Genomic DNA, 144,179 nt, shown 5'->3' with positions numbered 1-144,179 from the left:
TCTGCCTCCAGGTGGTCTGAGAAACACTGGCACATCCTTGCTGAGGAATTCTGGGAGTGCAGCCCCGTTCAGGGGGCAGCCTGTTCATCCTGCAGCCCAGGCTGCTTAGCTGTCTCAGCATTTCTCATACCCCCAGACCCTGGGAATAAGAAGCAAGATCTCCCACTGCAACTGTGGAAGGCGCCTCATCCGTCTGGAGAGAAGGAGCCGCCCCTCCACAATCAGCAAAGGCAAGCGGGGACTTGGCAGCAAGCGCCCTCCCAAGAAATCTTTCCCCTACACTTCCCCTTCCCTCCTCTGTAGATACTTTATAGAGCCTTCTAACAGTCTCAAGGAGGGGGTGAGCTCAAGGATCATGGAGCCAGTTTAGAATATTACCTTTTTGAATTCTGCACATGGTGCGCTGGCTCACACTCAGCTCTGCTTGGAGGCAGGTGAGCCTTAGGCAGGAGTTCTACCTAACAGACCTGTTACAGGGAGGGCAGAAACCCAGTGGGCTGGGGTTGACTCAGAGATTCTCACACTCACTCAAAGGCTGCCCCCCTAATTGTCACTCCACTGCGCCCGTCCTTTGTCAGGAAGCTGGAAACACCCCAGGGACTGGATAAACCTGATGTGTAAGCAGTCTTTATTCCAGTCAATTTGGATTGTCTTTAAGTCATTAGTTAATTTTTAGGTGAGGCTACTAACTCGGTCTCTATTCAACAAAGAGTTTGGAAGTGCTCACGATCGCTCCACAAACTCCGGGGGGGGGCAAATGGGAAGATACCTCTCGTTTTTCCAGTTTCATGGCACTAGCATCATCTAACTAGCAGAAAGTCAACTTCTCCTTGAGGTCGCTCCTCTCACCTGTCTTAGAAGACCCAGAAAAGTGGCGTGGGTGAGCGAGAAAACGCTGCGGCCGTTGTGTCCGCCGCTGCCGCCACACGGTGGCGCCCTTGAGCAGTTCCTCGGCTTTCCACAAAGCGGCTTTTGTGCGTGTCCCGGGGCAGCCTCTCAGGTTCTCCGAGGCAGGATGACCCCATTCCCCCGCGGTAACCTCAGCCAGGGGTCACCCCTCTAGAGCTCACGAGGTTGCCGCTCAGCTGAGTTCGGCCTCAACTTCTCTTTCACAGCCGCCGTCCAGGTGCCAGCTGGTCCCAGGAGTCCCAGGGCAGACCTGGCTGCTGCAATCGCAAAGATCCTTTGTTTTCAGCTCAAAACCCAGAGCGTCCTCCTATCACGTCCCCATCCTGGATAACACGGCTACCTGGTAACCATTTAGACCTCCGAGAAATGTACCCTCGGTAACTCCCTAGCGGATTGCAGATGCCCTACCTCCTCCCTTCCTGCTCTTGGCCTCGGGTTAACAGCCCAGGAAGGCCGCGCTGGTTTCCTGTCGGAGTCCACAGGCAAAGGAGCTGGCACTTCTCTCACTAGAGAAAGGGGCTGCAAATGTGACCTTTTAATCTTTCACAGGCACCCTTCTTGTCAGTCGCTCTGTCTCAGAGTAGAAGTGCGTCTAACAAGCTTGAAGATCTAGGACAATCCGTGGCCCTGACCTTCACAGCAGACCTCTGGGAGCGCAGTTGAAAACCACACAGCGGTCGGAGCCCTCTGACTTAAGGAAGTGACTTCAGATTCCCAGGGCTCGTTCATGCATGGCAATTATTTTTTTAAGCATCCAAGAGCAAAGGGTAGACTCCAGGAAGATGCAGAGTGGGGGCTCAGTGCTTTTGCTCTATCAACGGAAGTCACGGAGTGCTGGATGTCACACAGGTGACTAAGCCAGTGACTAAGCCAGTGACGCTCACCTTTACTGGGTAGGGGCCAGGCCCTGAGGGGGAGGGGAGGGCTCCCAGGGTGAGACTGTACACTCCACCGTTCCGAGTAATAACTGGGGCTATCTTTGAACGTGAGCTAGATGCAAAGCATTTGGGGGAGTACCTTGCACGTGTTGTTTCTAATCCTCGTGATCACTCTATTTGTAGATATTTATTATCCCCATTTTACAGATGAGGACGTGTGGCTCAGAGAAGTTAAGTAACTAGTCCAGTGTCACACAGCTAGTTATTAGTGAAGTTGGGATTCAAACCCAGATCTTAAGACTTTGCAACTCGTTCACTTCCCTTAATCCTGTTATCTCTGGAGAACGGTGTCCATCTGGGAAGAAAATGGCAAGCAGGTAATTGGGGATGGATTTAGCCATATTGCAGGTTACAAGTTTAAGCAAATAATAATACCTTTGCTTATGAATCAGCCATGAAAGATGTTCTGACCTATGATCCCCAGTGGAAAGGGAATCAATGGGTAGGAGCAAAGAGCACAGAATAAACTTGACCTCTTCTTTTTCGTGGCAGTGATCAGGCTTCTTGAAATCTGGTGTCTTCCGTTACATCTCTTTGCCTTTGCCTTGCTGCTCTTGCCTGGAGTTACCATCACCACCCCCCACCACCCCACACCTCCATTTGGGGAATGTTTGACCGACACTTCTGCACAGAAGGCTTTCTTTCTCTGATGGCTCCTTCAACACACAAGTGGAGTGAGGCGCTCTCTCATCTGTATTCCCATTGTTCTTGCCCAGGCACCAGAGCGTTATTCAAGGCACAGTCATTGTTTGTTTAGGCCTGGGGCTGCCTGGGTGGGAGGGGAGTTCTCTTTTACCCAAGACAAAAGCAGGTGCCAGGAATGATCAGAGCTCCAATCAGTCAAGAAGGAAGATCTGAAGGGAGGCTGTGGAACCCCCAAACCAAAGGAGCAGGAGGGGTGAGGCTAGGGCCCGGAGCCAGGAACTGGGAGAGGCTAATGGGAGCAAGCAGTAGCAGGTCAGGCCTCAAGGCTCAGATCTAGCATGGCCTCACACAGACAGTGGGTTTTCCATGTGTGGGTGATGAATGGGGGAGGAATGGAGGAATATGATGAAGAGCCTTTGTTACGCCAAACCTGAGGTTGTGTTTGTCACAGGCAGTTACCACAGCCTGGGTTGAAGTCATAATTCCCCCAAAGAACTCATCACACTTCTGCAACTTCCCATATGTTTCCCAACTGGCTTCCCAACCAGTCCCACCCAAGACCTGGACCACTTGAACTGGTAACCGCACCAACCATCTCGGCCGGTCGCACTCTGAGCAGCGCTCCCCTCTCCAGGCGCCTGTGTGCAGAGCTGGAAACAGCTGAGCCCTACGTGGTGGTACTCGGCCCCCTCGTTCCGGCGCCAGCCCCGACTCCAGGCCACGAATCTAACTGTGCCCAACACCCCCCTGTTTTTCTAGCTGGGTGTCGGGAATTTCCTTGGTTGAGCCTCCAGGTCTTCCTTCTTTCCGGATTTAATGAGCTCATTTATTTTTCTTTTCCACTTAACAGGTTTTGGGGTTGGTTAATGAGCGGTGGGGTTCTCTTTAAGAGCCAAGCTGGGCCAAGCTCAGGGCACTTTTCCTGCCTTTTCCAGCTCTCGAGTCCCCAGCGTCCCCTGTGGTCTCTCCCCAACTCTGGCAGCGAGCGCCCTTCCCATCTGTGGGGGTTTCTGGAACACAACAGCACGTGGGCCTCTGGGGTTTGTTTGGCTTCATTTTTTTCTTCATCTGCCCTAGCACAGTTGTTCCAAGATGAGCTTGTGCTTCCTGGAGAATAGAAGTGGAAGAAGCATTGGGAGAGCAGATCATCCATTTTTAAATACAGAATTTGCTCTTTGACTTTCATCCGAAGCTTTTGGTAGATTTGGGGGTGGGGGTACTGGTTGTGAATTCCAGGGAGACTTGCCAGAAGCTGTTTAAATCTCCTTTGTGTAGAGCTGTTAAAAGAGCTGCCAGGAAGGAGCACGAATGGAAGGGAACTTGGAAGCCTGGCTGTGGTGCTTGGCGTTTAGGAAACTCTCCGCCCAGAGAGATGGGGGAGAATGCAGCATCCTCGGGGCACGAGCAGCAATCTGCAGAGACCGACTCAGTTCCTAGAGGCTCCTTGAGATCATGACTTCATCGCTGCTTTGTTGAATCATGTACCACACAAGGTCTATCCCAAAGAGTCTCCACGTGTGTTGGTCCATCTGTCCATCTGTTTGCCCATCCATCCATCCATCCATCATCCATTGAGTAAATAAAGGCTGAGCACTTCCTGTGAGGCAGGCACTGGACTAGGTGCTGCGGCTGCAGGAGGCATGTCTGGCTGCAGCCCTGCCGAAAGCTCACGGGTTATCTCCGCACGTGCCCCAGAGTGAGGAGTCCCGGCTGGTGGAGGCCAACAGACAGCTGGGAGGCACCCCAGGATAAGTCATGGGAACCTCAGCATGCCACGCTTGGGTTGTCTGCAGAGCAGTTGTTAACTCCTGTTTCCTGCTGATCCCCTGAAGCTCGGGCACAGCACCTCCCCTTCTGAGCTGTACTCCCCACTGCGATGCCACAGCTCTCAGGCCGGGGTCCAGGCTGCAGGTGGCGATTGGGAGCCAGAGGTGCTTCCATCCCAGATGAGAGCCACAGTTCTTGGGGCCAGTGGCACTGTGACCCAAAACATCCAAGGTCCGAGAGAGCGGCTCAGGTGCGGAGGCAGGCTGCCCTCAGCTGTGCTGAGTTGCCAGGATATTAGTTTACTTGAGCTGCAGTAATAAAGTACCATAGGCTGGGTGACTTAAGCAACAGAAATGTATTGTCTCACAGTTCTGGAAGCTAGAAATCTGAGATCAAGGTGTCAGTCCAGTTGGTTCCTTCTGAGGGCTGTGAGAGGGGTTCTGTTCTCGGCCTCTCTGGGAGCTTCTGGTGGTTTCCTGGCAATATTTTGTGTTTCCTGGCTTTTAGAAGCACCACCCTAATCTGCCTTCATCTTCACACGGCATACTCCCTGTGTGTGTATCTAAATCTGCATTTTCTCTTTCCATAGGGACACCAGTCACACTGGATGACGGCCACTCTAATGACTTAACTAGTTATATCTGCAACAACTCCATTTCCAAATAAGGTCACTCTCCAGGTATTGTGAGTTGGACTTCAGTGTGTGAATCTTAGGAGAAGACAGAACAGCCCACACATTGTGGTTCTGACTTCATCCTCCTCCTGCCGCTGTCAGCAGTGCCTGTGAAGAGGAGGCCAGAGCGAGTCTACCTCAGGGAGGGTCAGGGTGGTGCCCCCGACAGATATCACAGAGAAACACCTGCTAGAAGGAGGGTTGGTGTCGGAGAGAGGCATGGCCCGTAGCTGTGGGAAGCGGGAGCAGCAGTTCAGTCCTCCCTGCCTTTGTGCTCACAGCTGCAGGAACCTGAAGGGGCAGAAAGCCCTAAGCAGCAGCTCTGGACGGAGATGCCCAAGGAGAGCAGGCGGCAGGCCGTCCCTAGGTTCTGATGAGGTGACACCTGGGACTTGAGAGAATGGGCAGAACAGCGGTCAGGGTCCGGAGTCCTGGGGGACCTAGGGGGAGTCTGCTGGGCAGGGAACGGGTGTGAGATCGCATTTGGGACGCCTGGGGCGACTCCGCCTTCGTCCCTGTGGCCATCCAGGCTCCTTGTGGCTCTCTTCACCGAGTCTTCTTTGAAAGACAGATGGATTTGATTCAAAAGCATAATATAGTTGGGGCATTGTAGTCGAACACTGGTAGACTTTGACAGATAATTTTGAAAAAGAAAATAGGGGCCATTTGCCTTACCAAATATTGAAGTTTGAAATGCATATTCAAAATTATATGTCATGGCACACAAATGTTATACTATGGCACAGCTCAATGGAACAGGCCAGATTTCAGGAAGGGACACAGTATGTTTACCTTCCTAAAAGTTGATAGAAAGTGGCATTTCAGTTCCGTGGGAAAATTATGATTGATTCAAGAAATAGTGTTGACATGATTGGCTCTCCTTTTGGGGTGAGAAAGTGAGGTAGACACCATTTCATAACATATGAAAGAACCATACGAAAATGGTAAATCCCAGATGGGTTTGGGTTTAATATTAAATGGTAAGTAAATAAATAAATACATTCTTAAAGGATTTTTAAAAATATAGTGGGAAATTTGTTTTCCAACATCGGAGCAGAAGAGATATTTTTAATGATGGTGTAAATCCCAAAAACTGTGAAGGGGAAAACAAACAACATATGTTCCTACACACTTTTATTCACATTTTAAGAAAAAACAAACTACAAACTCACGCAAACATTTCTAGCACGTATGAAAGATATTACCCTTAATTTTCCCAAAGCTTACATAAATTGGTTAAAAATGCAAAAGGCAATGAGAATATAGGGAAAAAATAGGAACAGGCAATTCACAGAAGAGGAAATGAAGATTTAATGAAGTTGAGAAGGATTAGTCAGAGAAAGTCAAATTTAATTATTTATTCATTAGATTGGCAACAATTAAAAAGACCAGGAACATCCCGTGCTGAGAGAATGCAGGGGAACAAACACTTTTGTACGTCGCTCGTGGGCGTGTGAACTGCTGAGACCTCCAGGGAAAAACACTCTGACAATGTTCATTAAAGTCCAAGATGTGCCCCGCTGCCTCAGGGAGCCCATTTTGGGCCGTCGTTCCAGTTGACGTAAAAGCACCGGTACCCAGGGACATGCGGACAAGGGCTTTCACAGAAGCTCTGTTTGCTGTGGCAAAGTACCAGGCAGCGTGTGATTGTCCGTCACTAATGAAATGACGCCTCCACGCTGTGGGACGCCACGTAGCCGTCTCGAAGGAGGAGGAGTTGGATCAACACGTTCACGTGGAGAGATGCTAATATATTAAGTGCAAAAGTAAGTTGTGGAAAAAAAAGTGTGTACTATGATCTCATTTTTGTACAAACTTGAGTAAGTAAATAACAGCCAATATATATGCTGGTTCCATGTTTGCCTATATTTATACAGCTTGAAGAAGCTGTGTAAATATACAACAGTTACCTCAGGGCATCGGAATGATAGAGAGTGATTTTAACTTCTCGTGTCTATACCTTTGGGTTTTTTGCTTATTATAAGTATAGTGTTTTTCCTTTTCTAAAATTAACATCAATTGGATAAGAACAATTTTAAAGGGGGAAAAATGACCACGTGCCTGAAACACCTCTCTGGCTAGTTGGGCCCCCAGGGTGAAGTCCGCTCTCTTTAAGGGACTCAGAAAACCCCTGGGACCTGGGGTCTGCATACAGCCGGGACTGTGTTCCCTTTGTTCTACCCTTTTCCTTTTGTCCCCCAGCTGTGCTGGCCCCAGAGCAGTTTTGACAGCTCTCTGCCCTCCCCCCATACCTGGACCTTTCTTCCCACCGGACTCCCTGAGACTGGGAAAAGCGCCTGCCCACCAGTTCCTACAGCATCCTGTGCCTGTGCTCCCAGTGGCAGTGCTGGTCTTCTCCGTAGTCGTCTGTTTGCTTAGTTCTACCCCCCACTGGACAGTAAACACGAGGAGGGCAGGAGTAACGTCCCCCATGGTGTCCCCAGTGCTTTGCCCAGCTCATTGCAGACGCTGAATAAAATATGTGTTTGTTGAATGAATAGAGAAAAGAGGAATGAAATGAATGGATGCCAAACATTAGAGATATAAAAAAGAAACATAGTTCATGCCCTCCAAATTTTGTGATGGACAGACAGGCATGCAAACAGTCCAATTATAATACAAGGAGATAGTTATCCCATGGGACAGAGGAAACATAAGCTACCTGGAATTGTCTGGGGGGAAGACAGGAAGGTTTCACACGTGAGAAAAAGTTTAGTCAGGCATCTGAAGGATGGATTGTCACTTCCCAGGAACATAAGAGGATGGAGTCATGTTTCTGGCACGAGCACCAATCCCTGCAAAGGCAGAGAGGCATGAAAAAGCATAATGTATTCTAAAAACATCAAGAGAGTTAGTATTGCCTGGGCATAAAGTTCAAGGTTAGGGAAAGGAGTACATGAAAGATGATAAATGGAGGCTGTCATAAGGGAACCAAGTCATTGGTGAAGTTCCTTGCAGGCTATGCCCGTGAGTGCAGAGTGTGCAGGGACACCTCCTGAGGAAGGCTGTATGTGGTGAGTGTGAACTGAGGGGTTTAGCTCACAGCAACAAAATGCAGGGGATGGGTCAGGCTGGGGACAGGAGATGATATCGGATGGAAGGAGACAGGCCAAGTGTGCCGAATGGAAAGGTGGATACTACAGTCTTTCATTGGAAAAGTTATCAGGGCTGAACCAGGGCAGAGGCTGGGCTCAGAGGAGGGTTGGTGAAGCACGAGGGAAGTCAAGTTGACATGACTTGCTGTTTGATGGGCTGGTGTGAGGATGGGGAGGGAGTCAGAGTGGACTCTCCAATTTCTGACTTGACAGCTTAGAGTTTCAAAAAAATGTTTCAAATAAATGAAACAAATTTATTACAATAAGAGATTCCAGAAGAGAAGCAAGTCTGAGAAAGGCAGAAAATGACAAACTCAATTTGGGCCACGTTGAGTGACTTTGTTTCATAGGGTTGCTAAATTCCACAAACTTAGTAGCTGAAAACAACAGAAATTTATTCTCTCAAAGTTCTGGAGGCTGGAAGTCCCAAATCAGGTGTCCAGAGGGCCGCACCTGCCCTGAAACCCGCAGGGGAGATCCTTCCTTCCTGGCCTCTTTGTAGCTGTAGCGATGGTGTCGGTCCAGGGCCTTCCCTGGCTTGCAGTGGCGTGGCTCTGATCGCTGCCTCTGATGTCACGTGACCTTTCCCCTGTCTGTCTGTCTTCAGGGGGCATTTTTCTCTTTATATAAGAACACCAGTCATACTGGATTAGGACCCACCCCATTAACCTCATCTTAACTTGATTATATCTGCAAATTTTCCCAATAAGGTCACCTTCACAGGTGCTGGGGGTAGAAGTTCAACATGTGTTTTTTTTTGGGGGGGGACACAATTCAACCTCTTCCACCCAGTATGAAGAGCCATGGGCCCTCGGGTGGAGAGGTCGAGGAGGCCTCGGGACAGATGTGAGTGAGGGGGCAGGGAAGAGGCCTGGGCTGTATATCTTCATCTAGAATCTGCCCGTGAGGAGACGACAGCATGGGTGACCACAGCAAGTAGGTGAGCAGCCTAAGAAGAGAAACCCTGGGGAAGGTCATGGTTAAGAGGCTACAAAGGACAGAGGATCCCACCCAGGAGGTGGTTGACAAAGAGGGGCCAGAGTGTGTGTCTATGAGGGACTCTGAGGGCATGGCCGGCATGCTGGAGCTGGCCGGCATCCACCCTTTGCTGAGAGCTGACTGTCCGCCACTGGAGTGCCAGACTGTGTTTTCTGTTGCCTGGTTCCCTCACGCCCGACTCTCTCCCCCATATGCAACGTGGCTTTTCTTCCTTATCCAGGAAGCCTTGGAGCCCCGCGCCCATCTGCTGACGGAGTCAGCGGGGCTGTTACAAGATGCTGTTGGGGCAGCCGCCTCCCTAAACCCAGCACTACAGTACAGCACTGATGGAGCAAACAAGGCCGGCTTGTTTGTGTTTTGCATTTCTTCAGAAATGAGCTGGCAGTTCTGCAGTAACATTGAGGAATTACACTTTACTGCTTCACTAAAATATTCCCATACGGCCATAAAAGTGTTGTCCAGAGCGTATAGTCTTTCCCCTCTGATTGCCCACCCCCACCCCCAACAGAGGCTGCAAGGCTGGCTTTCAGGTATCACAAAGAGTTACAGATTCTAGAATGTGAGTCTGAAGGTCAGGGCAGACCAGAAAGGCTCAGCCGAGGGACTTTGAACGGAGTGTCTTTCTAAGCGGNATTGAGGAATTACACTTTACTGCTTCACTAAAATATTCCCATACGGCCATAAAAGTGTTGTCCAGAGCGTAGTCTTTCCCCTCCGATTGCCCACCCCCACCCCCAACAGAGCCTGCAAGGCTGGCTTTCAGGTATCACAAAGAGTTACAGATTCTAGAATGTGAGTCTGAAGGTCAGGGCAGACCAGAAAGGCTCAGCCGAGGGACTTTGAACGGAGTGTCTTTCTAAGCGGTAGAACAACAAAATGTGCTCTCCAAGCCGGCGGGGAGGCCTTGGCTGCTTTGTTCACCGCTGTAGCCCCAGCATCTGGTGGGCTCATGGTAGATACTCAGCTAAGGCTCTGGGTGGCCTAGGAGTTGAGACTTTGTCCACACTGGGATCAGTGAACGAGTGACTGGTGGTGTTCACCTAGCCAGGGACTCCCCCTCCGATGCTGGGAGAGCAGCAGTGAGGTGCTTGCAGCATCCCCGGGGGAGGCCAGCGGGCAGCGGCCAGGCCCCCTCTAGCATGTCCTGGGCCTCACACTGCGTGCTCCAGCCACGCCCGCTTCACCGGCTCTGAAAAATGCCCAACAATGACCGGAGTGACTATGGCATTGTGACAATACACACACGGAATAACATGCATCAAGTGCCTGCCAGGCATCAGGGTCTGTGTTGAGTGCTTTATAGACATTAGCCCAGCTAACTCTTGCAATGGCTCTATGAGGCAGGGGCTATCTATCTCGCCATTTAAAGACAGAAAAATAAAAATTTAAATGATGAAGTCATTTTACCCAAGTCCTCACGCCTAGAATGTAATGTTGGGACGTTTGAACCCAGATTCTCTGGAAATAGAGCCCATTCAGTAAAGCCCTTCATTTTACTCCAGTCTCGTGGTGAAATTTTTTGTCCACCCATTGCCATGTGTAGCTTATGAATTATTGGCCAAGGGAGGGGGTGAGTGACGTGGCGGATTAGGAAGCCCCCAGGGCAGCTGCTGTCAGGCTCTGGGGATTAGGTTATGACTTTGGCTTTGGGGAGAAAAATAACTGAGTTGAATGGGAAATGCAGAGGAGCCTGGGTACCCAGGGTCACCACTGGCCCATGAGTTATGCGTGTCTCCCGGGCTGGGTTTAGCTGTCACCACGTGCAGGTCTACAAAGAGCAGGGACTCACAGGCTGGGCTTTGTTGTCAATCAGCAAACTGTGCGCCAGAACCTGTGACCCTGGGATTGGCAGGGCCCTCAGAGTAATCCAGTTTCACTCTTTGATTTCCCAGGTGAGAAGCCTGAGGCCCAAAGAAAGGGCAGAGCCAGGGCAATGGCAGATTAAAGATGGCTGCAAATTCTCTGCTGCGTCTCCCACTGAGCCTGAGAGCTACATCTCTCCCCCTGAATCTGGGCAGGCCCGGCAGCTACTTTGCTAACAGAGAGCTGCCTGTGTGACACTGTTCTAGTTTCTGGGCTCAGGACTTAAGAGACTGGCAGCACCCACTTTCTGCTCTGTGAACACGGACTCTGGGACCCCGATGCCGCGCCGCGAGGACGCCCAAGTAACCCCACAAAGACACGTGCGGAGAGGAACTGGGGTTCCTGGACCCTAGTCCCTGCTGACAGCCAGCATTTTGTGGCCTATACTTAGAAACGGATCTTCCAAGCCCAGTCAAGGGTCCCTTGCTGGAAACACATGGAACAAGAGCAACCATCTACAGGGCCCTGGCCAAAATGTAGGTTTATAAGCAAATGAAATGCTTGTTGCCACTTAAAGCCACTAAATTTGGGGATGGTTTGCCATGCAGCAGTAGATAATCAGAACGAGGACCCTCAGCCAGGGTTTATTTTAGTCTCGTGCATTGGTCTCAGGGGCTGCCTTCGGGTCACCCAGGTCACTCACCCGTCTGAGCGGTCCGTGAGGTTGGAAAGGCTGTGTTACTGGCTGCATTGCCTTTTATGAAGACTGCCCAACTGGAGGTCTTCAGCAAAAGTCACCACACTTAATAACTATGCAAAGCCCTGGAGGCTGAGGGTAAGTATGTAGATTCTTGAAGCCCATTTCAGCCATGTATTGATTTAGAATCCTTAGGAATGAGACCCCGACATTTCTAGTTTTTCGGGCTTCCCAGATGGTCCTGATGATCAGCTTTGGAAACCACTGGCCATCAATTGTTTGTGAGCATGGGAGAAACCTCCCAGTAACACGACATGCCTAGATTGTCTCAGCTGGATTTTACTAAAACGTTTCTATTTGTGTTCAGATTTCTGGGGAGGGTGAATGATTTCTATTTCCTGGTTAAGCCAACCTGAGGCTCCAAATTCCAAACCTAACTTGCCTTTCATTTAACTTGGAGGTAGCCTGAGAATCCTCGCTGTGGATGTCTCTGATGGCCCTGCACCGTGCTACTGTGACGGCCGTTAGCTCTGCTTGCTAAATATTTGTGCTTCTCTCTTCATCTGGGCACGTAATCGAATGAAATTCCTGGCTCCTATGACTGAGTAGGACCGTATAAATAACCCTGATCAATGAGCAGAAGCGATGTGGTTACTTCCAGGTCACAGCAGTTTATTCTCCAGAATCTGGTCCTCCCTCTCCAACTGCACGGTGAGTGGCAATGCTCCAGGCGGCGGTTGTCCTAACATCATGGGCTCCTGCACGATAGTGACGTACAGGACCTCCTTGCTGACCTGCCGAAGACATAGGATATTAGCAAGAAAGGGATTTTTTATTGTTTGAAGCCACTGAAATGTGGGGTGTGTTTGTTATTATAGCACGATCTAGCCCAAGCTGTTGATCCAGCCGGTGATGTAGGCTTGTTACTATAAAGCCTCCTCTCTTTTCTGTTTTTACTGGGAACATGCCCTCTAAACAATTTGAATCTTTATGTTTTTCCACTTTGAAGACTTATTATTCACAAAGTTCTGTCTCCATTCTTTTTTTTTTAACCTCATGCGAGGACAAGAGAGACAGGGGAAGTGAGGGAACGAGAGAGGGAGAGAAACATTCATGTGAGAGAGAAACATCAGTTGGTTGCCTCTTGCACGTGCCTGGACCAGGAGTTGAACCTAGCTATGTGCGCTGACTAGGAATTGAACACGTGACCTTCTGGTTTATGGAGCAATGCTCCAACCAACTGAGCCACCCCTGCCAAGGCTATTCCCATTCTTGCATGAAAGAACACTCCGCCCCGCTCCCCACCATTAAACTGGCCAGGGACCTGTAAGTATTCTCGGAACGGTCGGTAAGTGTTGAGAACATGATGTTATCCGTTGAAAGACAATGGCTGTTGTTTCCCTATCACATGGGACTCTGATAATCATGCACAGTGGAGCATAAAGCGTGGTAAAGAAAATTCTACTTGAGTGTATAGAACACTTTGTGAAATAGTATCTTCTAAAGACTGTCTTACAAGGCATGTTTCTGATTTTTTGAAAGCCAGCGGTGAAATGAGTGTGGGTTTTCTACACTTAGCAAACGTGAGCTCTATGTGAAGACTTTGTTTTCAGAGGCCATTTTTCTCTCCTTTTGCAGGAAAGAAGTTGAGAGCCCTGGTATTCAAAGAAGGAAAGCACTGTGCCGTCTCCTGAGCTAGCACGCGATGCTCCATCCATGCACCCGTGATTTGTCATTGATTGTCATTCTTTCCCTTAAGATGAGAACATAAAGTGAGTTGCTGCTTTCTTTTATCTTGTTGTCAAAATAGTCACCAATGCTATAAAAAATTTTATTTATTTATTCAAGAGACAGAGAAACATCTATTTGCTGCCCCACCCACTTAGGCATTCATCAGCCGACTTGCACGCCCCACACTGGGGATGAGACCCACAACCACATGCATCAGGACAGCACCCCAACGGCGGGTGGGGGGGCTTCCAGGGGGGCTTCCAACGCCTTTGGATACTCTGGGTGGTGGGCTTCCCTTATCACCTAACAAGCAATTGTCTGTCTTTCTACTCAATCTATTATTTGAATTTGTTTTCCGAATGTAGATGCTTTAATTGTTTATTCAAGTAATAAATGTATGTATTCCATTAATAATAATTAGATATTGCAAATAATGCTGAAATCTCCCCTTGCCACCTCCCATTTCCCGTTCTCCTTCCAGGGGTAAGTTGCTGTTATCAGTTGTACATGCACATTTTTTACTTTATGCACATATTTACACGCATTATGTACCTGTGAAATGATGCAATATTTTGTTTTATCTTTTTTACACACATTGAATTTATTGTACATACTGTCTACAAATTGCTTTCTTCACTTAATCATATATCTCAGAGTTTTCCATGTAAGTATAGTATAAATACAGAAATTTTTGTTTTCTGTTTGCTTTCTATAATACAGATGTGTCATATATATTTAATAATTTCCCTATTTGAAAACATTAAGGTTACTTCCAAGGTTTAGTGGTACAAACAGTGTGGCCACACGTGTTATCACATATGTAACTTTGTACACACATGTCAGTGTTTCTCTCGAGCTGATACAGAAAAATGGAATGGCCTTGTTGAGGGGTCGGAAGCTCTCATCTGATAGACTCTCCTCAGTCTCCTTCCAAGTGGCTGGGTCATGACCTAAGAGCAGCCGTTTCCCTTTGTTTTTGCCATCTTTCCTATTAAGAAACTTTCATCTCAAAGATGAAAACAATGTCATTTCTCCAACGAATAGGGAGATTAAACAGTTTTTATATTTTTATTTCTATAAATTACTTCTTTAAAACCTTTTCTTATTTCCAGTTGGATTGTACATATTTTTTATCACTGATTTGTTGGGGTTCTTGGTATATCCCGACACTTGTCCTTTATCTGTCATATTCATTGCAGTTATTTTCTGAGTATGTCTTTTTGAACTTTGTGTGGGTTTTTTTTCCTGGCTGCCTCGTTACCTCTCTTTTCCATTGGTCAAGTTCTTTCGTTTCCTGAGTTTGGTGCTTCTTTTTCATTGTGTTAGCTTTCCCCAAATGTTTAATGATTTGTGACTGTGAGTGATTCTTTGCATTTGTTTTTCTCTGTTAACTGCTCGTCATGCATGAACTGCCTGCATTGCCTGCAAGGGACAGGGTGGGAAGTAGGAGAGATGCAACACTTGTTGCTGTGCTTGTGTGTGACTGTGGACAGTGAGCCCAGGTGCGTTACTCTAACCATTAGGCTCCTAGGCAGGAGAGTTCCTCCTGTTTGCAGGGGGTGGTGAGGTGCCCAAGGCAAGAGTCCACTTCTCTTCCCAAGCACACACACTCACGGCTCCTCTCTGGGCTCAGAGAGCAGTGAGCTTTGCTGCCAGGTGCCAGCGGATCCATCCAAGTGGGAGATGGGAAGGCGGAAGGAGAGGGGAGATTCCTCACGCCTGGTGCCTCTTCCTGTGGAACCTCAGACAGTAACCCTGTTAGTGAGTCCGGGGACCCTCCCTTCCACTCTCCCGGCAGGTTGCGCCCTGTCTTCACTTCACCTTTGTGGCTGCCCTCTGCTGTGTGTATTTCGGTCGTGGTTTTCTTTTTCGTTCCAAGTCTATCTGTAGTCCGTGGTGTAGTGATTTTTTTCCTGATTTCTGGTCCACTGAGGGTACATCTTGATTTCTAGAATAGATTATCCTTTCTGAGAATTTGGAATGAAGGAAGAGGTTACCCTGGTGAGACCTGCGAGCTGTCCTGAGTCAGGTCAGAAGTCATCCTTCATGGTTGGTATTATGCTATTCAGTCTGGTACTTCCAGAGTATTGGATGCTGAGCAGTAGAGAACAGAGGTGGATTAGAGGGGTTGCTTCATTAATGTAAATATTCCCATCTAGCCATAGTTGTGAGATATATATATATATATATATATATATATATATATATATATGGAAGGAACCCAGACAACATAAAAAATCCATCTTTAAATTTATCTATAACAGTTTTCTCTACTGGAATTTCCCCAAAGGCCTTATCCTGACTTATGAGCTGCATGTTTCAATTGTGTTTGAGTATAATTTGCATATTCATATCCCAGTCAGTTTTTAAGTTGCAACATGACTATAGCCCTCACTCAGTGATGTGTCCTCTGAGAACAAAACTACCCTCTAACCAACGGGGCTGAATGAAGGGAAAACAAACTGGCCGTAGATCTTGCAGAACAGCCTTGGCTTGTGGCTTGTGGCTTGTGGCTAATGGCTCGGGGCAGGATTTTCATAAGTTGCTCATGCCGGTGACGAGTACGTGCCCTTGCAACTTCTCCTTGAGTAGGCCTTGCCGCAGGTGGGCAGGAAAAATTCTGCTCGTGGACCACGGGCCTTGGCAAGCAGCCTGATTTATCACTCTGTTACTCCCCCCCCACCCATGAGAATGGGAAAAGGTAAAGAAAAACTCAGTTTTTGGTGAATTTCTGTGTTATTTCATCCTGGGTTGAAAGTCCCTGGGCTGGACCCCTCCCTACTAATATACACAATACCTTGGATAAATTTAGTTCACAAGTCACAGGTGGGCCACTATAATTAAAAATAGAACTGGTGTCTACATTTACGTTAACAGAGAAAGTGGGCAACCCCAGCTTCCATTAATCTTATATCAGGAAAGTGTCTCTCGGAAGGCTTTCCTGCATGCTGAGAAAGAGGATGAGGCAGGCTCAGTTTTCTTCAGAACAATACCTTGGAAGATACTTGAATTAGTTGAAGCAGAGAATTAAAGTTTCTTTTATTTAATATTGTCTGAAGAGGTTCACTGAATTTTTGTTCTGAGATCAAGAACTTTGGGGTAAAAATACACCCCGAGAGACCCCATTTGTCAGGCTCTCAGTGGCTCAGAGAATTTTATAGGCTTGGTGAAGTGACAAAGCATTTGAAAGTGCAAGGGGGAGGCCTGGCTGGTGTAGCTCAGTGGATTGAGCCTGGGCTGCTAACCAAAGAATCGCTGGTTCGATTCCCAGTCAGGGCACACGCCTGGTTTCAGGCCATGTCCCCAAAGTGGGACATGTGAGAGGCAACCACACAGTGACATTTCTCTCCTTCTCATTCTCCTTCCCTTCCTCTCTCTCTAAAAAAGTAAAATTTTAAAAAAAGAAAAAAGAAAGTGCAAGAGGGAAAAGTCGAGTAGCTCTGATGGGTTGAAGGAAGTCAGGTATTCACATTGAAACTGGATATAGTTTCCTTTATCAAACTGCCCCAAGTTCAGCGGGAATACAAATTTGTGGAAATTGTCGATATTTCATGGAAATGAATTCACAATATTAAAAGAGAGTTCCAGGGTTTTTTTTTAGCACATACACATCATTCCTTAAGTTTCCGTAGCTGCTGCTGGAATGGAAAGTTTAGGCATATTCAAAACAACAGATTATCACCTCTACCAGTGAGACTGCTGGGATTAAAATTATATTGTGTCCACTGGGAAGAAGCTGTGTTTCTGAAGTTCAGAGACAGGCATTTGCAGTGTAGACTAAACTATGAATACAGTCCGTAGGTTTGATAACAGCTAAGCCTGTTGATATCAGTTCTCCAATAACAGGGAAAAAATTAAACTGGACCCAGTAACAGGCAAGTAAATATTTTATAGAAGCAACATTTATTAAAATGGTTCCTGACTTTCTCTGGTATTAGAGATAAACAGCCTGTATTTCTGGCTTGCAAATGAGACTATCAGTAAAGCTCACACAGAGCCCACGCACACCCGTGGTTCATCGGGGGGGAAGACCAAATGCCCAGCTAGAAGGGTGCCCGTGGAGGGTCAGTAACTCCTGCCTGCTGCTGTTGCCTGCAGCAGTCAGCCTTCCTAAATGCTTGAGGGTGGTTGCGTGCCGCGGGCACAGGTGCTGGTGCCATTCTGCAGACTGCTTTTCCTTCTGTCAAGGAGATGATGCTCTCTTTCGTCCTTGTGCATGAGAGTCTGTTCTCATCAGCGACCTGTAAGGAACCCTCTTGGAAAGGAAACGCCTGGCTCAGCCGAGGGACTGCACTCAGTGATACAATGCAGCCCTGTATACTTTGCGTTTGGTGTTCTGCCTGTGGCATTTCAACTCCCTGACTTGGATTTTCTCTGCTCTGTATTTGACAGTTGTGTGAAGCATTTTTTGGTCATGAGACTTAAATCTTTGCTCTGGATAAACGCCATCCTTAAATATATGTTTTTCAGCTTGGACTGTTGCCACACTTATTTTATGAACGTTTGTCTGCACTAAGATGTAATTTTGTGTTTGTGTCCGAGGTCTGTGACAGATTCTAATCCCTCCCCCTCTGGCTTTGTTTTTCATCTTTACATACAGGACACTCACAGCAGCTGAAATATCTCTGGCACACTCTTCAAACTTGATGGCTTTCTTGCCTCTAAGGCATTTGCGGCTGCTTGGAAGCACGTAGACAGTTGTTTCCACGCCCCGCCTCCCCCCCCCCCAAGCTCTAATGGATTAAGCCACAGTTCATGTTCTCTAAAAGGAAAAAACCCTTATGAGTTACTTTATTCGGTGCAGTCTTCAGACTTTTATTCTCAGTGCTTTACCTTTCTATAGTCAGGCAAAGCCTAGGGGAGAGAAGAGAAAAATTGACCTCTAAACTGTTTACATAATGAAATGAGCTCAAATCTTTTTATGGGTTTCTTTGATCACGAAAGTAATACATAAATACCTACTAGACAGAGGTAGAAAACAGAGAAAAAGAGATCCACAACTCGATAGCCAGTGAAAATGTGAATTAGTTTTGAGTTTTTTTCTAATCTTTTTTTCCATTTGCTTAAATTGCATAACTGCTTAATAGCAGCTAGGGTTACAACTCCAAGTGGTATCCAGCTTTTAACCTTCATATTACATCATAAACAGTTCCTTATGTTCATATCGACTTCATAAACATTTGTAATTGCCTTAAGGCATTAAATTATAGAGCTGCAGCATAATTTAGCAACTTCTATATTGTTGAACATTCTTTTCCAAATTGTTATGAGTGTGGGTGATGATGTAATGATTATCTTTGTACATATGGCTTTTTACAATTACTTTCCTAGGTTGGTAGTTTGCTGCCTAGAATCAGACTCAAGACTTCAGATGAAGTCTCACTAACAAAAAGTTCAAATATTTAAAGAGGAAAAACAAGGAAATCTGAATAAATGTTTACATAAGCATGGTACATGTAACACAACTAAGAAACTTGGTGTAGGTGCCATAATTGACTCGAGTATAGACTTTTTCCAAATTTCTCCAGTTTTTCACTGATACCTTTTTTCTGTTCTAGGTGCAATGACAAATGCTATATTGAATTTAAGATTAGACTTTTAGAACATGGTGACAGTTGTTTACTCAGAAAGGGAGCTGAGCTGTGTGTTCTGGGCCACGGCACAGCTAACGACGTCTTCCTCTTACCCTGACTCGTAAATGGCAGCCTTGCTGTGGGTGGGATTCTTGAGTCACCATTTTCCTCCTTTAAATATCTGACCATAATTATCATGTTTCGTATACATTTCTTTTTCTTCAGTCTAATCATGCTGAATCCCTTGAGGTTTTCTTCTGTGACCTGGTTCCCCATGGGATCTGGCTTCTCACATGGCGGTATCTGGCCAGGCCGCACCACTCTGAGGGCGGGCGGGCTGCAGAACCACGCCGATGCTCTGCTGTCTGGGCCTGGGTCAGCACTCAGGAGGCCTCACCCTCACAGAGTGTGTTGGAATTTCCACTACCTCTGCCTTCAGCTCCTGGCTGGGATAGAGTTATTTAAAGTTGTTTCAGAACGATTTCTTTTAATTTAGGGTATTAAGTGATGAACCAAGGAAATCAGTCTGAGGCTCAGTAAATTGGCAAGGTCCTATTTCTCTTAAAGGGTGGAGCTGCCCTTCAAGGTTTGCCTTATTCCAAAACTCATGTGAACAGGGCCTTTCACTCATACTTTCATTTTTTTCATAGTCATTAATATGTTCTAGACTTCACCTGATAGATATAATCTCTAGGATCCACGTTATTCCCTGTTTGAAAATTTGGGTGCTATTTTATCAATCTCCACTCTGATTTGGGGGGGAATTACTGACTGCTTTGTTGATCGTATTCTGCGTGTTCCTTCAGCAAACTGGCATGGTATGGATTTGGGCCTGGGAAATTAACTTCACTTAACCAGAACTTACTACTGTCTATACAACTGGGATTAGAATTTAGGATAGAAAGAATTTGAGCGCCCTCCCGATTAGGTAATGATATCTCGTGGGGCTCAGCATTTTCTGAAACAAACAAATAAACAAACAAACCTTCCTCCTCTCCTTATTGATCCCGGCTACGAGAGGATTCTGCGGGGTGAATACATGCTCTATTTTCAGAGTTAGTATGGCTGCAAATTTCAGGAATCACTTGGCTCTCTCCTATAGGCAACCCTGGTCAGGTTTTTCTAAGTTCTGCCCTTGGGCTGACCAGACCAAGGTCAAGGTATGGGGTAGGCAGGCTCTTGGAACAAGAAGACTCCTTAGAGGCAGCTCTGACGCTGACAGGCTGGTGACATTCAGCACGGCTCTGGCAGCATAATGGAGCCCTCTGATCAGTCTGGGCCGACAGCTCCATCACGGCTGTTTTCTCTTAGAACTGGGGCTTCTTGGTAAGCTTAGCCCCAGCGTTGAGTGCTATACTCTCGACTGTTGGTGAATTCACCCTTGGAGAATGTTAAAGCAGAAAATCATTAACACAGTTTGATGGATTCACATGCTCTGATAGGGCAATAGTTCTTTGATTTATTTTAATTGTTGCAAAAATACAAAAGAGGTATAGAGAATAAACATCAATGTTCCCAACTCCAAAAATAAACAAATGNAGCCCTCTGACCAGTCTGGGCCGACAGCTCCATCACGGCTGTTTTCTCTTAGAACTGGGGCTTCTTGGTAAGCTCAGCCCCAGCGTTGAGTGCTATACTCTCGACTGTTGGTGAATTCACCCTTGGAGAATGTTAAAGCAGAAAATCATTAACACAGTTTGATGGATTCACATGCTCTGATAGGGCAATAGTTCTTTGATTTATTTTAATTGTTGCAAAAATACAAAAGAGGTATAGAGAATAAACATCAATGTTCCCAACTCCAAAAATAAACAAATGCCAACATTTTATCATGTTTGCTTTAGTTCCTTTTTAAGGAAATAAACATCACAATAAAGCCGAACTCTACTTTGCTCACCTCTCCAATTCCATTTACCTCCTTCCCTCCCCAGAAGCAAGAACTATCATGCATCTGTCATGTAAAAGCATAAATACATATGTACTCACAAATACTCCGTAATTGATATTGTAGAATTTGCATGAATGGTAACATATGAAACATAATGTTATGTGACTTTTCCCGCTCAACATTTTTGTTAACATTTGTTTTTGTTGATGTATAAAAAATACAATTCAGTCATTTAAATTGCATCATTGTATTATATCATATGTATATACCAATACTTACTTATCTGTTTCCTTCTGATGGAAATTTGGGGCCTCTTCAATATTGTGTGATTACAGACAGAGCTCCCTTCTGGAGCGTAAGTTCAGAGTTCCATCCGAGGTATGAACCTAGAGTGGGAACCGCTGGGTTGTCCATTTCCATGCTGCAATTGTTATGAAACAGGACTCCAAAGTGCTTGAACTAAATCACACTTGTATTTGCAGCATTCGACAATTCCTGTTTCCCTTTATCCTGGCCAATAGGAATATGTCAGACTTTCAGGTTTTGTTGTATAGAGAAATGTTCAATGAAAGTTCAGTGTTGCTTTATGTTTTATTTTCCTGTTACTAGCATTTTCACATAATAATTATCCGTTATGTTCTGCTTCTGGGAATATAAAAAAAGGATATTTATCCTCTCAGTAAAATGGCCTTTATTGAAGTGAAGCTTTAAATTTAGTCAAATTAATCAAAGCCTTTAATTTTTGCTCTTTGTATCTTGTTTAGGAGTTCCCCTTCCCTTCCCAAGGTTATATAGATGCTGTTCATTTTTTCAAAAAATCTGGAATTTATTTTTGAATGGTGTGAGGTAGAGACCCAGTGATATTTTCCAGCTATGAAAACTTTCATGTGGAAGATACATTGTCTCAGTTCCACCTGTTGACTGGTCTTTCCCCCAGTGATTTACGATGCCTCATCTACTGTATCCCAAGGACTCACACTTGAGTCTATTTCTGGGCTTTTTATTCTATCCCATTGGTCTATTTGTCCATGTCTGGGCTGTTACTGTTTTATTACCTTACTTGCTATATTACTTTGTAGTAAGTCTGTATAGGTTGTAGGTGAGTTCTTCGATTTAAAATCATCTTAGCTACTTCTTGACCTTTTGTTCTTCTTATTAGAATTGCATATAATTTAGAGGTTAATTTGATAAGAATATTGTGCCAAAATATCTTTCATTTCTTCCTTCAAAATCATCCTATTTAAAGAAATAAACATTATAATAAACTTGAATTTTTCTTTTCTTTCTGACTCTCTTACTCTGCAAGGTTGACTTTACTAAACCACCGTCTGGACCAGTTTCCTGATCTATGATATGAGGATGTCGATGGTCATTATAGAATTGTTACAAGTAATGAGTAGATCTAGCACCTGGTCAATCTGCATGATAGACTCTTAAGTAAATAGATAGACTATCCAAAGAGTTAAGAGACAGAATAATGTACCATAAAGAGGGACAAGGGATTGTGAAACAAGAACAATTTGTATGTGAATCCTGAATGGAAAACTTTTGACATACAAAAAACAAAAGGAATCAGAAAATTTGGAAAAATATTAGTATAGTCTCTGAAATTTAAAATGCAGATCAGTACATAGGACAAAGTCTGGACTGGGAACTCTATAATTGATGAGTTGGGGTAGAGAATGGTAGAAATGGCATAGAAAGCTATACAGCTAAAGAAGTAAAACAAATACGAATGAAATGACAAGGAAGTCAGGCAAATGTTCCAACAGAAATTAAATAAGAATTAAAGAAGTATGAAGTAAACAAAATGACCTATGGCAGAAAATCAATAGTAGAGGCAATAATAACAAAATGTCAGAACTATAGAAAAATGTGAGTTTTACCTGGCTGGTGTAGCTCAGTGGATTGAGCGCGGGCCTGCGAACCAGAGTATCGGGGTTCGATTCCCAGTCAGTGCACATGCCTGGGTTGCAGGCCAGTTCCCAGCAGGGGACACATGAGAGGCAACCATACATTGACATTTCTCTCCTTCTCTCCTTCCCTTCCCCTCTAAGGGTAAATAAATAAAATATTAAAAAATAAGAAAAATGTGACTTTTTTTAAAGATTTTATTTATTTATTTATCTTTTAGAGGGGAAGGAGAGAGGGAGAGAAACATCAATGTATGGTTGCCTTTTGTGCATCCCCTGCTGGTAGTTAGCCTGCAAGGAACCGGCCTGCAACCCAGGCATGTGTCCTGACCGGGAATCAAACCTCGATTGTCTGGTTCGCAGGCCCGCGCTCAATCAAAAAATGTGACTTTTAAGATGATAAAACCATACACGGTGCTGAACAGGATGAAATCAACTCACAACTAGACATATTAATGGGAACTCTAGAATATGAACAATAAAGAGAAATTATTGAAACTTAATAGAAAAATAATAACAATTAGATTGGCAAAAGTCATTACATTAGTAATGAAATGCCAGAAGATGTAATAATATGTTCAAAGTTATGAAGAAATATTACGGTCAACCTGGAATTCTATACCCAAATAAACTATGGTGTAAAAGGGAAAAAATAAAGATATTTTTCAGAAATATAAAAAAAGACAAATAATCTACCTTTTATAAGCCACTGAAGAAAGAGTTGTTAAAGAATCTATCTTAGCAAGGAGAGACATACATTCAAAATGTAAGAAAAGGCAAAGATAGTGATATATATTGGTAAATCTAATGAAATAATCAGGGGGTTAAAAAGATAAAATTAATATAAGGAAGTTGTGGATTTCAGTGAGGAGACAATACAGGCTCAGGCCTCTCTCTACTTCAGGACGATTACAGGTGACAACCATTGTAATACAGCCAGAGACACCCCAACAAGCCATAACCTGAGATGTGGTCTTAGCTTTTAGTAACCTTTCACCTGGCCAGCCCAGCTCTGGTCTATCGCCAGGCACCGAGTGCTTTTTGAGTCCCATCATCCCCCAGGAGTTGAAATCCCTTATCTTAACAAGCTCAGGCTGCTATATTAAAATACCATAGACTGGGCACCTTAAACAGGATACATTTTTTACCCTCACAGTTCTGGAGGCTGGGAAGTCCAAGACCAAGGGGCCTGCACATTTAGGTCTTGGAAGGGCTGGCTTCCTGGCTCGAAAAAAGCTGTTATGTGATGTGCTTACGTGACTTCTTTCTGTGCTCCTGGAGAGGGAGCTCTGGTGTTTCTTCCTCTTCTTGCAAGAACATGAATGCCTTGAACGCGGGCCTGCGGACCAAATAACCGCAGTTTGATTCCCAGTCAGGGCACATGCCTAGGTTGCAGGCCAGTTCCCAGCAGGGGACCCATGAAAAGCAACCATACACTGACATCTCTCTCTCTCTCTCTCCCCTTCCTTTCCCCTCTAAAAATAAATAAATAAAATCTTAAAAAAAAAGAACATGAATGCCATTATGGGGACTTCAACCTCATGGCCTCATCTGTTACCTCCCAAATGTTCTACGTCCTCATATCTAATGGGGGATCAGAGCTCCAACATATGAATTTTGTGGGGACACAAACATTCAGTCCATGACATTCCTAAAGAAGTAGAATTCTAACCCTCTCTGCCCATTTCTTAATCTGTAGGTTTAGCCTCTGTTCATTACCATCTCATTCATGGAAATATTTATCTTGTTTGTGAGCATGTCTTACTTGAATTTTTTTAAAATTGTTTATTATTATCTTTGGAGCATAAGGGTAAATTTCAAGTCAAAACACATAGTATTATGCATGTTTCACTGATGGAAAACCCCTCAAAGCCTGGGAGGGATTATCTGTTGTCAGCTCAGCATTACCACCAGCTGCTTCCACAGACTCCCTACAGCATTAAGGAGAGGCCAAGAGTAACATATCCCAGAATCCCCTTCTCTCTATGATCCTAAATTAGTGTCAGTCAGTGAGAGGCATTTGCGTGTCGGAAGGCAGGTGTACGGGAGGAACTGCACTCTCCGGAAGCAGATTTGAGGTTCTCGGCGGCTTCAGGGCGCTGAATGGCCCTCTAAGGTGCTGTGGGCAGCTGAGATAGCCAGAGGTAGCCTTTAGAGAGTCTCTCACTTTGGAGTTTCTGACTGAGATGGATGTTTGAAATTTCTCAAAGTTTTCTGATATTTGAAGCCGCATTCAAGTAAGCTCTTCAGAACCTCTTATGGTGGCGATGCAAGCTGAGGTCATCACAAATGGTCTCCTTGACCTTCGCTCCAAGACCTGCGATCAGATGTAAGCCTCAAATAGCCTTTTTTAAAGACTTTAATACTTGGAGTAGGTCGAGGAACATGGTACCCAGCCTTCAAGATGGCCCCCTATCCCCACGATTACTTTCTCCTGGTATCCGTGACTCTGTGGAGTCCCTTCCTGGAACAGAGTCAGGATGGCCTGTGTAATCCGTAAAGTGGAAGGGACAGTGTGTGGTTTCTGAGGCTAGATCATAAAAGGCACTGTGGCTTCTGCCATGGCCTTTTGAAAGAAGTACTCTGTCTGAGGAAAGCCGGTTGTCAAGGCATGAGGCTATTCAGTGTCCTGGAGGGGCCTACCTGATGGGGGACTGAGGTCTCCCACCACAGCCAGCACCAACTTGGCAGCGGTGTGAGTGAGCTGCCTTGGAGAGGACCCTCCACTTCCAGGAGTGTCTTCAGATGGCTTCAACTCCCATCACCTTCCCGAGAAACCCCAAGCTAGAACTTCCCAGCTGAGCCACTTCTAAATTCCTGGCCCATAGAAACCATGACAGGGAACAAATTATAACTGTCGTTATACACCACTATGTTTTGGGGGGAGGGGAGGGGTGATTATGCAGAAATAGGTGACATAGTAGCTTCTATTTGCCTACCAAACCCCACATTAAAAACTTCTTATTTTTATTCTTTCCAAATTGTCTCATGCACTATACAGTCACTGAACAAAGGGAGTTAGACATATTGACATTTTCTTGCCTGGAATTATTTGACAAGCCCAGGCAGCTTGTTTTTCAAACTAGGTGCCAATTTCCACCTGGAAGAGTTGTTTATATCTCCCCAGATTATCAGACTGCTTATTCTGACAAAAGCATTGCTCAGTCTCTTTGCAGAAAGACGATGACAAGTTTGAGAGAGTCAGAATGTAAGTAATTGAATCCCATCTCTACTATTTCCTGGTTGTTTTATCTTCAGCCAATTTCTAAAACTTTCTAAATTTTCATTTTCTTGACTATTAAATGTGGTAGTACCTACCACATAGGTTCACAAACAGGTTAAAAATTTAAAATATCTTAAAAACTTACAACGCAGGGACTGGTAGGTGGTTATCCTTTATTAATTATTTCCATGGCGATGATGCAGTGGTGACGGTGATAATGGTGACAAAGTGTAGACTTTGGTGTTTGGCCCTCAAGGCCTCTCACAAGTTCCTTCCTGTTTCAATTATCTGTTGTTGCACAACATACCACTCCCAAAATTTGATTCTGAGAGCAGGACCACGTTATTATCTCTTACAATTCTGTAGGTTGAATGGAGTCAGTTGGGTGGATCTTCTGCCCCATGTGGTATCAGCTGCAGTCATCTGGGGGCTTGACTGGGTTTGAATATGCAAGATGGCCACTCACTTGGTGCCCTTAACGCTGCCTGTTGGCTGGGAGCTCAGCTGGGGCTTTGATCAAAGAGCCCCCCATGCCTTCTCCATGTGGTTTGGGCTTCTCACAGCGTGGTGGCTGGATTCAAAGAGGCAAAGTCCCAAGAGCAAAAGTTCCAAGAAGCAGGAAGTGAAAGCTACTGATTTTCTTAAAGGCTAGGTCCAAAACTGGCACAGTAGTATTTCCGCCATGTTCTATTTGTTAATCAGTCATGGAACCAGCCCTGATTCAAGAACAGAAGTAAAGTCGTCCTCTTCCTAGGGATAGTGACAAAGAATTTGCCACCATTTTTAATCTCCCGCATTCCCCAATTTCCTTTCCAAATATTTCCCAAATTATGCCTAAGAGTATCCCATGAAACAAAGTAAGTCTATTAGCTTCTCTAAATCATGCCTGGTTGTTCCTTGCTTCTCTGTCTAGAGCAAGCCTGCCCCTCCTGCCCCCATCAAGCTTTCCCTCCCTGACCACCACAACCGACGGTCAGCACCGGTCATTGACCAGCCTCCTGTGCAGTGTTCTTTGTGACAACACATGCGCCCGTGGCTTGACACTTTCCAGACTCGATTATTTTGTATGTAGTTTCCCACTGAGTGGGTTTAATAGGTCTTGGCTTTCCGCATGAGCCTGGTACGGGTCTTACCATTAGTCAGGACTCAGTAAGTGTTTTCTTTTCTTTTTTTTTTAAGATTTATTTATTTATTTATCTTTAGAGGGGAAGGGAAGGAGAGGAGAGAAATATCAATGTATGGTTGCCTCTTGTGTGTCCCCTGCTGGGAGTTGGCCTGCAGGGAACCGGCCTGCAACCCAGGCATGTGCCCTGACTGGGAATTGAACCGCGATCGTGTGGTTCGCAGGCCCGCACTCAATCCACTGAGCTACACCAGCCAGGGCCTCAGTAAGTGATTTCTGATTGAATAACACCCATATACTGTGGGGAGGCAGTGGTGGAAGGGACTGGCATTCACTGAACACAGAGTCAAGCAAAATGCCGAGTGTATATGCATCATTTCATATATTTCGTGACCACCCTATAAGTATTCCCAGATGAGGATACTGAGTACTTAACCTGACTTGACAAACGTGGAAGAACCAAAACTAAATGTAGATCTGTTTGATGCCAAGGCCTTTGTCATTCATTAGTATTGTCCTGCCTGAAACTCCCTTGAAATGAAGCTATCTGGGAAAAAGAGGAGAAACCTGTGCAACTGTGGACTGCGGTTTCTGGAGCATTTGAACCATAAACTCCCCGTGAGGGGGCACGCTCACTTCAGCCTCGCTGCGTGCAGGCATTTACCACCGCCTGGGACCAGAGCTAAACATTAACCCACTCGGGCTCTGCTGTTTCTTTCCTTTCCAACTCCCAAGGCTCTGGGTGGTTTTGGTCGCAGACCCTCTCCATCATTATTTCATTTTAAACAGCTTCTGGGCATCATGATGGCATGTTTGGAAACACTGTGGCATATTTGTGGTGATTAGACTTTACTAAAATGTCTAGGTCCTCTCCCCCTCCAAGGGCCTCGTGGGGGCTCCAGCATTGCCCGGGAGCCCTACTTATGCTTCCATTTGAGGAATCTCAAGAGTGCTCGTGGCTGCCCCGTCTCCCAGCCTCCGAGGGGAGCAAAATCGCTGGCCAGGCATTTCCAGAGGGTTTCAAGGGGATCAAAGAGAGAAAAGCAAACATGGAGGAAAAATGTGCTATTTATTCTTGGAACAAAGTTACATTGGCAGTTTCCTCCTCTCCAGTAATACTTGTTTTCCTGAAAGGATTACACGCGCATTTGCTTCCTCCCATAGGATTTAACCACCGCTCAACTCACGACCTGCAACTTCTATCTCCTGCCCCCGTCCAACCAGGCTTTCGGTTTTCTCACAGGCCGGGCAAAAATTAAAGAGATTAAAATCATCTATGAGAGAAAGTGGGTTAGCGCAGCTGCTGCAAATGCCCATGTCAGCAATCCAAGTCAGCAGCTCCGATAAACTCAGCCATGTGAATGCATGGGTTCCTGGGCCACAGACGAGGCGGGGTGGGTGTCCCTGAGATTTTAGGCCTCTCTCTGGGGAGGAAAGGAGAAGGCTAAGGCAGAGTGAGGTGGGCTGCAAGGAGGAGGTGTCTCTCTTTGGGAGAACACTTTCATTCATAGACATTTCAGCTTTCATTAAGTAACTGAACAAATTTATTGAGGGTTGGGGGACAGAAGAATTTGCTGATATACTCTCTGGAGTCTTATTTTCTCTGTTGTAGGTATCCTTCTCCCCTCTGACTCAGAAAGTAGTAAGCCCCTGGCACACCCTTGTCTTTGGGTTTTTTTGTTGTCGTCGTGGGGCTGAAAACAGACTTTCTAGTACAAGACTTACTTACTCATCCTGCTTTTGCTTCCGTTGCCTATCTCATTGAGGGGAAAGGTGTGCACTCAGCCGGGGCGGGGAGGGAGCTTCGGGTTTCTGAGGCTGCACACCCTGCCTGAAGGCTGAGTCCTGAAAAGGAAAGAAAGAGCAGGATCCCTGGGGTATCCTTGGGATACAAACACCTGGACCCACAACACCCACAACACGGGCAGGTGTGGTGATAAGGCAGAAATGACTAAACCATTAAGAGCTGTGGCCTTGACAAAACCCTGTGTGTGGGGGCGGGGGCAGGGAGGAATCCCAAGGCCCAGGCCTCAGAAGAAACCACCTCTTGGTTGCGCGCAGGCTTGGACAGTAAGCCTGGAGGAGGCGCCAGTGTAGACACAGCCTGGAGGGCCCTTTTTTCGTACTCTGTTATAGTGCAACTCACCAGGGGCCTCCCCATGAATCGGGGAGGAGGCCTGTCCCAATAGTAACTAAGATTAAATTTTCAGAGAGAGAGAGTAGAGAGCTCAGGGCAAGTTAAATTCAATTTAGAGAAACAAAAGTGAGGTTTCTTGCCTCCTAATCAGATAGTAGCACCTACAAGGTTCTTGGCACTGGACCAAACTTGAAACAGACGAACAAGTACCTATTACCTCACAGGACTCAGAGGCAGGTGAGGCGACCCAGTGCAGAGCTCAAAGCGAATACATGTCACAGAGGCTGGGTACCCGGGAGGGAGTGCTGTCTCTCTGGGGGCAGGGGAGATTTCCAAGAATTGCTCACTTTTGTTCTGAGCCTTAGGTAGGAGATGAGCGGGAATTCTTCAGGGGAGGATGGGGGTAGAGCTAAGAACATTCTGTACAGAGGTACAGAAGCATGAAAGAGCAAGGTTTGGGAGACTGTAAAGAGGTGGATACTCAAAGCATGAGTAAGACAGGTTGTCACCGGATGGGTGGGAGCGCAGGCAGGGGCCCACCGTGAGGGCTGTGTCTCCCGTACAAAGGAGTCTAGACTTTATCCTGTAAGAGAGTGGCTGACCCCTGAACCATTTTAGTGACGTGAACAGATGTGTTTGTTATGAAGCGAACCCATGTAAGGAAGTTCACAGGGCAGAAGTGACCCCAGTGGTGGGAGGGGATCTGTGGAATGGGGAGGCGCGCAAGTGAAGACGGGAGAGCTTGGGAAGAGGGAAGAGGCCGGCAATGACAAACACCAGCAGCCACCCACAGGAGCTCAGGGGCAGCCACTGGATTTCGAAATTTGGACGCTATTTGTGACTTAAATGAGGGCAGTGTCTGCGGTGTGTTGGGAACAGAAACCAGACTGTTCCTGAGCAGACTGGGGCCCCTGTCCATGTGACGGCTTTGGTGAAAGGCCCAACAATTAAGGCTGGAAGGAGCAGGTCTTTATTTAGAACATTCCAACCTCACGGAGAGCTTAGAGCACCTCAGCCCCAGCCCTCCTTTCCCATGAGACCCAGCACTTCCCAGGCTCTCCACCAGGCTGCTAGCCACAAACACCCCCCAAACTTTCCCATGTTCTTACGTGTGCAGGACCTATGTTGTCATGAGCCTCTGTATAATAGTCCAGAATGGCACATACTGTGTTACTCCAGATCACGGTGAAACTCAGGAAAGGCACAGGGCTTAAGAGTCCAGGTAAAATCCAGGTGCAGCTGGTCAGGATCTCTCAAGGAAGTCCTTTGCAGGTCCAGAGTCAGCTGCAGCAGGCATGCTCACAGCAGCAGGAGCAACATCTCCTTTCTCATCAGTCCAGGCTGCATGGCCTCCTTCCTTACTATACACGACACAGTGCCTTGTTTACTTCTCCCTTCTCACTGCAAACTGCATGGCCAAAAGCCCTTCTCCTTCCCAAGCCCCGTGACCAAGGAGAGAATGGCTGCCGGGCATGAGGTTAAATCCCAGGGCCTCTCCGTAATCCCATTTCTGACTCCTTCCACAATGGGCTACATCTGCCTGTCCAGCGTATCTTCTGCCTTTCTCTGGCTGCCATTGTTGGTCCCGGCAGGCGTGGCCCCGTGACAGAGCAAACCACCACCAAGCTCTTGAGCAGGCACCATAACCAGGGAACCGCCTCCCAGTTAACGGTTAATGTGTGTGCTGTAATCTCCCAGGCTAAGACACAAGCCAGGATACATTCAGAAAGTCAGGCCCATCTCCCTGGTAGCACAGCTCTTTGAGATGACTATGAAGCTAGCTAGGTTGCTGTAGACATGCAAATTAACTCTCAATGGCCGTCCTCAACCTCTCTGATCCCCACCAAGTCAGGTTTGTGGTTTTTTTACTGAACCTCAGTCTACCTCCATATTCAAGACTACAGTTGGTTGAGGACTGAATGGAAATTAAGAAAGTGATGATAATAAATGCACCCATTTGTTTGAGGTTTGGTTATGAAAACAAATAAAGACGGGGCAATATCTATCAATGGGTATACAATGTGGAAGACTTCTTTAATAGTAACTTATTAATGTGCATAAGATGATGGGGCAGATTTTGACATGTTCAAGGTTGAGGGGAAGGAGGGAGTGGAAAGATCAAAGACAAGAATGAGGAAGTTGAGCCAAAAAAAAAAAAAAAAAGGTCCAGCCCTGGCTGGTGTGGCTCAGTGGATTGAGCTCGGGCCTGCGAACCACGTGATCGCGGTTCGATTCCCAGTCAGGGCACATGCCTGGGTTGCAGGCCAGTGTCCGGTTCCCGGCAGGGGACGCAAGAGAGGCAACCATACATTGATGTTTCTCTCTCTCTCTCTCTCCTTCCCTTCCCCTCTAAGATAAATTTTTAAAAAAATCTTTAAACAAAACAAAACAAAACAAAAAGGTCCGGAAAGCGGGAGGTTGAGGCCCAGAGACTGCCCCACACCCCCGACCTGACGGAACTTCCCGTGTGCTCCCGAGGCAGAAAGATTTGAGGTCACACATCCGTGTGGCAGCTTTGTCACCTGCACATCTCATCACAGTAGCCCCCCTTATCCTTGGGGGATATGTTTCGAGACCCCCCAGTGGATGTCTGAAACCTCATGTAATACCTAACCCTATATACACACTTTTTCCCTAGACATATATACCTATGATAAACTTTAGTTTATAAATTAGGCACAGTACAAGGTTAATGACAATAACTAATAATAATATAATGGAACCGTTATCACAATATACTATAATAAAAGTTATGTGAAGTCTTTCTCTCAAAACATCTTACTGCACTGTGCTCACCTTTTCACTTACAGGAAGCCCTCTGTGGTTCCTTTTTCACATACCCGAATTGCAGCAACACTACTCCTGCCCTTTGGGGCCATCACTGAGTAAAATAAGGGTTACTTGTACACAGGCACTGGGATATTGAGACAGGCCGTCTGAAAGCTTTGGTGGCTACTAAATACGTGGTTAGCGGGCAGATGAACATGGATACGCTGGGTATCCAGCATGGATACAGCCTGGATACGCTGGGCAGGGTGGTGATCCTTCCCTAGGTGGGAAGTAGTGGGACTGGGAAAAATTTCATCTTGCTACTCAGTACAGCCCACAATTTAAAACTTATAAGCTGTTTACTTCTGGAACTTTCCATTTAACATTTTGGCCATGGGTTGGCCACGAATAACTGAAACCATGACGTGACATCACGGATAAGAGAAGACTACTGTACAAGTAAACCCTATGCTTCTGAGAAGTCTAGTAAACCATTAAAAAGAAATCAAAAGCATTGTATTATAAATACATTAATCACGCCATCTAATTTAAAGGATTCCCAGTGTGGACCTTTTGGCAAAGCAAAAGCAGAATTTCATTTATCCGGGTGCCTCCCTTGTAATCCCACTTCCTGTTGCGACCATAATCTCAGACTCCTCGTCGTCACACTGCCCCATCCCCACACCCCTGGAAAAAAAAGACAAAGTAGACCTGACTCCGTTCAACCGTGTCCAGACACGCGGCTGACTGGTTGCTGGTGGCAGGTACCAGTTTCGGAGCGGAATTCACTCCAGGTTGGGCACTGGGGTCACGAACAGAGTGCCATTCATTCGGTTTGATTAGATCTAACACACCTGTTCTATAAAGACACGGTGTTCCAGAACGTGCTACCAGGAAATTCACGACTTCGAGAACTGATTAAGTGAATGCTCTCTGAGGTGTTCAGAACTTTCACAACCATCTGTTCTAGTCAGTGCCCACCCTTCAAGGAAATGGATAGTTTGGTTAAGTTTTGTCTTCTGTTTGCCCATTTATCTTTCAGAACAAATCACTCGAGGAATTTCTCAAGCTCACTCCTTTCACGGTTGCTGAAAAGAAGTCAGGAATCTGGCAGGACTGCAGGCAGCCTCGTAAAGGAGCATCGGACACAACAACAGGGCTCAGTCATGCTGTTAGTTGAGCTCCCTTAATTCAACATTTATACTTTATTTTGAACTCTAGTGTTTCTTATTCCTTTAAAACTGTGACTTAGTATTTTGCTACATATGAAGTATAATTTTTAATAGGTCATAGATGTCTCAATTTTATGAGAATCTTTGGTATTTTCAATATGAAAACAGACATTTACCTAACACACTACTATTTAGGGTCCTATGTTGTGATGGGGATCTCACTCGCATTTTCTTAAAGATCAGCATTAGCAATTTCACTGGGCATGTTTCATAGTTCCACTGCCTCATTTTTGTATGCTTGAAACCTCTAGTTTTTACAGTGGCTTCCTGTTGGTTGTAACAGAGTATTTTGTGCGCATGATTGATTAAAGTGCTGTTCATGCTTATTTAACCTTGTTGGCCAAGATGAAAAAGTAGAGGAGGTGTCTGTCAGCCTGGGCATGAAACTCTCCCTGTGGAAAATGAAGGGGAAAAAAGAAGCAAAATTTACACTCAGCTATGTTTATACTTTAACTGGGGAATATGTTTTGATTTAAAACCTGTCATTAATCAGAGGTCACTTTGTATTGGGCAGCAGCAACGGGCTAGAGAAATATTTTGATTTCTACTCTATTAGCCGGAGCAAGATAAAGTGGTTTAGCCAGAAGTATTTAAAACTGTAGTCTTCTGACTAGGGGCCACAAGGAAATAATTCAATGCAAGATAAGCCTCCAAGTCACAATAGGTTGAAGACATGGTTAATTGATGCTTGTTCCTCATTATCTCATCTCTTCTGGGCACTGGGCACTTTAAGAAGGTGGGGGAGGTGACTAGAACACTGGGGGGACCAGTTGTGTGCTTATTTTCCCTGGTCTTCTTCTTCTGTTAAAAGTTCATTGAAGACACTGAATGGTGCTCCCAGCGTCCCCTCCTCTCCCTTTGTGCAGGTAAAATGTCACTCTCTGAAAAGGAAGAGACGGCCTGGTGAACATGGGTTTTATGATTTCGTTGTCTACATCTGGAAACTAGAACTTGAGAAGGGGCCTATTCATCAACATTAATTTATTTAGTGATTAAAGGCATCTATTAGACCTTGCACAAAGTTGCTGAGAGGTTGGACTGTATATGGGTGGTGCTATAGTCTTCAACCTTTGGTGTCCAGAAGCTGCTAGTAGCTACCACTGTCAAATGACTAGTTTCATTTCAGCAGGCTCTTATGAAATGAATGAATTTAAATGCCACCTAGTTAATGGCTATCCAGGCACCTTAACAGAAATCCCATTACTTGCCAGGGAATGTAATGACAAAAGTGAGACAGTGGGTTAAAAAAAGAAGAAAGCAAGCAAGAAAGAAAAAAGAAATTGTCCTGCTTCCCCACACTAATATTTCAAACAAGTACAGATCTTCTTTTCAGCTTTCCTTTTGCTAAGAATAAATATGAAATGACTGTAGGGCAAAACATTTTTAAAAAGTCTCAGCCTTCTGATTTTCCTCATTAACGGTGACACATTGGTGTTTCTGTCTGCACATCCATTAGCCTCTGATTGGGCCATGAGGCCATTTCCTCTGTCTTTCACTACCCGGTTTACATGACGGCCTTGCCCCGACACTCCTGGAGAGCATTCACTACTTCTGGAATTCATAAGCACTGCATGTTTGAAGGCTTCTCATAAATAGCAATGCCATAGCAGACGGGGCAAGGATTCTGGTTTCCATCATTTGTGCTTTCTGGGGATGGAACAAGATTTCCTCTCCTTGACCATGTGGGGATGACCTCACTCACTCAAGGCTGAGATAAGTCCAAGAACTTTTGTGAGCTTGGCATTGTCTTTTTTTTTTTTTAAAATCTTTTTTTTAAAGATTTTATTTATTTATTTATCTTTGGAGGGGAGGAGAGAGGGAGAGAAACATCAATGTATGGTTGCCTTTCATGAGTCCCCTGCTGGGAGTTGGCCTGCAGGGAACTGGCCTGCAACCCAGGCATGTGCCCTGACTGGGAATCGAACCGGGATCCTCTGGTTCGCAGGCTTGTGCTCAATCCACTGAGCTATGCCAGCCAGGGCGGCATTGTCTTAACATGCTCTGGATGGGGAATGATTTCGATAATTTTCTTTTCCTGATGAATTCTGGAGATCACTACTAGACTGAGTTCCTCACTGTTTTGTAAACTTATCTGTTAGGACCTAGGCTTTGTCTCTGTATTTCCTATAGAAGCGGTTCTCAAACCTGACTGTTATTTTAATTACCTGCAGAGGTTTTCTTTATTTAAAAATTTTTTAAAGCTCCACTCAGAGATTCTGATTCAGTGGGTCTGGTCTGGAGCCCAACTTGTTATTTCAAAACACTCCCCAGGTGAGATAGCTTCTGGGAGCACAGGACCCTGGAACAGTCATTCCAAAACCCTTCAAGGTTGATATCTACACAAGGATACATGCTCTTGACCTGTAAGACCCCCCAGTGGGACTCTCTGGTCACCTGTGTCCCGCTGTACAAGAGGCAGAGGCTGCTCTAGATGGCAGCTCACTTCCTTCCATATTTGGGATTCCTGAAACCGGTGCAGGGATTCAACAGTATCTTTATCAGAACAAAATGAGGTGATGCTAAGCAAAGTATTTAGCACAGTGCCAGGTATGTACTAAGCAGTCAACGAATGTCAGCAGTTCTTAAATAGTAGTAGTTTTAAATCCAAAGCTTGGGTCATGGGTCAGAGTGCTTCCAAATGCCCTTTCTCTGGCTTAGGGGGCAAATGAATAGGCTCCGGATTAGGGCCAGTCCATGGAAAGTCTATGCTATCTAATGGCATCTATGCCCTATTCATTCATTCATTCATTCATTCATTCATTCTGTACATGTCTACTGAGCACCAATTATGTGTGTAGCGCTTGGCACACAGTCCTTTGCCCTCTGGTGTTTGCGCATGGCTGTGTACGTGGCAAGGATGCAGTGCTACACCAGGAGAACCTCTTCTCAACCCAACCACCTCCTCTGCCTGCTGTTTCTGTCTGCACATCCATTCACCTCTGATTGGGCCATGAGGCCATTTCCTCTGTCTTTCATTACCCAGTTTATATGACGGCCCAGGTAAACCTGGGGAATTAGGGGAGCTCTAATGATGGCACTTTGCATCCCAGGGGGTAGAGTGTCAAGTTAGTCAGATGTGTATTTTACAGATAAGGAAACTGAGGCCTTAAAGAGAAGTACTGGTTCAAGTTCAGATAATAATTTAGTGGTCATGGGAGGCTAGAATCTGCTTTCCTGATTAGGCAGTGTCCTTTCCAGCTGACAGTTGTCTCTATTAGGGCCACGACTTATCACATTTTCATCCACAAACAGGTGTTCTTTTCCTTTCTGAAGAGCTGCATTTCAAGGTTAAATGAAGTAGCCCTTGAATAAGTCTAGAACAGTGGTTCTCCACTAGGACTATATTAGGTCATCTGGAAAGCATTTCCAAAGTATTGATGTTGTAGTCCCACCCCAGACCAATTAAATAAGCATTGGTGGGGGTGGAGCAGGGGCCTCAGAGTGGTTGTTAAAGTTCTCCAGGTGTTTCTAATTTACAGTCATTGTAACATACAGTCAGCGGTGTAAAGAGCAGTGCTTCCAAAATGCTGATGAACACTTGAATCATCTTGGGCTTTGCTAAAATGTAGATTCTGATTCAGGGAAACAAGTGGAGCTGGAAAGTCCCCCTATCTAACAAGCTCCCAGTGGGTGTTAAGGTCACAGTCCCAGGACCACACTTGGAGTGGCAGCTCCTGAGATGCCCTGGGATTCTGGTCACCCACTGTCACTATCAGCCCCTGGATTCTGGGGTCCCTAGGTCTTACTAATTTTATCCCACTGCTCCCTGCTGCTTCTCTTGACAACAGGCTGGCTTAACACTCTCTTCCCTGTTCGCCCACCTTCACCCCCCATCCTGGCTGTGTTTTCTGCTAGACTGCCTCCTCATGGGCCTTTTTCACACGTCTTACTGCTGCCCATGCTGTTTTTAGTCCGCAGAAAGTTCTTCCGGGCCTTGACCTATCTCTTAAGAGACCACCACACCCTTGGACCTCCTCTCTGCCAGCTCCTAGACAATGACGATGGCCTCGGAGCATTGTGCCCTTCGGGTTAGTTTCTGCCCAGCTCAGAGTCTATTAGGCTCTCAACAGTCATTGAATTAGCAAACAAAACCCTAACTCTGAATGAGCAAGGCCAAACAAAGATCTCAGCGGCTCTTCTTCCAATCAAAATGAACGCTACTTCAAGATTATGCATCAGGCTTTAAACTCCCCACTGAGGGGGAAAAAAGGTTGATCAAATTTACGGTAACAAAGTAAGTACTTATTTCCTGTCTGGGTTGAGTGGTTTAATTCAGGCTCAAAGCAGGCAGCGGGACAGAAATGAGAGGATGGATGCTGGCAGGAGCTTAGAGGTCTGCTTTTAAATCTGGGCTCGTCCCAGCAGGGGGAAGACGGGGACAAGGTGGGCAAGGCCCATGGGGAGCCTTCTGAGGTCGGAAGCGCGGGGTGGGGGTGGGGGGGCCGTGGTGGGAGCTGGGGAGACCGGCAGGAGGTTGGGAGCGTGAATTAACTTGGCGAAGAGGGAGGCGCCGCACGCTGCAACCGTTCAGGTTTCGCGTCTTCTGAGCGCCCACATGGGCTGCTGGCTTGGGGAAGGAGGCGGGGGAGAGGGAGGGCAGGTCCGGAGCAGAGGGGGCGGAGGAGTGGGGAGACCGAAGGAAATGAGACAACCTTTTCCTCTCACTGACTCGGGCTCCTCTAGCGTCTGCGGGGCTCTGCGCGACCGCCTGTGAGCACCGAGGCGGGGACCCCGCTCTTCGCGCAGTCCCGGGTGACTCCTCCACTGCGATTTCTCTCCGAGGCGCCAGCTCCGGCCCGAGCCCGGGGCGCCGATCCTTCAAGTTCTCACCTCAGTGACCCGCTCCGGGCCCCCCAACTCGGCCCCGCGCCCCCCGCGCGTAGCCCCCGGAAGTGCGCGCGGGCGGCCCGGCGAAGGTAAGCGGCGCCCGGGGCGCTGGGGCGCCCGGCATCCCCAGCCCACTCCGGCTTCCCCGGAGCGCCCCCTCTGCGGAAACACCCGGAGCACTTCTGACCTGAAGCTGCAGCTTTGTTCCCCACGCCCTGCCCAGGTGTTGTGGGCTGAGTCCCGCTGAGAACTCCGCTTCACAGCACTTTCTTTTTGCCTTCTCTTCCACTTTCCTGTCGCTTCCTCCGCCCCCTGCCTTTTTTTCCCCCCCTTCATTTTCTTTTCCTTTTCTGATCCAACAACTCCCAGTTCCCTGCCTTTGCAGCCTGGCTTTGGGGGGTGGGTGCTTCCCATATCTCCTCTGCCTCTCTTTTCCTCTGCCTTCGGGGGCAGCGACTGAGCTGGCCCGCGGGGGCAGCGGCTGGCTTTGACGCCGGGCCTGCCGGCCGTGGACCTGCCTGAAATTTCCGTAGCTCACGCTGAACTCCTTTACCTGGCTCCTTTTGGAAGCACCCAGCTCACCGCGCGCTTTTGGCGATTTCCAGAACCCCCAATCACAGTGGATTGAGGAGTGAAAAGACTGTTGGCGCCCCCTAAAGTCCCAGGGGGACGGCCTGCTGGTGGAGAGGTGCCGTCAGTTCCTTGCCGCTCTGTTTCCCAAAGATTGGGCTGGGGCAGCAAGTGGGGGGAAGGGGTGGCGGGGGCGGGGGGTGCGGAGGGGGGTCGCGGTTGTGTGTGGAGAGGAGCACTGGTACTGGATAAGAGAAGATCACGGAGCACGGAGGTAATAAGGGAGGTTCTTAAGGCAAGGGGGACCAGCCACATCGTGCTAGCTTGCCATTTTGCTTTTATTAACTCCTTGAGTTCTCACATCAACTCTTTGAATAGAAACTTTTATTCCTGTATTTGCAAATGGGCAAAGTGAGACTCATAGAGGTTAACTAGGAGCCCAAGGCCACTCAGCTGGGAAGGGGGCCAGCCAGGATTTGGGTACCAGCTGGTTTGTAGGACACCCCCGCCCAGCCCTACAGAGAGCTCCTCTGTCCAGTCTGAGCAGGAACCTACCACCTCCCGCTGGCATAGCACTGGCGGACCAGGTTTTTTCCCTTTTGAGTCAATGCATTTTGATTCTATTCAAATCCAAAGACTTAGTACCTACTACCTCCCTGTCCGGTGCCAAGCACTGAGATTTCACCTGTGAACCTCACTCTTCCATCCTCTTCTCATCCAGCCTGTCACCATATCTGGAATTCTGCCTTAGAAGGCTGGTTTGAGTCTCTCTCCCCGAAAGACAGTCAGGCTAGATGGCTAAGAGTGGAGCCAGACAACTGCATTTGAGTCCTTGCTGAGGCCTTTCTGTAGCTGAATTTCCTCCTCTGTAAAATAGGAAGGAATGGGAGGATTTCCAGCAGTGGTTTTCAACTGGGGTTTTGATTTGCATCCCAAGTGACACCTGGCAATGTCTGGAGACATTTTTGGTTGTATAAATGTAGGTGGGGGAGGATGCTATTCACCTGGTGGGCAGAGGCCTGGGATGTTGCTGAGTTTCCTGTGATGCACAGGATAGCACCTCTCCTCGCTCCCAACAAAGAACTGTCAGTCCCAAATGTTAACAGTGCTGAGGCTGAGAAACCCTGATATCATGTATCAGTTTGTGAAGAGTGCTGTTATTCCCGACTCATCCTCTTATCTGCTCCAGTTTGGCCAATTATACTGGGTTTTGTCCCCAAACCTCCCTTCATTCCAGTGCCAGAATTCTGTTGTTAAAATCCCAGCGGGCCGTGCTACTCCAGTCCCAACACCCTGTTGGCCCCCGGAACTAGCAGCAGGGGTGGGAATCTACAGCTGTTTGACAAGCACTGAAGGAAGAACCTGTGTGTACTGAAGTTTGAGAATCACTGTCTTACAGAATAAAATCTAGCCTCTGATGTTGGTGCACATGGTTATTCATGACCAGCCTCAACTTACCTTCTTCCCAGCCTAACTGTGCAATTTCCTGTGTGTGCCTGCTGTATACCCGATTCATTAGTCTTGGTATTCTAGGTCCTGACTTTTCGAAATAAACTTCCTCCTTGGCGGGCAAATCCCTCATTGTCCTCAGGGTCTAGAACTCAAGTCCCCTTCTGGGTGGAGCATTCTTCAGGTCCTGTAGACTGTCACTCTCTGCTACCCCAGCCCCGGTCCTCCTCCCCCCCTTTTTTCCTTCAGTCTCTCTCTCTCTTGTACTGTGTGCTGCATTGTATAGGGATCCCTAGTTCATCTCCCTAGACTTTTTATGTACCTAGGACCTAGCGCATTGCCATGCTCATGTGGTGCTTAAGCTTGTGGGCTTTGGAGTGAGGCTTCCTGAGTTCAGGTCCCAGCTCTGCCACGTATTAACTCTGCTCTGTGACCCCAAGCGTGTGACTCAGTCTCTCAAAGCCTTATTGGTAAAATAGGAAGCAAGAGTCTGCCTTCTCTGCAAAGGAGTGTGACGAACTAAGGAGATAATCATTGTTGGTTTTAGTACCGAGCGCCTACCTCTGTGCCAGGACATGGTTCAGGTTTAGCATTTTATGCTTTTCCTCACTTAATCTTCGTAACAATGCTTTCGAGTTAGTACTGGTATTACCTTATTTTGCAGACAAAGAAACGGAGGCACAGGGAGGCTAAGCAGTTTGGCCAAAGTCACACAGTAAGTGAGGGGTAGGACCGGATTCACACAGACATCTAGACTATAGAACACACTGTTCACACTGTGAGGATAAAGGGCGCAGCCTAATACTGTGTGGGTAGTAAGTGCTCAGTAAACGTGAGCTGTGGTTTGTTATGTGCATTAATGAAAGCTGAAGTCCATTGGGTTTTCCATCTACACCACACTTGTGATCTGAGACTGCCATTATTTTTACAATTCTTATTTCCTCTCCTCCTCAGCTGCCCTCAGCCACAGAGGGACAGGCCAGGGGGGTCAGTCCACTGTGTCACAGTGCCAGATCAGCACCAATGAACTTGATACTAAACGGAGCCTCCACCTTTGTCCTTTCCAAGCACGTGCCCCCTTGCAGTGAGCACCTAGCACATAAATATTGCTGAAATCAGTCGGTAAATGTGGGATGGATGGGTGAATACCACCAACTGAATCCCCTACCTTATACTTGGTCAGGTGCAGAGTACGTTTTCTCTCCAAGTGCTTTGAGGAACATGTGTGTATATTAAAGGTAAAGCCTGCTGAGAGAATTTAATGCCCCATTTGGGGTTTTGGAGGACCAGGTTTAGAACTAGTCACTGATGCCCTGTGTGAATTGAGTGCAACACCAGATACTAGGTAATGGCTGGTCATGTGACCAGTTTGGAATCTTTTATTTCCCTGAATGTAGTCCTGGGCTTTGAAAGCTGAGTCCCCTCCTTGCTGGACCCTTGGCCACTTACTTGGTAGACCAGATTGCCTTACCCAGATCCCTGCACATTTGTGTACTCTGGCTTCCTCCACATCTGCGGTCCCCTGAATTTGCTTATTTTGGCAGAGTGCCCCCCAAAACTTCAGTGGGATGAAGTTACCTGGTGTGTGCAGAAATACTCCAGCAAGGCTGCTTTGGAGGGTGGGCAGGGTGAGAGCTTTCCCAGCCATCAGCACATCAGAGACCCTTCAGACCCAGGCTCTCTCTGGCTGCAGGCGTTACCCTGGGTCTCCCGTGTCACCAGCTGCCTGGTCTGAGAAACAGATCGCCCTGGGGTCCCAGTGCCTGGAGTGAAAGTCAGGCCCCAGGTCTCTGGGCATCAGTTGCATTTTCACTGAGGCTTTTACAGCCTGGTCCAGAAGAGAAGCTGGCCCAGCAGGGAATGTCCCGCCGGGTGCCAGGTGTTCAGACCTCTGACGTCACACTTTGTTGACTGCCATCTTGGGAAGCACCTGCTAACTGACCAGATTCTTAATTAAGTTGCTTTCTGCTTGTGTATCTGGTTCTAGGGAGAGACATTCACCCTGTTAGGTCTTAGGCTGTGTTCCTCATGAAACATACCCTATTTGACTCTATGTAGAATCCTGTTTGGTGCTGTAGGGGGTATTTGGTCTAGACCAGACTAGACTAGAGTGGTGATGGGATCTTGAGGCATTAGGCTGTGCTTGGAATACATGTGGGATGCGTAGCTCTGTGCCGGATGCCAGAGACACAAATGTGAAGAAGACCTGGTCCTTATCATCAGGGTCACAGTCCATGACATGTGATGGACATGTGAACAGGTCATCAGAGTGTGTTAAGCGGAACAGGAGAGATTGGAGCGGAGAACTGGCAGCTCAAAGGAAACAGCCACTGTCTCTGCTAGAGGAGTTAGGACAGTCTTCCAAGAGCTGAGGATGGTTGACCTGGATCTTAATGTAGGAGCTTGCTGGGTTTGGGGGGACTGGTGACGATGGCTGCTGCAGATAGGAAACTGTACGTACGCGGTGCAGAACCAGGAAAGGGCCTGACAGGTGCTGCAGGAATAGTGTGGTGGGACTGGGGAGCTGGAGATGGGCCCGGGCAGTGGGTTTGACTTTCCGCAGTGCAGAAGCCTGTTCCTGCTGCTGGGAGACAATGGGGTGGTCTTCGAAGCTCAGGGGTGCTGAGCTCTTTGAGTGGAGGCCCCGCCTCCTGTCTCTGCTGGCCTGCCTCTCTCCTCCTGGGACACTGGGACCAGGGACCAGAGCCCAGGGACTATCGGAGAGACAGTGTCTCCAGTAAGCAAAGAAAGTACAGTCATAAACAAAGCTGTGCCCCACAGATGGGCATCGTTGTGTTTTTTTTGTTTTCCTTTAGAGGCTGTGGCTGGTGAACTATGATGGCCCCTTCTGAGTCTGGAGTTTTGAACATTACCTTTAGAGCATCCAAAAGTCTGGATGAATTGCTATGTACTTGATAAGTTTTTCATAACTTAGAAGGGGGAAGAAAGAGGAAAAGAGAGACAGAAAGAGAGAGACAGACAGGGAGAGAGATGCAGAGACAGAGAGAGACAACACACACAGATAGATATTGATCGGATCTGTCTTAAATAAGCTCAGCATGGGACCCAGCAGATCAACTGTCAGAATGGACACATTTCCTGGGAATTGAGTCATGTTTGCAGTTCCTCTCTTTGAACCCAAAGCCTTTGCATCGATTTCACCACAGGTGATGGGTACATATGCTTATTGATTGGATGATCTATATAGGTGTTTCTGTAGGATGTCTCAGATTTCATTCATTTACTCACCACCTAGTGACCTCTTGGTACCTAGGAGGTACTTAGTGAGTGACAAAGGAGTGAATGAATGCTCTAGCACGAAAGTCACATTCTGTCTCTGCTCAAAGTGCCTGTGGCCTGAATGAGGAGACAGACAGGAAAACAGACCAGCACAGCACAGTGGACTAATGCTGTGACTGAGAAGACCTAGGTGCAGGGGAAGAACCCAGTCCACCCAGGAGTCAGGAACAGAAACAGGGGAGGGTGTCTGTTCGGAACATCCTCCCTCCAGGTAACGTGGTCCCTAGGTGGTTCCCAGTGTTCGATTATAGTAGTGACACCTGGGGTGGGTGCCAGGCCTCGTGTTAAGGGCTTTATATGCCTTGCATTGATCCCCACGGCTACCCTCTGAGGTCAGTATAAGAGAAGGAGAAAGGGTCCCACCTTCAGCTAAAAGGCAGACCTGGGATCAGATTCAGACCACTGGACTCCAGGCCCTCCACCGTTGCCCCAGACAGTCTCGGGATGGTCATATTACCCTCAAAGATGCTTTTAGAAAAGGTGATTTTCAAGAGGGAAAGTACAGGTGGGTGGGCTGCTGAGGCCAGGGAAAGAAAAGCCATTTTCCCCTTTCCCTCTCCCCTGCCTGATGTCTGAGACCCCGCCCTGGCCAGGGAGAAGCTCCCTGCCCTGGGGTTCGGCACCTCTCCTTTCCTCCCCTCGCCCCTTTTTGATCACCTGGGCAGCTTGCACTTTGTCCTCCACCGTGAGAGGAGGCGGAAATGCCGCTTAGAGGAGAAGTCACCCTAAACTTGTGAGAAAAAGAAGGCTTTTTTACAGAACACCTGCTGTAATTTAAGCCTCTCCCCTTTGCCCTGTGCCCTCCTGCCTGTTAGACAGGCGGCCGCTGCAGGGAACAGATTTCAGGGGATCTTATTTCTGCACAGAGACCCTGATCAAAGGCCTGCCTGAGCTGTCTTGCCCCGGGCACGGACACAAACATGGACATGCTTGTCCTTTCACTGGCTCGTCTTGTTAGGACAAGACAGGCCACAGCCTCCGTGCATGGGATGGAGAGGGAAGGGCTGTTACTGGAAGACACATGTAGTACCTTCCTGCAGCTCCTGTTCTGTGTGCCAGGGGGCTGAGCAGCCTCAGACAGCAGCTCCCTTCTTTCCTGCAGTGAGACGTGCCAGTGAACCTGGGGGTGGGTGGGGTGAGCCCTGGAAGGGGTGTCAGCAGTGCCATTTACCTGCTGTGAGTACCTGGTCCCTTTGTCTCTCAGCAGGTGAGTTACATGGGTGGGGTGACTGGCCTAGAAATTCTCCATTGTGAGAGCCTGCTGCATGTCAAAGCAGCAGGGTGCAGAAGACAATGACTTGGACATGTGGAGTCTGGAAAGACACACATGCAAGTGGAGTGTCCCCATGGGTGGGCTTGTGTGTCAGCTCAGCTGCAGCTGTCAGTGTTTACTGACATTCCTGTGTGTGGAGTCCAGTTCTAGGCCTTGGGGACACAAAGGTGAACAAGATACTCTTCCTTCCCAAGAACCTTAGTAATCCGGTGTGGAGACAGGCGAATCAGATGTAGCAACGCAGCATGTTACTGTCCATCTCTTGTTTAAGTGAGTTCTCTGAAAGCTGGACGTGTGTCTTACTGATTCTCAAATCACTGGAGCCTACTGGAAACTCTGGCACATAGTAGGTGCTTGATCAGTGCATGTTGCTCCACTCCAAAATGCTGCACTAGAGGCCGCCACAGAGCACTGTAGGCATCTAGACTCGGGTCACTAACTGAACTCAGCCTGTCAGCAGGTCGGTGCAAGAGGATGTGCATCTAGTAGGCCGAGATGGAGGCGTCCAGGCTGATGAGAGGATAAGGGCATCCCAGGCAGAGGCGGCAGCGAGAAGGACAGCATGGCTGGCTGAGCAGGCACAGTGTGCTCCAAAATGGGAGGGAGGGAGGCCTGGTGGGCGCGAAGGGAAGCAGGTCTGTAAACGGACAAAGTGATCACATCTTGTTGAAGAGCGTATGTTTTATTCTGCACTGGGGAGCTGTGTCAGGATTTCACACAGAAGGGAGACTAAGTCAGAGTTTCATTGTAAAAATAGATCTCTCTGGCAACAGCGTGGATATTGAACAGGAATAAGACTGGTGGCAGGAAGGCCCGTTAGGACACCACTGCAGTCAGGAGGGTGGGAAAGCTGATTTCAAGTCAGACGAACACCAGTCTGCATCTCAGCCCCACAACGTCTCTGTGTAACTTAGGCTGTTAATTAAATGTCTCTGAGCCTCTGCCTTCTCACCTGAAAACAGGGACTCTAATTCCTCCCATGTGGATGGTATGGACAGTGGTCAGGATTATGTGTGATGAAGTATGTGAAGTCTCTACTACACTGATTGATCCATAATTGGCATGTGATAACAGTGGCCATTATTAGTAGTAGTATTCACATTATTATTATTATTTAACCCTCACCCAAGGATATGTTCATTGATTTTAGAGAGAGAGGAAGGGAGAGAGAGATAAAGAGAAACACTGACGTGAGGGCGAAACATCTATCTGTTGCCTCCCACATGAACCTCGACCAGGGATCGAACCTGCAACCTCTTGGTGTATGAGACAATGCTCCAACCAACTGAGCCACCCAGCCAGGGCACCAATAATATTTTGTAATATTATGGTCGCTTAATATCATCCAGGTGAAAAACGTGAGGTTCTATCTAAGACACTGGTAATAAAGGTGGAGAATTGGGCATAGACTCAGGAGATACTTCAGCAATAAAGTTGACACAATTTGGTGACTGATCGAGCGGGGAAGTAAGGGAGGGGCAGGAGTCTAGGATGACTCTGGAATTTTGGCCTGCGCAACCAAGTGGCAGCATAGTAGGGCTATTCGTTAGGAGGGAGAACTGAGGAGAAGGAGGAAGAGCAGCATTTGCAGGAAAAGATGATGAGCTCATGGTCAGACACTGAATTTGAAGCATCTTAGGGATGGCCAGGGGTACATGTCTAGTGGGCACGTGGTTTTAGAGGCTGACATGGAGAGAGTTCTTAAAGAAGGTGCATGTGTAAACATTTGGCAAGAACAATGAAGTCATGGCATGGCGCAGTTGCTCAAGCAGAGTGTAGAGTATGGGAAGAGGAATCATAATGGCTGATGCTAATTGAATGTGTACTGTGTGCTGTAAATACTTTATGTGTATTAATCCTCTTAATGACCTTTGCTAGGAAACACTGTAATTATACCTGTTTTTCAAATGAATAAACTGAAGCACGGGATAGTAATTGCCCAAGGCCATACAGACAGATCCAAGTGATGGACCTGGGATTTTAGCCCAGGTAGCCAGGATCCAGGGCCTGCGCTGTCAGGGTCTGTGCCAGACTGACTGTGGGAGTGGGGGGCCTGGCTCGCCACACTGACCTCTGACAGAGGGAAAGGAAAGGACCTAGTGATGAAGGCAGTGCGGGGAGGGCTGGGCCAAGCAGGTAGTAAGAAATGGGAGACTGGAATGAGGGAGAAGAGTTTCCAGGAGGGGGAATCAATAGCATCAAGGGATGTGGAAATGACTAGGAAAAGAAATGCAATATTCTTGGATTTGGGAATTTGGAGGCTATTGGTGACTTAGTGGACTTTGAAAGACGAGGTTGGCTGAGGACAAACGTGGGGTAAGGAGGCAGAGACACAAGCACAGGTGATTCTTCCCAGAAGCTGGGCTATGAAAGTATCAGGAGGAGAAGGTGGTAACCAGACGTGTTAGGTAGAGGGGTTGTGTTGAAGATGGAAAAGCCTGTTCATATGTAAATGGGGAGAGAGAGACAGAGGAGGCCCCACCAACGAGGTGGCCACAAAAGCACTAATGCGCACTGGGAAGGGGTCTCTGCTGCCTTTCCTCTTCCACACAGATTTGAAATGTTTCTCTGAATGTGCTGGACACCTTCTTTATTAATGGTTAGAAGTCACTTAGAAGTCCCTGATAGGTGTTTGGGACTTTCAGCTTTTATCAGGTAGGGTAGAAAAAATTTCTTTCCCAATACCCAGTTGTGAATCATTACCTGTTGTTGAGTCCAGACGAGATCAAGGTCATGCAGTACATCCTCCTCTGAATTTGTCTTTGAAATATTCTCTGAAAGGGCCCAGTGTGCTCTGTAGACACCAGGGTGGTAAAGGGAATGGGTGGCGCAAAGCCGTGAGAGGAGAGGAAGGGACACAGCATAATGGGGGCTGGGTTTGGGGTGGGTGGGGAAGGGGAGGAGACAGGACACTGGCTTTGAACCCAACCTACAACAGCACATGTCCTGAGCAGAGGGAAAGGTGATTGGGCAGAAGGTAAGTCTGTAGAAGGAGACAGTTGCTTGGATCTTATAGGAAATGGGAGGCACATTATAAGGAGGTTTGCTGGGTGACAACCCTATGCTTAGTAAGACCCTAGAAGCCTAGATGATTTGGCTGCTGCCATTTAAGTTCTTAATAATGGAAAAGACTGACATTTCCTTATGAATGCTTTGTTACCGGGCTTAAAGGACACAGGTCCAGTAGGCTCTGAGGGGATGTATTTGTTTAGAGCCAAAGGCAATCTCTGTGTTTAATACATAAAACTCCTTTGTAGCTCAGACCAGAGGTAGATACCATAGAGGGTTAATCTTTGACTTAAACAAGATACTCAACTTTGCCTTGGTTCATGGTGCTGCCATCCCTAAGGCTCAAAGCTGCCAACTTCATAAACTTGCTTTGGTTGAAAATGCATCTTTGTTTTTCCTAAAAACAAATCATGAAATACACACGTCTCCACAGAGGGCCTTTATGGATGGGTCTGTCCTGAAGAATCAGAAAGGCAACATAGGAAATAGCCTTGGGAGGGGTGTGTGTGTGTAAAATAAGAAGCAGCAACTCAGATGAATTATTTGTTTGATATTGAGTATCAGAAAAAGTGAATAGTACATCTTCCAAGGGTTGCATTCAAGCTTGAAGTTCCCCTTGGGACTACACACTGTGAGAACCAGAGGAGGATCATTCCTGCTTCACCTCCCCCACCCCATCTTGCCAAGGTCTCTCACCTGGGTGTGAGCATGGTGCAGAGTGCCTTTGGCTGAATGTGGCTATGGTGGACAGATAGGGTGCTCTCTTTAGGGACAGAAGGATGAAGCTGTGGGAATCTTGCCCACCTTTCCTCAGCAAACAATGAGTGGACGATGTCCTCCAGGAGGGCACGTCTGGGATACTATCTGGTTCAGTGCAAACATGGACTCAATCATATAATTCTACATGGACTTCATTCCGGTTCCACAGGGTCTGAATTTGCTGTCCTGGGAAAGGGCTTATGGAAACATTCCACACTGATTTCAAGAGTGACTAGGGCTGTATCCGTGCTCCGGAGTTATAGGTGATGCTTATGCCCATCCAACCTTCTGGACCCTGGGGCTGCAAGAAGGTCTGAGGGGCAGAATTCAGCATGCTCAGAAAATAACAGCTTTGATACCTTAGTTTCTTTCATTTGTACTTGATTCATTCATAAAATCTTTTTCCCTCATTTATCCAATCATTTGTTCATTGAACAAATTGAGCAACTACCACGTGGCTGGCTCCAGACCAGGTGATGGTAATGTGGTGATGACTCCAACAGTCTTAGTTCCTGCCTTCTTGAGGTTCACAGTTGTTAGGGAAAGACAGTAAGGAAATAAATACACAAAGAAATACACAGCTACAAACTATGGTGGGTATGATGCTGGAAAAGAACAAGTGTTCCGGGAGGGAATGGGCAAGAACAGGGTAGAGGAAGGGTGTCTAGTAAGGAAGACAGATATGTAGACCCCTATCTGCTGTGTATGACACACCATTTATTGGTGGGATATTGCTTCTAAGGAGGGAGTTCCTGACCCTAGGATAGGGCTGGGGGAAGTTTTGGAAGGTTTCATAAAGGAAAAGATATCGAGGAAGAATCTTAAAGAACAGGTAGAAGTTTTCTGTGTGGGAAGGAGTGCTAATATTGTAGGTGAAGGGAACCTGGTGTGTCTAGAGGACTCTCATTCGGTGGAGATGGAGTTTAGGCTGCACACAGCGGGCAGTGAGAGGTGAGTCCGGAAAGTGAGGCGAGGGCTAAGGCACACGGCTTAGACTTTATCCTCCAGGCAGGTCACTGGAGGGGGCGATGAGCTGACAAAGGGAGTGTTCTACAACAAGTTACCAGGAGGCCAGCAAACTTTTTCTGTGAAGGACTAGGTGATAAATATTTTTTATTTTTATTTTTTAAGAATTTTTGTTGATATTAGAGAGAGAATAAGGGGGGGGGACATCGACATGGGAGAAATATGGACTGGTTGGTTGCCTCCCATACACAGCCCAACTAGGGATCAAACCCACAGCCTCCGTACTTGTCCTGACTGGGAATCTAATCTAACCTTTTGGTGTATGGGATGACGCTCCAATCAACTGAGCCACGCTGGCCAGAACATTTAGTGAATATTTTAAGCTTTCCTGGCTGTGTCACAGCTACTCAATTCTGCCGCTGTAGTGCAAATGGAACCACGGACAGTATGTAAATGAGTCAGNCGACATGGAAGAAATATGGACTGGTTGGTTGCCTCCCATACACAGCCCAACTAGGGATCAAACCCACAGCCTCCGTACTTGCCCTGACTGGGAATCTAATCTAACCTTTTGGTGTATGGGATGACGCTCCAATCAACTGAGCCACGCTGGCCAGAACATTTAGTGAATATTTTAAGCTTTCCTGGCTGTGTCACAGCTACTCAATTCTGCCGCTGTAGTGCAAATGGAACCACGGACAGTATGTAAATGAGTCAGTGTGCCTCTGTTCCAATAAAACTCTGCACACAAGAAACAGGCTATGGGCTGGATTTACCTGTGAGCTGTGGTTTATCAAGCCCTGCTCAAGAATGCAAATGCTGGTGGCCCTGACTTGTGTGGCTTAGTGGGTTGGGCTTTGCCTGCAAACTGAAAGGTCACTGGTGCAATTCCCCGTCAGGGCACGTGCCTGGCTTGCAGGCCTGGTCCCCTTTTGGGGTCTGTGAGAGGCAACCAAATGGATATTTTTCTCCTGTATCGATATTTCTCTCCTTCTCTTTCTCCCTTCCCTTCTCTTTAAAAATAATAAAATGTAAAAAAAAAAATAAAAGAAAAGAACACTACTTCTGGTGGCTCCGTGGAGGTTGCATTGGAAGACGGGGAGAGAACGGAGGTTGGGAGGCCAGTTAGGAGACCTTGCTTTAATTCTGGGAACTAAGGGAGAGACCATGGGGAGAAATGGTTTGTGAAATGCTTCAACATTAAAATAATAGGACTATGTAACCAATTTAATGAGAACATGTCTGGTTGTTCCTTTAATGCTTAGTGGACTGATTTCTCAGTGGAAAAAAACTGTGGCTGTGGTGGAGGTGTGACTCAGAACCATGCGCACATCCCAGGAGGTTACCTGCTGGTCACGAGATACCACGCTGGGAACATTACACAGATTACCTCAATGTTAAGCAGAATTCTTAAGGATATTAAGTTGTATTTGCTCTTTTCCAAACTGAGGTTTAGACATGGTAAGTCACTTGCCCAAAGTCACATAGCTGGTAAAGGGTGGAATTGAGATGGAAGGGGGTCTGGTGGCAAAGCCTGTGCCATTTCTGAAATGTGGTCTTCTCCCCACCTCACCTGTGCAGCTCCTGCCTCGACCTTCCCTCTCTCTGTTCAGACCCATCTTGCCTTTTAAAGTTATCACCACGCCTCTGGCTTTAGTAAGAACTGAACCTGTGTTTTAGCTGCAAAAACTGTTAGGTGGGAATTATTCTGTGTTTGAGGAAGGACGTGCAGCCAAACTCAGAGCTGGACTTGGAGCTCTAACCAGACGATTGTGTTCATGTTACAACGTGAAGACAGTGTGGTATTAGGTTATGGGTTAGGAAATCCCTGAATTTCAGTACAATGCCCAGATCAGAACATTGCCTTATTCAGTGAGTAACACAGAAGCACAGGAGATATTCGTCAAATTGAGGTAGTAATATCAGATATGGGAAAATTTGTAGGTTTAAATCCTGGAGGTCAAGGTTAACGTCTGATAGAACAAATCTAATGTGTCGAGGAGATCAATTCAGTTACCATTCTCTGTCAGGTTGTCTAGTAACCCTGCTGAGCATTAAGTTAGTGTCTGTCCAGGTTCAGTTAGAGACTGCCTCTGTGCTGCATATTTTCAACAGGACTTTAGAGATATAGAAATAGTCAAGAACAGCCCTGATTGGTGTGTTTGTTGGGTTGGGCATTGTCCTGCAAACAGAAAAATCACCAGTTCAATTCCTGGTTAGGGCACATGCCTGAGTTGTAGGCCGGCAGGTCCCCATTTGGGGGTGTGCAGAAAGCAACCCATCAATGTTTCTCTCTCAGTCTTTTTCCCTCCCTTCCCTTTTCTCCAAAAATAAAGAAATAAAAATTGTAAAAACTTTTATGAAAAAATATTCAGGAGTAACTGAGTTACATCCTGGATACAGAGGTCCTTTTAGGGAGACCTCCTGGCCAGGATTGCTTCCCATGATAAACAGAATGGCAAAGAGACGGCCATGATTGATGTGAGTCAACTGCATGACCCACGCCTTGGGCCAGGGAGGATGGACACACATACAGCAGGAATGGAGCCCATCCAGCACCGAGGAGGGGGAGGGCCTCTCGGGGAGGTGAATGTGTCTGCGTCACTGTTGATCTGCTTTGGCAACCAGGATGTATTAGTGTCCTGGGGCTGCTGTGACAAAGCCCTGTGAACTGGCTGGCTTCAACGGAAGTGTATTGTCTCACAGTCCAGCCGGGGCCAGAAGAGGTATCCCTCTGAAGGCACTAGGGTAGGCTCTGTTCCCTGTTTCTCCTCTGGCTTTCGGTAGCCTTAGGCATTTTGTGCAGAGGGGACTTTCACATAGTTTCCTCACTTGTGTGTGTCTGTGTCCAAATTTCCCCTTTTAATGACACCGGTCACATTGGATGAGGGCCCACTGTACTGACCTCATCTTAACTTTGTTAAATCTGAAAAGACCTTATTTCCAGATAAGGTCACATTCTGAGGTACTGGGGGTTAGGACTGTCACATATCTTTTTTGAAGGACATAATTCAACCCAGAACACAGCTCTTTTCCCATGAAGAATTCAGACTGTTTCTTCAGACTGAGGTGACCAAGTTGGGCTCAGTCCAGATCCCACTTCAAAGTATTTTCAACTGTGGTCATTTTTTCTGTCCACTTCCTCCATATGATTCTTGGGAGAGGAGGGTTCTGTCTCTATTTGCTCATAGTTTCTCATATTTCAGAGGGTTTCCTGTCCTACCGCTCCGCCTTTGCATTTGCCAGCGTTCTCTAGGACTCTCCCTGTGTGGTGCCCCCAGCCTCTGCTTTTCCTACTTTGCACTTGGCTCATTCGCTCATATACGTGCTGAGTTCCTGTTGCATTCCAGGCGTACACTAAGCTCCGAGGATATAAAGATGAAAACAGTGAAAAGGACAGTTCCTGCTCTCGGAGTTCTTGTGGGAAGCCATACAAGCAAACAGGGTGAACCTATTGGAAAGGGGAGTGTGTGCCAAGCTTTACTGTGCTGTCCTCAGCATAGCGTCTCCCTTGGCTCCCTCGTGCTGACAGGAGAGAGGTCAGGCCAGCAGAGAACACCAGGCCCCTTCAGCAGCCCCATCTCTTGCCACCTCTTCGCTTTTCACCTTGTGCTGTACCCATTTTTGATCTACTTGCTGTTTCCCAACTGTTTTCTGTCTCAAATCTTGTCTTTCTGCATGAATGCTCTTTCTTTTGCAGTGTGTTCCCCTCACTGTCCTCCCGGGGCTTCCTCTTCCAGAAAGCTGTCATAGGGGGCTAAGAGAAGCCCCACCCAGTCTTCTCTTACCTTGCCTATGCTTCCCTCTCGCAGAGAGACAGTGACCAAGGCTTGTTTATCTTCATAACTCCAGTGTGCCTGTGTTAATGGTGCTTAATCGACAAGTGAGTGAATGAATGACTCCTAGTCAGCGCTTTGCTTCTGCTCTGCAGGCTTTACTTTTCCTAGCCCTCTTTCCTTCAGAAGCTTGTGTCTGGTTACCACGTTTTTTTCTCTGCCACAAATCCAGAGACCTCTCGGCTCACGACAGTCTCTCCGTTATGCTGCACCTCAGCTCGGCTGGTCAGGGCCCACGTGTGGTTACCACTGGCCGTCGTCTCTTTGGTGCGCCTCGCTTCACACAGTGAGATCCCTGCCCACTTACTTGTGGGAAGATGGTTTTCATAGGAAAAGCAGGACTTCCTCTATGGCCTTCTCTGTTTCTCCATTTCCAAAGCTTCCTCCCCGCCAGTTCCATGAGCAAGGGCACTATATCTGCTTCACCACTGATTAATTCAACAAGCATTTTTTTTTTTTGAGTTTCCACCTGGGGCTATGCGTGAGGCACACTAACACACATCTAGTTTCTTCCTTTCTAACCAAAAAGATATTTTTTTTTCTTTTTTTAAAGATTTTATTTATTTATCTTTAGAGAGGAAGGGAAGGAGAGAAGGAGAGAAACATCAATGTATGGTTGCCTCTTGTACGTCCCCTGCCGGGAACTGGCCCGCAACCCAGGCATGTGCCCTGACTGGGAATCGAACTGCGATCATGTGGTTCACAGGCCCACACTCAATCCACTGAGCTACACCAGCCAGGGCTCTTTTTTTCTTCTTTTTTAATTCTTACCTGAGGGTATGTTTATTGATTTTCAGAGAAGGAAGGAGAGGGAGAGAGAGAGAGACACCAATGTGAGAGAGAAACATCAATCGGCTGCCTCCCACATGTGCCCTGACTGGGGATCAAACCCTAAACCCAGGCATGTACCCTGAACAGGAATCGAACCCGCAACATTCTGGTGTACAGGGTGACGGACACTTCACCCAACTGAGAGCCACCCAGCCAGGGCAGAAAGATTTTTTTTCATCCTTTCTTGTGTTTCTCCTGTGTAGTGAAAAACACAGTGATTTTCAATTTGGTAGCATTAAAGCTCTTCAAATGAAATGTTGTATGGAATATCAATAAGTCAAACAGAAGAAAGAAATATTTTTGTATATATTATATTCTGTGATGATTCTAATTTATAATGTACAGCTAATGAAAACAATGGGATTGTTATGATGAATATGAAAATTTGAAACTGAGCGTTTGGGATGACAGTTGCAGGCTCATAGCCCTCTTAATGCATCCCTGTGTTCTGTATGTTGGCTGGACAGCCTTGAGAAAGTTGTGGCAGGTAGACACTGGAAGTGATAGCACTTCTAAGAGGATACCTGGCAACTTCAGATTACTCGGACTAAACTGACCCAGAAACTTGAAAGAGGAATATAGCAAAATGTGCTTAAAGTCCACTCACTAACACTGTGTAACTCTTTGCATTCCTTAATTGTAACGCATCTGATTAAAAGGGTTGCATGAACAGGTTCTTCAACCAAGGTATTGCTTTGTTTCACCGAAAATGCTTCCCCAAAATGTATTTGCCATTATGAGTTGTTAATTATGTTACTGAAATTATTTTCAGAAACTTGAGTGCCTGTTTCTTTCTAGCAATCACTTAAATAAAACCTTTAACACAGTAAAAATTTTCGACATGTCGAGTTGAAACTCATCATAACGCTTTATGGACTGTATGTAGGAGGGGTGGTAACAGCAGGGCCCTGCATTCCTGAGTCAGTCTTGTTTGGAATTTTAAACTCAACACTCATTGTTTTATGAACTAGTAAATGAATGAGCAAAGTGCAGAGTCGGGAGAGGAGAGGCTGGGGGCACGATGCAGGGACTGCCGCCAAGCACTCTAAGGATAAGACAGGCACAAAAGCTACCGATGATACTCAACCATCATGCCACGTATTATGTGGTCATTTACTACTGTGCAGTTTATTGTTATGCCTTTATACAGCACGGGTCTTCTGAGCCTTGCCCAGCATTCAGTTGAGCGTGGCACGGGTGAGCCAGGGGGCTGGGAGCGTGCTTGATCCTGCAGTTTCACAGCATGAGAAGGCTTGCATGGATCTGAGTTGTGAAAAGACACCTTTGGAACTACAGCTTTCCTAATTAATGCCATACCTACATGTGTTCAAACATATTCATGGCTTTTGCAAGAGAACCTCTGTTTTGAAGTAGACGTGAATATATTAACCTGGTGTCGATGGGGTCCATGATTGTTCACATTTGACATATCACACACTTGAGTGTGTCTGTCTACAGTTAAAAATTTTTTTTCATGTTACTTAAATCTAACATTTGTAGACCCCTTGAAACAAATAGGTCGAATGCCGTTGTGTTTGAGTAAGGGGTAAGGCAACTGTGGTTTCAGGGAAGCTGCAGAGCTGACTTGATGGGCCTCCCTGGTAGGGCCAGAGAAACGTCTGTCCAGCTCAGGGCTTTCCCATCCCAGGTGCTCAGCAGTTTGTGTGTGAATTGAGTAGAACTGGCTCAGAGCAGGTCCTGTGTGGCTGTGGGACTAGCTCCTCTGGTGAGGAGCCATCAGGAAGGTCTCAGGTAGAAGCTTCCCACCTCCCCAAGGACCCACACAGGTCCCACCAAGGAGAGCTGGTACCCTGCTAACCTAGAATTTCCCTTTCTTCTGGCTCCATTAGGGACTTCCCTGGGCTTCGAGACTCCCCAAATTCAGGGGTTTTGATCCACCCTTCTGACTTCCTCAGGGGCCCTGTGCTTATGCTCTGGTTTTTATAATTGTAATAGACTTAGAAGTCAGCCTGGGACGTGTAGGCCAAAACAGAAAAGCATCTGATGGCCTGCAATGCTTCTTGTTCCCATACGTATGGTCCTCGGTTGGGCATTATTTCTGTGAGCGTACATTTGCAGATGCCTTAGATATGCTGGACTTGGGAGGCCTTACTGGTGGTAAACTGAAGTCTTTGCTTAAATACTGGTTAGGAATAAAATGGCAAGTGAATCGTCTTTTTAATGGTCTTGGTTAAGGGTCCACAAGTCTACCAATGTGTCCTGCCCTACTTGGAATTCTAGAGAGAAAAATCCACACAGGATTTGGTCAAAATTATTCAAGCACATGTCAGTGTGACCAACAGGGCTAAAATTCCTTTCATGCCCAGAGTGGTATGAAGGCTATGATTCTGTCTGACCACTTCCTGCCGGTCTCTGTGACAGTTTCTTCTTTCTCCAGGAGACCGCGGCAGGCTGTTTTTCTCCAGGGTCCAGCCATGGGCCTTTTCCTTTATATTTGGTGTTCTTTGTCAGGGTTACCTCATTTATTTTCATACTTCAGAGAATGACTCTGCAATGCCCTAATTATCACTCCAGGATCTCAATATGACTCTGACCTTCCTTTCCAAAGTTTTCCCCCCAAACTTCTTTGCATTTCTTGTATGTGTGTGTGTGTGTGTGTGTGTGTGTGTATTTTCAGCCCCAAGATTGTAGTCTTTTAGCATATGGGGGTAAAGGGTGGGACAAGCTTCATCCTGGAAGCACATGTTGGTTTTCAATAGACATCCTATTTTCTTCCTAATGCCTTCTAACTGAGTTGACTTCAGATATGGGAGGTCAAGTGTTACTCAAGCACCCGGTGAATTAGACCAGCTGAGACTTGAATGGGGGGATTTTGCTGGGGCACAGCCCTTGCCCTAGTCAGTCAGCTGCTCTGTTTCCTGGTTTAGCCACCTCTCTGTTCCCACCACACTACATTTCCAAGAAGCTGACCAAACTCAGCGTCCTTGGGGCCGCCTGTGTCTTCTCTACAAAGAAGAATCTGGTGATGTAAGGCCCTTATTACCAAAGAGCTTGTAGACTAACACAAATATATAAAAAGCATGTGCTCTTACTGTCTGCAAAATATTGCCACATGGGGTTACGGGAGTCTAAAGGAGGGAGCAATTGTATGGGGGTGTGACATGGACCTTGAAGGATGGGTAAGACCCAGGAATGCAGTCACGTAGAGAAGCACATTCGTCAGAGAAAAACCCAGAGGTAGAGCCAGGTGGAAACTGTATGGAGAAGAGAGTGGCATCATTTGCCTGGACTTTGGGCTGTGTTGGAAAGGTTGAGGGGACCCATGAAGAGTCTTGATCTGCAGGCTCACCTTTAAATTTTACTCTGTAGGTGACAATATTAGAAGAGAGCTGTGGCATTGTTAGAACACTGTTTCTGAATGCTCTACCTGGCACCAGCATATGCTACTGGGGTGGGAGGAGAACAGGAGGGAACTCCTGAGTTAGGTGAGCGGTAGTGGCGATGCTGAGTTTGAATGGACATGAGATAAAACTTTCAGGACAGGAGAGAGGAAGAGTTTGTGATGATGCCCCATCTTCAAGCCTGAGTGACTGGGAAGCTCAGGATATTGTGAATACTGCAGAGAAAGGAGGAATGAGTTCATGGGGAGGATGAATTTCAGACACTGCTGGCTGGAGAGATCTTTGGGAAATCCAGGCAGAGTCTCCCCTCCTTCCCTCATCCAATCTCAATGTTCTGGACTTCCCTTTCGAGTCAGGACAGGATGGCTCCCCGTCCTCCTCCTTCCAGCTAGGACCACCCCCCACCGTATTGCTCAGGTTTATATGACTTGATGCAGCAAATCCTTGAGCCCTGACCCTCTGGGCATAGATATTAGGGCTCCACGTGGGGCCTTAAGGCTAGTCATGAGAACCTTGTTGCCTATCTCAAATCTTGTGCTTTGCTCAGAGGACTAGAGTTTGCTTGTCTCTTCATATCCTCTTTCTGATGTTCTTCCTCATAGAGGCCTTCCTGGGACAGAAACTCCTGCCCCCAGGCTCGCACCAGGGCTCTGCTCCCTGTAAACAGAACCCAGAGGCTGAAAGCTAGTCTGTGACTTCCTGGGTTTTCTGTCTGTTCCACCAACCTAGGGGAGGCATTATGGTTTCTACTCATTGATCATTTTAAGACCCATAGGGTTGGCTCAGCTCTTGTCTTCCAGGCCCAGTCTGCAGTGCCTGTGTCATCCTCAGGGATGGGCCCTGGCCTTCTTATTCCCAGGTGCTACTTCAAGTCCAATACCAACACCTCACCAGTAACTCCCAAGGAAACGCAAGGTGTCCCATAGATGCACAGTAAACACTGCACCTTGCACTCACCTGTGACCTTCGGTGAAAGCATCTTGCTTCTTGCCTTCCAGGTTTTGATCATTCCTTTGGGTTCTCACCCCTACTTCTGTCCCTACCCAGATTGTTTTTCCACACTGGACGTGTGGCCTTCACACTGCTCTGGAGGTCTTTGGACTGCGGTGCTGATGTTTCCCTCTTGGTTGTTTTTTGCTGCTGGCTGCACCGTGGTTCTCACAGTGCCATCGTCCAACTCCATGGGAGCTTCCTTTGTGCTTACGGTTTAGGGACTGCGGAAATAAACTGAAACTGGGGAGAGAGCTGCGAGCTTCTAGAGCCTTTGTGATTTAGTCCAACATCTTCAGCCACTTTCTTCTCATTCTGAAGGCTTCACATAATTAAAACCATTCCTGGCCAACACTAAATAAATTTTGCACATGCTGCTTGAATTACTGCGCAGTCTTGCCCCAGAGTGGCTTTCTCAGAGATTTAATATTTCACTGAAACTGTTCCTCTGGGTAGGCTGAGGCCAGCAGCTGTGGAGACTCAACATTTGCTTTACACAGTGAAATTTTAGGACCAGGCTGCTTTTCACATTTCTCAGATATGCTGCTCACTTAGGGGAGAGGGGAGCATTCTTGGCAGAGTTCTGGTGGCATGAGTCAAATATCCTAGCTTGTGTTTCTATGGATTTAGATATAAAGTAATGAGAAAATGTGGTTCAAAATGCCCATGACAGAACTTTGACCCATAGAAGTTAGAATTACCATTTACTGAGCACCTACTATGTAAGTGCTAAGCATCTTACATATTCTGCATCTTCACAACCCTGCTGTGAGTGTGCCAGCCCTGGGTCTGTTTGCCCCTCACCCCTGCTCTGCCCTGGAGGGCTGGGGCTGACCTGGAGGCTGCCCTTCTCAGGCTCTGGGTGCTCTGGCCTGCTAGGTTTGGCCAGTGAAGACACCAGTGGCAGGTTGCGGGTAAAGGAGAGGAGGAAGCCAGAGTACATCTTCCCTCTTTCTCTTCATCAAGCATCTCCTCCAGTAGTGACTGCATCTCTATGGTTCCAGCTCCCACCCTTTGGGTCTTCCACCTTACCTGGTGATGCTGGCTCCTCTGGGTAACTCTGCCCCCTCTCTTTGTTCCTTCAGCTGCCTGCTGCTGGTGGTTGCTCACCTGTAGATCACCTCATGGTCCCATCCTGTATGACCTTATCCCCACTAATTCGGTCTTTTTAAACTCATGCCAAGTTGAGATATTTAAATTCTGGCCTTTGTTGTCATGGCAGCAGCCTGTACATCTCAGCTTCTCTATCACCTTCATCTGTCTTTTTTTTTTAATAAAATATTTTATTTATTTATCTTTAGAGGGGAAGGGAAGGAGAAAGGGAGAGAAACATCAATGTATGGTTGCCTTTCCTGCGTCGCCTGCTGGGAGTTGGCCTGCAGGGAACTGGCCTGCAACCCAGGCATGTGCCCTGACTGGGAATCGAACTACGATTGTCTGGTTCGCAGGCCTGTGCTCAATCCACTGAGCTACACCAGCCATGGCCACCTTCATCTGTCTTTATCACTGCAGTCAGTTCCCTGTCTTACATTCCTTCTGTTGCAAATCCTTGAAGCAGTTTCTATTTCTCTGCTTAGATGCTGATTGATGGGTTGAGGAGGAAATCGTGAGTCTTGTTTTAATGATGAGGAAACAGGGTTAACTGACTTGTGCAGCCTTAAAACAGGAAATAGTGGAGCTTGGTTTTAAGCACAGGCCACATCAGTCCTGAGGCCCGTGCCCTTTCCCGTACCGCAGCCTGTCTGCTTCTCGGTGCCACATGAACCAAGTGTAGTTCCTCCTGTTTCCTCCTTCATATTCTGGGAAAAGAAAACTCTCATAATCTCCCTCTCCGAGATGTTCCGAGATGAAATGTTCTCTTCCCTTCAACTCTTCCTCGTGAAAAAGGATTTCTCCTAACATTCTGGTTGAATCTTCTAGATTGATGCTTCTTAAACTTCAATGTGAAAACTATTATTTAGGATGACTCTGGAGATCATACACAATTGTTTTTAATGAGACTTTTTGGAGGGGAGATGATTTCAGATTTACATGCATTTGCAAGAAATAATACACAGATCCTATGTTCCATTCAACCAGTTTCCCTAAGGGTAATGTCTTGCAAAAACTACAGTGTAATTTTACAAGCAGAACTTGACCTTGGTTTAGTCAAGATACAGAACTCTTCTATCATCACAAAGATTCCTCTGCTGTCTTTTTATAGCTACACTCACTTCCCTTCTGACCCCATTCTTCCCTTAACCCCTAGTTTGTTACCAAATTAGAAACCACTAATTTTTCCCATTTCTATAGTTTTGACATTTCTAGAATAGTATACAAATGAAATCATACAATATGCAACCTTTTGGGATTGAGTTTTTTCATTCAGCGTAATTTTCTAGAGATTTGTTCATGTTTTTGCATGTGTCAAAGTGTGTTCCTTTTTTTTCTTGCTGAGTAGTGTACCATGGTATGGATGTACCACAGTTTGTTTAAACATTTACCCAGTGAAGGAATTTTGGGTTGTTTCCAGGTTTTGGCTCTTACAAATAAAGCTGCTATAAATATCCGTGTGGGTTTTCGTGTGACCATAAATCCCTATTTCTCTGGGACAAATGCCCAGAAGTGCATTTGCTGGGTTGTAAGATAGATAATCCCATGTCTAGTTTTTTTTTGAGAAAATGCCAAAGATTTTCAGAGGAGCTGTTTTATTTTTACATTCCACCAGCAACGAATGAATGATAGTTTCTGTACATCCTTGTCAACATTTGTGCTGTTAGTTTTTAGTTTAGCTATTTTGGTATATGCGTAGTGGTATCTCATAGTGGTTTTCATTTGCATTTTCCCGGTGACTGATGATGTTGACTATCTTTTCATGGGCTTGTTTGCTATCTATATATCTTCTGTGAACTGTTTCTTTATGACTTTGCTGCTGTTCTGAATGGATTGTTCACTTTTAAACAATATATTTACATTTTTTAAAATTTTATTTTTTATTTTAGAGACTGGAGATGGGAGGGAGAAAGAGGGGGAGGGAAAGATCGATGCAAGAGAGACATCAGTGGTTGCCTTCTGGACGCGCTCTGACACAGGACCAAACGGCAACCCAGGTATATGACACACACAGCCAGGAATCGAACCAGTGACCCTTCGATTTGTGGGATGATGGCCAACGAACTGAGCCACCCTGGCCAGGGGATAGTTCACTTTTTTACTGTTGAATTTTGAAGGCTCTTTATATATTCTAGATACAGGTCCCTTTAGTAGGTATATGATTTGCAAATACCAGAGTGGGCAAAAAGTAGGTTTGCAGTTGTTTGTGTAGAAAAAGCATTCAGGTCATGATTATTACAATAGCGTTATTAACTCTGTGTTTCACGTACTCACAATTATAAACCTACTTTCGCCCACCCCTCTGTTTCTTTCTATGTTTTCTCTTTTTCATCCTTGTTAACACAGATGACATGTTTTTTAATTTTAATGAAACCCAAATTATCAATTTTTCCTCTTTTGGATTGTGATTTTGGTGTCCAGTCTGAGAACTCTTTGCCTAGTACTAGGTTCTAAAGATTTTTTTTCTAAACATTTCATAGTTTTACATTTTGGTGTTTGATCCATTCTGAGTTGAATTTTATACAAGGTCAAGGGCTTAGTTCCAGGCTCACTTTTTCACCCACGGATGCTCCAGCACCACGTGTTGAAAAGGCCATCTTTCCTCCATTGAGTTGCTTTTGCACCTTTGTCAGGAATCAGTTGGCCATATTTGTGTAGGTCTATTTCTGGGTTCTGTTCCATTGATCTACGTATCTGTCTCCCTGCAGCAACACACAGTCCTGATTAACGTTGCTTAGTAGTAAGTCTTGACACTGGGTGGACTCATTCCTTCCTTTTTGAAACTCGTTTTAACCCTTCTAGTTCCTTTGCATTCATATGAATTTTAGCATATCTTCACTGTATCTACAAAGAAATCTTGCTGGTGTTTTGATAGGAATAGTATTATACTTGTTTATCAGTTTGGAGAGCAGTAGCATCTTTACTACGTTGAGGCTTTCAGTCTGAAGACGTGGTGCATCCCTTCGTTTGTTTAGATCTGTCGTTTCTCTCCACAGCGTTGTGTTGTGTTTAGTGTGCAAGTTCCGTGCTTGTTTTATTAGAGATATATCCATATTTTGTTTTTTTAGGCAATTGTAAATGGTATTATATTTTAAATTTCACCGTCCATGTGTTCTTTGTTAGTATGTAGAAGTAAACTTGATTTTTGTATGTTATGTTTCTCTCATCTGTGACCTTGCTGACCTCCCTAACTGGGGTTTTTGGGTTGTTTTTGTTTCTGTAGACTTCTTGGGATGTTCTGTGCTTACCCCATGGCACCTGCAGATAGGCACAGTTTTATTTCTTCTTTCTGACCTCCATCCGGTCGTTTTTCTCAGGCTGCTTTTGAGATTCTTTTCTTTGTTTTTGATTTCCAGGAGTTTAATTATCTTGATTGTGATTTGCCCAACTTCTTGAATCCAGAGGTTTATGTCTGTTGCCAAACTTGGGGATTTTACAGCCATTATTTCTTTAAAAAATTCCTCACATAAGGACATGTTTATTGATTTTAGAGAGAGAAGAAGGGAGAGAGAGAAGGCGGAAGAGAGAGAGGGAGAGAGAGAAACATTGAACAGCTGCCTCCGATACACGCCCCAGCTGGGATCAAACCCTCGCTGTAGGTGTGTGCCCCGACCCGAAGTTGAACCTGCCACCTCTTGGTGCGTGGGATGACACTCCAACCACCCAAAGTAGCCATTATTGCTTTGTTCACTTTTTCAGTTCTGCCTAGTTTCTCCTCCTCTTCTGGGACTCTGGTGATATGAATGTTAGATCTTTTATTATAGTCTCACAGAACCCAAAGGCCCCCTTTAATTTTTTTTGGTCTGTTTGCACTCTGTTGCCCCTACGAGTAAGTTCCCTTGTTTGTTCTTCCTTCCAGTTTGCCAGTTCTTTCCTTTGTCCCTTCCATTCTGCTATTTGAGCCCATTTATTAGATTTTTTTAAAAATCTTGAGTATTGTACTTCTTAATCCTAAAATTTTAATTTTATTCCTTGTATCTTGTGTTTCTTTGCTGGGACTTTTTATTTCTATGCTGATGATTTCCTTTTTTCCCCATTTGTATTAAGCACATTCAGAATTACTCATTGAGGTGTTCATGTCATGGCTGCTTTGACATCTTAGTCAGATAACTCTGGCAAAGTACTCTGTCGTGTCTCGACTGGCTTCTCATTACTGCTGGGGGAGAATGGGGGTTCCAGATCCTGCCTGTTCTCCACTAACATTATGCTGGTGACCATGGGGCCCATAACCACTAGAGGCAATGGGAGTGCTGACTCTGCAGGAGGTCCCCTCGGACACTACCCCAGCCGGGAGGGGGAGGGGTGCCCAGTTCCTGCTGGGCAGGGATGGATGTCCAGGCTTCCCAGGTGGTCTCCACTGGTACTGCCAGGAAGAGTAGCTCATTACCAGCTGTCTGGGATGAAAGTCCCATATTCCTACTTGGCTCTTGCTGACACCAAGCGAGTATCTACCCCTTTGCTGCCCATCCCTTTGCTCCAGACATGCCATATACTTTAATTCATGGTCTTTCTTCTCTCTCCAATGCCTTTCTTTACTCTGGGGACTTTGGGATGTCCTGTTATAGTCTCTCAAAGGTAGAAGCCTAGACTTCTCACTCAGCCTTTGCTTGAGTTGGTGTAGGTGGGGCCACAGTTTTTTTTATGGTGTTTGGCTGATCAACAGTGGTTATCATCTTGCTCATTTGTTCCTCTCCTGGTCCTTTGTCTAGGGAGTAGGGGTTCGTGGTTGTTATTGTGGTTTTGGTCAGCACCTGTTGGGTTGGGTTGGGTTGTCAAGGCTAACTCAGTAGTCCAGGTAAAGATATTCAAAACTAATGACTAGTTGTCCCAGCACTGTTTGTCAAAAAGACTGTCCTTTCACTGTTGTATGGCCATATTCATTCTGTTCTAAAGCCTGTGTGTGGCCACCTTAGCCCCACCCATTTCAGTCCTTGACTCTCAGCTTCTCACAGAATTCATTTTAAAGAATTTGTGTGCCAGCTACTGTGCAGGCCAGCGTGAATGAAAATGATATGAGATTCCCAACAGCCAAGGTAGTCTCCACCTCAGAACTCTTGCTACAGGCGCAGGCCTGAGGGTTCCGTCATGCCCCCTCACCAACAGATACTTTGGTAGATGGGCTGGATGTGAAGCCAGATGTTTGTGGGCCAAGGGAGTGAACGGCGGTAAAGAAATGGAGAGAGGAAATGTCAGTTTCTGTGAAGAGGTGTGTCTGTGAAGGGAAGGAGGACAAGTGTCAGGGAGCAAGGGGAATATCTTTAAGGATGAGAGAAACTAGGCATGTTTATTGTGGATGAGGAGTAGATAGAGCCAGGAGACTGAAAGAGAGATTTCTAGAGTGCTTGGAAAAGAGTAAGAAAACGTTTGAAAGAAAAGGATAGGTAGGTGTACATATATATATCTATGTATATATACACACATAAATGTATGTTTATAAATACATACATGTTTATGCCTATATACCTCTATGTATATATATACATATGTGATATATATTTCACCTATATACAGAGAAAGAGAGAGAAGAAGAGAAGGGGAAAAGGATGAAAGAGACTGAAAGTCTGAGAGAGAATTACCTATACAATCTCTTGTTTCTTTTCCCTCTCTCTCTGTCTCTGTCTCTCTATGTGTCTTCCTATCACTATAGAGAAATGGAGATCAGTCAATAAAGGGAAGGTGAAAGAAGGCTGAATCATTGATGAAATAACATAGGAAGAAGGAGGAAATTACTTGATTAAAAACAGGTAAATCTCTCTTAGAGACAGGAGGCAGGAAGGTCAGGATCAGGTGTAACAGAGGAGGTTACAGTTTATGTAGGTNTATATATTTCACATATATACAGAGAAAGGAAGAGAAGAAGAAAAGGGGAAAAGGATGAAAGTTTGAGAGAGAATTACTTATACAATCTCTTGTTTCTTTTCCCTCTCTCTCTGTCTCTGTCTCTCTATGTGTCTTCCTATCACTATAGAGAAATGGAGATCAGTCAATAAAGGGAAGGTGAAAGAAGGCTGAATCATTGATGAAATAACATAGGAAGAAGGAGGAAATTACTTGATTAAAAACAGGTAAATCTCTCTTAGAGACAGGAGGCAGGAAGGTCAGGATCAGGTGGAACAGAGGAGGTTACAGTTTATGTAGGTTGGCCTCGATTTTCTCTGGGAAGTTGGGGCACATAAGAGAGGTGAGGATGGAGAAGGGGACTGGAAGAAAGAGGTAGAGGTTTGGTACATTTCCTCCTGAAAATGAGAACATGCGATGCCTGGGACATGTAGCATTTCTTAGCCCCATGAGGCCCTCACTGAGGACATAAACCAAACATTTGCAGTGATGCTAATTAGAATGATTTTTTTTCAGAAGCACTCAGCCTGCAGGCAGGAAAGCAGGCAGGTGAGGGCTGGAGTGGTCCTGTGGTCTGGCCTGCACGGGGTGGAAGGGCAGCAGAAAGGTCCCAGTGAGAGCCAAGTGTATGCAGCTACAGTAGCCTTGCTGTGTAGGAAAAGGTGAATGGAGGGTGAGGCTTGTGCACTGGGTCAGCTGGAAAGTAGTAGAAGCCAGAGGTCTCAGAGAGGTTGGGGAGCATGTTTACTTTGATTCTGGGAGTGAGAAAGGTAGAAGGATAGAAGATTCTGGTTGGAGAGTGGGATTTCTGAATGCGAGTTATTCACCCAACTCTCATTCCGTGTCAGCTCTGTGCTGTGGGAAACTCTGGGAACTGAGAGAACAAAAACATAATCTCTGTCCTTAAGGAATTCACAGCCCAGTTTCAGAGTCGGCACTTTGCAGGTGACAACAAGGTCCTGGATGCATCCCTGGAAATGACTTGCGGCAGTGAGTTGGAGAGGAAGGTTGGCCAAGCAAAGGCAGCTGAGCAGCCGGCCAGCCCGCATGTTGGGTGTGTCATCCGCAGGTGATTGTCAGTACTGCAGAGAAAATCGGGTTTGTCCCTGCTCGTCATTTCTCAGGGGCCACGTGTATCCTCTTTCCATCCTGTGATGTGGGAGCTATTTTTCTACTGAAGCCTTCGCACCTCAGACTCTGTGACCATGTTGGGGTCTGTTCTCAGGGGGGTTCATTAGCATAAAGTGGAGAGTGAGTGCTTCCACACTTGGGTGCACGACTCTCTAAAGAACTACCAGTCCTGTGCTTCAAGTTCTCTTCTTTAATTTCTTCACTGGTAAAATGGAGGTAGGAAGGTACCACAACTCCTTGTGAGGCAGAGGCAGCTGGGTTAAGTGTCTACGTAAATAAAGCAGCAGCCGCCGGGTGCTGCAGGAGTCAGCAGGAAGCAGTGGTGATGAATGAGTGCGTCCGCGTGGAGCAGGGCGACTGCTCAGGGCTCTGTGAGCTCCGTGACTGATTCCATTTTTTCTACACATTCCTAATTGAAGCTGGCAACTTAAAGGAGCTGTGTGGGATCCAGGCCTTCCAGAGGCCTCCGCTGGCTCCCCTGGCTAGGTGAGCAAAGGCCTTGAGACTTTGGGAGGAGAGGAACAGGCTACGGGAATCCACATGCCAGCATTTCCAGGTTTTTCGTGCCTACTTAGACTTCATTTCATGGCCCTTCTGGGCATTGCTGTCTGGGAACCGACAGCAAACTGTCAGAGAGGCTGACAGTTTCAGAGAGGCTGGCCAGCAAACTTCACTGATGAGAGGCCGTGTGGACACATCCCACTGTAGCTGTTTTGTGGGTTTTGGCTCACAGGAGGGAAGAGGAAGCATGTGCCTTTGATCTTTTACCCACTGCATCCCTTTCTGCTGTGACCTTGGGAAGTCTGTTTCTTTGGCTGTCTGGTTCAGATTCCAGATTAAATTCTGGCAGCGGGCTCTGCCCTTGCATGGGATGGTATTCCATCTTTTTAGGGGTCCAGACAAACATCACCAAGGCTGCTCTGCTCAGTGGTTCATGACAACACCAGGTCTAAAGCATGATGTGATCTCCAGGGTGTGTGATGCTCTCTAATGATTTTTGTGCCATTTCTTTTTCTTTCAGAGCCTGAGAAACCCACAGGGGGCAAACCAAGTTTCAGGACCTGTACTACTTGATGCTAACGTGACCTGGGATGAACCGTTCTTACCAGAGATTCTTCTGTTCCTGACAGCACACCTCTCCCCAGGTAGCTAAGGGGATAATGAGATTTTTTACCACCCTCTGCTCACTGTGTAAGAAAATAGTCCCCTGCATGGGGGCTTACACACCAGGGATGCTCACTGCTGATACTGTGATTTCAAATGAAATGTTTCATTACCAGACACCTTTCATTTTGTGCATTCAGTGCTTATGCTCAGTATAAATGGGCTCTAGAGAAGATGAATTTGCAGCAATGGAAATGAGGTTATAATAAAAATATAATAAAAGCCAATGGAAAATATATATAATATATATTATATGTATTATTGGATAGTAAACAATTTTATAGATTGTTTACTATTGTTTGCTTTTATATAATAAAAGCCAGTGGAGAATATCATATAATGTATGTGATTAGCCATTCAGTCTAGGAGGTGGTACTCATAAGGCACGTTGCCATCTTCATTGAGAAACTGGCATTGCCCTGGCTGGTGTGGCTCAGTGGACTGAGTGCTGGCCTTCAAACCAAAAGGTTGTGGATTTGATTCCCAGTCGGGGCACATGCCTGGGTTGTGGTCCAGGTCCTCATTTAAGGGTGCATGAGAGGCAGCCACATATCCGTGTTTCTCTCACTCTCTCTCTGTCTATGTCTATGTCTATGTCTATGTCTATGTCTATGTCTATGTCTATATCTATGTCTGTATGTAGACTTATTATGAGGAAGGGGCTCATGTGATCATGGAGACTGAGAAATCCCAGAATCTGCCATCTGTAAGCCGGAGACCTGAAAATCTGATGGTAGAGTTCAGTCTGAGTCTGCAGGCCAGAGAACCAGGGGTGCCAATGATGCAAAACCCAATTTGAGGGCCAGAGAAGATGAGATGAGATGGGATGTCTCAGTTCAAACAGTGAGGCAGGAAGAAAAGAGCGAATTCCTTCTTCCTCCACCTATGGATGGAGCAGCAGATTGGATGACACCCACCCACACCAGAGGGTCATCTCCTTTTATGAATCCATCAAGTCAAATCCCAGTCTCATCTGGAAACTCCCTTATAGACACACCTAGAAATATTGTTTAATCTGGGCGCCCCATGGCCAGTCAAGTTAACTCATAAAATTTACCATCACAGTGGGAGATGCAGTAATGTTTTAATTAGAGGGCAAACGGCCGGTGGAAAATAGCCAGAGCTACTTGGAGCTGTTCCATCACTATTAAGGGAGGGCTCAGGGAGAAGGGTTGGGGCATAAAGTTGGGCTCTGAGGTTCATCACTTCTCTGCTGAGTCCTGCCCTCGGGCTTGCCGTCCTCTCTGAGGTGTTCTGAACCACTTACGGCACTGACTGTGTGGCAGGGCCAGTGAGGAGGCTCTCCTTCCATAGGTCCCATTTATAAAGGAGGCACTAGGTGAGACTCGACCAGGTGGAGTTACAGCATCTTAGTGCTCAGGCTGAAGCAGATCACAGATCTGCTGGGCAAACGTTCCTTGGCATCTTGTGAAGTGAGATTTTGATTCCAAAGGTCTTGGGTGGTACCTAAGATGATGCCAATCTAACAAGCTCCTAAGTGATGTCAATGCTGCTGGTCCTTGAACCATACTTTGAGGAGTAAGAACTAAGCCAGCAGCCTGGAAACTATGGTCCATGAGCCTAACTGGGTCCGCCACTTATTTTCAAAAGCAAACTTTTATTGGGACATGGCCACACGTTTGTTTACATATCAACTAGGGTGGCTTTGGTATCTCAGTGGCAAAGTTGAGTAGTTGAGACAGACTATCTGGTCCTCAAAACTTGAAATGCTTACCCCTTGGCCCTCACAGTAGGGATGTTCTGACCCCTGCTCTAGGCTGACTTGTGCCACGTGGACCACGGAGGGTCTTCCTGGTTGGTCTTTGGGATGGAACATCCAGAGGTTGTCTTTCTTCATGCTTGGCCAGGCTTCTCTGTCCCTCTTCCTCTTACCTCTGGCTTTCACTGCCCTCTCAATTAGCACCTGGGCCATGAGGAGGTGTAGGGAGAATTTCTGTGCCACAATAAAGTTCCATCCTGCACGTCGTCCTCTCCTGGTCCTGAGGCAGTGCTGTGCTTGGCACCCCGCTCGGAGCCAGTCAGCCCTGGTATCCTTTCAAAGTGGCTCACCCTCAGACCTGTCCAGAAATACCCTCTGAGACAAGCTCATGCCTGATCACTCTTTTTGTTTTCCAGCCAGCCAGTCAGCCAGCATTTACTTAGAACCTCCCTTCATTAGGCACCAAGTTAGGTACTTGCGTAACAAAGATTTATAAGATGCCTCTTCAGCGTGGGAGACAAACATGTAAACGGATAATTCTAATTACGATACTATAGGTGCGATGTTAGAGGAAGGTTTGGATACTTTGATAGCCCAAGAGTTTGGAGGATTTGGTGCTTCGTTGCTGTAGACATTTTTAAAATTATGAACTTTTATTAAATTTTACACAAACAGTTTTACATTTAGAGATATGTTTTTTTCTGTTAATCTATAAATGTGATAGATTAAAATTGCTTACTATCCAATAGTTGATAACATCTTTTACTAGAAATTAGGCTACATTCACAGTGTGGTATAAATCAGGATTTCTTCAGTTGCGATATCACTACAGGATAGTCCTGTTGCTGCTCCTGTTGACACCAAAGTGGGATTTCAGGGTCCTCTCTATGAAGTAACCTTCAAAATTTCCTGCTGTACCTCATCAACACCTTATTTTTATTATTATTAATCTGAAAGATTATGGTAAAATACAAACTAGAAACCTTACCATCTTAAGCACTTTTAGGTGTAGAGTTGAGTGGTAGTAGGTACATGTACACTGTTGTGCCGCCCCACCCACCTCCAGGCTTTTTTTCTCTCCACACCGAAACTTTGTACCCATTAAACACTGACTTCCCAGTCCCCTCTGCCTCCAGCCACAGACAACCACCATTCTACTTCCTGTCTCTCTGAATCTGATTGTTCTGGGTATTTCACGTAAGTGGAACTGCACAGTACTTATTCTTTTGTGACTGGCTTATTTCACTTAGCATAATGTCCTCAAGGTTCATCTGGGTTGTAGCCTGCATCAGAATTTCCTTCCCTGCGAAGGCTCTGTGTGGCTAACAATATATATATATATATATATATATATATATATATATATATATATATATCACATTTTATTTATTCATCCATCTGTGGCTGGACGCTTTGATTGATTCTGCCTTTAGGCTTCTGTGAATAGTGCTTCATAGTAATTGGTGCACAAATACCTGTTTGAGTTCCTGTTTTCAGTTGTTTTGGATCTCTACCCTGAAGTGGAATTGCTGATCATATGGTAATTCTATTTTTAATTTTTTGAGAAATTGTCATACTGTTATCCATAGCACCTTTTCATCAACTACAGAAAGGGTCCTATTTACATCCTCTCTGGCACTTATTTTCTTGTTTCTTTGTTTGTTAATTTGTTTGTTTGATAGTAACCATCCCAATGGGTATGAGGTGGTGTCCACTGTGGTTTTGATTTGGATTTCCGCAGTGACTAGTGATGCTTTGGGTGCCTTTTCGTGTGCTTATTGATCATTTGTATGTCTCCTTTGGAAAAATGTCTACTCAAGTTCCTTGTCCATTTATTTTTAATCAGGTTGTTTGTTTTTGTTGTTGATAAGTTGTAGGAGTTCTTTATATTATGTGGATATTAACCCCTCATCATATATATCAACTTCATTCTTTTGCATGTGGGCAAATGTTGGATGCAAATGTTTTGTCAACAACATGTGTTGAAAAGACGGCTCTTTCCTTCTTGAAAGGTCTTTGCATCTTGCTGAAAATCACTTGACCACATACATAAGGGTTTGTTTCTGGGCTCTTTATTCCATTGGACCATCTGTCTATCTATGCCAGTACTACACTGTTTTGATTACTCTAGCTTTTTGTTTTTTCATCCTTGCTTGAGTGTACATTTATTGATTTGAGGGAGGGAGAGAGAGAGAGAGAGAGAGAAAGGAACATCAGTGTGAGAGAGAAATATCTATTGGTTGCCTCCTTCTTGTGCCCTGACCAGGGATTGAACCTACAACCTAGGTATGTGCCCTGATGGGGAACTGAACCAGTGACATTTTGGTGTATAGGGCGCTCCGACCAACAGAGCTACACTGGCCAGGGCTGATTACTGTAACTTTGAAATAAGTTTTGAAAACAGTAAGTGTGAGACTTTTAACTTAGTTCCTTTTCAATATTGTTTTGGCTGTTTGGGGTGCCTTGAGACTCCATATGAATTTTAGTATGGATTTTTCTAGTTCTTCAAAAGAAGTCATTGGGACTTGAGGACTGCCATAGGACTTTTACATTCTCCCTTAAAACATTTGCCAGACAGGTAAGGGGAGGTGGGCATTCAGGTAAAAGGAAGAGAATAATCAAACAACATGAAAGATAAAAGAGCTTAGTGTGTTGGGGGAATGAAAACTAGCCTGATGTTGTTGGAGCATTAGGCATTAGGCTTGTATCTGTATTCAGGTGTGGGTGTAGACCCCGGCAGGAGATGACTTAGGAACTGAGGTAGGGGTCAGATTTTTTGAAAGTGGATGTGTGTTGTATTAAGAAGTTTAATGGAGGTTAGGTGAAGGGCTGTGGAGTGGAGTGATCAGATTTGTGCTTCATAAAGACGACCCTGTTGGTGAGAGTAGGTGCTAGATTGAGCAGGAGGTAAGTGTTAGCAGAAGGACGAGGGAGGAGACTGTGCAAAACTCCTAGACATGAAATGGTGAGATTCGCTCCATGGTAGAATTAGTGGGGATGGATCAGAGGGAATGGATCTGAGATGGCCTTGTCCCACCACATACTCAGCCACTTCCCAGTGCCTTCACACTCTTCTTGGGTCCCACCATCGCCAGACCTGCCGAAAAGTCTCCGAACTCAGGCGGTGATTCCAACTATTCACTCAGACGGCTGCTGAAGCAAACGCCGTGCCCCAGCACAGCCTAGCCGTGCACAGCAGCCAGCCCCTCTCAGCGCTACCCAGCGCCCACTCCTTACCCTGCCACGCCCCGGGCCTCTGGCTGCTCCCAGGTGGGAGCAGAAATGACTTGTGGTCATTTCTCTCTGACCCGCAGGTTGGCCTGTCTTTCCTTTTGGTCTCCCTTAGCAGAGTGAGAGTTGGCTTTTCTGTTGTGACCTATCCCACCTACCTCTGGGATTGCAGCTCTCAGGCCCCCAAGTGTGGCCCCTGTGACAATGTCGGTGATCCACCTGAGACCCTGTTTCTCTGCAAGGACTGGAGCCTCCTGCTTCGCTGGCTTTCCCCATCCTGACATCCTCCCATGCCCTGTGACTCAGTGTCCTGCCCTCAGTGCACAGCATCATTGAATAAATGTCATCAGTCTTTGCCCAGCCCTGACCAACGGGGCTCAGTTGGTTGGGTGACTTCCCGCAAAGTGAAAGGTCATTGGTTTGATTTGATCAGTTTCTCTCTGGCATCTGTGTTCCTCTCCCTCTCTTTCTCCCTCCTTTCCCCTCTCTCTAAAAAATAAATAAATAAAATCTCTAGAAAAAAAGGATTCTTTCCCCATCCATCCTTCACGTGCTCTGCGAGGGCTTCTCTGAGTGAACTGAATAATGATCTTGCCGCAGTTGCGACATGGTGTGCTCCCGCAGCCAGAGGCCAAGCCCCTGAACACTGGGACCCTAGGGCCTCTGCTGAGCCCTGCTGCGGAGGCTCCACCAGTGGGTGGTCTGTGGTCCTGCATGTGTATTTGGTTGGCCCGTGACAGTCACAGGTGGAATCATGAAACTGTGTGCAGGGAGTGGGCTGGAGCTCCCAAGCTCTTGGGGGCGTTTTAGAACCTACTTCAGCTGGTCTGGAGTGGCCAGCTCATACCCACTGCCAAGGACACACATTTGGTGACCTGTGGGGTGAGGCAAGCTGATCAAAGTCCACCAGGGCTGTCAGCGCAGGGAAAGCAGAGCCAGGCAGAGAGCCAGCTGGGCTTGGGGTTACGGTGCAGCGATTAAAGTGAGGGTGGGCTGAGCCAGGGCAAACAGGGAGAATACAATAAAAAGCACCTGAAAAGGTGGGGGACTAGTGCCCGAGTGGGAAGTTGGGAGGATATGGGGAAAAGAAAGGAGAAAGGCCAGGAAAAACCGATATGTAAGGAGGTGTTTTTTCCTTGAAAGCCAAGAAGCTCGCTAGAGCACAAAGGACAAGACTCCAGATCCCTGGCTGGGGAGGCTGGCTGGCATTTGGGAGACTGACTCTTTGTTTTGAGCCCAGACTACCTGGAACACAGCCTCGGGAGAGCAGGATGTGTTCTCATCACTCACTTTGTGTTCCCAAACAGAAGAGAAGAGGAGGAGGGCCACGCGATCCAGCGGAAGCATCTCCAGGAGGCGCCTCTGGATGCCACATGGAGGGCGCCCTTCCTCCCAGCACGGAGCCTCTGACTGCCCAGCGCGTGGACATGGCTTTACTCAGCAACATCCTAGCGGCCTATTCCTTTGTCGCAGGTAGGTTGTCAGTCTCGGCTGGGCCAGGGGTGAGGCCTGGGGCTGGGGGCAGGGCACATTCTGGAGAGACATGCTGTGCAGTCGGAACAGAGAAGCTCTGCTGTGCTGAGTTTTGAGATGCAAGGTCTGGTGTGAGAGTTAAGCACAGCATTCTCTGATTTGGCAGATGCCTGGAGGGGGCGGTGCTAAGAGCTTTACCTTTCTTTCCTTTGAGGCTTAACAGAGTGAATGACGTAGCCCGGGGCTGTGTCTGCTACTGTCACTCTGCATTTAACTCTGACGTGAAAGACCGGATGGTTCCACCTGGCTGTTTCTGTGCAGTGGTTCTCACCCTCATTCTGTGTGTGTGTGTGTGTGTGTGTGACCTGTGTTGGGGCTGTGTGCTCTGTGAGGTATTTGATAACCTGGGAGACATGGAGACACAGAGGGTATGTGAACTGGGGAGGGTCTGCTCTTTGCTCCGTCCTTGGGTCAGAGTTGTACTCTTGTAGGAAGATGGCCGATTTTCTCCTCAAGATCATTGCTTGAGAACAGATGCTCTTCATGTAAGAGAAGCTATTTAAAAACACCTCTGAATCAAGCTGAAATTTAAGAAAAATATATGAAAATGCTTACTGGTTGGAATGACCAAACTGATTTTATATTGATTGAGTGAGTTTTAAATTTTTTTCATTGTTTTTACTTTGTTTTGTTTCACCTGAAGTCTCTGGATGTTGTATAAAAAGGAAGGGACTGGAGTTCTGATTAGATATCCTTTGGGCAAGGACTGGTTTTGCTTTCTCGTTCCCTAGCCGGGGTTGATACGTGGTGCAAAACCTGACATTTCTGTTTACAATGGAAAATCGGAGCTGGGGTTGAGGATAGAGGAAGCGCATGTCTTCTCTCTGCGAGACAATCTCGGATGATGTGCAACCTGGTTTGAGAAAGGAGGACTTCTCAGGGCGCACAGGGCTGCCTCCTTTGTGTTCGGCGGGGTGCAACATGTGGTCTACGCATGCCTCAAGTCTAGGCTTCTTCCTTCTCGCATCAGCAAAGACCCAGGGCCTTAGTCAACTCCTCACCTCCCGCCATAGGTGGTTTGAGCCCAGTGCCTGGGGCCTCCTTCCCCTTGCACCCACACATCGGAGGAAGCTCGGCTTTGCTCTTCGAGGTTGTTCTTGGGAAAAAGGACACTGGAGCTGGGAAAGAGATGTTTGAAACTCTGGTGTCAAGTGTCTGTAGGCAATTGAACAGTGGTCCCTCAACTCTAGTGAAGATACCCCCCAAAACGAACTGAGTATTCGAAAGGTCATCTGGAGTTTTTAAGGCCTCAGAAGACATTTGGAAATCAGCTATTACAAGAAAATATCTATGGCAAGAGCAAACAGGGTACTGGACTTTAGAACTCTAGTCAAGAGAGGAGGTGTCTGGCAATTTTCCATTGTGGCCAACGTGACCCTGAGCTGTGACCACTGAGTGTCGTAACTCATTGAATGGTCTGGTGTTGCCTGCGTGTCTTGTGATCTTGTAAAGGCTGAACGGGTGCACAGCCCTGTTGTTCTCTCTCCAACTTTTCTCCTTTCCACCCCATATTCTGGAATTAAATTTTTGCTTGGAATGCAGGAGGACAATGCTTCTTTTAAGTAAGTATGGGCTAAGATAGACAGAGAGGTAAGGAAATGGAAAGTAGAATGCCTAAACTGTGTTCGATCCAATCATTAGACTTGACAGTGGAAAATTGATTCTGAGTGTGGTGGGGCACACTGCCTGACTATAAAGGAAATGAATAAAGAAACTGTAAAGTAAGAAAGTAAATATAATAGATACAAATACTTACTGTTTTAAAAGAGAAAATAGAATGGATCAGAAGCAATAAGGAAAGTTTGATAGAAGAAAATTGTAGAAAATTTCCTGATCTTGTACCTCTCTTATGTTCTCATTTTGCTGTGTCTGGTTTGCAACTACAAGGGGACCCCACCCTTCCCAGCACATTGGTTGCCTCTTATCTTGTCCCACGTGGCCCCATTATTTCAGCGACACAATTGCTACTGCACAAAACTCTCTTATTCCTAAATCCTGCTTCTGATTAAATCAAGGAAATACAAACTCAAAACAATCTTTCTTTCCTTTCTCTCTGCATGCAAATGACCAAATGCTGCCCCAATTTTGCAGATTGAAGTCATGGGAAATTCATGCTGTCTAGCCTCAGCTGAGCCATTCAAATAAAGCTCAGCCTTGCTATTTGCCTTTGGCTACATCTTGTTCCCATTCTCACAATAGCCAATTCAAACCATGAGTAGTCCAACAGTTTTAAATACCTGTTGATCAAAATGTACCTTAAAATTACATGACAAATGCAAACTAAAAAAAAAAATGTAGCATTGATGAAGTATTAAAGTTTGTAACATATAAAGAGCTCTTACAAATCAACAAAAGGTAAATATACCAAAGAAAAATGGACAAAGCACAAGAATCAACAATTTGGCAAAGAAAAAATAGAATTGCTGATAAAACATAAAACAATTTTATATTTTAAAACATAAAAAATGATAAAACTTTTTTGATAAAACACAAAAATTTTACTGAAGACAATTGATCTCAGCACTGTTTATAATAATAAAAAATCAGAAAAATGGGTGACTATTAGCTGAAGTAGAAAAATGGTTATGATATGCTATTAAGTGAATAAGGCCTGTTACCATTCAGCATTTGCAGTATAATACCATTTATATGTGTGTATTTACATGTATATATAACCACATTTTACTGTAAATTATACCTGGAAGCTGGGGTTGTATGAACATCTGTATTTTTAAATATTCTTTTGTTTAGCTATATTTTAAATGTTTCATATTTCATTGATAGTACTTGTGTGGTAATATTATGTTATTGGCATTCAAAAATTTGAAATCTATCATACATATATTTTAAAAATTACCACCATCTTACCCTTTTCTGACAAGCTGTGTATCTAAATGCCTTCAACATTACCACTGGGATGCACCATAAGCATTTCCAGATCAACTTCACCTAGAATGGAATGTTGCTCTTTTCTTTAAACATGCTCCTTCTTTGGTGTACCATTTGGGCTATCACCTGTACCAGAAAAATAGTTTTGAAACATCGTCTTCACTGCCTGTATCCAATTGCTCAGGGTTGGTCTATTTTGCGTCTCCATGTCCCTCCGATGCATCCCCGCCGCCACCGAGATGGTTCAGGTCCCGTCATGTATTTGTCGGCCCTACCATAACGCATTTTCCATTACCCGCCTCCAATCTTGCTTCACAGACAGTATTTTGTAGCAAAATGATCTTTTCCAAAATGTAGGTGTGATGATCAAATTCTTTTTAATTTTTTTAGAATCCTTTAGTGGATACTCACCATCTATAATTTCATAGTCAGAATGGTTTTCAGCTGCAAATAATAAGAAACCTCCACTGGGTGGCCTAAACACACAGGAGTGATCTTACTCACAAAATAAGAAATCTGGAAGTAGGTGCTTGCCAGCGTTAGTCCATGGGCTCAGGGCCAACATCTATGTGATTCTCATGGCTTTTCTTTTATGCTCGTTTTGGCTGCAAAGTCGCTGCTATTGTTCTTGTCTTCATTCAAGATCGAAAAAAGGCAGTAAAAGGAAGGATGTTCCAGTAGATCTACTCTCGTATTTCCTTGGCCAGAACTGTGTTACATGGTTATCTCTAGCTGCAAGGGAAGCGAGAAAAATGAGAATTTTAGCATTTTTAACCTCCAAACCAGTGGTCCCTAACCAGGAGTGACTCGGCTCTACAAGGGAATTTCAGGCAATGCCGTACCTGGAGCAGGGAGGGGTGGCTGCTACTGATATCTTGCAGGTAGAAAAACAGTCTACAATGCACAGGACAAGTCCCCACAACAAAGGGTTAACTGGTTCTAGATATCAATGGTGCCGAAGTTAACATGCTCTAGAGCAGAGGCAAGCAAGGGAGAAGGGACGTGGGAATGGGTTGAGCTACTCCAATCTGCAGTTTCCTACATGCCTTCCCGGGGGTTTTAGTGCCCAACCTGGACGTTTCCATGCCCTTAATTATTTATCGTCCTCACTGACGAAGGCCTCACTCTAGTCTTTTTAAACCACTTGTCAGGCATTTTCTCACCTCTCTGCTTTTGTCCAGTCATTTTTTCTCCAAAAATTCTTCCCTCCAGGCCTGGACTGGCCAAGTCACGTCCAGACGTCAGATCTCTCTCAGCGCCATCCTCTCCCCTCAGTCCCTACCCTGGCTCAGGTGTTCATCTATGTCCTCCCCACACATGTTTCGTTTCCCGCTTGGATTGTAGGAGTTAGCACTTCTTGTTTCAACTATTTGCAAGCAATCCCTTGGAATCATAATAATCTATAATGAGAGTGATGATTTCGTTTATAAGAATAATCCCGCAAAATAACATCTAATAGGATTGCTAGAAAGATTAAATGGAATCTTTTTAACTTAATGTTTTGGATTGATAATACATTCTCTTTTTAATTTAATTTCATGTTTTAAATTCATGATATATTCTCCAGGCCCACTCTTCTATTTCCTTTAGGTTTTTCCTTAAAAGTCACTTTCTTGGGAAAATTGGCTCTGGTCCCCCTATCTACCTACTCCCCTTCAGCACCTCCTACCCTCCTACCCACTGCTCCTGTTACTCCTCATCACCACCCCACATGCTGCCTGTCTTTTTCATTTATCTGGATTATTATCTCTCCTCTATTAGAGTGTAAGTTCCCAGGAGCACAGAGACCTCTCTTCCTTTTTGACTGGTCCTCAGCATGTAGAAGAGGGCCTGTTAGATGCACGTCACATCAGTGTGTGAACAGGGCTCAGTGATCAAACAATGTACAAAGACACACGGTGTGAAATCTAACCCAGAATTGCCCCCTCCATCCAGTTCCCAGTTTGACCCACCTCCAGGTTTCTCTGCATCCTTCCAGAGTTCATTGTGCAGGTGTGAGAAAATGTGAACATGTAATCTCACCCTCTCCCCTTTATGCACAGGTAGCATGGCCTACATACCATTTTGTACTTTGCTGTTTCCATTGAACAGTACATCACGACGATATGTCATATCAGTGTACAGAGATCTTCCACATTCTTTTAGACAACTACATATTGTACCACTATATATATGAACCATAGTTTAACCAGTTTGTTATTGATAGCTAGTGGGAATAGGTCAGCTCTTTTCAAACAGGGCAACGGCGTTGTTGGCAATAAATAACTGTTGCTTGCATACATGTTCAAGTGCTTTTGAAGAATAAGTTTCCAAAAATGGAATTGCTGGATCAAATTGTATATAAGTTGTTAATTAAGGTAAATATTGCCAAACTGCAATTTAGAGGCTTTTATCAGTTTACTCTTTATAAGACGTATGAGAAGGCCCTACAATGGTATTTTTGAAGTGTTGGATTTTTGACTGTCCAATAGATGAAAAATAACATCCTAATGTCATTTAATTTCTGTTTTTCTAGGTCATAGGCCAGCAAACTTTTTCTATAAGGGGTCAGGTAGTAAATGTTTTCAACTTTGCAAGCTTTTCAGTCTCTGTTCTAACTATTCAGCTCTGCAATGTAGCTCGAAGCAGACGTAGACAAACCATAAATGAACGTGTGTGCCGGCCAATAATAACACAGCAGCAGCAGCCGGTCAGGTTTGGCCTGTGAGCCACGGTGCGTGACCCCTGCTGTAGGTGAGCACCTTTCCGTGTGGTTAAGTACCATTCGCATTTATTATTCTGTCAACTGTTCATATCTCTTGTTTATTTTCTTTCTTGGGTGTCTTTTTCTTCACGCTCTTTCTAGGTGTTCTTTATATATTAGTCCTTTGTCTCTGTTACATATTTCAGATGTTTTTCCTACTTGGCCTTTGTCTTTTTACTTTGCTTATAGTAATTTTTTTCAATCCAGAAGTTTTGGGGGAGCATTTATTATTTTTTTTAATTTAACCATGTTCTTTGCAAGTGTAGCAGTGTGGACCTGCTAGCAGTCAGCCAGAAAGCAAATCACTTTTCCTCTGAGCCTGTCATGAGTGGTCCCTCATCAGCAAGGGATCCTAACCCACCAGAGCTCAGCCAATAGTTACAAATTTGAGGATTTGGGAAAGTACTGTGGTTTCTGTTTTTGTTATTCCTCTTCATACTGGGAATCCTGTGAGGGCTGAGAAATTTTCTGTCTCTAGCCCCTAAGGCATTGTAGACTCAGTAAGTTTTTGTGGAATAAAGTAACTACTTATTGAACTATAAAATTTGAAAGAAACTTAACAGTTGGAATGCCCTGTCCTGGAGAGAGCTTGGTGAAAGTGGTGCTTCCATACATGACTGATGGCAAGACAAACTGAGGTACTACTTTTGAAAAGCCACCTGGCAGTGTGTACCAAGAGGTAGGAAAATATGTATCCCCTTTCGCATAGGAATTCCTTTTCTGAGAATCCATTATAAGGCAGTAAGTAAAAGAAATACACAAACAAAATTGGAAGTAGTGTTAAGCACAAAACTATTTCTTCCATCATTATTTTTAATTACAAAAAGTAACGACCTAAGTATCCAAAGGTAGAAAACCCTTTCTGTAACTGGTAGTGCATTCCCCGGATAGCAGACTGTGTAGCCATTGTTAGGCCTGATTGAGGGGAGGATGGTGGATGGAAAGGTGCATGAAATGTGCATCCTTGAGAGGAGGGTTGAGTAGGTGGAGCACAGAAGACTTTTAGAGCAGTGAGAACACTATATGATACTGTAACGATGGATCCATGTCACTGTGCATTTGTCCAAGCCCCTAGAAGGTACAACACCAGCTTAGTGTCAACTGTGAACTTTGGGTGATTATGATGTGTCAGTGTAGGTTCATCAGTTGCAGTAAATACACCACTCTGGTGTGTGTGTGTGGGGTTGTTGATAATGGGGGAGGCTATGCATGTGTGGGGCTGGGAGTATATGGGAAATTGCTGCACCTTCTTAATTTTTCTGTGAATGTAAAACTGCCCTAAAAATAGTCTTAAAAACAAACAAAAACATATAGCCAGATAAAAATATATACAATTGTGTGTGTGTGTGTGTATAAAATATACTGACTGTAACCAAGTAAATATAAATAAATATACAGATAATTATATGAGAGAAAATAGAACAAAAAATTTACTTCACTATATATTTCATTTGTGAGATTATGGTGATTTTATAAACATTTCCCATCTTCTACTTTTAATGTTGTACTATTATATATACTGTCTCTCTATATATGCACATATATGCACACTACAACATATACTATACGTGAATAAATTTATTCACGTATAGTATATAGAGATAGAATATCTATATACATATTTATTCATATGCATATTTATTCACATATAATAAATTTATTAACTAAACTTTGAAATTGTATGTCATTCATGATTTAATTTAATAATTAAGGAGATTTGCACTGTACACAAGGCGCTGAGCTGGATGCTGTGGAACTCCGAAGTGACTCATGGATTTTGCCTTCAAATTTCTCACTGTCTATGGGGGAAAAATAATGGTTACATAACTAATTACATTACAGCTACATTACAGCTACATAAAGTGCTGCCTAGCGTAGAGAGACTAACTAATCACTCTCCCTCCCTTTCAGACTCAAAGGAGCTGGAAAAGTGTCAAATGCAGTATTAACTTCTGCAGCAGTTAAGCCCGCTCAGAGAGTGGTCAGGGCTTCTTCCTAGCTCCCCTTGAGAACTAGCGCTGTAGGATGGCAGGTCTGTGCCACTGCAGGTGACACGACAGGCGGGTGTGACAGGACAATGGGATTAGGACAGTGGTAGGCTGAAGGCCTCTTCTGCAGTGCTTATGGCTGGGGGTGCGGGGAGGGGAATAAGGGAAAAGGCAGGATGGGAGAGGTCAGAGAAAGGCCCACACACCAGAGCCCGCCTGGTGGGGACAGTGATTCTCCAACACCCCTTCTTCCTGAGAAAGAACAAGTTGGGGATAGAAGGAGAAGGACGGAAGCTTCCCTGGCATTTCAGGCAGGGCAGACGTGTTAATGGGAGTCTTCCCTTTTCTGTGGGGAGGGGCAGACTCCCAGAATACTCTGCTGTGCCTTAAAAGCTCAGAGAAGAGATTATGATGAATAATCCCTGATTCCACACAAACCCCAGTTATTATCTTTAAGGCCTATTTCTAAAACTTTTTTCTTTCTACTGAAGAGACCGCAAGCTTTGGGGCCAGCAAGAAAGTTCAGGTGGGGAAAAGGTTCCGCTTGCAGGGACCCCAGCGGGTCTGGCCTGGATTGGTGTTGCTCTCGGCCTGTGGAGTCTGCAGGCAATAATCTGACCTCCGAAGGTGCAAATGAAACTAGCCCCAGGACCTCCACACACAGCCTCTTCCTGTGCAGGAAAACAATTGCCCTGCAGGAAGCAAGATACAGCAATACACTTATTTTTATTTATTGAGGGAAAACAACCAACAATAGCCCTCCCCACTCTGCTTCCTGAGCAGTTAACAGCTGTCTGGACCTGCTCAAGACCAGGCTAGATCACTGGCCAAGAGGAAGTGACCTGGAGCAGAGGAGAGAAAAAAACAACCATGAGAGAGCTACAGTTTTGATTCTTGCGGAAGAGTGATGAAGAGAAACAACACGATTTGTATCAGCTCTGAAAATCAGCCCTGAGTCACCACTCAGGACCTGGTGAGGCCCAAGAACTCCTTCGCCCTCTCTGGTTGCTTTTACTGGACTTCTCTAGGAATCCCTGTCTGAAGTTGCTATAGGCAAAAGAGGATGTTTTCTGATTGGGTAGCAGGACGAGATGGACTAGTTAAACTAGAGGGACAATAGGGGTTTCCAAGGTTCAGTTCAGTGACCATCTTCAAAGTTAGCCTGCATAATAAATGGGTGGGGTGAGGACAGGGTATGGAAGAGACAGGTAGGCTAAATAGATGGATGGATGGGAGGCAGGGAGATTAGACAGATAGATAGATAAGATAGATGGATAGATAGATAGATAGATAGATAAAAAAGACAAAACAGAGGAAAACAAAAAAAAAAGAAAAGAGGGAAAGAAAGAAATTAAGAGAGGAAGAAAGAAAGAAATGGAAGAAAAAAGAAGAAAGGAAAGAAAGAAAATAGTGAACTATCATTTATTTAAAAGATCTAGAATAATCCCTTTATACTGGTCACCTGTGGGACCTTTACCTTTTACCACAATTCAGCAGGGTAGGTAGGTAATGTTGTCTTTGTTAAAAAGAGGAGGCTGAAACGAGGCTTCACATGCAGGTCTGCCTGACTCGTTTCCACGCTGGTAAAAGCATCGGTTTGCACGTCTCTTCCAGAGAGTCCTCTCAGACCTCCATATCTCAGCTTCACTTTTCTACTCAACGCTGGGTTTCCAGAGAGCCCTCGTCATACTTCTACCCTAGCACTTCCTTTGGTACTGAAACTGATGTGTCCCCTTCCCCGCTGGAACTGAAGCTCCTCAAGGCAAGAGATCGCAATTCTCACTTTTTTCCATTCTTGTTTTCTCTGTTCACCTCTAATTGGGTTATTTCAAGATTCCTATCCTTTAGGTTGCTTATTCTATCTTCCATTTGATTTATCCTGCTGCAAATTCCCTGTGTTGAATTTTTTTCATTCATGGAATTTTTCAGTTCCAGAATTACTGTTTCATTCTTTTTTATATTTTCTATCTCTTTGCTAAACTTCTCATTTTGTTCATGTATTTTTTCCCAATTTTGTTGAATTGTCTTTTGTGTTTTTCTATCTTTATTTCCTCAACACAGCTATTTTGAATTTTTATCTGCTAGACTACAAGATTCTGTACCTTTGAACTCAGTTATTTGAAGGATTACTATCTTTGGTGATGACAGGTGTTTTTTTAAATTGTTGATTCTTTATGTTCCTTAGATTTACATTTCCCTAACTGCTGGGTGGTTACATTGATGATTTCGCCTTTGATGTAGTGGATACCTCCTTAGATCCTTACTAGTTGCCCTCACACGGCGCATACTGTTTGTGGAACCTGTTACAGCTGGGGGCACTCTCCGACCTTGTATTTACACATATGCTCTGCAATTCTTCTTGTAGCGGAATTCTTAAGCTTCTATGTCTTTTTTTATTGATTGATATTTTAGAGAGAGAGAGGAAAAGAGAGACAGAGGCACACTGATTGGTTGTTCCATTTATTTATGCATTCATTGTTTGACTCCTGCATGGTTTTCACAACTCACCTGGGCTGGTTGCTGAAAACTTCTGTTTTGTTTTCCAGAAGGTGGTGCTATAGATCAAGTTTCTGGTTTCCCTCTTGCCCACAAATCCTGTTCTGTTTTTCTGATAGCGCTCTATTTACCGAGCTTACTTGCTGTCAATTTTGGAGAGTGTGCAAGGAGCCACCACAGAGTGGGGACAGATGTGGGTTTAGCACTTGGGGTATTGGGGTGCCTGCTAGCTGGTGGAGGCATTCCTCCCTGAGGTCTCCCAGAGGTTGCTGGGAGAACTTCCTGCTGAACTCCTGAGTGTAGTCAGCAGTAACCCTATCGCTTTAATGCCCTTTGATATTTGCACCTGTCTTTTTTCATCTCCTCCCTACCTTCAGTCATGGAGACCCTGCTTCAAAACTCTGGACCTGTCTTTTTTCATCTCCTCCCTACCTTCAGTCATGGAGACCCTGCTTCAAAACTCTGGAATTGCTGGTGAGAAGTGCGTTTGTCCTGCAGCGGCCAGCACAGCCGGGGTAGCTGGGCCACACACGGCTCTTCTCTTCGCCCTGCGGAGAGGACTCCATGGAGTAGTCAGCCCTGTGCTTTGTCACCGGGGGGGAAATACCGGAAGTTTCTCTCCCCCTTTTTACTGAATCCCTACTCATTTTGTTTGTTTGTTTGCTCGAATGGTATGCTAGTATCTCCCCTCTGGAGGGATGGATTTACAAGTTCTGTCTGTGGGTCTTTGCCCAAGCCAGCACTCTCCAGGTTTCACCTACCTGCTGGGTGGTTGGAGCAGGTTTGCTGGCTCTTCTGGTTCTGCAGCCCAAACGGAAGTCTGTCTGCCTGTTACCAGATGCACATGTGGGTGAGACTCCTCCTGGGTCCCTCGGCACATGTCGTTGGAAAACACAGTTCCACAGAGCAACGTCTGTTTGTGGATAGATGCCGAATTGGTTGTTACAAAGGGGAGGGGAACACGAAGTGGAGATGGCTTATGAGCCCTAATGCTGATGTTGCTGCCCTTTCACTGCCTTTGTATCGCTTGTTGGCTGTTTTTTATGAAGAATTTATTTAGTTGTGTTTAGAGAGAGGGGAAGAGAGGCAGAAAGAGAAACATCACTGTGTGGCTGCCTCTTGTATGCTCCCCACTTGGAACCCGGCCTGCAACCCAGGCATGTGCCCTGACTAGGAATTGAACTGGTGACCCTTTGGTTCGTAGGCCAGAGCTCAATCCACTGAGCCACACCAGCCAGGGCTATTGACTGTTCTTATACTGACTATTTGTGTTTTCTATTTCTTTCTCTGCTCTTTGTATCTATAATTTCTACCTATTGTATTCACACCCCTGGCATTTTGGCAGGTTTCAGAGAGAAGAGGAGTCATAAACATGTATGTTCAATATGCTGCGTTTAGACTGATAGAGCCTTTTGGGGTACAATGTAGAATGCACAAAGGTTCAAATGCCTTTGCCCTTTGGTGCAACTGTTTCTAGATAACTAACCTGTAGAAGTAATTCTGCTTGTACATAAAGAGATGTATACAAGGACATTAACTCCAGCATTGATCGTAATAGTGAGAAATTTGGAAAAAACTTATATGCTATTAGTGAGGAAATGGTTAAATAAACTTTGGTAGGTCTAACATAGAACACTGTGCAGCCGGCAAAAACAATGCTGTTGACATATCTGGAGCTCCCTATGAAATATCCTTAAATTTAAAAAGCAAATGTATATTATATATGATCCTACTTATAGTCTTTAAAAAGCCACAAAACAAGGTGTATTTTAGTTCATACTTACTGGTAAATATAGATTATAGATAACTAAATTGCTGGTGTGAATTTTAGGTCCTGTCCAAGTGACGGTGCTCTGTGACTCAAGACCAGGCACATCCCATGTTTTCACACTTACCTAGAAAGGGAACCTGTTTACCCAAAGCTCTCATTCCGCTGAACATGTCATGCAGGGATCAGCACTGAGTACACCAACGATATCCGTAGAATGCTATCTACAGAATGGTCACTTTCTTCTATTGCCACGGAAGAGCTCAAATACCTCTTCTGCAAATTAACCTGGGGCGGTCATTCCAAAATGCCTACACTGGCTTCAGTGTGTGTTTGTATAAATTATCTATTGCTACATAGCAATTTACCTCAAAAATTAGTGACTTCAAGCAATGTACATTTATTATCTCTCAGCTTCTCTTGGTCAGAGATCTGGATATGGCTTGGCTGGGCTCTCTGATTCACAGTCTCCCACAAGGTTGCTGCAAGGCCAGGGCTATGGTCACCTCGAGGCTGCACCAGGGGGATTCACTTCCAAGTTCACTGACATGGCAGTTGACATGATTCAGTTCTTTGCAGGCTGTTAGCCAGAGGCTATGCTTAGTTCCTTTCTATGTGGGCCTCTCTGTAGGGCAGCTCCCAACATGGCAGCTGGCTTTACCAGAGTGAGCAAGTGAGAAAATCCAGAGAGCATGAGCAAGTTGGAAGTTAGTCTTATGTCACCTAAGCTTAGACTCATCCATCACATTTGCCATATTGTATTTGTTAGAATAAGTCACTGGCTCTAGCCCAGCCCACCAGGTCCAGCTGCCCTCACAGGGAGGTGCTTGCATCTAAGAGTGTGAATACCAAGAGGTGGGGGGCATCTGGGAAACTGCCTGCCTTTTTTGACAAGGCCTGTGATGGTATACTTACAGTAAAGGAGACCATTTGTCCTTGGCATTCATTATAAATTTATTGTCAAAAAAGAACAAAGAGGAGGAGGAGGTGAATGGGGGAGGAGGGGAGAGGAAGAGAAAGGAGAAGAAAAAGAAGAGGAAGCAGCAGCAGCAGCTGCCTACAAATGTGACTAACAGGTTACTCAAGGGGCTGCCGGAGCAAATGAAGAAGCAAAGATTTTTCTAGGGTAGGCTAAAATAACCTTTAGACAGAGGCTCTCGGTCAGATGACATCTAAGCACGGGTGTTTGCGTACAGTAGGTGCTAAAATTTTTCTTTCTTTTAACTTTTCATTTTGAAATAATTTCAAGTTACAACATAGTAAAAGAATCCCACACACTCCTTACCCAGGTTCACCACTGGTGGGTAATTATATTTTGAATACACTATGTAATTTGTCACAGTATTTGTAACTATAGAAGCTTTGGGATCTGGTGAGAGGTGTACGAGGTGGGCTAGAGCTGGCATTTCTCAAATGCTCTCTTCTTTCTCCTGCTCCAGAAAACCCTGAGCGAGCAGCGCTGTACTTCGTCTCCGGCGTGTGCATCGGGCTGATCCTCACCTTGGCTGCCCTGGTGATGAGGATCTCTTGCCACATGGACTGCCAGCGGCGTCCCCGGAAGAAGTTCCTGCAGGACCAAGAGAGCAGCAGCAGTGGCAGCAGCGACAGCAGCGACAGCGAGGATGGCAGCTCAGACACAGCATCTGACATCTCGGTCCGAAGGCACCGCCGCTTTGAGAAGACTTTGAACAAGAACGTCTTCACGTCCGCGGAGGAGCTGGAGCGCGCCCAGCGGCTGGAGGAGCGGGAGCGCATCCTCAGGGAGATCTGGCTGAATGGCCAGCCCGAGGTCCCCGGGACCAGGAGCCTGAACCGCTACTACTAGGGGCGGGAGCAGACCCCGCACCGCTGCAGGCCGCCCGGAAGGGAGCAGGGCTGCGGGCAGGGTGGGCATGGAGGGCTGAACGCAGTTCTGCTAAGATTCCTGCGGAAGCCGGAGTTAAGCAGTACACCCCGTTTTCTAGCCAGAAGGACCGATTTCTCCTTTTTGCCTAAATTTATGGAGGAGAAAAACCGAGTCGGTTTATCAACCTTTCCCGGTCTTGGAACGGTGCTCAAGAACTCTGTCCAACAATGTGGATGGAGATTAGAGAAACAGGACTGTGGTTTCTCATGATTTCTGAGGATCTCAGAAGTTTCTGCAAACTTCACAACTGTGTGTTACTCCTTTATGAAAGGAGAGATGACCATAGCGTGAGGGTAGGAGCAGCAGGGTGAAAAGCCAATAAAGCCAACTTTCTGAGTGACTTGTGCCGCGGAGGCGATTCCGACCCAGAGAGCATGAACCGTGCTTATTATTTAAGGCTGATTTTTTTATGTTATGTGTTGCAACGGCAACCTCGTCCATTTTAACTGGCACCTCAGGGATTAAAATCCTATTTTTTAGTGTATTTCCCACTTCATTCCTGAAAATGAATAGAACTAATGTATTATGGGATATGTGTCAGTGAACTAGACAATGCCAATAACCTCAAAGGATGAAGGGTTTTATTTTAAATAGTTTATTAAAAGTATATATTAACTTGGATATTTGAAAATGCTGCCTAAGAATAAAAGCAATGTCCCCCCCCCCCTTTTTGGAGAGAAGAAAATTTTATTTTGACTCTAGATAATCATGATTTTAACCATTCTGTTTTTAAAAAGTTTGGATTTCCAAGAAAAGAATTGAAACAGGAGATGAGAAATAAAGTCAAAATTAGGATGGGATAAAAAAATAAATGTTACATAAAATCTTTTTTGTTTCATGTCTGTCACCGTGATTATCGTAAGTGGCAACCCATTTATATAGGTGGGTTTGGTCTTTTACGAGGGCCCCTGAAATAATTGGAGAATTGGTAAAAAATGGAGAAATAGCCCCTGTGTGACTAAAGGCTTCTCATTTTTCTGTATGTTACGGTTACAAGATAGTTGAGTAATTGTTAAGCAGATAGAAAAATAGAATTACCTAGGGCTAGAAATGAGGAGGTGGCCCTGGATGGAGAGAGGTTGGTAGGGAGGGAAGAGAGGCGGGGCTGTGCCACTTTTGGAAATGGATTACAGGGGAGGAAGCAGCCTTCTCCGGCCTGACAGAGACGGTGAATGCTATCTGCCCACTCCCTTCTCTTGACGTGCAATGGGTTCCGTAGCCCGTGTGGATGCTTCAGAGCCTTCGACTGGGAGGGTCTCAGTGTCCATTGGCTTTATCTCCATGCCTGAGAGGATGGTCAGACTTCCTCCCCTGGGGTCTCTACTGCTTTGCAACCTGCTCTCTGAGATAGAGGCTTGGAGAGCTGGCTTAAGAAGTGAACAATCACAGATCTCAAGTTTCCAAGGGGGCAATACGGTTTGCTTGAAACCCTCCGTGGCTGGCCCAATTGTATCATTTTGGATGGCCTCATTGGCTAGTGACAACTGCTAAATATCCCCTGGGCTTAGATGAACATTATCTATCTTGGTCTCTGGCTTGCAGGGAAATGAAATAATGGAGGGCTGCTTCCCTCCCCAGGATGCATCTAAAGCTGGAAATGGGGAGGGACACGACCCTTGTAAGGCAGGGACTACTGGGACTGCGGTGGGTGAGGTGTTTGTGGAGGTTCTGGAGCGTCCAGCTTTCCCGTTCTCCAATACCCAGATGCCTTTCTACCAAGTTGATAAAGTTGCCATTTCTAGGGTAGTCAGGGCTTTGCCTGAAGAAAAATACACTAGGTAACAGTTCTACCCCCTGCTTTACTTCTATATACCAGTGATTCCAACTCTTCAGCCAGAGACAGGGAAGCCTCCATTGTTAACTTCCCTATCTCGACTCAAGCAATTTCACAATTTAGGTCTGTCACTCACTCCTGGTTTCAGTTTCTGTATCAGGACACTAATTTGCAACAGGAAGGTACCAAACTGAAGAACATTTTTATATAACTGGGAAGGGCAGCACTGAATCTTGCTTCAGGGATGACTGCATCCTAAGGTTCAAATGCTGTCAAAAGGTTAGTTTTTCTCATCTCTCATTGCTTCTCTGTTGCTGGTCTCATGTTCCTCTACCTCAGATGAAATAGTCGTACACATGTCCAGTATCCTATGTTGGACTACTCGCTACTGATCAAACTCCCACACAACTCACAGGTTCTATGTGTATTTGTGTATTTGGCACAAATTCACAGCTTACATACCTCAGCAGACAGCATGGAAGGGGTGCTTTTGGTGCAGCTTCCCTGGTTATCTTCCGTGGTTCCACCGAGAAGTACTAGCTGATAGTTCATATCTGAGAAGACGTTAGGAACTGCAGGTGCCTCAGAAAGCTCCCACCAACTTCCCTTACGAGCATCTTCCTGAGCTGAAGCTTTTTAGTCTGATGTAGTCCCACTTGTTTCTTTTTGCTTTTGTTGCTTATGCTTTCAGTGTCACGTCCAAAACATCATTGCCAAGACCCATGTCATGGAACTTTTCTCTGACTTTTTTTTTTTTTGCTAAGAGTTTTACTATTTCAGTTCCTACATTGATGTCTCTAATTCACTTTGAGTTGATTTTTGTGAGCTGTGTAAGATAGAGGTTCAATTTCATTCTTTTGCATGTCAATATCCAATTTTACCAACACCATTAATTGAAGAGACTGTCCTTTCCCTGTTGAGTAGTCATGACTCCCTTGTCAAATGTCACTTAACCATATACCCATGGTTTCTTTTAGGTTCTTGATTCTGTTCCATTGGCCTATTTTATGCCAGTACCATACTCTTTTGATTACTATAGCTTTGTAGTATAATTTGAAACCAAGAGATATGATGCCTCCAGTTTTTTATCTTCTTGCTCTAACTTGCTTTGGCTATTTGGGGTTGTTTGTGGTTCAACATGAATTTTAGGATTTTTTTTCTATTTTGTGAAAAGTGCCATTGAAATTATCAGGGATTGCATTAAATTTATAGATGGCTTTGGGCAGTATATATATTTAACAATATTAAATTTTTCATTCCATGAACACAGGGTATTTTTTATTTATATGTGTTTTCTTCAGTTTCTTTAATCAAAGTCTTAGTTTTCCATGTACATATTTCTTGGGTAAATTTCGTCCTAAATATTTTATCACTTTTTATAAAAAGTGCTAATAAAAACAGGATAAATTTCTTTCTTTTTCAAATAGATAGTTGTTAGTGTATAGAAATACTATGAATTTTTTATTTTGATTTGTAACCTGCAGCTTTACTGAATTAATTAGTTCTGAGAGATTTTTAATTAAGTCTTTAGGGCTTTCTATATTTAAGATCATACCATTCTTCCATTTCTATTTTGATGCCTTTTACTCTTTTTTCTTGTCTAATTTCTCTGGCTATGATAGTACTGTATTGAATACGAGTGGTAAAATGAGGCATCCTTGTCTTATTGCTGATCTTAGAGAAAAAGTTTTCAGCCTTTCAACATTGAGTATGATATCATCTGTGGGCTTGTCATATTTGGCCTTTATTATGTATTTGCTGAGAGTTTTAATCATAAAAGGCTACTTTTAAATTTCTATGCTTCTTGGAGTTACTTTATGTACATCAAGGATATTTATCCATCTCCCCGTGCAATGACTCATATGAGAGTCATAGTGGATATGTTCCTTGTCTTTTCTCTCTTCATGCTAAATATTTGCAAATTTATTTACATGTTTCTCATGGTACTTCTTCCTTTCTACCCTAGTATTTTACTTATATGTAAACATGTCTTAAAGTCACTTTGTTGAAGTGCAGTGTTTCAGGCACTGCTTCTCGCCATTTGTCGGAGCTGTCACGGAAGCTTAGCATTATTCTCTCTCATCCGAGTGGCAGTTCTGACAAAGCCAGTTAAACCTGCTCTGCCAATCAGTTTTGGGCAGAGAAAAATTAGCCTCATTTTTTTATCTTTCCTCATCTCAAACTATTTTAGATTGCATGAGTTGAAAAATGGACTCCTCTTTAAAATAGGAGTCAGAAAAGGGGTCACAGAATGTCAGTTCTCTATTGCATGCCAGTCCAAATCAGTCTCTACTGATCAGGATACTTTATCTCCTTGCCCTAAATATTGGACTTAACATTTAAAAAGTTTAGTATCAGCCTGCAATATGATAATTGCCTCAAGTCTTGTTGAAAATCTGCATCATGACTTTGTCACTAATTAGGATTTTAAAATGTATGATTTTTAAAAAATTTTGAATTAATAAAGTAACAAGACTCAGAGAATGGAAAATAAGGCCTATTGTAGTGTGCGATTGTATAGTGCCTCAAAAAGCATTGTTTGTGATGAAGATGATCTTAAGTTGATGAAGGTCTGCTTTATCTGCTGTTATTTATTGTTTCTCTGCTGTTAATCATTTCCTTGCCTCTTTCAAATTTAGAGTTGGCCATCTTTTTCTACATTAATTCATATATGACCATGTGGTATGGCTCTCAGTGTACTTTTTCAACTTCGATTTAGCATTGGGAGTCTTACAGAGTTCTTAGAGGTTTATAAGGAATCCATGTTCCTTCTTGAAACTACAATGGCTGTTCTAAACCTCATTACTGATCAATTTTCTAGTCCCTCAGGCTTGAGGAAGTAAAGGGAAAGTTTTGGAACTTAACTGCTAGGAGGGTGCCTCTTGTGCCTCCGAAACAGTCACATCATATATCCTTTATTATCACTACTTGTAACATCATCTTAGTTTCACTTGATCTGAGGCACTTAACCCTCAGAGGCATTTCAAACCTCTTTTCTATTGGAAAAGCCATCACTCAGTCACTGTGAGAGAGGACTACCAGATGAGAGTCTCTCTGCCTGGCCATTTAGTCCTCTTGACTTTGTTTCAGCAGTAGAAAGAGGTCTGGACCTAACACTGACAACAATAACGTTAGAAATAACCTGCATTTCCAATTCCCATTTGAAAAACACAAGGAACTCTGAGGCTCTAAGGAGAAATATTTCTTTGGGCCTGAAGCCAGGACCCATATTTGGGAGTCTATTCATACTCAGAACTGTGCAACCAGCTCTGCATAGTCAAAATGATGTGGCAATGACTAAAAATTTTCCTTTGTGCTCCTGATAATTTGCATTTTTTACTCACAGTCTCTAGTCTTTTCGTGGAGAGTATCTAATGCCTCATACTGTGTTATGACACCAGGTCTAATATATGTCTTTGAAATGGAAAAATTATTTCTACTTCTTGCAGTATCTGTATATTTGTGAGTGAGTTCCTTGAATGAAAAAGAAATGAATTTCTGAATTAGGAACTTTTGATAGAAAGGAGAGATGCGTGAACAGAAATATATTCTCTTTTTATGATGTTATTATTACTTTGCAGAATTAGACTTTTGCATATTCAGGACTCAAGAGACTATTCCTGATTTTTTGAAACTTCTCCAAGTAATTCTTCAATATGTATGACAGTCACCAGCATATCTGTGAGTGATAATGGCAAGTTAAAGTAGAGGACTTTAGTTGAGGCACGAGCTAAGATAATATTTTATAAGAAACTGGAGAGTAGAATTTGGCAAACTACAGTCCAAGGGCCAAATCCAGTCTTCCACCTGTTTATGTACCATTGGCAAGCTAAGAATGGTTTTTGCATCTTAAAATAATTACATTTAAGATGGTTATACATGGCCTACATGATAGCCTTGGTTTTACAACAGGGCCTACAGAGCCTAAAATATTATTTGGCCCTTTATGGAAAAACTTTGCTGGTACCTGTTGTAGAGTAATGGCCTGGAAATATCAGTAGAGAGTAGAATTAGTGCCGAATTCTATCACCTCCCCAACTATGGCAGGCTGAATAACGACCCTAAAGATGTCTGTCCAGAGGACTTCTGGCCAAGATGGAGGCATAGATGAAAACACTGTGCCCCCTCGCACAACCAAAATTAAGGACAACAGAGATTTAGAAACAAAAACACAACCAGAACAGATAGAAAATTAAACTGTATGGAAGTCTGACAACCATTCAACCAGACCAGTAAGAGGGGCAGAGTCAGCGGCCAGCAGAGAGGGATCTCAGCAGGAAAAGGCCGTGGCTGCCAGACCTAGAGCGCAGGCAGCACAGGGAGAAAACAAGCAGAGCATGCAAGGCAGTTGGCTGACCGTGGTCACACATTTGTGAGCAGATAAACTAGGCAAAAATGGTCAGTGAGACAGACCGAACAACCCAGGGTCCCAGAGACGGGAAATAAAGCCTAAAAGCATCGATTGAAAAGGTGCCAAGAGAGACTCCCAGCCTCACAGGACAGTTTGTTGGAAAGACCCACAGGGTCCTAGAACATACACAAGCCCACCTGGGAACCAGCATCAGAAGGGCCCAATTTGCTTGTGTGAAGCAGCAGAAGGGATTGAAATCCGAGAGAGAGCAGATCAAGTGCAAGTGTTCCCTCTCTGAACCCACCCCCACATACAGCATCAGGACCCAGTGACTGGGTTGCCCCACCCTGGTGAACACCTAAGGCTCCACCCCTCACTACACTGGTAGGCAGGATGCTCACAGAACTGGTTGATTTTGGTCGCAAATTACATGAAAAAATGAAGGCTACACTAAGTGAAATGAAGAAAAAGCACAGGGAACCAATAGTGATGGAAAGAAAACCAGGACTCAAATCAATGGGGTGGAGCAGAAGAAAGAAACAGCTAAACAGAAAAGAATGAAGAAACAAGAATTCAAAAAAAAAAAATGAGAAGAGGCTTAGGAACCTCCAGGACATCTTTAAACATTCCAATACCTGACTTACAGGGGTTCCAGAAGGGGAAAAGGAAGAACAACAAGTAGAAAACTTATTTGAACAAATAATAAAGGAGAACTTCCCCGTTTTGGCAAAGGAAATAGACTTCCAGGAAGTCCAGGAAGCTCAGAGAGTCCCAAAGAAGGTGGATCCAAGAAGGAACACACCAAGGCACATCAGAATTACATTAGCCAAGATTCAAATGAAGGAGAGAATTCTAGAAGCAGCAAGAGATAAGGGGACAGTTACCTACAAAGGAGTGCCCATCAGACTGTCAGCAGATTTCTCAAAAGAGACCTTACAGACAAGAAGGGGCTGGAAAGAAGTATTCCAAATCATGAAATCCAAAGACCTACAGCCAAGATTACTCTATCCAGCAAAGCTTTCATTTAGAATGGAAAGGCAGATAAAGTGCTCAGATAAGGCCAAGTTCAAGTTCATCATCTCCAAGCCTTTATTATATGAAATGTTAAAGGGACATATCTAAGAAAAATAAGATAAAAAATATATACATTAAAATGACAGCAAATTCATAGTTATTAACAATCACACCTAAAACAAAAGCAAGAGCCACAGAAATGAAGATCACATGGCGGGTTAGCAACAGGGGAGTGAGAGGAGGAGAGAGGGAGAAGGTACAGATAATAAGTCGCATAGACGGTGGGAAGAAAATAGACATGGGGATGGCGAGAGTAGTGTAGAACTTATGAGACATGGACATGAACTAAAGGGGGCGAATGTGGGGTGAGAGGGTTTGCAGGGGGAGGGGAATGAAGGGGGGATAGGACAACTGTAATGGCATAATCAATAAAATATATTTAAAAACATACACAAAAGGAAAAGATGTCTGTCCATGTCCAAGTCCTTGGAACCTGTGATTGTATTACTTTACTTGGCAAAAGGGACTTCACAGGTGTGACTAATAAGGATCTTGAGACGTGAGATTCTTTGGAGTGATCTGGGTTAAGCCCAGTGCAGTCACAAGGGTCCTCCTGAAAGGGAAGCAGAAGGGTCAGAATCAGACAGGATATGTGATGACAGAAGCAGAGGCTTCAGTGATGCCACTGTGAGGCAAGAAACGCGAGTATCCTTATCAAAGAAACAGAGTCCTCCCCTGATTTTAGCCACTTGAGGCTCATTTTGGACTTTTGAACTCCAGAACTATAAAATTATGTATCTGTGTTGTTATAAGCTACTGACNAAAGGGGGCGAATGTGGGGTGAGAGGGTTTGCAGGGGGAGGGGAATGAAGGGGGGGATAGGACAACTGTAATGGCATAATCAATAAAATATATTTGAAAACATACACAAAAGGAAAAGATGTCTGTCCATGTCCAAGTCCTTGGAACCTGTGATTGTATTACTTTACTTGGCAAAAGGGACTTCACAGGTGTGACTAATAAGGATCTTGAGACGTGAGATTCTTTGGAGTGATCTGGGTTAAGCCCAGTGCAGTCACAAGGGTCCTCCTGAAAGGGAAGCAGAAGGGTCAGAATCAGACAGGATATGTGATATCAGAAGCAGAGGCTTCAGTGATGCCACTGTGAGGCAAGAAACGCGAGTATCCTAATCAAAGAAACAGAGTCTTCCCCTGATTTTAGCCACTTGAGGCTCATTTTGGACTTTTGAACTCCAGAACTATAAAATTATGTATCTGTGTTGTTATAAGCTACTGACTTTGTGCTAATTTTTTATAGTAGCCATAGGAGACTATATGCATATATATCAGCCCCGTGCTTCTTGGGTTGCAGAAAAATCATAGGCTTTACCATAGAGTCTCCCAAAGTATAATGAATTCCTGTAGTCAAGCTGGGTCAGAGGGAGGGGTAAAGTTGTGAGAGGAAGTTTAGAGTGTAGGACATATAGCTAATTGCAGACTGATGGGTTAGAGAGCATTTGGAAAAGGCACCCAAGGAAGAGCTCAAATGTAATCTTTTAGGGAAGAAAGAACTGCCCAAGGGAATATGGCTGAAAGTCAACGTAAATGATTGAGGGGCCTGGAAGATGAGACACAGTTGCATTAACTAGACTCAGGTTTTGAATGGACTCCACCCAGGTATCTATTTGAATTCTAATGATGTCTCCATTGCAAGAAGAGTAAAAGGGAAGAAAGCCCTTACAGATTGGAGGGTGTGGTTTTGTCAGCCAATCAGAATATTTATCTCCACCTGCCTCTTAAATTCAGATGAATTTTTCTGCCTCCAATGAAGAATCCATCTGTGCATTATATTTTCTGGTTTTTTTCACACAGTGGTATCCTTGGCAACCAGAATTTGTTGCAGATACAGCCCATAGAGTTCAAAATTATGTCCTTATTCCAGAAACTATTTACTAAACAGACCAATATCTCTTAAGACAGCATTTCTCACATTTTGTCCTGTAGATCACCAGGTACCATTCCTTGAAACTAGGAGTTCATAGAACACTGTTTGGGAAGAAACTCCTTAAGTTTTTAAAACTGAATGCAAAACAGATTGAAACAGAACTTTAGAATGAGTTACTGCTTGTGTTCCAGATCTTGGAAAATATACCAGTACATGGAATTCCTGAGGATTTTTCAGAAATTTTGGTCTCTACTGGAGTCCAAATTACTTATGAAGAATATGAATATAAAAGCATGAAAATACAAATTTCCCTTTGGAGCTACTTTTGAAACTACTTTATGAATATCTGAGAAGTTTTTAAACTTTCTGAAACAACTTGCATATGGGTACAATGGCTCACAATGTACTTTGTCCCAAGATGCCTGCAGCCCAAAATCACCAGTTCCTTCTAGGTTATGGGAACCTTAGTCAACACTTCTCTAGGGACCGGAAAGGCAGCAAGTGCCGTGAAAGGCCTCCTTGATCTGCTGAATGCCCAATGCTACCCTATTTGACTAACTCTGAGAATGTGAAGGACTGTAAGAATGCTGGTATTTTCTGATTGGATATGAAACAGAGCCTCAAGAATCAACGTTGCAATATTGCAAGTAGAGAAGCAATTTGTCCATTGAGTTTAACTGTTTTATGTACCCAGGGCATAAGGGGTATTGGCAGGTGATTTCTTGTTTAATTTTCTGTCCCCTCCAGTAGATTCTAAATTCTGTGAGGTCAATAAATTATCAAAGTCCTTTGTGGGTAAATAAGATGTTCTCAGATATGAAAGAATCTGGATTAGAAAGGGGAGAGTTTTGTGGAAAGGGGTTTAAACAGAAGACTTTTGCAATAGTTTTGTTACAGAATCAAGATCTGACAACTGATTAAATGTTGGTGGGAGACAATGGAGAGGAAGATGAAGTCAAGGAGGGATGGAGGTGTTGAAGTGCAAAATATTTAAGTGTGTGATATCATTCAAATAGTAGTAGTAAGATTAATGACATTTGAGAAATAGTTTAGTTTATATGTCATTTTATATACATTATGTCTTTAACAGAAACAAGTAAAGCAGTGGGGAAAACTTATTCGGGGGATGGATGGATTGTAATTAATATCTGTTTCTTTTATCTATATTTCCTCCTTTGTCTGAATTTTTCTAGAGGATGAAGTTTATTTGATTGAAGCTAGTCCATAGCTTCCAAAGATCAATAATTAACAAGAAAAGAGATTCAGTTTTAGACATCACTTGAGTTGCTGGACTGAGCTCAGGATTCTTAGGATTACAGAGGGAAGTATTTCTCATCTTCCACGTAAGCTACTTTTGGATTTTTCATTTGCAATGCAAAACATCTGGTAAGTACAGTGATGATGTGTTTGACTCCAAATGTATAGAATCCCAGTTTCCAGAATGACTTTTTGGTGGACTTTAAATCAGAAGAGAAGTTATAACCGGGGATAAATATTTGAGACTCATTTACACACTAAATCTGTGGTAGTGACTGAGGTCCCTGAGAGGAAGAATGTAGAGAAAGATGAGAGGAAACAAAATCAGGAAAATGCTTAGACATAGGAACTAAAAGGGGCAATTGGATGAAGAGAGAAGTAGTCCTTAGAATTAAGAAAAGGTTGAATAAGATGGAGATAGCCGCTGAAGATTGGCAACTGGAGGTTGTTGGTTATCGTTGAAGTAATGATTTGCAGGATCACAGTCTTAAAAAATGATTATAAGAGCATAAGATTGGGATCTTGCCCTCTATAACACTTTACTTTATTCTCCATTGGCATTTGGATAAGACTTGAATTGAGACATTATTTTCTTATTCATCTTTAACACTCTGTGTCTGGTGCTCAGCAGGTACTCAATGAGTGAATTAATAAAATGCAAGTGTATATATATATAGAACATTTTACATGTAAAGGTGGATTTTGTCAGAGGACACATGCTATTTACAATGTGCTTTAGGTTGACATATGAGAATACGCCTCTAGCATAACAACACCCATGATTTAAGGCCAGTAGTTAGGCTGAACCAGCCCAGTAGCTGCAGAGCCCAGTGAATGTGAACAGGTCAGGAAACGCTGGAGGGTTGAGGTATAAACTCAAACATACAGAACAAACACTGCAAATGGAGGCAAACATTTTGTATTTATGACAAGAAAGAGAAGAAGACAATCGATCCTACATCATTAGGCTCTTAAACGAGGAAGAGTAAAAGCTGGTCCCTAGATCATTCTCTGTTTTACAGTCTCCTTCTTGCTTTAGAAAGGAAGATGTTTTTGGAACAGGATGGAAGATAGGCCAAATTATACGGGTTGACCGTCAAATGGCAGTGATGGCCTGAAGTGCTGAGAGGACTGTACGGCTCCATGGAAAAGAATTGATGCATCTGATTGATTATTGATGTCCACCATGGACAAGAGAAAGAGGAAGGACTTCTAATTTCATTCAGATCTTTGCTTGCATGACACCTCCTTAGAAGGGTCTTCCTTGATTATTCTATCCAAATTATCTTCTTATTTTTCTTTTTTTAAAGTTAATCTTTTTTTTTAGATTTTATTTATTTATCTTTAGAGAGGAAGGGAAGGAGAGAAGGAGAGAAATATCAATGTATGGTTGCCTCTTATGAGTCCCCTGATGGAAACTGGCCTGCAACCCAGGCATGTGCCCTGACTGGGAATCGAACTGCAATCGTGTGGTTCGCAGGCCAGCACTCAATCCACTGAGCTATTCCAGCCAGGGCCTTCTTATTTTTCTTTATAACACTCAGCATAATCTAATATTATATCATGTATACATGTTTTATTGTCCATTTTCACTGGAATATAAGATCCACAAGGAGTTCACTGCCACATTCCCAGTCTCTAAAACAGAGCCTCCTCAACATACATTGGTTGAATGAATGAATGATTTTCATGATCTGTATTAGTCAAACTGGGGTAAAATAAAATTTATCTTTGAGACCAGAGAATTCATAGGACAGTACAGCATAGAGACAGTTGTACCCCTTTCAAAATTTTTTTACTGTGTTTTAGTGAAAGAAAAGGAGAGTAGAATCCCTATAACCCACATGTACAAGTACCAACATCCATTGCAAATTACATTTTAGGAAAGGATAAACAAGCACAACTTCTCTTCCCTCCCCTTCTCAGAGGCTATCTTTGGAACACACAGCTGGACCACCTACAGAGCTGAGGTTTGGGGCTGACATGTGTGTGATCTATGCTGCCTCTTCCACCTTAATGGAAGAGCTGCTTTAAAAAAAAAAACAACAACCAGAATCTTGAGAGAGATCTAGAGCAATGAATCATACAATTGCAGTGACACTAATTTAAGATTCAAAGAGTCTGGGAGGCACAACTGTCAAACAGCAGGATGAACGATGCTGGGTTTGAAAGCCTTAGTTATGAATGAGCGAGCGCGCACCCACCAAGCAGGAGGAAGAACAGAAATACACAAAGGGAGATTCAAGTTAACCTATTTCATTGTTTGGGGTTGGGAGCCCGGGTGTGAGAATCCAGGATCTACGTTCCACTTATGTGCCCCTAACTGAACGCTTGAGTTCCCCGGGGGAATTCTTTGTGGAAAGAAAGGTGGACAATCCCACTCAAGCAGAACAGGCGCCAAGATCAGAGAGACAGAGTGAGGCATCATAGACAAGAAGAATGCTGAACTCTGACTTTAGAGGTCAAGGCAGGGGTAGGAGCCAAAGCAAGGTCAGCAAGTGGAAACTGAGGAGAAAATGAAGGAAACAAGAGGTTTCAAGAGGATGTTGGTGCCTGCAGTGACAGGTAACAAAGGATTAGGATGGAGACTGGGGAAAGGCCAAAGGGCAAGGCAATGTTTACACGGCAACGTGGCTAGTCCCTGGAGAGTTAAGGGATTACTGGGTGGGAGAAGATGGACACATGGGTTCTATTTATTCATAATTTATACATGAATCAAGCTTTCAGAAATGTAAGGCAGCTTTCAAGATCTGCAGTACAATTCTTCAAAACAATTGCAGCACAGCTGTTAAAATAGAAATACAAATATATGTGTTTTAAAACAAGGGGAAGAAACAGGAAACAAATTTACAAAATGCCTAGAAAAATCTGGTTATTTTAATTGGACATGATCTTTAGCTCTGAATTTTCTAGTACCAAGGGAGATTCAACAGAGAACAATTTTCATAGCTGGAGTCAAAGAAAACAGAGCAGAAGGATTAAATATCAGGTTTTTTAAATTATTCAAAATTTAGAAAAGGGAACCTGCCTATAGTAAGAGATGCAGAACCAAGATGAAAAGCAAAGGGGATACTGAGCACTGACGTGAACAGAATCCACCACACAGTCACCTCTCTCCCTCTGACGCTAGCTTCACACTCACGCTTTTTTCTGGCCATAAAACTTTCACTTATGGTCTGTCCTATTTCCACCTTCCAGTTGCTGGCTGCATTACGGGAGTGCAAACTTCTTACAGCCCCCTTTCTGCTGTGCTCTGAGCAAGCCCACCTTTTGTTTTCTGGTTTTATTTTCTGGCTTTTGCTGCTTATTACTCTGGGGGAAGCTTCAGATGCCACAGAGACTGACTGGGAAAGTGGCCCACCTCCCGCTGACACTGAAATAAAAGTGGTCCCAGACTTCTGTCCTCACCTCGTCATTCTGCGGATGGTGAACAGCTCTCCACACCCTGTTGTATTTTTCTGTTAGTCCCATGGGCATGGGGCGTGCCCAGTCTGCCTCCCACATTGCCTGTCCTCTGGGTCTTCTTAGGTCTAACAGAGCATGGGCTCCCACAAGTCTGTAGTAGGGTGAGGTGGGGGGCATTGCATTTGAATGTTAGACCTTTCCCTCTCTTCTGTGGCCTTTAGACTCACTGACCCAAACCCTAATATTATTCTCATCACTCTTTATCATAATACTCTTTACACTGTATTATTATAGTTGCTTGTTTAGTCAAGTCTGCAGTCCCCTACTAAGCCCCCCCAAATACTTGAGGCAATGATCCAAATGGGCCAGCCTGGTCTGCAGGACAGCCCCAGCATGTAGGCCAGTGCCTGGAACAAGGTGAGTATTCAAAAAACATTTTTATTTTTATTTAACATATATTTATTAAGCAACTACTATGTGAGTACATGTCTATGAATTATTCACTTAGGGATACATCAGTGAACAAAATAGACATACTCGCTTTTCCTTGTAGACCTTCCATTTTCATGGCTTTTGGTAAATGAACGACTAAAGTCCATGGAAGAAAGAAGGAACATTCTATTAAGGAGAAAAGACGGCAGTCAAAACATGCCAATAGTGATCCTCAAATAAGAATGTGCCTGAGAGCTTATGGGGGGACTTGATAAGCATTCACAGCTGAGCCCCCGGGAGCCTGCAGCTTGGTGGGGGTCTCTCTCCTGTGGGTGGTCCTCAGACCACACTTGAAGAGATCTGGCCTGGCCTCCTGGTGGGGGAAACTGGAGAGGAGGGTATTGATGAATGGGGCCACGCTTTACAGTCAGGTCAAAAGTGACATTCTTGACACAGCACTGAGCTGTAAAATGATTTAAAAACAATAATAAAATCAGGTCCTTTGGTCACACGTGAAAAGGCTCTGGCTGACTTCTTCCCTAAAACAATCACCTCAGGAACCCCCGTCCTGAGTGCTGGCCAAAGCCCAGACCGACACGGCACCTCTGCTCGCACAACAACCAGGGAGCAGAGAAGCCTCTGCGAGGACACGGAAAAAGGCCTGTGCCATACTTTTACTGAGAGGGCAGGGTGCTCCTACCAGTTTCCGGCTTAGATCTCTCCCTTTCTATGCCCATATACATGACGGTGGGTTGAGGGCAAATCTATTTTTGAGTCCATGTTCTTTGGAACGTGAGGGACATGGGTAGCAGCCCAAAGGCACCATTTTCCCTGGGGTTTTCTCTATCCTACACAGCTTTCCTGTCTCAGCCTCAGTCCTTCGGGTGGTTCTTGGTAAGAGCACACACACACTGGAAATGCAGGAGAGAACGATGCCCTCCCCCCCCCCGCCCTTCCCCCCTTGGTCCTAGTCAGCCCATGCCTCAGCATCTGCAGGCCAGATGTCAGCACTCCGCAACCTCACCCTAAACTAGCCAGGACAAACCCAGGGGATCTGTAGGGCAGGTACCTTTCCTTCCCTACCAAATGCCTCTAATGCCTGTAATGCTAGCCCTCTGGTGGGCCATTCTGTTCTGGTCTCAGTACCATACTGCCCTTGCTTTCTTTCCTCTCCGCTTCCCAAACCCTTCTGTTATGCCCTATGGAGACCCCATTATAAGGTAAAAAACAATTTATTCTATACTATCAACCTCTTTCCTGAGAGTTTCCTGCACATCTGTTGGAGTAGAAACCAAACTTCTCTCCAGGGCGTCCCTTCTCCCTACAGTCTCTGGATGGAGGCTGCCCAGCCTTCCAGTTTCAGGAAGCACAGGACCGGAAATGGTCTGCCTTCTCCAAGCTCCCTGTTGCTCCTTTAAAATCATTCTCCATTCTTGAGTCAAAGCCCCATTTTCTTTGAAATATATGCCATCTGGTTGTGTACTGGTCTGGAGAAACCCAACTGTTTATCTTCTTTGTTCTAACATATAGACCACTAACTGAAAACAAAAACCACCCAGGCGCGTGGACTGGTGCTTCTGCAAATTCCCACTCGTCAGAATGCGCCACAGTTTTTTCAAGCAGCACTAGTGAGATCTCTCTCTTTCTCTCTCTGTCTACTTCAATCTCATTTCAAACACTTCCCAAATTGGGTAACCTGCTAACTAACCTGGCTCACTTCACTATCAGCAGATAAGCTTATGTTCTACTACGAGCCAGAGGCTGGAGTCTACCAAGAGCAGGTAGAGACTAGAAGTAGGAGCTGCCTGGGTTGAACCTGGGCCCCTCCCTTCCACTTCTTGGCTGTTTAATGCTGGACTATTTATTTTTCCTCCTCTGTGAATTACTTTCCTTCTATAACATGGGGATGATACCATTTATTTTGTAGGGCTATTATGAAGATTAAATGAGGTAATGCTTAAGAAAATATGAATAGAGTCAAATATGATATAAACTCAACCTTGTTTATCATCTTCTTTAGTATTTCCAGGACTCCTCTTCTCTGTAAAAGTGTGGACTTCCAGGTGTAGAAGAAGCTTCAAGGTGGAGGGCAGAGGTGGTCTGTGTTTGCCGAGTACTAGGACGCTTTATGTAGGCTGGCACTTACCATGTACTGGTCATGAACAGGCAGGTGGCACCTCAAGTCCAACTTGAAAGAAATTTGCACAAAAGTTGGTGTAGCTAATAACCTCCCTTCCCACTGCATAATCTCCTCCCAGTTTCATCCTTTTTAATCGCTCTAACAACTCATGTCCCTTAATAAGCATAAGAGAAATTTTTAGGAAAAGTGGGAAGTGTGTCTACAGACGCAGTCTTTTGATTCAGAGTTGCTCCCCCTCATTTGGTAGCATGCGGGACCTGCTCATGAGCTCTGGGAAACCAATCGGGTGGATCCAGCGGATTCTAACCCCTCTGTAGCAAGGTGATTCTTTTCTCAGTGCCCAGGAAATACTTAGGAAGATGTATCCAAGTCACAAGAGGAGATCATGGTGCAAGGCAAACAAAAGCTCTGTTCCAAAGGGCAGAGAGACGCACTCCTCGGCGGGTGGGAGCTACCAAATGCAGGAGCTTTGGCGCTGTGACTCACCTTCACTTCACATGTGCTGACAATTTCTATAAATCTTCCTAACGTTGGTACACTTTGTTTTCATAGGAAAGGTTCTATATTACACATTGAAGTGCAATAATTCCAAGCAGTCCAGCAAGGCTTCAAAGAAGACCAGAGTGATCCACTGTGAGGTGCACACAACGGAGCCCAGCTGTGGGGACAGTGCTGGCTCTGCCAAAGGCACAAGCTGACCCCACTGGCGGCTTCACACAGACACCGCAGGACAGACTCCTGAAAGAAAAGAAACCCGACGGTCCCAGAAGGAGGAACACCACCGGGACCCTAAGTATCCGATCTGCACAGGAAGTCCCTAATCTCTTAGTAAAAAGCAGTAAGAAAAAATAAGAATAAGGAAAAACTGTTATTTTAAAATAATCCCTCCTTACCCCTTTTCTTTCTACATGATCTCAAATATTTTGCCATTGCTCTCCCTCTGGTTCAGGCAGTATAGACTCACTTTTTTTACCGTCTCCTTAGACCAGGTTTATTACCTCTTCCAATATCTTCTTGTTCACCTCCTCTTGCCAGGTGACAGTTAACAGTGCCAGAAGATTCCAGGTCCTTATCCACATCCGCAGGAGTTCTGAATCCCATTAGTAAGAGAGACGGGAAAGGTGCGTATTGGGCGCAGTAGGACAGAGGGTGAGAACCCCAGACAGTGGTCCCAGTGGGCGTCTCAATTTCATCAAGGTGACCAAGGTTTGCCGAGGATTTTCCTGGCTTCATTACCAAACCCCTCAGTCCCAGGTACACCAGGACAGTAAGTCACCTGGCAACTATAAAAACCACTGATGTCCAGGGCCCCTCTCCAGAGGTTATCTTTTAATTGGCCTGTGGTGGGGCTGGGCACCAATATTGTTTAACAGCCCCACAGGGATTTCTGATGATTAATGTAGAAGGCCACACCTTGAAGAGTGGATTAAGCGTCTTGCATCAGGCCGGAGAATAAAAGAATTCTCTTAGGCCTTGATGTGTCCTCTGATTGACTTCTCACCCAACCCTAATTTCTCAGAGGCCTTTGGGGTATGCAGGTACTTATGGTTTCACACTCTCTCAGTCCTCAAAAGATAAAAAAAGAGCCAAGCAAGGAAATAAAAAAAGCTAATGAAATCAAATGTCTAAACTCATCATAGTGACTCCAGTCAAGATGGCGGTGTAGGCAGATATGGCCAGCCTCTTTGCACAACCGCATCAAAATTACAACTAAAAAATAGAACAACCATCACTTACAACTGTCAGAATTTGAGTTGAATGAAAGTGTGACAACTACGGGATTAAAGAAACCATATCTATTGAGACTGGTAGGAAGGGTACAGATATGGAATGGGCTGGTTTCTGACTCGCAAGTGGTAGATAAAAATTTGGAAGGATTATCTCAGGAGCGAGCAGGCCCAGACCCACACCCAGGTCTCCAGCCCAGCATTCCAGTGGCAGGAAGATGAGTCGCCACAACTTCTGGCAGCAAAAACCAGCAGGGATCGAGTCAGTGGAAGAAACTGCCAGGGCACCAAGCAGTTCCACTGAAAGAACTCACACACAGACTCAACTACTCAGCCTCACTCCTTCTGAGCCCCAGTGCTGGGGTGGCAGCCTGAAGGGCACCAGTGGCATACCGGGAGAGGCTGAAGGTCTAGCAGTGGGGCAAGCAGAGGCCACTGTCCATTTTCAAGGTCTCCCACCTTCTGAGCCACTGAGCCTGCAGCCTGGCGCCATATCTGAATCTCCATCAACCTGGCTAACGCTGTCTGACCTGCCTTGGAGATCCCCAGACACTCTGCCCCATCCAACATATGGGCCCATTCAAGCTGCTTCTCCTCATGAATGTCTGGTCTTGGCTCATGCTTCACAACTTCCTAAATCCTATCAAACAAGCAACAGCTGGCTTCAGTGAGCTGTGGGCCAAGCACTAGCAGCAGTCAGTTGAGTTTAACAGCTTGGCTTTGCCTGAGAATCTCCAAGCTCAGCGCAAGTAGCAGGCTTCTCAGATTGCTTTATAGCTCAGGAAGGGTGGCCCTGGCCAAAGCACAGGTGAGAGTTGACCTTGGCCTGCACTATCCAGGAAATCCCAGGGCCAGCACACCCAGTGGACATCTATAGACCATTTCAGAGAACCCCTCCCCTCCCCCTGCAGAGCAGATCCTCCATGGAGGGTGGAGGGTGGTGGTAAGTGGTCAGAGCCAATCCTTGAAGTGGACTGGCTTGGGTAAATCTCTCCCATTTATTTGCCAATAGTGCCCAGTCTCTGCTACAAGAGGAGAGGGTACTCAGCCCACACAAAGGGCAAATCTCGAGTACTCAGCTTTGATAGGGGAGGTTGCCACTGGACTATACAGGACACCTACTATATTAGGCCACACTATCAGGACTCGGAGTCAAAGCAGCTCTGCCTAATACATAGAAACAAACACAAGGAGACTGACAAAATGAAGAGATAAAGAAACATGGTCCAAATGAAAGAACACATCAAAACTCCAAAAAAAAGAGCTAAATGAAATGAAGATAAGCTATCTATCAGATACAGAGTTCAAAATACTGGTTATAAGGATGCTCAAGGAAATTAGCAAGGAACTCTGCAGCATGAAAAAGACCCAGTCAGAAATGAAGGATTCATTAATTGAAACGAAGGACAATTTACAGGGAAGCAACAGTAGAGTGGATGAAGCTGAGGATCAAATCAGTGATTGGGAACATAAGGAAGCAAAAAACAACAAATCAGAACAAGAAGAAGAAAAAAGAATCCAAAAAAATGAGGGTAGTATAAGCTGCCTCTGGAACAACCTCAAGAAGTTCAATAATCACTTCATAGAGATCTCAAAAGGAGAAGAGAGAGAGCAAGAAAGTGGGAATCTATTTGAAAAAATAATAAAAGAGAATTTCCCAAATTTGGCAAAAGAAATACACAGGCAAGTCCAGGAAGCACAGAGAATCCCAATCAATTTGGACCCAAAGAGGACCACACCAAGACAGCATAATTAAAATGCCAAGGTTAACAGGAATCTAAACAATAACATAAACAAGCAAGCAAAATATGACCAAGGACACTCAAATACGGAACAGGCTGACAGGGTCCAGAGGGGAGAGGGGAGCGAATCATAGGGGAAAAGGGGATGCACTCACATGAACAAGTATAAAGGACACATGGACAATAGCTAAGGTGGGGGGTGGAAATGGGAGGGAGGTGGGGAGCACTGGGTTGGGGGGGCAGGGAGGGAATATAAGACAGAAAACTGTACTTGAACAAGAATTAAATAAAAATAAAAATTAAAAAAATAAAAATTAAAAAGAAATAAAAATCGGTGAATTTTTGTGTAGTCATTCTAATATCGAAGATGGAAGAAAACAACATTTTTGCCATATTATGCTTTATTATTTAAAGAAAGGTAAAAAATGAAACACAAAAAAAGATTTGTATAGTATATGGTGCTGTGACTGATCAAATGTGTCCAAAGTGATTTGCAAAGTCTCCTGGTACTATTGACATTTTGATTGACTAATTCTTTGCTACAGGCTGTCTTATGCACTGAAAGATGTTTAGCAGCACCCCTGGCCTCTATCTCCTAAAAACCAATAGTGGGAAAGAGCTGACATACTCAAATATCCAAATCAATAAAGTTATTGGTGAAAATTTTTTTAAAATGCCAAGGTTTAAAGATAAAGAGACACTCTTAGAAGCAGCAAGAGAAAAGGAGACAGTTACCTACAAAGGAATTCCCATAAGACTGTCAGCTGATTTCTCAAAAGAAACTTTGCAGGCAAGAAGGGGCTGGAAAGAAGTATTCAAAGTGATGAAATGCAAGGACCTGCAACCTAGATTACTCTATCCAGCAAAGCTATCATTTAGAATGGAAGGGCAGATAAAGTGCTTCCCAGACAAGGTGAAGCTAAAGAAATTCACCATCATCAAGCCATTGTTACATGAAATATTAAAGGAACTTATTTCAGAAAAAGAAGATCAAAACTATGAACTTTAAAATGACAACAAACTCACAACTATCAACAATTAAATCTAAAAAATAAAAAAACAACCAGAACAGGAACACAATGGGGATTATTTGCAAGGTTATCAGCTGGGAGTGGTAAGGGGGAATCAGGGGGAAATAATGCAGGATTGAGAAGCATAATTAGTAGGAACAAAATAGACAGGGAAATGTTAAGAATAACAGCCCTGGCTGGTGTAGCTCAGTGGATTGAGTGTGGGCCTGCAAACCAAAGAATCTCGGTTCGATTCCCAGTCAGGGCACATGCCTGGGATGCAGGCCAGATCCCCGGTGGGGGACCCATGAGAGGCAACCACACATTGATATTTCTCTCCTATTCTTTCTCCTTCCTGTCCCCTCTCTCTAAAAATAAATAAATAAAATATTTTTTAAAAAAGAATAACATAGGAAAGAGAGAAGTCAAAGAACTTAATATGCATGATCCATGGACGTGAACTAAGGGGCGGGTAATGCTGAAGGGAAGTGGGTGGTGGAGGGGGCAAAGGGAAAAGATTGAGAGAACTGTAACAGCATAATCAATAAAATATACTTTAAAAGGAGTCATTAAGTAATATACCTGACACAGCACTTAGGTAATTGCCCAACTAGATATACTCAATTTTTAGGAAACTATGCATCTTACACAGTATCACTTGCTCTCTCAAGAATCCATTGCCAGTGAATTGAAAATGCAAACTGAAAAGGCATCACCCAGGCTCAGCTGATGCCCCAGGGGTGTGTACCTACGCCTGCTCACTGCAGCTCCCCAGCCACTGACCCACATTCCTCTAGTATTCTGAGATCCCTCAACACATACAAAACAAATGCAGCAACCCTTGGCAAAATCCAAGGGTGCTTCTCAAGGAGAAAAATCAAACTAAATAGAAAGATAAAAGAAGAAATAAAACCAAACCAAACAAAAAATTAAGAGCCAAAAATGCAAATATATATATACTTTATATATATAAATATGCTTTATATATCATATTTGATTTATACATATCATATACATCATATATGTGATTTTTATATAATGTAAATATATATACTTACATATATACTTTAGTACTTACTATTTAGTATATACTTTAGTATTTCTCTACATATAATTTAGTATTTCTATTTATATATAAACATACTTTATATAAATATATATATTTTTAAGTATTTCTCCATAAGTTTTACTGCAGCTTGGATGGGCTTTTCTGATTTTCAGCTCACTGTCTTAGAGACCCTATAGGAAGCAGCCTGGGGCCTTGGGAAACGCTCTCGCTCTGGGTTGCCTCTCCAGACAGCAGGAAAAGGCTGGCACCTGATTTGGCCAATGACCAGGGCTAGAGTTTTGCATGAGGGTTTGGACTCAGGTCAGTACTCAAGTGTTCCTTGACCTGACACCATCCTCTGTGCACTCGTGGACACCTCATCAGCAGGGCTGGGAGGGGACAATGTGAACATGTTCCATCCAGATCCTGGGTCCCAAACCACTCTTATCTGCAGTGTGGAGCCTCATCCACTTTGACCCAGCTAAGACAAGGGACCAGCTGCAAGCTATAAATAATAACTGGATAATCATTAGATTAAGGCAAGATAGGAATTTAGGTTATGACAGAAACCTGAGAACTTAAATTTAATGTGTAAGACTAGCCATAAGTAATAAGTTGCTATTGAAAATAGTACAATTGTTAGAACTCTGGCATTTGGTACAAAATTCTGTGGATCCATGCATCAGAGTAACCTGGAGAATGGAAAACATATGGAGTCTGTGGCCACAACTCTTCAGATCTCAACTAAATATTCTGGTGCTGGTATGTCAGAAACTCGGTTCTTCCTGCCCACACAGTAAAGAATTACAGATCAGCATGTTAAGTAGTATGTAAGCGGGATTTATTGTACATTCTCAAGGAAGAGAATCAGCCTTGCTGAGGGTGGCAAGAAAGACATGGGTGCTTTGTCTTGAAGGCCTACATAACTCACTGGGTGAGGTGATGGTTTGTATAACGTTAGAGAACCAGCCCTGGCTGGTGTAGCTCAGTGGATTGAGGTTGGGCCTGGGAACCAAACGTTAGAGAACCAGAGTTACATATTGATTGGCGAATAACGGTGGTGCTGACGATGCATGCTTTCCCACAGAGGTCGTGACCACCTAAACATAGGCATGAGTAGGGGTCTGTTCCCAGGGTCCTTATTTTCCACTCCAGACAACATCCGGTGAAACAGCTATGTGACCAGAGGCAGTTAGTTAAAATTATTTTGGGCTGCTTTTCTGTTAGGAACAACGGGCCTCCTTTCACCCTTACTCCTCCTTTCACATTTTCTTGCTTCTACCTAACATTGGGACCAAGGAATCTCTGTTTTGAAAACTCCTCAGGTGACTTTTGCACATGCTAGGTCTACAAGCATACTCTGCAGGCCTTTTTACTCCGTCAGCTGTGCCTTTGAGAAGATTAGAACACAGACCTATGTTCTGAACTGCCATGGTTCTAAAGGAAAAGTGAGAACCTTGGGGTCTTCAGTTTTCAGATACAAGATATAGTGAAGAATAGCTTCTGCTACTGTTCTTTTAAATTTTTCCCATGTCCACCTCTTCATTCACCTAATGAGCCCCTCTGGCCTCTCCAGGGAAACCCTGGACAGATGCTCATTGTCCCTCAGGCATAGGGCCCGAAGGTGCTCTATTAGTGTGCCCGTACCATTGATCTTCCAAACCAGGGCACCTCGAAACGAAGGGGCACTATCAGTAATCATGCCTGCCAATAGGTATAAAATGAGACCATTTAGGATTGGATTCTATTATTTCTCACTAAGTCCCTACCACCTCATGGTAGTCCCCTGTCCTTAAATCTGTTGGTTAGAGACAGAACATGCCTGAAACTTTTTCCTCCCTTATCTACTATGAAAGCCTTGAACAATCTGGCATTTGAAGGTTTTGGCCCCATTTCTAACTCTATCCTTCTGTCAAGTCTTCTTTATTACATGTTTCCTTTATGTAGAAAAGTGCACAGAATTACATGACCACACCTGACCATCACAGGGGTCTCCAACCTCTGGTCCAAATACTGGTTCCGGCCTGAGCCTTTTAGGGACGGGGCCACTCAGCAGGAGGCGAGCTTGAGTGCAATGCTCTTGAATCATCTTGAAACCATGCCCCATCACCCTGGTCCACAGAAAAATTATCTTCCACAAAACCAGTCCATGGTGCCAAACTGGTTGGACTGCTGCGTCAGACGTCTCGTACATTCAGTAGGACTCCTCATAGGCCCTTCCCCTTGCCGTCTCTCCTTCCCTCACTGGAGAATCAGTCAGCATTGTGAATTAGCATCCTGGGCTGAGCCTTCCTTTGCATGTTTTACCACATATGCACGAACCATAAATATCATCTGGCATTGTTCTCCCTGTTTTTAAATTGTATGTGTGATTCTGCAGTCTGCCTTTTCTCACTAACATGTTTTTAATAAACTTCTCCATACTGGTGCAGGTTACTCCAATTCATTCATTTTAAACACTGTGTGAAAACTCATTCTAGTAGGTCAGAAATTAGTTACTCATTCTCCTATTTATGTACATTTATGTTTTTCCAAATTTTTGTTCTTTTATAAATAAAGATTCTATCATAGTTGCACTATGTATCTTCTTTTGGAACGTGTATGAGAATTTCTGTAGGGTATATTCTTAGAAGTTGAATTTGGGGTGGTGCCTTTTCAACTTTAGCATATTTTGCTAAATTTCTCTCTAAAATGACTAGACCAGTTTATACTCCCAGCATCTGCACTGAATAGTTGCCATTTCTACCCACCCTTTCCAGTGGTATTATTAGCCATATAAGTTTTATCACTCTGGTATACGGAATGGTGCCCTGTTGTTTCAAATTGCATTTCCCTGATAACTATTGATTTTGAACATCTTTTTACTTTAGCCACCTAGCATTACTCTTCTGTGAATTACCTATTCATATTCTTTGCTCTCATCCCACTTTGGGTTGTTTTGCTCTTGCTGATTTGTGGTAGTTCCTTCCAAATTCTGGGTACAGCCCTTTGTAGGTTGTATGCTTTGTAAATCTCCCAGTCCATGGCTTGCATTTTATTTTTGTTTGCATGTTCCTGTTGAAAGTAAGTTTCAACATAGCTTTACAATGAGTTTTAAGGCCTGGTAGGGAAAGTTCTTTCTTCTTCAACATTGTCTCAGTTGTTCTTGGTCCTGCCCCTTACTTATGCAATGCCCTGAGAGTAAGCCAAAGAGTGAGATGCCTTTGTTAGTTCTTTCACGTTGTATAATTTCCATTTTTTCCTCAGGAAACTTCACGTGCTGCTTGTGATACATGACCACTGATGCAGAGACCGAGTGAGGGAGCCAACATCAATTCATGTGGTAAATACTTACAAAGCTTAGTTTTTTTCTTTCTCTTTTGAATAAAAATAATGTAGAAAGCAGTTCGACAATTTTATTCCCACAGCTTAGGGAGTATTTACAATCCCAAAGAGTGCAAACCAAATTTGAAAACCTTTTGTCAAGATTAATGTGCTTCTTCAACTTTGGCAGATATTGTTAACTTTCTCCCTAGAATGACTGGACCAGGCTGTACTTCCAGCATCTTCGAAGAAAAGTTCCCATTTCTCCCCACGCTTGCCAACACGAGGTATTATCAGCAATATTAATTTTATCACTCTGATATATGAAATGGTACCTTGTCACTTCAAATTTCATTTCCCTGATTACTACTGATTTTGAATATCTTTTCACATATTTATTAGCAATCTAGGGTTCTTCTGTGAATTACCCATTCATATTCTTTTAAAATAATAGATTCCTAGCTTCACCATGTGACTAAATCAAAATTTCTGGGGATGAAGCCTGAAAATCTGTCTTTTAAACAGTACCCTGCCATTCTGTTGTACTTCCAGATTTGAGAACCACAGTACTAATTCAGCTCAGCAAAATGGCTCCTTATTTTGGGGGTGACATTAGATTTTCTGGCCTCTAGGTGGCGCTCAGGCATGTCTCTTCCCCATCTACCACCTGACCCTTCCATTTCCAAGTAGGACTCGCCTACTACTCCATAGCCCCAGGGCCAAATCTTGCCTGCCTGCCTGTCTTTGTATGCTTATGAGCTACGAATGGTTTTTAAATGAACTTTAAATGAAAGTTTAAAAAAATCAAAAGAAGAAAACATTTTGTAACACATGAAAATTATATGAAATTCAAAGTTCAGTGTCTGTAAATAAGGTTCTATTGGAATACAGCCTACAGCCATGTCTATTCAAGTATATACTATCCGAGGTTGCTTTTGCGCTACAACAGTGCAGCTGAGTACAGCTGGCCCCTTACCCATGGGTTTTTCTCTCTGTGGTGTCAGTTACCTGGTAGTCAATCATGATCCAAAAATATTTAATGAAAAACTCCAGAAATGAACAATGAATACATTTAAATTGTATACTGTTCTTAGTAGCATGATGAACTCCCATGCTGCCGTCCCACCTGGGAAGTGGGTCCCCGCTTTGTCCAGCGTCCCGCACTGCGGGCGCTCCCCACCCTCCAGTCCTTAGGAGCCTCCTGGGCGATCATATCCACTGTCACAGTATCACAACACTCATGTCGAGTAAATATGCCAGAGACGAGGTATAAACACTTTTAAATGAAAAGGTGAAAGTTCCCAGTTTAATAGGGAAAGAAAAAAATGTATGCTGAGGTTACTAAGATCTGCAGTGAAAACAAATCTATGAAATTGCCTGATTGATAAATTAAACTTCATCATAGGTATATATGTACAGGAAAAACTATATTTTATAGGGTTCAGTACTACCTGTGCTTTCGGGCATCCTCTGGGGGTCTTAGAATATATCCCCCGCAGAAAAAAGTGGCGACTACTATACTCACCACAGAGCCTGTATGACTCACAAAGCCTAAAATATTTACTGTCTGGCCCTTTGCCAAAATCGTTTGCTAACCCTTAGTTTAGGGCAACTGGCAATGCTGTTAATAGGGCTGCGGAGCAAGGGATGGCTCCTTCGCAGAGGCCCCGAGTCTGAGCAGCGATTCTCCCCTGTGACTCTGTCAGCCACTTTCTGCTCAAGGCCTCCAGTGAGGCTCTCGGGCCTCTAAGGGCCTCAGGTCAGAACCACTTTAAGACATTTGCAGTCCCTAGCCCTTCCTACTGTACCACATCAAACTTTACTAAAATATACAGCATCCCTCAATAAATATAGTATGTGAGGCCTGTCCAGGAAAAGTACAGCCATTGTTAATATAATAAGAATGGTTTTCTCAACATCGATGTAACCTGGCAGCCAACAGGAGTGGACTGGAATGCACATGCATGAATGATGATGACTTCACTGTACTAGTCGGCGGGGGTGGTAGACGCCATTGAGTGAGCATGTGTACTGCGTGGCTGTCGCATTCAAAATAACTGAGTGAGTAGAGCAACGAATCCGTATCACATTTTGCATTAAGCTTGAACATTCTTCTGTAGAAAATATTGGGATGATTGAGAAGGCCACAGCTATGGGCAACTGGTGATTGGCAGCTTCATCATGACGAAGCATGACGGCACAGCTGATGGCGATTGGGAGAACTGTGTGAGGTCTCAAGGTGCCAGCCAGCTTTGAAGGAGACTGAGGCGCCATTGTCCTGTGTACAATGTGTCTTGTATCTTGTACCTTCTTCAATAAATGTCTCTATTTTTCATAGCACATGGACGGATACCTTTGGGGCAGATCTCAGTGTATGCAACTTACCAGTTGTGTTGGAGTGCAGTTTTTTCTAGGTGGCAGAACACTACATTGTGTAGATATTTCAATTTAAAATGCATTATTTAGAGGAGCGTCCTTGCTTAGATTCAGAATCAAGGACTCGGAAATCTATTGCTTCTGTTCAAATCCTAGTCCTATCACTTTTCTGGCAGAGTGACTGACTACTATGTGCCTCAGTTTCCCTGACTATCACATGGAAATAGAAGTAACAGTACCAGAGGGATACTGAGGAGGAAATGAGTCAGCATGAGAAAAGCTCTCAGAACAGAGGCTGGGGCATAGCAAGTACTAGAGAGTTGTTTGCCAAAATTTCATTTTTAAGGTAGTTCTCTTCTCATATTTCATAGCCTATACAATTTTCAAGTTAGTTCTTACATACTCATAAAATAGGCCCTTGAAAGGTCTATTGGTCCCTGTCTGGTATGGGTCAGTGGATTGAATGCTGGCTTGAGAATCAGAAGGTCACCGGTTCGATTCCCAGGCAGGGCACATGCCTGGGTTGTGGGCCAGATCCCCAGCTAGGGGCGTGTGAGAGGCAACTGATCCATGTATCTCCTGCACATCAATGTTCCTCTCCCCGTCTTTCTACCTCCCGTCCTTTCTCTCTAAGAATAAATAAAGAAAATATTTGTTAAAAAAAGAAAAAAGATCCATTGGGTCTCATGCACGTGTCTGTAGCACCTAACGGTTTAGATGAGCTGTGCGCATCTTCAGGGAGCAGCGACCTCCCTGCTGTTGCATGTGCATGTTTTCCCTGGGTTTACCTCTTGTTTGGTTCACCTTTGTTTACCATCAGAGAAACAAGACCCAGAAGGCTGAAATTAGGGTTATGCCCTTTGGAGGAAAGGACTAGGAAAGACACTAGGCTTGTTTTTGTCCTAAACCTTGGGTTGGGATTCCATGAAGTCAGCTTAACTTCTGTTGAAGTAGTCAGATAGTAACAGGGTGCAGCCAAGAGGGGGTCCCCAAACAGGGGATTGGAATGGGGTCCAGAACTCAAGGTGCCCAGGAAATATTTGAAAAATATGTAGGATGTCCTCACCCCTCATGCCCACAGGGTTGAGTTGGGGGAAGGGACACATGGAGCAGGACCATGCAGAGCTGTTTTGTACAGCAACAGCTTTGCAGCTAACCTCCAGCATGCTCATTTAACATGTCTATAACCTTTAACTGGTTTCATAGATAGGTTAAATAGCTGTGGCCATGCTCTGAGCCAGGGGGATGGAAGTGACCTCCACCCCAAATGTAACTGGGAAGCAACTCCCCCTGGTTACAGCATCTACATGAGAGCTTGGAGATGATTGGCTCCATGCCATGGGGCCACGCCTGCCCAGATTCACTTTGGCAGCACAGAAAAGCTGGAAGAATACAGGAATGCTGGCAGGTGTCATTGATTGTGGGAGGGGTCAGAAATGAGGCTGCAGAGGAAGATTGGTGTGGGGATTTAAACCCAGACTAGGCAGCCATGCAGGGGGAGAACCACGCAGCTTTGGCAAGAGTGAGGACCACGTGGCTTCGGGGTGCTCCCTTGTGTCATGTGGCTTAGGAAGCAGGAGAGACTTTGCCTGGAAGAAAAGGGGTGAAAGGACTCTTGCTGGTGGGCCATAGAAGGTGCCACATGACTTTGGATTAAACCAGAGATCTCAGTGGTGACACAGCTGATGGTGCCTGGAGCCCTAATTATGAACTTCTACTTCTTCTCCTGAGTTACAGGACCCCAGACTGGGGAGAGGGAGAAGGAAGAACTGTGTGTGCCTGAGGGTATTCTAAAGGACTTTAATATTTTAATGAAGACATTAAGTCACTACTCTAAGTCTGTATAGCTTTAAATAAATATTTCCTTTCCTTTTCACAAATCTCTGGCCTTGAGAGACATCTTTCCTCTGGTGGTGAGCATAGCGAACCTAGTGGAGGGTCCTTTCGGTAATAGTTTGTCGTACAACCCCCACTTGGCTCTGTTCTGTAACAACATGATTAGGATGTGGTGTTGTATAGGTTGCGTAGTTTTAGAATCCTGGGTGCTAGTCGAGACCTTTATATTCAACATGTTTCTTCACAGGATATATTCCACAGTAAAGTAATGTATTTGACCACAACCACCTCCGACTGCAGGAATCCTCCATATCTCATTAGCTTGAACTTCCTAGGCTGGAGTCCCGGGTGCTTTGCTGGCCGCCCTGCAGGCTGTGGAACTTCCTTCTGCAGCCGAGAGGCACTCCGTCCGAAGGGCTGAAGAGAACTTTGCAAGGCTCTCCAGGAGCTTGACTGCTGTGTTACTCTGTTTCCCTTTTCCGCTTCCTGTATTTACGTAGATCTCAAGCTAACAATAACCCTAGTTGACATGATTTTATACCAAGCCATTTTTCAAGTTCCTAATGGTCATTTTTTTCCCCTGTAAATCTGAGTGTTACTACGTAATGAATAGAGTCTTTGTAAGTAGGGGAGAGGCCTCCCTTACTGCTGTCCCATATTTAGAAAGAATACTTGTTTTTACATTACATTTGAAAAAAGAAAATAATTTAGTAATTACTTAATGTCTTTGAAAGAAAAGGCTTCCCAATACAGTTGATCTTTTTCCCGGATGAACTGCCCCCAGGCCTCCACTCCTTTCCTGCTTTCCTTTATCCTTTGCTCAAAGTAGCCCATTGAGTGTTGCTCTGACCCATCGTGGTAATGACCAAATCACCAACGACAGGCTCTCATCAGCTTTGTCAGCACAGGGATGTGAACAACTGACACAAAGCCAGCAGGCAGGGCCAGAGTGACCTTGACTCAGTCCTGATGGAGAAATTTATTCTAAAGTCAATTTGATTATGAATTCAGGCTTTGCATGGATTCGTTGCAGATGGGTGCTAAGTCCTTTGGCTTCCTAATGCAGGGCAGTGTTTCTAATGCCTTTTCTGGGAAGAAATTCTGTAGCCTTTCTCACTTATTCTCACAACTTTCCTCTCTCCCCACAGCTTTTTTTTTTTTTTTTTTGCTCATTCTTAACACAGAGGTGTTGGCCAGGCAGATAAAACAGCTGAGAGACAGGAACAGGTTGGATATATTGTGACTGTTCTCCATGAACTCAAACTAACTGGAATAGTGGGAGGCAGAAGTGATGATGCTGAGGAGGTGGGCTGGGTACAGGCTGAATAGGCCTTTTATTCAGACTTTAGATTTAGACTTTATCTTGCAAGAAGAGTCACAATTTTAAAAGCCTATAGGGGGCAGGTAGACTTGAAAGTGACTCAAACAGCCGAGTGGAAATAGGAGAGAAATTGACCCATTCAAAGGGGACAACTACAATACTACCAGCCAGGGGGGGCCATGTGCAAGTAATGCAAACAAACCTGATTTTAAGAATGTTGGCAGTTCATTACCCCCTTCCCACCATGATTTAGGCTCCCCTGTGAGGACATTTAGTAAGCTATTGGAACAGACAGGGACAGGGCCCTAGAAAAGGGTTTGGTCAGTGAGAGCAAACCCACCTCTGCTGTTGTGTCCCTGGAGTCACCACTAGCTGGTTAGTTGTCCTTATCCAGGTTTTCGGAGTGTTAGTGGTTGTTTCTAGCCTGGCCAAAACTGTTCAGCTTCTCCTCAACACGCCTCGTTCGACCGTAGAAGTAAGTCTAGTGTTTATGACAAATCTCTTTTTGTCTGACTGTGGGCCAGTGACTGTGCACACAGTAGGTGCTTAGTTCACACTAAATAAATAAATTAATGCAAGAATGTTTCACTTTTTCTGATAGAAAATGCAATCCTTTGGATTAGATGAAATCCTCTGCCTTCCAATATTGACGACAGGTGGTTTTATTATAGGACTATAGAATAAAAACAGCATTTCCAGCTCATTGCTGACTCAATTATATGGCAACACAGGGTGCTGAAACCTATATTTTTTATGTGTGAGGAAGGGTAGATTGTGAGGAGAAATCTCATGATGCACTGCCTTTGCAAGCTCTTGGGAACAGTCTTCATATTGGGGCATGCAGTAATTGGAGCAATAATGAAGTAAAGCTTTCAAGAAAGGTGAGGGAGATTGTCCTCCAGAAAAGGAGGTTCTGCTGTCAGACTGTGCCACTTTCGGGGGGGCACTTTCCTTTTATCACTCATTCAACGTGCTTTTGTTAAGAAAGCACTCGTTTATCGGGTGCTGGGAGTATGGCAGTGAACCAGACATTGCCCTGGCCCTGATAAACAGATAATCATAACACAGGATGACAAGTGACAGAAGGGAAGGTGCAGCAGTGTGTTTGGGGAACCCCTATGAGGGCGGGATGAGTGTCCTGAAGGGGTTTTGTGAGTCAGTGAAAGTAGTCCAGGAGCAGATGCTTCGGGGGCGCGTGGGATGCGGTGAGCAGAGGAGTCCGCCAAGAACAAGGAAGCGCTTACTCAAAGCCCAGGAGACAAGAGCAAGCTTAGTCTGTCCCTAGAAGGGAAAAAAGTTTATTCTAGCTAGAATTTGGAGTGTAAAAGGGAACTTGTAATTTCTGAGGCTAGAGCCATAAGCAGATCCCGCAGGGCCTCGTAATTCTGTTAAGGAGTTGGGACTTCATTCTAAGCACAAAGGGACACCATCGAATTTTAATGAAGAAACTCATCGAGGAGTTCACACAATCATGCTTACATTTTAGAAAGGTCACTTTCTGGGAAGGAGAATGCATTGAGTAGGCTTGAAGCAAAGGGACCAATTAGGAGAGGGGACGGTTGACAGTGGCCTGGAGTAGAAGACTGGCAGAGCGGTTAGAGAGAACTGCGTAGTTGTGAAGGGTTCTTAAGAGATGAGAGTCCTCTCTCTTACACACACACACACACACACACTCACAGAGTCCTCCAGGACTTGATTGGTGATGGTGGACTAAGAAGAAGTCAGGGATAAAGTCTCCCTGTGGGTGGTGTTGGGCCCACTGACATAAGAAACGCAGGACGGGGAGCAGGTTGGGGCGGGATCCAGGGGATAAATATGGTTCTGGACAGCGAGTGTTTTTTGTACACTCAAACAGTAGTACTCAGTAAGCAATCTGATAAATGGGTCTTGAATAAGGAGATTTGAGAGACTCGGTGTTTTGGTGATAACTGAAGCTTATGTAAAAAAGGATGGGCCTAGTGTTTGAGCAGATGCTCATTCATTGTCATGGGCCAGCAGGTAAAAGGTCATCGAAATGGTGGTTAATGTTGAGGACAAAAGAGGCACATTTGTGTGTAAAATGATCAAAAATTATATGTTAACTTAAAACATAAACATATTTACTTGACAGTCTTTGACATAAAATTATGGCTTTTAAAAAGCTTAGGTCAAGTAATTAGAGTTCTACATGGTCTTTCTTGCTTAGCGTACACTTAGAAGGTATCATCTGTGATTTCCAGGGCCAATTTCTGTACAGTGGAAACAAGGACACTTGCAAAAAAATGTATACATATGTTCCTTAGAGGTTCACTTTTTCTGGTTATTTATAATAGCACGAGTAAAAAAGCTATTGATTTAAAATATGTTTTGGATGAGAGCTCGAGGGACACCTTGAGCAACCAGGAAGGTGAACATGTCAGTCCTGGAGCAACAAGCATAAAACCTCGCTGGAGGCAAAAATGATAAACTGAAGTCATCCTGCTTTGGCCCGGTCATGAGAAGGCAGGGTTCTTTGAAAAAGACAAACAATGCTGGGAAGAACAGAAGGCAGCAGGGAAAGAGGAAGAGCAAACATGCAACGGATTGACTCCGAGAAGGAAGCCACAGGTCTACCGGAGCTGAGCAGGGCACATGAGGACATTGTGGACGGTTGCCAGTGGCCTGGCATTCGCAGCTCACCAGGACTCAGAACTGATTCAACTGCAGGTGATGCACACAGTCGACCTAATTCTTTGTTGTTGTTGTTGTTTTAAATCACTTTGTCTTTAGTGGGTCTTTAAAAAGCATTCAGCTATTTTTTTTTGCAATCACATTTTTTAGATTATGGAGTATTTAATTATAGTGCCCATAAAATAACAAGTGGACTGAGATGTGGAACAAATACTTCCAGTAGGTACAATGGGTGGGGGAATTTTACAAAGGAGTAGAGCAGCCTGCACATGGGTCAGAGTGTTTTACAAAGAGAATGAAGATGCTGATTTATCTGATAATAGTTGAGAATGCTTAAGAGAACTTCTACTATAATAAAAGTCTTATGAATATAAATACAGTGATGTCTGTTTTCAAATCCTGAATTCTGTTTTGCAAATTCAACCTTTAAAATAAAACATTTAAAACATTTACCCATTAGATTCCACTTATAAGTGAGATCATATGTTATTTGTCTTTCGTTGATTGGCCTATTTCATTTAGTATAATAGACTCCAGTTCCGTCATGCTGTTGCAAAAGGTAAGAATTCCTTTTTTACTGCCACATAGTATTCCATTGTGTAGATGTACCACAGGTTTTTTAACCACACATCTATTGATGTGCATTTAGGCTGTTTCCAGACCTTGACTATTGTAAACAACACAGCTGTGAACATAGGGGTGCATAGGTTCTTTTGAATTGGTGTTTTGGGATTCTTAGAATATATTCCAAGAAGTAGACTAACAACCAAAATAGAATCAGAGGCACAGAAGCATGGAACAGACTGGCAGTTGTAAGAGGTGACGGGGAAGGTGGGGACTTGTTTAAAGAAGATGAAGGGATTAGTCCAAGAATACAGTGCATGACCCATGGACATGGACGACGATGTGGGGATTAACTGTGGGAATCCAGGGCAGGGTGGATGGAGGAGGGCAAAGAGGGGAAAAATGGGACAACTATAATAACATAAGCAACAAAATATTTAAAAGAAAAAAAACATTTACCTCTGCATCTACCAGAATTACTACTCTTGTCTTTCTGCTTATTACAGGAGCAATTAGCATGCATAAACTTATCTTTCTTATTTTTTCAAATAAATAAACAGAATTCCATATTAAAACGGTGATCTTAATGTTATAACAAGCGTTGGTGAGCAACGCCAAATTTTCAAATCAAGAGAAATTCTTCCTTTCCAGCTGTTTTTGAAATGTTTTGAACTTTTCCCAAACCTCGTCTTATGCACAGTTGGTGATCAGATTGCTTAGGTTTAAAGTCACTCTTTCGAACTTGGTGTCTTTTATATTTATTTGTCATTATTATTTTTTTACCCAAGGATATGTTTATTGATTTGAGAGGAAAGGAGGGAAGGGGGGAGGGGGAGACAGAGAGAGAGAGAGAGAAACATCAATGTGAGAAACACAGATCCATTGCTTCCCATTCACAATCTGACCAAGGATCGAACCTGCAACCAACTGAGCCACACAGCCAGGGCATCATCAGCCTCTTTCAGCAGTTTGTGTTCAACCTGGTGGCCTACTCATCATCAGAGTGGCTTCATGTCTCTCTCTCTCTCTCTCACTGGCTGCCCAGGAGTGTCTCAGGTGACAAGGCTTTATTTCCGAGTCTACTAATAATTTTCTGGGCTGCTCCTCCTGTGCCTCACAGCTCCTCTGCGCAGGGAATCCTGTGTTGACAAAATAAAATTCCTATTGCAATGAAGACCTCCCTACTGATTTATTTTGTCTTAGTACAGGAAAGAAACAGCTTCTCTCTTGAATTCAGTACTTCTCTTCCTCACCTGACCATATCCTGCCTTGTTCCTTCTTCTGTCTTCCCTCTTGTTCCTTGACTCCATCATCCCTCTGTCTACCTGTGATCCCAAACCATAAACAGGAGTGGCATCCAGGTGTCTTTTTTTCTTTGAACCTCCCACCCTAATTGTCACTGTGTGCTATTAATTCTCTTTCCTAGACTTATTCTCCCAATTTTGCCCTCATTGCCACTGGATTATTTTCCAACTGGATTATAGTTTAGGACTCCTAATCCACTTCTTTTCATTAACTTCAGCTCATCTTTCATCAGTCATCTACATTACCACCAAAGTGATATTCCCAAAATGCAAATCTGTGTACATCATTTGTCTGTTTAAAACTCCACCCAGTTGCTCCTCACCTTCAGGACCAAGTCCAAGCTTCTACTGGTCTTTTCAGCTGCGCCTGCGTGTACCAGCCTCCTCTGAGTCCCGCAGCCGCACTGCACGGTTTCACACCCTCTTGCACTGTCTTGTCCCTTCAGTCTAGAAGCCCGTCCCTACTTGGCAGCACAGCATATCCCTTCTCATCCTTTAAAAACCACGTGCTACTGTCTCCCAGCAGCCGCCTAGTGCCACCTGTCCTTCACTCCTTCCCTAATGTCATTGCAGAAAATTGGTCTGCCGCCTGTGTGCAGACAGCTACTGGAAAGTCTGTTCCGTCCATGGCTGAGATCTCCTTGACTGCTGTCTCACTTATCTAGCAAAGCACTGACCTCACTGAAGGAAACACTTAGTAATGGTTGGTGTATAAATTACTAAGCATCTAAATGAATGCCCCTAGCACAGTTCCCTCTTTATCTCCGGTGCTAGTAGGGAAAATTATAGTCTTGGATACAGGATACGGTCACTGCATCTGGTCCCAATGGAATTAAAGGTGAGAGAGAAGAGATCTTAATAGGGAATAAAATAAGCTGTCAGACGCCCCAGATATCTGGCACTTCCCAGAAAGGAAGCATCACTGGTCTCTCTGTGTTCAACCTGGTAAACACAGTGTACACTGGACCTGTCTCGCCTCCATCATCACGGAAGGATGTAGTGGAAGGAGACTACACCAGCTGGCTACTAACAGGACTTTTCCTGGCTTTGTGGAAACTCTTCAAATAAGGTCAGGTAAAGCATGTATAACCATAAATGTCACTTAAAAAATTTCTTAGATCTAATGAGCTTTCACAGTGTTCTGTGGCAACCTAACAGAGATAGACTTCTTGGCAAGGATTAGGGCTTAGTGGGTCAGCCATTTGGAACGTGGGTTTCATCATCCATTTAGTGGTAAAACCTCTAAATGCCGAGGTGACATTATCTGCGAAGCCCCTCTCCACTCTCTAGCATGCCAGCTGCAGAATAACTAACACCCAGTTGGACCAGTAATTCCTCACGCCGTTAGTTAGGACTCAGGCTTGCTGATGAAACAGCCTAGCTAAATTAGCTTAAATACAAAAGGGAGATTTATCACAAGAGTGTAAGATTATCTCATGGAACCCAAGAACAAGAAAGCAGCTACTGGAATGACTGCGCCCCAAAGGGCTCTGGTCCATCAATCACACCTCTTGCCTCTCAGCAGTTTTAATCTCCTTTACCTTCCACTCATTGCAGATCAGCCATCTCTCTTCCTGGGTGAGAAATCTTTTCTTTTTAGCAAGTTTTAATTTTTATCCTTAAAAGTATTGTACAGTATCTATATGTGCCACATCTTCATATGTACAATAGAATGCTACTCAGCCACAAGAAATGGTGAACTACTGTTATCTGTGAGAGCACAGATAGATCTTGAGAGTATCATGATAAGTGAAATAAGTGGGACAGAAAGTCAAGACCCATATAATTTTACTCATATTAGGGACATAAAACTGAAGGCAACAAATGAACAAACTGGACAAAGAAACGAAGAGAGTCTCATAGACACAGACGACAGTGTGGTGGTTACTGGAGGAAAAGGAGGTGGGGGAGTAGTACAGGGTGAAGGGGGTCAGATGCATGGTGGGAAGGAGACTTGACTTTCGGTGGTGAGTATACAATGCAACACACAGATGATGTGTTGTAGAATTGTACACTTGAAACATATTAAATTTTGTTAACAAATGTCACCCCAGTAAATTTAATTTAAAAAGTAAAATACAATAAAGTTTTTCTTTTGACTAATACTTATGAATTTTGTGAATTTTTATGCAAATATAAGTTGTGTAACCACCACCACAATCAGAACCCGAAACAGTTTCATAACCCCCCCAGTTTGCCCCGGCTAATTCACCCATAACCCCTGGCAACCACTGACATGTTTTCCATCACTATAGTTTATCTCTTTGAGAATGTCGTATAAACAGAAACACACATCTATATGTAACTTTTCGGGACTGCCTTTCCTCAAGCAGCATAATGTCTTTGAGATTAACTAAAGTTGAAGTGTGTACCAGTAGTGCTTCCTTTTCCATCTACTAAAGAATGAGATTGATTTTTAATTTTACCTCTTTAATTGCCAGAAACAGACAACTGATGTTCTGGGTTTCAAATCTAGAAACCTCAGTGAGGTACTCACAGGACCAGCATGGATTATTGCCATCCCTGGAGAAATACACTAGGATTGGGGCCAGATGTTAGGACTGGTCCAGCGTGGGCCCATGCTCAGCCCTGATGCATCACCTGTGGCTGGGAGTGCAGAGTTAGGAGAGAACAGGGCAGCTGTCACAGAAACCATGAGGATAAGAGGGAGAGATGGGACAACAAGGCATTCTTAACCTATCCCGCCATGAACTTGTTCACTATCAAACCCCTTCTCAGATAAATCAGTCTAAAAGTGATGGCTCCCCATCCTTGATCCATAAACTCTGAGAACTGCGCTGCAAACTCAGTTTGGTAGAAAAAACTACATTCCTTCATTGTCTGAGTGGTAACAGACAAGGGTATGATTGCCCATGTAGCCCAGCCCATCGCCTTGGCTGGACTGGCCCTGCCCTAGTGGCCCTGCAATTTGTCCTTAGCAATGACCTGGATTCAAACAGAAGATGGAAGGAATATGTAGTTTAAGCCCAACCTAGTGTCACAGGTAACTATGTTCTTGGTGATTGGGACAAAGAATTGAACTGAACACCCAGAGTTTGTAGCAGAGAACATGGAAGCAGGCCAACTCCAAGCAGAGATTGACCTCATGGGCTGGAGGGATTCTATTCTTCTAGGGTGGATCCCTCCTGGCTAGCTTTGGTGGGCTTTTACTGAGCATGTACAAGTAGTTGTGTTACTTTAAAGCTACTGTGCATGTGGTCTCTTATGATTTTCCTAGACTGGCCACCAGAGAAGGGGTAGTACAATGTTACCAAATAGGCCCCCCTTGCCCCGGGGTCCCCCTGTACTAGGTTTGCCTTGCCTGCCACCAGGGAATTATAGCTTTCCATGTCAGAGATTGGTGAAAGGGAAAGGCATTATTTCTTCAAAAGTTATACAGACTTAAGACTAATGACTTCATGTCTTCATTAAAGTCCCAAAGTCCCTTAAAATACCCACAAACACACACAGTCCTTCCATCCCTGCTTTGTCCAGTCTGGGGTACCATATCTCAGGAAAAGAAATGGAAGTTTGTAGCCCAGGTAGCCCCCAGTTATTCCCAGTAATCTGTGCTCAGCTGGCAGGCCTCCCTCAGTTTCCAGCACCACCAGCTGTGTCACCGGGATTTCCAGTTCTTAATCCAAAACCACACGGCGCCTTCTCATGGTCCATCAGCAGAAGTCCTTTCACCCCTTTCCTTCCCACAGCGTCTCTCCTGCGTTCTTCCAAACCGCTAAGGGAGAGCTCTGCATCACCGCTACATCTTGCTTTTCGGTTTCCTAAGCTGCATGGCAAAGGGAGCCCCCTAAGCCACGCAGTTCTCCCGTCCTAGCAACAGCACCTGGCCCCCTCCCGGCATGGCTGCCATGCCTGGGTTTAAATCCCAGTGCCAATCTTCCTCTGCAGCCCCAATTCCGACTCCTCCCACAACTGGCTACACTTGCCAGCATTCCCGTGTTTTTCCAGCTTTTCTGGGCTGCCATAATAAGTCCAGACAGGCATGGCCCTGTGGTGTGGAGCTAATCATCTCCAAGCTCTAATGCAGGCTCTGTAACCAGGGGGAGTTGCCTCCCAGTTACATCCTGGGTTGAAGTCACTCCCGACCTCCTGACTCAAAGCATGGCCACAGCTATTTAACATCTCTATGAAACCAGTTAAAGGTTATAGATACGTTAAATAACCATTCTAGAGGTTGTCTGAAAAAGTGTTGCTATGCAAAACAACTTTCAATGGCCCTGCTCCCTGTGTCCCATCCCCCAATGCAGACTTGTGGGGGTGAGACCATCCCATATTTTTAATATTTCCTGGACACCCTGAATTCTGGACCCTATTACAAATCCTTCTTTGGGGAACCCCCTGGCTGTACGCTTTTACACCAGAGCAGGCATTTTGTTTGCAACTCATGTTCTCGTTCTCTCATTTGTCTTTTCTTTCCTTGGAAGATAAAAGGTTTCTCTTTCCTGTTTTCCCATCTAAGGCATCTTTTAAATCAGTGCTGTACTACCTTCAAAATACATTTTTCCAGCCAATGCACAATAATGGCTGTGATTGACTGTAGGCTGAACCCGGCTTGCACTCAACTCTGCCTGACTCCCATATATCACGTGCATCAGGCAGAGTTGCCTCTGCTTAAATGCCTAGAGCAAAAAAACAAAACAAAAAACGGAAAACTAAACCAAACCAAACCAATCAAATAAACAAAAAACAGAAAGGGACAAGCCCACCATTGTTGATCTCACTCTCCGAGGTGCCTTTGCCCTTCAGGGTGAGAGAGAGGAGGCACTCTCGGGCACAGGTGGAACAGCTGGAGCTCGGGGCCCTCCTATCCCTTCAACCAGAGCGATGCTCCTGGGATCTCTTATTCACAGTGCTTCTGTGTAGATTCTATTGGAAGAATGAGTTCCAACGCTGAAAAAAAATTTTGATGAGCACCACCCTAGGCAAACACAGAGACACAGATTCCCATTATTTACACAGGCCGACAGCTGGTCTTTCTCCTGTTTTATCTGTTTTACTTTTCTCTGGAGTACTTTTCTTCTGGAAGAGAAGTTGTTTCTCCAGGATCTGCCTTGCACATAATCTCATTATCCCTTTTTGGTGTACATGGAAAAAAATTTCTTGTTTTAGTTTTTCAATTAAAAAATATTGAAATAATGTTCATTGTAGAAAAATTACAAAATGTACACAAGAAGAGGTGACTATTTACCCTTTCATTCTGCCTCCCAGAGACAGCAACTTTCAATACTCAGTTCAACACTACATCCCACTATTATATGTTCAACGTATTTGGGAAATCCATTCATTTCATTCCATTTCTACTGTCAGCATGCTAGTCCCAGTCTCTTATCTGGTCTCTTAGTCTATTAAAAATAGAAATCGAACACCCTACTCCCCTGGTCAAAACCTTTCAATGGACTCAACAGACAAGTAAGCACCCTTCCTGTGAGCCTTAGGGGTCACGTGCTTTGGCCCTGGGAACTTCTTTAGTCATGTTTTACTCTCTCCACTGTGTTCAAAACTGTGATAAAATAAATTTTGGTTGTTTGAGCCACCTAGATTATGGTATTTTGTTATGGTAGCCTAAGGTACCAAAGACATCATTGGGCTAGCTGTCTTCCTTAATCTCTAAGAAGCTCAACTTCAATACACTTCCACCCCAGGGTCCAGAAGAAAAGGAGGAACTTCAGAGACCTACCTATGCTTTACCAGGCACATCATTGAAGGCTACATTGTACCTCCCCACAAAAGAAAACAAAAACAATGCAAAACCATAAACCAAAAAAAAGAAAGAAAGAAAAGAAAAGAAAAAAACCCCAGAGTTTCCCCAAACAGGTCAAACCAGAAAACAACATAAAAAGAAAAGAAAAGAAAAAAGAAGGAAGGAAAGAANTTTCTCTGGAGTACTCTTCTTCTGGAAGAGAAGTTGTTTCTCCTGGATCTTCCTTAAACATAATCTCATTATCCCTTTTTGGTGTTCATGGAAAAAAATTTCTTTTTTTAGTTTTTCAATTAAAAATATTGAAATAATGTTCATTGTAGAAAAATTACAAAATGTACACAAGAAGAGGTGACTATTTACCCTTTCATTCTGCCTCCCAGAGACAGCAACTTTCAATACTCAGTTCAACACTACATCCCACTATTATATGTTCAACGTATTTGGGAAATCCATTCATTTCATTCCATTTCTACTGTCAGCATGCTAGTCCCAGTCTCTTATCTGGTCTCTTAATCTATTAAAAATAGAAATTGAACACCCTACTCCCCTGGTCAAAACCTTTCAATGGACTCAATAGACAAGTAAGCACCCTTCCTGTGAGCCTTAGGGGTCACGTGCTTTGGCCCTGGGAACTTCTTTAGTCATGTTTTACTCTCTCCACCGTGTTCACAACTGTGATAAAATAAATTTTGGTTCTTTGAGCCACCTAGATTATGGTATTTTGTTATGGTAATCTAAGGTACCGAAGACATCATTGGGCTAGCTGTCTTCCTTAATCTCTAAGAAGCTCAACTTCAATACACTTCCACCCCAGGGGCCAGAAGAAAAGGAGGAACTTCAGAGACCTACCTGTGGTTTACCAGGCACATCATTGAAGGCAACATTGTACCTCCCCACAAAAGAAAACAAAAACAATGCAAAACCATAAACCAAAAAAAAAAAAAGAAAGAAAGAAAGAAAGAAAAGAAAAGAAAAAAAACCAGAGTTTCCCCAAGCAGTTCAAACCAGAAAACAACATGAAAAGAAAAGAAAAAAGAAGGAAGGAAAGATGGGAAACCAGGAAAGAAAAAGAGAAAGAAAGGAAGGTAAATGGCTAGCAGCCTAAATTTCCTGGCAAAAATCTCTCACTTGGAGGCAAATGAGATTTTCTGAACAGCATCACGGGCTATTGCTTGGGGTCTCTAGTGAAAGACTTTGATGACAGAGAGAAACCAAATGTCAGACCTGAAACTTCTTTCTTTTCTGACAACAGGTACAAGCAACTTTTGCTTCTAGAAGTTCACTGCTCTAAAGTAACTGACAGGAATAAATTAAGCTTAGTAAATGCCCTATTTTAGCATTCACACCAATCTTCTCTCACACTTCACAGATCACTCTATTTTTGTTTGAATATGTAGTAATTTAAATATTGATGTAGTAATATTAGTTACAAATGATTTTTCACATACATTATCTATGTAATTCCAGTGGCTATAGTCAAATACAAAATAGACACATCTCAGGAATCTCCAGTCTTGAGTCTCTAATCTCAATATTTTCAATAATTTGTATTTAACTCTGCATTAAATAAGTGGGTCACCTTTGAGCATCCTACTTTCCCTTCCAACACTCCAAGACCACGTTCTCCCCTCTACTGTCCTGTGATCTTTATCTGACAAAATGCTCAGTGGGTACTCACTATATATTTGTTGAGTGAATAACCGATGAATAAACATAAGAAAAGGTATACATTTAAATTAATAGCTTAATGCATTTTTCCCTCTTGTGTGGGCCCCTTAGTTAATTTGTCCATGGTTTTGACTCCTTTGTCCACATCTCTTTCATATCCCACTTGTCTATACTGAGAGCACAGTAGGCAATCAATGGCCCACAGAACACACCAGGCACTTTCCCTCTAAGCATCTGATGCAAGTTTTTCTCTCTGCCTAAAATGCCCTCTCTCCCACACCCTGTCCACCATTGAACTCTGTTCATCCATCACAACCAGTCTGAACACCACGTCTAACCTGTGGGTGCCCCACTCCATTCTCCCAGTCATTGTTCATTGATTTCATCCATTGCACTTTATAGATGCTTCTATGGTAGAATTTATAACACTGAACTATAATACCTCACTTTATGGATGTCTTTGTCTCTTTCAGAGACTGGTGAATCCTAACTCAGACTGAACAGCAAGATCACCTGGAGAATGTCTATTGAATCGGAATATTTGGGATCCAATATATGGAGCCTGGGGATATTTAATTTTATTTAACAATATCCTCAGTTACAATCTTTTACAATCCTTGGGCTGGCTTTAGTAAATTGTTGCTTAGACTCTGTAGCCTTTAAATCAAGCAATACATTTGGCTCATCTTTGTATCCTAAGCCTAGCATAGTATTGGTCTACAGGAGGCACCCAATACCTGTTTATTGACCCAAACTGAACTGATCAAAACTTCATGCCTACAACTTTAAAATACTTGAATTTAATAGCAAAAAGGGGCAGGATATAAGGGGGAGAGGGATGCTAATTGTAGAATTTTCAGCAGCAGTTAGTAGATGTTGGAGAGCAAAGCAGTCTTCCTAATAATTGTCAATATGACCCATAAATAAGGCCTTTGCCTAAAGGAGGGAGTCTTTCTCACCCTGAATTTACCAGAAGCTTGCACGCTGACTTCGATTATAGATTGTGTGAACTGGTTAGGGGAGTCGTCACAATCAAGTGTGTTCACATCAGCTTCCTCTCACCCTGTTGTGTAGGACGCCAGGATATAGAGTCTCAGCAAGTGTTGATCAGTCCCCAGTCAGCAGGATAGCTACTGATCAAGTTATAAAAAGCATTAAAACACGAGAAAGTGAGTTTTCTTTTGCTACACTTGAGAGAATTTAAACTAAGAGCTTTCAGTAGTTCTTTGTTGTCTTCTTTGTTTAAAAGCAGTGAAGTTTCACGACTGATAGTGGAGAATCTACTGCTCTAATAAAATGAAAAAATAAAAGAAAGCTTGAGAGTACTGGTAACCATGAGATTTCTTTTTCAGAGTAGCTCTAAAGCACTTTGAGAATATGAACTCTCAGGACCGTAAATAACTGTCAAATCTTCATATCTAGTCAAATTATTTGATTGCTTCTCTGGGGCAATATTGACTTTCTACTTCATTGCACATTGTAAAATTATTAATTCCTTAAATTATTAATTCCTCATTCCTCTTTGTATTTATCTTATGGCTTTACCCAGTGTAGTGACAAACATGTTAAACTTGTTAATATAATGTCCTTTGCTTTTATTTTTATTTTATTCTTTTGATTATAAAGGTAATATAAACTTAAATAATCACCCTAAATCAATCACTCACTTAAATAATCACTCACTTAAATCAATCACTTAAATAATCACTCTAAATCAATCACCCTCAAACATATATGAATATAATCAGGTAAAAAGTTAGTTCATAAAGATAGGGGAAGGCTGAACGATCCCTGTGTTATCACTGAGAAGGGATTACTGTAGTCATGAGGCTTTTGCCCTGATCAACATGTCATTCATAGCTACATTCAATATTAACTACCAGTATAAAAAAAAACAAAGCCAAAAACCTCACACGCACACACACACACACACACACACACACACACAAATCACGTTTAATTTAGGATAAGATATACAGACTTTTTCTGCCGTAGATCTCTTCCTTTGTCTCCCCTCAGTAGTTTTTCTTCTCCATCTCTCTATTGTCCAACAACTGACTTCAGGAAAACAGGCTCATCTCACCTTCGGTACTGACTGGTCAATTTGAACAGTATGGTCAGAGGATCAGAAATAGGAGTTCCAGGGACTGAAATGGAGCTGAAGTCAATGTGAGACCTGAAGGGTGAAGCAGGGGTTGGACACAGAGGAGGCAGAGATGGAAGGAGTTGGAGGCAAAACTGAATGACCAGGAGCACATCTAATCCTAGATTTCAAGCATTGTATCTCTTAAGTGAGGGAGTTGGCCTTTTGACTGTCTTCCTTCCTACGGAACCCCCCACCCATATACACATAAATCTGTTAAAGCTTTTATCATGGGATCGTAAGAATGTACTGAGGCTATCTGTTTACCTGCTCTCTGCCTCTGTATTTTATTCATCTTTGAGTTCCTATAGCCTGGATCGTATCTAGAATGTAGGAAAAAGCTTAAAAACAGGCATTGATTGAATGAGGGACTGAATGAATAGTGGTTGGGGTGTGTAAAGTGTGTGAAGGTGATCTTAATCTAGGTACATTAGGTGAATTAGATCAAATGTATCCTAACACACAAATGCATTTTATTGGGGAGCTGGGATTGCTAGTGGTTAAAGAAAATTAATTTAGAGTCTAGATATGACCAAAATCCTCCCCAATAACTGATATAGAGACACCAAAATAATTCTGAATCAAGAATTTAGTAGAAAGTTGAGGACAATCAATAGATGATTCAATGTCTCTTTGGAATTCCAATTTCACCCCTATTTGCTCTATGACCTTCAGCAAGGTACCTCCCATCTCTAAGCCTCAGTTTCCCTATCTGTAAAATGGAGTTATATTTTAACCTACATCATAGAGGTTGGGGTGAATGTAATTGAATTAAGTCACGCTTAAAATAGAACCTGGCACATACTAAAGAATCAATTTTTAAAGTAATTCTTAGTTCTCCACCAACCATATGCCTGTGATCCAAAGTATTGTACTTCTCATTGCCACCAATTTCTCCCAGGCTATTATCCTTGTTTGCTTCCCTCTCCTTCTTGCCGACCTCTCCAGTTCTGATAACTTATTCTTTCCAATTATTTTTACTATGTCCTGCATATGATTAAAATAATAGCCAGCCTTTATAAAATTTTAACCTATTTCAGCCCCAATGCCAAGTGCTTTCCATCAATTATTTTATTTTTCCCCACAACTTTATGATTTAGGTGCCATTATTTTCTTCAATTTCCAGATGAAGAAACAGAATCAGGGACTGGGTAATTTGTCCAAGATCACACAGCCTGTGATTGATAGAAACTAGGATAAACCTAGTCTATACTCTGAATCACTTCATTATCTTTCCTCTCCTGTATGCAAAAAAAAAAAAAAAATCCCCCTTCTCTATTCCTTTCACAAGGAACTCTCTGTCCTCCCATGAGGATACTCTGCTTCTTTGGGTTACAACACTTTGAAGTAGAGATTGTCGGTCTATGCAACCCAAGGCCACATACTAGTGGCTAATACCCCATTGGGTCTGGATTCTACTTACGCCTTCAGATGGGTTGCATTTCAGGCCCCAGGTCTTGTAGATTTCCCAGTCCTGCTTAGATAAAATGCATGGGCAACAAGATGCTGACTCACCTACTTCTGCCTTACCAATTTCATCCTCTCTCTGATGTTCTCTCTACTTCTACAAAATCTGTGCCCTTTTCAAAACTGCCCCCCATTTTTATCTTGTATGCTTGTTTTCTACAACTATATTTATCATAATACAAAGCCATGTCACACTTTTCTGCTTTATTCTGTTCAAATGCATCTCTTTAAAACAGATCAGTGGTTCTGGAGCCACATAGACCTGGAATCTCTACTTTTTGACTTTGTGATTTGGAACATGTTACTTAACTTCCCTGTGCCTCAATAATTTTATTTATATGATGATAATAATACCAACTTCATAAGGTTGTCATGAGGTTTAAATGAGATAGTATGCTTGTGAAATGCTGTGCCTAGTCAGTACTCAGTACCTCATAGCAATAACTACTGGTGGTAGTATCTTGTCTGCCAGGGCCAGCACCACCCCACCAAGTTGGAGGAGGGGTAAGGCCATACATGCTGGGCACGCCATGACATGTAATGAATGCAGGCTGACAGCTTGAATTGATGGCCAGGTTCCGATGTGTTTCATCCCACACGAAGCCAAAGGAGAGAACCCAAGGATCCATCTTCTCACACCATGACCTTGAGCAGGTCAAAGTCACTTCACCTTTAGCCATTAGAAGTAGATGACCTAAGGTTCCCTTCCCAGTGGGCATGCTGCAATTTTGTGTTACTGCAGTCCCGTCTGAATTGAACTCTTCTGCCTTATTCTCATGTATTTCTCAGACTTCCTCCCCCTCATCTGATTCTTTTGAAATCACCCCAACAGAATCTTCTCAAGAATGTAATCACTCAGCTATTCATGGTGCTTCAGATCACTGCAAGGAGAGGCTGTATGAGTGGCACCTTTCTTTTATACATAGAGATGCTTCAGGTACATGCGGCTTTTATTCTGCCTCCGACCCCTCTTTGAGAGTCGGCAGAACATTTCAGTTGCTCAAACTTTTTGGCTTCTGTTTTCCATGTTAAACTAATGCCTTTAAAACAGAAGTTACCTGGTGAGTGGTGCTATCATTTAATACAAAGTTGTTGATTATGCTGCAGCCAGTTTCTGACATGGGTGGGATGGCATCTCAATCAGAGGTTATTGTCCCCTACAAGCCCCGATTGAAATTGCACCTGTGCGCTTCTTGCTCCTGCAAAGCGAGGATGTCAGACTTCAAAGCTGTGGGTGAGGGCACTGTTGGGGGCCAGGTGCCAGTAGGCTTGGAGTCATTCATAGCTATGTACCTGAAGTATGTCTATGTGTGAAAGAAAGGTGCCACTCATACAGCCTCTCCTTGCAGTGATCTGAAGCACCATGAATAGGTGAGTGATTACATTCTTGAGAAGGTTCTGTTGGGGTGATTTCAAGAGAATCAGATGAGGGGGAGGAAGTCCGAGAATACATGAGAATAAGGCAGAAGAGTTCAATTCAGACGGGACTGCAGTAACACAAAATTGCAGCATGCCCACTGGGAAGGGAACCTTAGGTCATCTACTTCTAATGGCTAAAGGTGAAGTGACTTTGACCTGCTCAAGGTCATGGTGTGAGAAGATGGATCCTTGGGTTCTCTCCTGTGGCTTTGTGTGGGCTGAAACCCCCAGGCAGAGATTGCCTTCACTGCCCCTGTTGTGGTACTTGAACAGTAATGAGATAAATAAGGAGTGAGTGGCTGATGAGTAAGAAAGGAATGGTCAGGGAGGAGAGGCTGTTCAGTGGTTCTCAGCCCTGGGTGCACATAAAGATAACTACGGGGGCATGTTGCAAAAACACACTCTTCTACACCACCCCAGACATGCTCAATCAAAATTGTTTGGGGCAGGGGCATTGTACCTGAAACTTTGAGTTTTGAACTTAAATGGAAGATTGAGGATAATATATACAGTCAATTCTTATATTGTTGTTACCAGGTGCCAAGCACTGTCCAAAGTGTCCGTGTTCATTAACTCATATTAACCCGTTCTCTAGAGCGGGTCTGCCATCAGAGCACCACCTACCCGGCTCAAAAGGCAGCTGATTCACCTGCCTTTCACGGCAGGTGAATATTCACGGCAGTCCTGTCAGTCCTGTCCTTTTCTCCATTGTAATTTACAGATGAAGAAATGGGGCTTCCAAGTCAAGATGGTGGTATAGGCTCAACTTTTTGTAAGACCACATCAAAAGTATAACTAAAATATAGAACAACCAATTGCTCAGAACCATCAGAATTTGAGCTGAATGAAAGACTGACTATTATGGAATTAAAGAAACCAAATCCATCCAGACTTGTAGGGGAGGTGCAGATGCAGATGGGCTGGTCTCTTACCGACATGTGATGGATAAAAAATTCAGGAGGGATATCTCAGGAGGGAGCAGGCCCAGCCCCACACCAGAGCCCTCAGCCTAGTGTTCCAGTGGCAGGAAGATAAGTTCCCACAACTTCTGGCAGCAAAAACCAGCAGGGATCGAGTCAGTGGAAGAAACTGCCAGGGCACCAAGCAGTTCCACTGAAAGAACTCACACGCAGACTCAACTACTCAGCCTCACTCCTTCTGAGCCCCAGTGCTGGGGTGGCAGCCTGAAGGGCACCAGTGGCATACCGGGAGAGGCTGAAGGTCTAGCAGTGGGGCAAGCAGAGGCCACTGTCCATTTTCAAGGTCTCCCACCTTCTGAGCCACTGAGCCTGCAGCCTGGCGCCATATCTGAATCTCCATCAACCTGGCTAACGCTGTCTGACCTGCCTTGGAGATCCCCAGACACTCTGCCCCATCCAACATATGGGCCCACTCAAGCTGCTTCTCCTCATGAATGTCTGGTCTTGGCTCATGCTTCACAACTTCCTAAATCCTATCAGACAAGCAACAGCTGGCTTCAGTGAGCTGTGGGCCAAGCACTAGCAGCAGCCAGTTGAGTTTAACAGCTTGGCTTTGCCTGAGAATCTCCAAGCTCAGCACAAGTAGCAAGCTTCTCAGATTGCTTTATAGCTCAGGAAGGGTGGCCCTGGCCAAAGCGCAGATGAGGGCTGACCTTGGCCTGCACTATCCAGGAAATCTCAGGGCCAGCACACCCAGTGGCCAGCTATAGACCATTTCAGAGAACCCCTCCCCTCCCCCTGCAGAGCAGATCCTCCATGGAGGGTGGAGGGTGGTGGTAAGTGGTCAGAGCCAATCCTTGAAGCTGACTGGCTTGGGTAAATCCCTCCCATTTATCTGTCAACAACACCCAGTTGCTTCTGCTACAAGAAGAAAGGGTACTCAGCCCACACAAAGGGCAAATCTCGAGTACCCAGTTTTAGTGAAAGGGGAGGTTGTGCCACTGGACTATACAGGACATGTACTGTATTAGGCCACACTATCAAGATACAGAATCAAAGCAGCTCTGCCTAATACATAGAAACAAACACAGGGAGACTGACAAAATGAAGAGATAAAGAAACATGGCCCAAATGAAAGAACACATCAAAACTCCAAAAAAAAGAGCTAAATGAAATGAAGATAAGCTATGTATCAGATACAGAGTTCAAAATACTGGTTATAAGGATGCTCAAGGAAATTAGCAAGGAACTCTGCAGCATGAAAAAGACCCAGTCAGAAATGAAGGATTCATTAATTGAAATAAAGGACAATTTACAGGGAGGCAACACTAGAGTGGATGAAGCTGAGGATCAAATCAGTGATTGGGAACATAAGGAAGCAAAAAACAACAAATCAGAACAAGAAGAAGAAAAAAGAATCCAAAAAATGAGGGTAGTATAAGCTGCCTCTGGGACAACCTCAAGAGGTTCAATAATCACTTCATAGAGATCTCAAAAGGAGAAGAGAGAGAGCAAGAAAGTGGGAATCTATTTGGAAAAATAATGAAAGAAAACTTTCCTAATTTGGCAAAAGAGATAGACAGGCAAGTCCAGGAAGCACAGAGAGTCCCAATCAAGTTGGACTAAAAGAAGACCACACCAAGACATCATAATTAAAATGCCAAGGTTTAAATATAAAGAGAGACTCTTAGAAGCAGCAAGAGAAAAGCAGAGAGTTGCCTACAAAGGAATTCCCATGAGACTGTCAGCTGATTTCTCGAAAGAAAACTTACAGGCAAGAAGGAGCTGGCAACAAGTATTCGAGGTGATGAAAAGCAAGGCCCTACAACGAAGATTGCTGTATCCAGCCAAGCTATCATTTAGAAGCTGATAAAGTGCTTCCTAGACAAGGTGAAGCTAAAGGAATTCATCATCACCAAGCCATTGTTACATTAAATGCTAAAGGGACTTATTTAAGAAAAAGAAGATCAAAACTATGAATGTTAAAATGAAAACAACTAAATCTAAAAAATTAAATAAAAAACAAAACAAACTGAGCAAACAATGAGAACAGGAAGAGAATCATAGATATGGGGATCATTGAGAGGGTTATCAGCTGGGAGGGGGAGGGGGAAAAAGGAGAAATGGTGCAGGGATTAAGAAAGATAATTGGTAGGAACAAAATAGGGTGATTTTAAGAATATTATAGGAAATGGAGAAGCCAAAGAACTTACATGCATGACCCATGGACATGAACTAAGGGTGGGGAGGTTACTGGAGGGAAAGAGCGTACCAGGCAGAAGGGGGTAAAGGGAAAAAAATTGGGACAACTGTAAGAGCGTAATCAATAAAATACACTTAATAAAAAGAAATAGAAGGTAACTAACTGGTTTGAGTTCACATAGCTAGTAAATGACCCAGCTGGGCAAGGCTGGTACTAGGGTGAGTTCCCAGGACACACTATTTAAAAAAGTATTCATGCTTGGAATTATGCAAGTGCCTCTCAGGAAGCCAGGGCCACCTTAAATTTTGTGCCCAGGAGTCTCCTTTTTCTGACTTGCGTCCTGGTCTTGGAGTTGCGATTTGAAGCCATGGGTCTCTCTGCAGAGCACAGACCCTACCTGTGGTACATGGGAACGCCACCAAGATTCTGACACATGGAGACAGTTTCCCTCTGTGACAGCCATGGATCTTCCTTCAGGAATACCTGCTGCAGAAAGTTTAATTGGTAGACAGCCACTGGAGCTGTATTTCAGAATCTGCCATCTGTTTCATGCCAAGACCGTTCTCCCAGGGCTGGGGGTAATTTTTTGCTGGACCATTTCTGCCCAGCACAGGACTGCTCTAGAGGTCAGAATTTGTTCTGGCATCCCCATCAGCCTAGCCAAGACTGCCTACCTCAGAGCTGTGCTATGGTCTGAAGCTCTCTCTGCCCAAACCACCTTTCTGCCCTCTCTCCTTTTGGGGTGCCAGACTTTTGGCATTGCAGTATGACCACGGCCTTCTCCTGCCTCTTTCTTCTGCACAGTTGTTTCCACCAATAAATCTTCTGCACGCCAATCTATCTTGACATCTGCTTCTTGGAGGAACTGAAATGACACACTGCACCTCTCTCTTTTATATCAGTGGCTTTGAAATATGTTTGACTGAGACCCACAGGAAGGAAAGTATGTTCCATCTCGTCACAGTGTGTGTGTATGAGTAATTGTCCTTATAACCTACAAAATGGCATTTAAGACCAGACACATGCTAGAAATGCCAAATACTCGCACCTACTGGCAGCATTTGGTGAGGATCACATGACAGAAGCACTGGCATTTGATTGCTCCATCATCAGTCAGTTCAGGAGGCTCCTTGCCTTGTACTGACCTCTTGACCCCTATGGTGTCTCTCTTGTATTGGTTTCTTTTGCATGAACTGTAGCCCAGCTTGGATGGGCTCAAGAAATAGATGCAAAAAAAAAGACTTATATGGCTAATTTCCAATTGATTCGTGTCAGGAGCACCTGCAAGTCAGGAGGGTCTTTCAGAATACCTTAGCTTTGAAAAATTTAAGGTCATGATCTACAAAATACATGTGTATATGTATACATTAACTTATTTACAGAAAACGTTTCTATGTCCCCCATGAATACTAGTCTCTTAACTTTTCTGTTGATACCTGCTAGGCTCATTATCAGCAAGCAGAGGCAGGTTCTTAAGATTAAGAAATATTTATTGGACAAAAATTTAGAATTGAGAAATTATATCAATTGAATTTTTGATTAATTAGGCAAGAGCTGCTGTTTTTCTAAAATAAGTTTTAGCTCAAGGCAAGTCATTTGTCTCAAGAAGTGTGCTTTGAGAGGCAGTGATTCATCTCCTAGACACTGTGTTCCTAGCCTGTGCGGTCCACCTGCAACTTCTGCTCGTGCATTTTAAGACATCTTCAGTTCCATTTGGTGTGCTAATTCTGCTCTGAGACACTTATCCTAGAGAAATCATCAGAGCACAGAGATGATTTATGCACAAGGGTGGACATCATGACATTATTTATAATGATGTAAAATTGGGAACAACCTTAACTTCCAACACCGGGAGAAGGCTCCATAAACCATGACATTTCCATGAGAATATATGGTTTGTTCCCAATGTGCTGTCAGAGAATTAAAGCAGGAGCCTGAAGTGAGCACAGAATGTAAAATTTATGTTATAAAAGCATAAAGACCAGTGGTAAATGACCAGAGGTAAAAGCGATACTATATTCTAGAACAGTGGTTCTCAATCAGGGCAATTTTGTCCCCCTGGGGACATTTGACAATATGTGGAGGCATTTTTGGATGCCATTAGTGGGAAGAGGTCAAGGATGCTGCTTAACACCCTGCAGTGCACAAGACAGTCCCCTCAGGACCACGGAGAATTAATTAGCCCCAAATGTCAGTCATGCCGAGACGGAGAAAACCTGCTTTCAGAGCACGAGTGATTGGTTTCCTGCATTATACTTTTTTCAGCATCGTCTAAATGTTTATTTTCGATGAGAGACACATATTACTTTTATTGTTAGAAAACACATTGAGTGGTATGTGATTTTTAAAGCTCTGTCTGAATAACAAGTCTGAAAGAGCTCATATTATGGTTTATTTCTTCTTTTATAATTGGTGCTCTTCTTTCTTCTCTAACCAATATCTTTCAGATCTCCCGCCCAAGTTTCAGCATGTGGCGTTCCCAGGGCTTTGTGCTCAGGCGTGCAAGCGTCTGCTTCCGTGCAGGCTCCCTTGAGAATGGCACCCTTCCCTGGGCTCATTCCTGCATGAAGGCTGCAGAGCTCATGCGCAACTTTTAGTCTTGTGGATTATTTCTTATGGATATTTCCTTTTTAAAAAAGATTTTGTGTATTTCTTTTTAGGAAGAGGTGAAGGGAGGGAGAAAGAGAGAGAAAGAGACATTGATTGGTTGCTTTCTGTACGTGACTCACTGGGGACCAAACTTACAACCTAGGCGTGTGCCCTGACCAGAAATGGAACTGGTGACCTTGGGGTTTACAGGCGGATGCTCATCCAGCTGAACCACACCGGTCAGGGCTATGGATACTTCTTTAATTTATTCTTTTTCTATTGACCCTGACTCCATGATCATCGAGACGTTATCATCGCCTTTATGTTACAGTTTTTTCACTGGCCCACTCTGCTCTCTAGCCTCTTTCCCTCAGAACCACCATCAGAAATGTTCTAATACAAGACATTACCCAACAGAAAAGCTCATGTAGAAGCCTCCAGCAGAGGCTGATAAAATTATAAAATTGATAAATTTTTCATAAAAACCTGGACTTTGGCTTCTCTAAAATAATCAGGCAATAGGACAACAGTGGCTTGCATTTATTCTGGGTATTCCCTTTAGACAAAGCATAAAGTCTCTAACTTGTCACTTTCTCTATACTCTCCTAGGGTCTAACACACAAATTGCTTCCTTTAGTCACTTGGCCTACCTGGCCCTGGCAGGCACTGAGGTCTTGATCCCTGGCTGACATAATCCAGTCGAAATTCTCAGACGTGGTATGGTAGGTTGGATAGTGCCCCCTCCCCGGAAAAGACATCCAAGTCCTACTCTCTGAAACGCATGAATAAATTACCCTACAGGACAAACGAGACTTCAGAGGTGTGATTAAGGTAAGAATCTTGCAATAAGGAGATTATTCTGGGTTACTCGGGTGGCCCGGGGGCAATCACAGGGGTCTTTATAAGACGGAAACAGGAAGATCAAGCTCAGAGAGGGAATGTGGACAGGACCAGAGGCACTTGGCACACTGCGGAAGAGGCTCTTAGTCACGGACTGCAGGTGGCCTCTAAAAGCTGAAAAAGACAAAGAAGGAGATTCTCCTCTAGAAACTCCAGAGGGAACAAAGCTTGGCTGACACCTTGATTTCAGCCTGCAAGGCTCACTTTAGGCTTCTGGCCTTCAGAACTATAAGATAACAAATCTGTGTTGTTGTAAGCCACTAAATTTGTGGTAATTTTTCAATATCAGTAAGAGGGAACCAATTCCCATAGTTGTCAAGTTTGTTCACTGTCTGATGTCAGCCTTTCCCTTAATTTTCATTTCTTTCTCTTCGCTCCATTCTCCATATACCACGTAATCTCTCCACCCCAAATTACTCATTGTTCCCCAAGACACCATGGTCTTTATACCTTCATGTCTTTGTGTCATTATTTTTGTCTAAAATCCCTCTCTTTTCCCTCTGTCAAGCTTCCAGAAGATAAAGAGGGAATGCTTTTCTTAGTATAAGTAACTAGTAAAAGAATTTCTACCCCCTATGGCATAGACAAGCTGAGAATGATGAAAGACACCAAGGATCATCCCTCAAGTTTCATACTTGACAAAGTAGAGAACACTCCAAGAGCCCCATCAATATGCCATACTTTGGAAGGACTAGAGCTGGAGGGAGAAGTGTGTTGCAGAACAGATGGGCAGTTTCTTGGCATGGCAGTCCTTTCAGCACTGTAGAGTGACAGTCCTGGGAAGCCAACCTGACAGGAGCTGTCAGGGCAAGCACGAGCCTGGAAAATGGAAAGATGGCCCATGGTGGGGCTTCCCAGAGATACAGCCTCTCTGTGCCTTTTTGTACTCCCTAAGCTTGAGTATTCGGCATATCATCCATTTGTAGTTAAAGTATAATTAAAGAAGAGCTGGAATTGCAGTCAGCCCATTTCAGTTTTACTTGTAGTGCTGGCAAGCCCAACAGGGCGTGGCCGTCCACTGCGGAACAGACAGACTTGCTCCACCTGGCAGCATTCACATCTGCATTGACTTAGGGAAGACAGGGGCACCTTCTTCCGCCTGCCTGTGTGAACGGACTGCTTTTGGACTGGTGGACACCACTTGGTCAGAGTCTTGGCTGGGCCCATTGCCCTGGCCCATTGCCAAGGTCAAGTCTGCAGACCTGTTTCATTTTCCAAGCTCAACAATGCCACCAAAATGAACTAATAATATTGCCAAGGCTCCTGAAACAGTTGCCAGAGACTCTAGGTACAGCAGGGAACACATACACCTAGGGAAGATACAGATCAAACCTTGAGTGTAGTTCCCAGCATTTTGTCAAAAATGCCTCCTTTGCAGCAGAGAGACATTTTCAGTTTTCGATCTGGGGCTCTCCATCCAAGGTGCCCATTCACTTTACTCTGTAGCAGTGATTTTCAACCTCATCTCATGGCACACGTAAACTAATTACTAAAATTCTGCAACACACTAAAAAAATATATCTTTTGCCATCTGACCAAAAAAAGTAGGTATAATTTTGTTTCATTTACACCTGACAGCTATTATTGTGTTGGCTGTTGTCATTTTTTTATTTGACATTCTAAAGGAAAAGAGGTCAGTGCCCCTGATTAAATAGGTATTGAATGTTTTAAAAATTCTTGCGGTCCACTTGTCGAAAATTGCTGTTCTGGAGAGCTTCCTCTTTCACGTGCAGAAGTACACCATCTTAGGCCCAATGCCCACCCCTTCTCCACACTTCCTCTTCATCCAACCCTACAGTGTGGCATATCACAGCACCACAGAGCTTTCCTCGCAAGCCCCAGGTCTTCCATGGCTCCTCTACTTAGTCCAGCCCTGGTGAAGCAGGAAGACTTCAGAATCTGCCACGCTGATATCATTGCCCCTTTGCTCAGTTTGCAGGATGGGAGCATCTTGTTCCAACAACTGGAGAGCGCTGTAAGTTGCCAGCTCCTAGTGTCTCTGTGGCACTAGGGGACAGTCTTGTAACTATACTGTTTGGTATTTTGAAAACCTTTCAGTTGGCTTCTCTGTCCCTACCTTTCAAGATTTCTTCTCCGCAATTGGCCCTTGTCATACATTTAGCCTGTTGTTTTCAGGGAATCATGAACTCAATCTGAAAAGATTCTAT

At 44.4% G+C, this 144,179-nt stretch overlaps 1 protein-coding gene and 1 long non-coding RNA gene across 9 annotated transcripts; one reads left to right on the top strand and one right to left on the bottom strand.

The window, feature by feature from the left end:
- Positions 1–33,147: 33,147 nt before the first annotated feature.
- On the bottom strand, positions 33,148–38,779 carry LOC119000117 (uncharacterized). Its single transcript, XR_005069248.1, has 2 exons — positions 38,496–38,779; positions 33,148–33,996 (listed from the first exon to the last, which is right to left on the bottom strand). It is a non-coding gene; the product is annotated as an uncharacterized LOC119000117 (long non-coding RNA).
- EVA1A (eva-1 homolog A, regulator of programmed cell death) lies at positions 36,993–88,614 on the top strand. Of its 8 annotated transcripts, none has more exons than XM_037064932.1 (5): positions 37,416–37,448; positions 37,799–38,031; positions 67,370–67,493; positions 73,771–73,936; positions 87,320–88,614. In XM_037064932.1, the coding sequence occupies exons 4-5, from the start codon at positions 73,837–73,839 to the stop codon at positions 87,703–87,705; spliced, it is 486 nt and encodes a 161-aa protein (XP_036920827.1). In that variant the 5' UTR covers positions 37,416–37,448; positions 37,799–38,031; positions 67,370–67,493; positions 73,771–73,836; the 3' UTR covers positions 87,706–88,614. The 8 variants fall into 8 exon arrangements, with proteins under 8 accessions (XP_036920831.1, XP_036920828.1, XP_036920827.1 ...); XM_037064935.1 differs by lacking the exons at positions 37,416–37,448; positions 37,799–38,031 and adding exons at positions 62,919–62,974; positions 65,734–65,766; XM_037064936.1 differs by lacking the exons at positions 37,416–37,448; positions 37,799–38,031 and adding an exon at positions 36,993–37,349.
- The last annotated feature ends 55,565 nt before the right edge of the window (positions 88,615–144,179 follow it).

Source organism: Sturnira hondurensis, unplaced genomic scaffold (assembly GCF_014824575.4).
Source record: "Sturnira hondurensis isolate 20B ecotype Veracruz unplaced genomic scaffold, ASM1482457v3 Scaffold0015596, whole genome shotgun sequence".
Lineage (NCBI taxonomy): Eukaryota > Metazoa > Chordata > Mammalia > Chiroptera > Phyllostomidae > Sturnira > Sturnira hondurensis.
The sequence above is the reverse complement of the archived record's forward strand: the minus strand, read 5'-3'. Positions and strand labels throughout refer to the sequence as shown.

Bases quoted from the DNA above. Each gene is read 5' to 3' on its own strand.
- EVA1A (XM_037064936.1), top strand. From the start codon at position 73,837: ATGGAGGGCGCCCTTCCTCCCAGCACGGAGCCTCTGACTGCCCAGCGC. The intron at 73,937-87,319 runs GTAGGTTGTCAG...CTCCTGCTCCAG, and splicing joins GGCCTATTCCTTTGTCGCAG to AAAACCCTGAGCGAGCAGCG.